This window comes from Pezoporus flaviventris, unplaced genomic scaffold (genome assembly GCF_033815535.1).
Source record: "Pezoporus flaviventris isolate CSIRO_AGI_PZ_B2104156 unplaced genomic scaffold, CSIRO_AGI_Pfla_v1 ptg000023l, whole genome shotgun sequence".
In the NCBI taxonomy this organism is placed as follows: Eukaryota; Metazoa; Chordata; class Aves; order Psittaciformes; family Psittacidae; genus Pezoporus; species Pezoporus flaviventris.
This window is the reverse complement of record NW_026892571.1, coordinates 15,309,173-15,441,803: the sequence shown is the minus strand read 5'-3', so window position 1 is coordinate 15,441,803 and position 132,631 is coordinate 15,309,173. Positions and strand designations below refer to the sequence as shown.

General features: G+C 42.8%; 3 protein-coding genes and 1 long non-coding RNA gene across 21 annotated transcripts; 1 reads left to right on the top strand and 3 right to left on the bottom strand.

Moving 5' to 3' along the window:
- Positions 1-39,668: 39,668 nt before the first annotated feature.
- LOC133271130 (rho GTPase-activating protein 24-like) lies at positions 39,669-42,931 on the top strand. Its single transcript, XM_061456982.1, has 2 exons — positions 39,669-40,558; positions 41,739-42,931. Exons 1-2 carry the CDS (start codon positions 40,320-40,322, stop codon positions 41,944-41,946), a joined length of 447 nt encoding a protein of 148 aa, XP_061312966.1. The 5' UTR covers positions 39,669-40,319; the 3' UTR covers positions 41,947-42,931.
- Positions 42,932-44,565: 1,634 nt separating this feature from the next.
- Positions 44,566-72,465, bottom strand: MAPK9 (mitogen-activated protein kinase 9). 18 transcript variants are annotated; one of them, XM_061456968.1, is made up of 12 exons: positions 72,244-72,465; positions 67,920-68,094; positions 64,344-64,473; positions 63,110-63,168; positions 61,968-62,106; positions 59,973-60,138; positions 59,313-59,384; positions 55,030-55,212; positions 54,018-54,142; positions 53,440-53,503; positions 52,328-52,399; positions 44,566-51,664 (listed from the first exon to the last, which is right to left on the bottom strand). In XM_061456968.1, exons 2-12 carry the CDS (start codon positions 68,039-68,041, stop codon positions 51,522-51,524), a joined length of 1,275 nt encoding a protein of 424 aa, XP_061312952.1. In that variant the 5' UTR covers positions 68,042-68,094; positions 72,244-72,465; the 3' UTR covers positions 44,566-51,521. The 18 variants fall into 18 exon arrangements, 14 of the variants coding, with proteins under 14 accessions (XP_061312952.1, XP_061312953.1, XP_061312955.1 ...); XM_061456969.1 differs by lacking the exon at positions 59,313-59,384 and adding an exon at positions 59,018-59,089 and having other exon boundaries at positions 72,229-72,457; XM_061456971.1 differs by lacking the exon at positions 59,313-59,384 and adding an exon at positions 59,018-59,089 and having other exon boundaries at positions 44,566-51,592; positions 72,244-72,455.
- Positions 72,466-74,542: 2,077 nt separating this feature from the next.
- Positions 74,543-92,323, bottom strand: GFPT2 (glutamine-fructose-6-phosphate transaminase 2). Its single transcript, XM_061456965.1, has 19 exons — positions 92,123-92,323; positions 87,149-87,256; positions 86,422-86,520; positions 85,600-85,725; positions 84,957-85,015; positions 84,338-84,472; positions 82,799-82,860; positions 81,185-81,264; positions 80,778-80,895; positions 79,953-80,116; positions 79,350-79,445; positions 79,147-79,244; positions 78,686-78,806; positions 78,207-78,364; positions 77,957-78,071; positions 77,310-77,437; positions 76,523-76,690; positions 75,946-76,107; positions 74,543-75,394 (listed from the first exon to the last, which is right to left on the bottom strand). Exons 1-19 carry the CDS (start codon positions 92,127-92,129, stop codon positions 75,350-75,352), a joined length of 2,049 nt encoding a protein of 682 aa, XP_061312949.1. The 5' UTR covers positions 92,130-92,323; the 3' UTR covers positions 74,543-75,349.
- Positions 92,324-98,230: 5,907 nt separating this feature from the next.
- On the bottom strand, positions 98,231-102,819 carry LOC133271315 (uncharacterized). The gene is made up of 3 exons (XR_009744083.1): positions 102,007-102,819; positions 99,598-99,774; positions 98,231-99,200 (listed from the first exon to the last, which is right to left on the bottom strand). It is a non-coding gene; the product is annotated as an uncharacterized LOC133271315 (long non-coding RNA).
- Positions 102,820-132,631: the final 29,812 nt, after the last annotated feature.

Genomic DNA, 132,631 nt, shown 5'->3' with positions numbered 1-132,631 from the left:
TTCGGGGAAGGAATAGCAGAAATAGGAAACAAGTTCCAGAATCTGAGCTGGCTCTATCAGAACACTGTTACCTATATTTATATGTGGGAGGGAGAGGAAGACATATAATATATATGTGTGTGTTTATGTATGTATTTGGAGTTGCTTGGCTACTCAGACAGTTTGACAGCCAGGCACAGCTTGGCATCGTGTGCCTTTGGGAGGTAGGCAGGACGTGGAAAACAGGACAAGCATTTAGTGGCCATGGAAGAGGAGAATTTCTTCCCTGCCTGGCACTCTTCCACAGGTTCCCCCAAACATATGTCACGCTGCTCTGTGTCACCATGAACCCCAGAAATTAAACGCTGGTAGCCCTTTGTAGTACACTCCATCTTCTATTTTCTTTGGTTATGCTTCTCTCTTCGTTTTATCCCATCACACCCTGGGGACATTGTTAGTGCTCAAAGCCACTTAACCTTCCCTGTCTTAGGAGTGACCTAGCTATATTTGAGCTCTCTTTTCTTTACACCTTGGCCAGTCTTGCCCATTTAACTCTCCCCTTACATAGATTAGAAGAAATTGCACCAGCATGGATTTCTTTCACTAAGCTTTTGGTTTCTTTGCAATGTATTTTCTCTCCAAGAGCTGTCCATCTGCCTTTACTTGCTGAACCCTTAGGTTCAGGTTACTGACTTTCTAGACGCATCTCTTCATGAACTAAATGATTTCTACAATTACGTAGCATACCATTCCAGATTTAAACATACCAACACGTTCCTCGCATGTTGTGGCCTTTTTAAGGAATGAAGAGTTTAATTTCCATATAACCACACAAAACTTTGTAAAGAAACTGTCATTTCCTACAATTTCACAAAGTTGAAGGGGTAGAAAAACTACCAGCATGACTGCTGAATAAATGACTGTACAAATAAAACAACTCAAGCGTACGACACACTCGACTTTCATCTTCCTCTGGAATGTGATAGACAGATTTCCATTTATATTTCTTCACTCTCTGCACTCACTATAATATTTGCATACCTGTGCACAACATTTTCAGACTACCGTATTTCTTCTCTTGCAAAGACTCAGATTTATTTCTGACACTGTGAGACCTTTAGCTAGTGCGGGATCAAGGACTAAGTATTTCAAGCTATTTCTTTTGTCTAACATATGGATCAGAATACAAGAGAAAAACTCTAAAAATGCAAGGAACTCCACCGTAGTTGGAATTACTCGAGGTTTGCTTTCCTTTCCTACACATCCCAAGGACACAGAGCCAGTGAACCCAATGCAAATGCACTGTTTCTAACAAAAGGTTTTACTGTAGCAGTGGCTATTTACAGCCAGGAGAATATATTTGGCTGCTCTTTCTGCTGCCCCCTCTGGTTTCCTATGACTCCAAGGAGTCTGTCCACATTGTGTTGTCAAAGCAGAGACAGTGTTTGTGCACAGGCAGCCAAACTACTTAAGGTTCATTTTGGTCTTCCCACTCTCTAGGATTACCCATATGCTTGTGATGGGTTTTTATGTCAGACAAACGTGAACATGATGCTGCAGCCTGTGGCAGGAAGGAGACAGAAACTGCCTGAAACACCAGTGTCCTTTAAGGACAGCACACTAGCAGGGAGCTGGGCATGCTGTGGTATCTTCCCAAGCAAAGAACTGTATGTGCAAGAAAAACTTCGCTTTCATAGTATTTAATTTGGGGTTTAGCTCTTCCTGTGTATGCTGCTCCATTTTCATGTTAGTGGAGATGAGTTAGTGCAATAGGCTCTGCTTCCAGAGCTGAGAACAAGGAGCTCTAAGCTGATGCTTCATTCCTGGGGGACACAACGAGCCCCTGGGGACACCTTACCCGTGTGGTGGAAAGCATGACTGTGCCTGAGGACGGGTGGTGTCAGCTGTAATCTTTGTGGCAGACCTTTGAGTGATGTCTTCCTTAAAACCAACCTAGGAAGTGAGTGTTTGAAGATGAAGCTTAGATACTTTCACAGGCTTGATGATGTAGGGCTATTTCTGTACACCTTTATGTTAGGAAACCCTGAAAATATCTCGTCTTCTAAAACAACCCTCTTTCTTATATAACTCCTGCTCCAAATATATTCTTGAGCCTTTCAAGAACAGCAACCTAACGGCAACCAAAGCTAATGGAAAGCAAGCACATCAGCTGAGCTTCTGCTGCGGTAGGTAATTTTATGTATTGGCTCACTGAATAATAAAGTGAAATAAATTAGTTCCTATCAAATGTTTCCTGAATGCATTTCAGATGGAGCTTATTGTTATTTATTCTTCTGTTGGATTGCGTTTGTAAAAGCTTACGCTGTTTTGAGAGTGTGTTATGTGACTGGAATAGATTAAATGGCGAAGCCATGAATTGGGAACGAAGCCAGCGAGTCATTAATTAAGGAGCTGCACGGTTTGCAGTCAGAAGCACCTAAAATCAGTTACTGAATTCTTCCAGTGGCAGAGGTGTCACTGTTTGTATGTCACCAGATTAGGGTTGCCCTTGGAGCACAGGATGGCCTAGGGCACTAAACCCCTGTGGTGGATGTGCAGCCCTTTGCGCACGGGGTATAGGATCCAGAGCACCATTGCCACTGAGCAATACAGGGTACATGCAGGAGTGCTGCCACAGGGAAATGCCATGTCCAGGACTACCTGCAGGATTCATTCTCCTGTTTGGTCTCAACTTCTCCCACCCCATGAGACTACAGGACACAGAGGAAAGCTACACTGCAAAGTATCAGCTTTCTGCTTCTATCTTGACATGACGTTATCTCCCTATAGGGCATGCAGTATTCTTTGCATTCTATCTGCAGTGCCAAGTCTGCATTCCTAGCCACATCTAATGGCCCCCACTGCAGAAATAGCTGATATGGAGATGGGGAAGAAAATGACACAGCAGCTGTACTTTAAAACTAAAAGCATTTCAGATGCTCTAGGTCTTATTTCATGATGGTACTTTTCTGGCCTCTCTAAAAAAGACTTGTGTAATGCAGTCAAGAGAAAGGTGCCTGCCTAGTACAGTTGGCTTTTTCTGTGTCACTACACTTGTAACCCTTTTGACTGCACTATCAAAGTGGGGCTTATATCATTTCAACGGCAATAGAATTATGTATTTAAATTATACTTCATATTTCATTACCATTTGAAATATGTACAGTTACTCAGCCAATTTGCATTTGAAAATGATGGAGCTGAAGATTCACTGGAGAACAACAGCTGCTCAAACAAACGAAAAGCATTTTCTTCTTTTATTTACCCTGGAACAGTAAGTGCCGATACAACATCTGGTCCTCTATGAGATCTTTGCTTCTTACCCAGCTTCCAGCTGGAATGACTGAGAGTCACTGTGATCTATCGACCTTCCTTGAGGTCTCCAGCGATGCCACCCAAAACATAACAAAGCATCCTAGCTGGATGCCTTTCATGCTAACCTCTGAATCAATACACTTCCAAGATCATTATTGGGCTTTCATGCACTGCCAAAAGACTGTGTTCCAGTGGTTCTCTCAGTCCTTGTGTTGCATATCCTTTGGAGCATTCTACATTATAAATCATTTTAGTTTTCATTCTATTTCATGTTCCCCTTGTGTAATAATCAGGAACGTGGGAAACCATTCCTTCATATCTTCCCAAACAGAGACTGGAAAGCTCTAAGATAAAGAAAGATGGAAGACAAAGTTGGAGCTAAAGTCCTTTTGTGTCCCTGAAGTGAGGGCAGTGTGTTTGGCGGATGCTACCGTGTCCTGTCGGGAAAAGTAAGGTTACTTTGACTGCCTGAAGGTTGCACAAAGGCACCTGGATGACAGCTTCCTATAGCTGGGATATTTATTGTATGTTAAAAAAACAAAACCAACTCAATGACATGCTGAGACTTCAACATCTTACAGCAAAGGAGTGCGTTGCAAACCTTCATCTGCTCACAGAATGGACAAATCCTCCACCCACAGCTCTGAACCTGCACCCTCGAGGCACAGGCTCTTGGCAAAACACCCATGGGAGGAACAATCCCATCTCACGGGGCAGCATGGAAAACAAATGGCCTGCTATTGTGAGTGAGAACAAAGTAGGCAGAGCAGCAGGCACCTTTGTCTGCTAATTAGCACCGATGGCTAAAGCTCTTTAGAGAAGGGACTTTCCCACTGTGTGTTTGCACAGAGGGAGCTGATCCAGTGAGGGCAGCTGAATGCTGCGGTATAAATAATGAACTACACAATAAGCACTAGGAGACTGGCTCAGTTGAGGGAGAAAAAACACAGCAAACAAAGGAATTCATCATGCTAGTTAGAAATCCCGTGTCAAGACCCAGCGAAGACTCTTACCCACTTCCTCAAAGAGTCCAGATTGCAGACATTATTCTGCAGGTATAAAAAATACACAAACTTTGCAGTGTCTAGCGTCTACCCAAGGGGCAAAAAAAGCAGATTTCCTTTTCTAGCTCTATTCAGTGTCTAATACAAGCCTGACCTTTTGAAGAATTGGCTTTGCATATTCTTTCCCAGTGGCACTGATGAGTTACTGCTTGATCTCTCCTCTAGCAAGAAAAAATTAACAAAATATTTATTTCAGCAATGGTTGTGTATTAGCCAACCAGGGAACCTTGAATGTGCAGGGAAAATACTTGTGCAATAAGCCACGATAAGGGCTGTGAATACTGCCAGTGCCGCAGAGCTCTGGGCTCAGAGCCACTCTCTCCTGGCTTAGTTTGGCTCTTGCTAATGATGTAATCTGTAGTAAGGTGATCACAGGAGACACTGCTTACATTATTTAGCTTTGATTTGGGGTTGGACAGGGATTTGGTTTGCTTTCTTTATTCTTTTTCTGCTATTTTTAAATGTAACCCATTGTTACTGGATTTTGCAGGTAAATGGCTCTCAGCACTCATGGCGCATTATTAACAAAGAGGGATGGAAACAGTGCGTTCCTCCTACACTTGAGCTACATGACCAACCCCAAGCTGCAAACTGCCTGCAACGTAAGGCAGGGATGAGCCACAGCAGCACACAAGGGCACACACTGGCATTTTGTGGAGCAGGCAGCAACACAAGCAGGGTCTCCCAATTCCTGCATAGCTCTGAGCTGGGCAGAAGCCAATGTGCCTATTTCATGCAGACAGAGAAGCCAGAACCAGGGAGGGTATGAGAGATGTCAGCTCTCCAAGAGATTGATATCTGACAGGGGGGAAGAAAAAGCTCTAAACCATCCAGCTGAAGAAGATCTGACATTATGATGGTTTGCTTTCAGAGAGCTGCAATACTGGCCACCTGTTAGTCTACATGTGGGTGCTTCCCAGTCCTGAACTGGGAGTCTCAGCACACTGAACCTGTTCTTTGTGGATGGCATTCCTATCCCTCCTTCCCTCCAGTTCAATTTACTCAGTTTAGGCACTCTCAAGCGAGATTGTGGTGATAGATGCAATCATAGCATCATGGATGTAGGGAAGCAAGAAATTCCACAAGGATATTTCCAGGAGCAAAAGACGAAGTTCAGGCTCCAAGGATGTCCCTTGTGGCCAGGTTATTGAACCAGCAAGCAGCCCTCAACACTGCTCCATGGAAAGGGCAGGCTTTATTTTCTCATATGCTTCCAGGTAAAAGGGGGGATTGAGCAAGGAAGAGATGCACAACTGAGTTGCCACAGCTTAATGACTTATCACACCTCATCTATTGGGTATTTAGATGAGTTTAATGTCATTAGGGATGTACAGCATCCAGCTTTATAGGACTCTGGAAACAGCGGTGAATCTGTAATATGAAGGACACAAGGGGTACCCCACCTTCAGTGCTTTCTTTTGTTCTTATTTCCCCTTTTATCCAAACTAGAAGTTGCTCAGAACAGGAATAGCTGTTTGCCCTTTGTGGAAGGTCCTAACACATACCTGCATTGCCATACAACCTCCCCTGTGTGCACATGCACCCAAAATGTCAAACTCATCTCCTGAGGTTGTCAGAAATAGTTATCATCATAGCCTGAGCTTTTGCGGTTGCAAATGGTAATGTTGAACCATCCAAACAGGAGATGTCATCCTGTCACCATGAATGACGGATGATGATGACTCTTTCTAGATGCCTGTAATTAATGGTAGTTTTTAACTCCGATGTGAACACCCAGAAGCCCAGTAAATGGTGAAGTCCTTTGGAAGCTGTGGCTTTCTTTTCCTCTCCCCACTTCTTTACCCTGCAGGTCTTTAAGTAAATTAAAGAGATCATCAGTTGTTCCCCATAAAGCATCATAGAAGGGAAGACAAAATTCAAAGTCCCACATAAATACATGGATAAATATCAGAGCTAAGCCACAAGTCAGGGATTGGGCACACACTGTCCTTCCCTGTCAGTGTTCAGACACGAACAATGTGGGGAATGGTGCCTCAGAGTCACGTTATCTTGACAATCAGGATTGACTGCTACCAATCTCTCTTTGCCCTATGCCTCTTAATATCCTCTGCCATTCCTGTCTTATCACCTTCCTGCATCTATTTGTTAACATTTTTGCTCCCAACCTGTGGCAGTAGGTTTTCTTAGGGCAATACAATTTAATCTGTGGTGGATGCGTTGTGTCAGCAGTGGGCTCAGGTACCTGAAGAGCATGGTTAAAAATAATAACTCCCTGCTGCATATCCTGTATCACTGTTTAACTGCATGACACCGAACATCAATCAAAGAAGGATTAGACTCTCCTATTAATAGCTAAAACAGCAAAATGAACAAGATTAAGCTCTTCCAACAAAATCACGTATTTTTACTCTATGGAAATTCAAACCCAGTCTCAGCCAGAGAACAGGACAAAGCAAACCAGAGATTACCAAAAGCTCATGCTTAAACAGTTTCAGCCCAAATATTTACTGATGACAAAAATAAATAATCATCTGGTTTGCAGTGAAGAACTAGAACCTTTCATTGCAGAGGAAGCCAGGTTTGGAGCATCAAAAGAGAGAACAAACATGTCCCCTGCAGAATTCACTGTAAAGCCTTTACGTTTATTTACACGCCTGTTTGTCTTTAACCTACATTCCCCCAACAGAGGGGTGGTTTTGGGTAATAATCCTTTTCATATAGGCCAAGTCTACAAGAAACCATTTGCAATTCATTTAAAGTATGGATTTTGGAAGCTGCTGTAAATCCCTTTTGCTAAGATAAAAAAAGCCCAGAGAAGAAACAGCATGCTGTTTAATCTTTGGGCTCATCAAGTCCTGGAAGTTTATTTTGACAGTTAATTTGATGTGCTTCCAGCCTACTCTGCTCGAAAAGAGCCATCATTTCTGACTTAATGTCGTGTAGGAGCATCCCAGATAGCTGCAATATCTTTTGAAGAAATATTTACAGGAGGAAAGAGCATATATTAATGTTTCCTCACTGTTCAAGCAAGGTCCTTCCAAAATCCTCAGTGCCTCCTGTGTGCCTTTTACCTGGCTCATAAGAGCTCTATCTCACTTGGGGCAAAGGCAGCCTGGGATTGCTGGTGGAAGAGTAATGGTGAATACTAAAGGTCATCACAATTTGTAGTGTGGAAATGGCTTCATTCCTGTATGTCCTCAAAGCCACAACAGCTGATCTGCCCATGGGATGGCTGTGGCCATCAGCACATGGATATGCATGGCACAGGATGCTGGTGCTGGAAACCAGGACGAGCAGCGTGTTGTTGCCCTGGGCTGATGCACAATGAGCCTAGGGTCCAGCCAACAGAAGGAGCAGCCTCTGCACTTCCATTTCACCCCTTGTTTAACTGCAATACTGACATCAAGTGATGCAGCTCAGGGACTGAGTTCTGCTGCCCAGCACTGATGTGACCATCTCTATCCTCTCTGAAGCAGGTAGCAGCTGTGGCCACAGAAAGCATGATTCTGCAGGATTTCTTGCTGAGGGTTTGCACATTTGGGTTTGGAGAGCAGAAAGGCAGCTACCTCAGAGCCCTGCAGCCCCAACTGCAGGAAGAAAAGCTCTGAGCCTGGGTGTGAGGAGGAGGTCAGAGTAGCAGGGCTGGGGACATGCCCTGGTCACCGCATGTGCAGCTGGCATCAGCATCCCCAAAACCTGCCTGCCTTCCTTCCCTGGGGTGGCTTTTCTAAGGTGGTGCCCATTGCCCTGCAAGACACCATGACTCTCTCCTGGGGCTGAGGATGGCTCCCAGGCACTGAGCACTCCCTGCGGTATCTCGCTGGGAGTCAGAAAACAAGGGAGGCTTTTGTGTTACAAATAACCAGAAGTAGATCAGATCCCACAAATGCAAACAGACAGGGAGGAAAGCGCTTACAGTCCTTTACACTCATCTTTAGGAACAGCTTTCTAACAAGGGCCAAAAGCCACTGAAGGCCTGCACCAAGACATGGTTAACTGGTCCGTGCCAGAGTGCTCGCAGCCCAGCATCACTTGTGAGGGGCACGGTCTCCTTGCACATACAGGCTGCTCCATCGCACTTGTGTGAGAGTCCAAAAATAAACTGCATCAGACTGCAGGAGCCAAGGTCAGACCCTTCTCTTGGTTTAACAGAGCTGCCTGCTCATATGTGATGCAGCCCATTGAACAGCCCTTAAATACAGGCATTTCTGGGCATACAGAAACAAGGCACGCACAATCTGTGGCTCATTAGCATGGTTAAAATCCAGTCGATGGCACCTTATTATCTCTCTGCCACTTGGGTCTTGAAGACTATGGAAAGCAGGGGATTGCCTTATGGTTTAACATGGTGTGGGTTGTACCTAGTACAGCTGCAGGGAAAGGACAGGCTACCACCAGCCTGGGCTGGTGACTGGAAGCCACCATGTCCCCTGCTCCCCATCTTACTGCAGCCTCACTATTTGCTATTTACACCCATAAACCACCCATTTTATAGACAAACATCCCATAGCCTCCAAGTGCAGGCAGTGCTGCCCAGGTGGGCAAAGATGTGCAGGACAGGAAGGCAATATCAGCTGCCTCCTGCAGCTCTGCTCTTTGCAAACCAACTTTTGGTTCATTTTCTCCCTTTACAGAAAAAAATAGATGCAGAGAACAAGGGGGGCTCAAAGAAGCAGCCAGCACTAGAACCAGGGCCATTCTCCTAAAGCCCAGCCGAATGCTCTATCCCTCTACTGTGTTTTGGGGTATTTTTGGTGAACACCACGAGGTTTTGACTAGACGTGTTCTTGTCTTTCCCTTTCCATGCACAATTTCGAGGAAATCAGCCAACCATTTTCCTAGGCAAGGTTAAAAACTGTAGCACCATTTAATTAAGCTGCTGTTTTAAATACCCTCTGGTGTTTTACCAGCCTGTTGAAGACCTAGGAGCTGACAAATACTTGTCTGCAACCTCTTTCTGTATTCTGAGAGCACATTTTAATTACCACCCTCTATTCCATTTGCAGCCAGTTTACAAGCTCTCTGCCACAGTCCAGGTGAACAACAGCACTTTCTTCCCTTCAGATGATGCCAGGCACCAGTCTGGGAAGAGGGGTGAACAAAGAAGGCTCCTGGAGAGGAATAATTGAGGGCACCAAACAATTTACAGGGCAGCATCCCACAGCTTGTCTGTTCACAACAGAATAAACCCATGAACGAGCCAGATCTCCCGATACAAGGAGCTGGCTTGGTTGTATTGAGCTAAGATAATAAATAGGAGCCAAGTAACCATGTGTTAATCATGTCCCCAAGATTCTTCTCCCTCTAAGCCTTGGGGCCAAATGGTTTTATTGCCAGACTTCGACCTCCTGTTCCCAAATCACAGCAAAGCTTGAAGCACAATTGGCTGCAATTTGCAGAAGCAACCCACAAACATGGAGGATCCCAGGAGCGTACTTCACACATGCACATCATTCCTCCAGACTCCGGAGTGTCAAAGAGTTAAAAGCTGGCAGTAGGCACAGTGGTACATGAACAAGTACCACTGATTGTAGTTTTCCTCCATATGAATATCCCCATTCCACAAGCCTGGTTGAAAGTCAGTAACTGCAGTGAGAGAAGCTGAAATTCATGAAGGCAACAAAGCAGCTGTCTCCAGAGCCAGACGGGGATGATGCGTTGGTGAGGTCTGGGTCACTCTGCCTGGCAAAAACCCCAGGACAAACCCCAGGCACTTTCCAGCCTTTCAGGATCATGGAGTGAGCATCCAAGAGAGTGCTGTGACAGCAAGAGCACCAGGGGTACCCGAGAGCCAGCGTGTTTGGGAATGAGCTCCTCTTGCTTCCTCCCTTTGTTTCTGACCTTACCCATCCGTGTGGCAGGCAGCTGGAAACTCCTGCAAGGAGATTTTGCAAGGGGTGTGACAGAGACAAACCCTTCACTGGGATTAAGGCAGGGATTTTCACGGGTGAATGCAGGGCTGGAGGCAGGGCAGGGGTGGGTTTAACACTCAGCACTTGCCCTCAGTTTGCTCCTGCAAGATCAGCAAGGGCTGACACCTGCTCATCCCACAGCACAGATGTTTGATGCATTTTGGAGTCCACCTGAGTCACAGCACTCTGCAAAAGGGGTCAAATACCAAGTCTTCCAATGGCAGTACAATTGTGCTCATTTTTTACTAGTACAACTGAGATCAGAGTCAGTCCTTCCATTTACTGGTTTACTGAGGACTGGTTAACATGCCACAGCACTAAGAGCCAACCAGGAGACTTGCACTTGCCAGCTGATCCAGGCTGGCTTTCATTTTGCATCACCAGACTGTCAGCAGGGCTGTGAATCCAGCTACTGACACAATCTGCTCTAAACCATCTCATCTTCCCTATTACCATCAGCTGAGTGACCCGAATCAGAACTTCAGTGTATTCTTAACATAATGGCAGTATATACCATTAAAAAAATTGCATTTTTTCCAGTTATCTTTATGACTTAACCACAATTGCCAAGTACTTGTCTGCATTTTGGCTATTATAAAACTGCATCAGCAAATGGGAGCTCATTTGCTGCAGTGATTTGCTTTGAGCCTGATCTAACCCCAGTAAAACATCTTTCTGCTGTATCGAGATAATTTTGGATCCAGCTTTGCTGGTACCAAGCACATGTGGAGCAAAGCAGGGACATGCAGAGGCCAAAATCACACCTGACAATTCCACTAATGCTCAAAGGTTAGTTCCAAAAAAGGATTGGGGTTTTTCAGTTTAACCTTCACCATGTGCATCCTTGGGAAATTCCAAATTGGTTAATCACAGAAGCACCAAGACAAGATTTCTCATGATAAATATTCCCAAGACCACAGGCAACCCGGCAAACCCTGTCCAAATGAAGGAAAATAATTTAGGAGAGACTCCTGGCTTGCTGATTAAAACTTAACCCACACTTCCCATGACAGGCTGACATTTTTGCCTGCTCTGCAGATACTGCAATCACAGACAGCCCCTCTGGCTGCCAGTGACATTAAAGGACGAAGCTCCTGTGATTTTAGGATGAACAGGTATAATGGGATCAGCAGTCTCTGGTGTTTAGCTCTGCACAGGGGAGAAGCCCTTTGCCATGCAGAGACAGTCCAACATCCCCTTGCCCCTTCCAATATACCTGGGAAAAGCTCTGGTCTCACCCTCACTGCTGAGGGATGTAGCTATAGGAGCACAAAGCACCTCACTCACTACAGGCCAGAGGAGGGTCAGAATTCAACTCATCTTGCATTTAAGCTTCCTCCATCCATGCTGCTGAGCCTGCCTAGGAAGGATGCAAAGCCCAAATTCAGGCAGGATCGCCCTGCCTGCACTGGGGCAAGGGAGAGCCTGCAGGCATGGACCACAGAGGCAACAGCTCAGGATTGCTTTGCTGACAGCAGAGTCCCAGAGCGCAGCACCATGCAGGGAGCGGACTTTGCTTCTGAAATTCATACCTGAGAAATCTCTTTAAATATTAATGATTCCTGGGCTTTAAAAAGCTTATGCACCTTGAAATCACCCCAAACCTTTGGTACACACCAAGACCTTTTTCCTATGTCAATTAAAAGCCAACCTGTTGACAATCACTAGCTCCAAATTTGCTTCAAAGAGAGCAAACTAATAACACAGGAGGAAAAGGAGCACCCCTTGCGCTCCCTACTAAACCCTGATTAGTTTTTCTTTTAACCATTATTCTCCATGCAGCACTCAGGAGTTCAGGTAGTAACATTAAAGATTCCCTGTGCCCTCAGCTTTCCCTAATTAGAATTGACAACCCTCATTTTGAGCCACAAACATAATTACCCAGTCCTCCTCACCAGCTTGATGGCTGAGGTTGTTCATTGATAATTTATGAGCATTGGAGAAGATGAATAACAAAGCTGAGGCTCTGAGAAACCTCTCAGTTCCTGCCTTTGAAGTCACTAACGTGGCAGCAGCAGATGAAACTGCTCAGAGGCTGTGTACGGCCCCATCCCAATGCTATGCCATGCCACTTGCCTGTGACAGTGACATCCACAGGACTCACGGTCCCACTCCAAATGTTGGGAGAGATCAGCCTGAGCTGCTTTTCTGAAGGGTTTGCAAAAATGTTAGGGCAGATCCTCCACCAAAGTTGCTTTAGGGTACGGAAACTGAGCAGGTTTTGGCTTGGGATACCCTGGGAGGTGAAGACATCACTTGTGTCCTACCTGTAACCCAAGCAGCCCTTTGCCTACAGGTTACAGTCCCTCCAGAAGCCCTGGTTGACAGGGCTCCAGCCAAGGAGCAGCAGCCACGGTGATCAACATCACTCAATTACACTTCATTAAGCAGCAATGTGCTTCAGATCTCACCTGTGTCTGCCTGATTTCCTATACTTGCCTCGTCAAGGTCTGCGGTGGGAGGTCAGGGAGAGATCCCACACCTGCAGACTCACTCAAAGTTGGGCAGCATCATATTGGCTTTGTAAATAGGATAAAGCAAGCTTTGAGATCTCATACACACTAGCTGTGGTAGCTAGTTCAAGTTTTTCCCTGCCAAGGGTCACAGATATGCCCAGGCACAGCAAAGCATCCATTGCTCCTGGAGCTGCAGGTGCAATATAGTGCTAACGGGTCCAGTGTGCGCAAGGAGCATCAATCACATGTGTAGGTGATTGGCTGAATTACTATTTACATCAGATGTGAGGGGAAGGGAAGCAGTGAGAAAAGCAATGTATTTCAGTGACTGCTGTCAGGTCTATCTAGAGAAAGCTTTTCCCAGCCTTGCTCTTAGGGAAAAGGGTAGAAACTCATTTTGGGGATTTGGAGCTCAAGTGGTACTGGAGCAGAGAGGCAAAACCTTTTTTCCAGGAAAAGCCTCTCTCTTCCCTGTGTTTAAAGATGGTGAGAACATGGGGTTGTTTTGTCTATCAACTCTGGGACAGCACAGCCTAGTGCAACTGCCAGGAATGTGGAGGCTGGGGGGGAGGAAGAGAGAACTGGAGAAGAGACTGAAGCACAGAGAGAGGTTTATTAGAAATGCACGTATAAATGGAATAGCCTGCTGAGAGCTGGGCAACATCACTGAGCAATGCAAAGTGCAGAGCAAAGCTATACTGTTCCTTTAAGGTCAAAGCTTTCTATAAATTCACAGCAAAAACAATTCAAGTGCACTCTGTTCTTCCCTGGATTTCCCCCAGACTAAATGCTGTTGTATATCTGCATCTTTAAAGAAGCTCTAACTCTCTATCTGTAAAGGGCAAAATAATCCAACATGAATGATTTGGTTCCTTCTGCTGTTTATAGGAAATTTAATACGTTCCAGTGAATATGTGTACCTGCTCATCACTCCTCTCGACTGCAAATAGCACAGATTGCCACCGCTACAAAAGGAACATTGCCTCTCCAGTGGTTATCCTCCCTGCTAAACTGCAGGAGTTAATAAATGAACACCTACCCAGCTATTTGAGACTCCCCTCCCCAGAGCTGGCCCAACATGACCATAATGATTTCAGTTGGATTCAGCACAGACTCAAGTACCATCATTTTTTCATCCAAGCTCTGTCCACGCTCAAGGATGTGCTGGGTCCAACACCAACAAACTCAATATTGCCGCTGAAACAGAGGAGTTTGTACCCAGCAGGGAAAATAACTGCATGATTATCATTATACTTTGCAATCCCCAGAAGAAAGCCGAGAGGCAGAGAAGAGAAGCTACAAAGTTGTCAGGAATCAAGCACAATGCTCCTCTCTGTTTAGGCTAAAATCACATTGCTCTGCTCTCCATCTGGGGCCGAATAAGAATTGGTTGTTGGGATTTCCCCCTCCAGATCTGCAGGTTTCATACTGAAAGGAACGTAAAGGGAGAGATTTGAAGACGAAAAGTGAAAATATCTCATTTTAGAGATGTTAAAATAATGTTTTGACTTTCAGAAGCATCTTTTCTACAATCAGCTTTGAGAGACCAAGAAAAATTCCTGAAATATTTGGATATTGGCAAACCTTCAAGGTAAATTTCCTCGTAAAACACATCCTATCTCTTCTTCCAGCCGATATGGGGATCTTAGTCTGACCTCAGCTTGTTCCCAACCTCTGTTTCTCTTCTGCTGCTTTTTCTGCTGTCATTTTATCAATAACTTACATGAAAAATGACAAACTGCCAGAGAGCGATTAATATCTATATCCATTTCCTTCTGCATTAACAAAACACTCCATTTACAAACCAACTCTGCGTGCTAAAATCTAGACAGGTGCTATGACTGCACCCATTCGTCACCAACCCAATGCCTGCTCAGAGAGGGAGCAGGGATGGTGCCAGTCCCCAGGGGGTCTAATCCTGAACCAGGACAGAAATCTCAGCCCCTGGAAAGGTAACAGTGAGATTAGGGGAGCTCAGCACCACCCTGAACAAGGTCTGGATGAACCAGGGCTGAGTTTTCTCTGGAGGCTGGGAAGAGCAAAGGTGGTGCAAGCACCAGGGTGTAGCTCAACACCTGATATATCTGTGCTATTGATCCTGTGCAGGAGAAACTACTGAGATCTCTATCAGAGCTGCAGAAGAGTTTACTTCTCAGCCAAAAACTGAACACAGGTAGAAAGTCACTGCAGCAGCTTTGCTTTTCCCATCAGAGCAGGAGAGGTGCAAAGGGCATTGCAGAGGTTTAGAAGGTAAACACAGAAGGGTCCTGAGGGAGTCTTGGGAAAGAGGGCTTTTCATTCAATTAAAAAGGGCACAAATCCTTGTGTGCACAACTGCTGGCACAAACTTTCATCACAGGCTTGGCATCAACACAAAACCCAGCTTTTAAGAGCCTCCCATTAAGAGCAACATGGACCGGGATTTCACCAATGCACACAAACAAGTTGCACATCTCTGCTCCCACCACGTGTATGGGCAAGAGAGCTCCTTTCTGGGATTGTGCTGCTGCTCAAACATATATTACTATACGTTAATAAAAAGTAGATAAACCCCTGAACTTAAAGCACAGTGTGGGAAATAGACAACTGGGATGCAGACATCCCCACCAAGACATCCCCTCGCTCAGGCTGTGGTCCGGGCAGTGACCTCCCCACTGCTCCTGCTGCTCTGGGCACTGAGCCACACTCTGCCCACTCTGTCACTCAGAACTTGAACTGATTATTCTAAGAGCTGTCACTGGCAGAGTTGTTGGAAAACTCCTTTATTTTTAATTCATCCCATACAGCATCTTAACAGTGTGAAACCCAAGGGACTGCTGCCCCCAGACCTCAGGGGATTCAGCAAGGGGGTCTCAAAGAGAGCAAAGCTGCTGCCACTGAGGCAGGAGTGAAACCTCAGCATCTGTTGTTCATGGATGAAAATAAGTGGGTTTGTGCTAATTAAATACATGTATTTTGTTGTGGATGCTCTTAGTGATTTTTGACTATATTCTCTCATCAACTGTGGTTTACTTTATGCTGGCGAGATGGAAGAAATGCACTTCCTTGTTTTGATCTAGTATTTACATTGCTTTTATTGTTTAAGCAGAGTACCTTAGGGTTACTTATTACTTCTGTCTCTCCAGCCTCACCAGGAAATCCCTGTCCACAGAGAAGGGCAGCTCATGAGAGCACTGAAACTCAGTGGTTGGGCAGTCCTATGGGGGAAAACCAGGACAAAAAATACATTTGTTTCCCCATACCACCTACAGTGCAAGCCCTTTGCAAAGTACCTTCTGAATCAGTTTACAACCCCACAATGAAATAAAGCATCAGCAATTGTGCTGTTTCATCCACAGGGCCATGAACCTCATTCTCATAGCGCAAGACAAGGGTGGCTGGTGAGTCAGGGAAATGGGCACAAACACCCCTCAACCCTTCTCAGAGCTGCAGATGTGGAAGGTGTGGAGAGTCTGGGGCAGATCCACCTCCTGCTCTGCCCCTTCCCAGGGGGGGCTTTTTGGTTCTCCTTCCTGTACAAACCTGTTTGAGCAACACATTCCCCCTGAGGACACATTGGGCAACCTCCTCCTGACTCATGGTCTGTAGGAGTGCCCCCAACAGCATCAATCACCATGTGCAAGTGAAACACTTGTGACCAGTGACATCTGGAAACCTCACTACCACAGGAGGACCCCAGCCCTCCTCCTGAGCTGGGGAGGCCAGGACAGGTTCCCCAGACCATGGTCCATGTCATGGTGTTTGTACAGCAGCTACAGCTGAGTGTTTTAACCCAGCCTGGTCTCATTGCTAACTGGCAATGATGAACCCATCCCTCCATTGCTAACAGTCCTAGTTCTGTCCCTTCTGGGGACCCAAGCAACCCTGCTCAGACCTCAGCCTTGGAAACCATCGGTTAACCAGACCTTGCTGCCAAAAGCAGAGCAACTCAACCCTCAATTTGCATAGAGCCTCAAGTTCATTGAATTAGCATCACCCAAGGACACCAGTCTTAGCAGAAGCCTCCCACACTGCCCCTGCACCTCCAGAGCCCGTAAGGTTTGTGTGGGGGAAGAAAGCCCCACAGCACATTGGTACTGGTGCTTCAAAGGACAAGTGCAATGAATCAACACGTGGGGGTTTTGGAGAGCAAAAACCTGTTGTAAATACCTGGCATGAAGTGTGGTGTGGGGGGGAAGCAGCCCGAAGGCCACCCATTGTGGACTCCGTATCAACAGGCTCAGCCTATGTACCCAAACCCACACACCCGCACATCCCAAGATGGGGATTTCAGAAGTTAGAAAAGAAAAGAAGTTGTTGAAACTCCAACCCCAAACTGCAGGACTCATATGGTAGTTGGCACTGACAGGGTAAGAGATCCCCATGCTCCTGCCCAGGGCAGGGGGAGGTCTAGTGTGTTCCTCCAGTGGGGAGCATGTCATGACCACCCCAGTGCTGTGTGGCAGCATGGACATTAGAGCAATTTGAAGCTGTCACTTTGATGCAGTTTTGCTTTGTGGTCATAGGCCTGTCTTTCAATAGATAAATAAAAGCTGAGACTGTTTCCCTTACCCAGTGGGATTTTTTGGGCTACAGTTAGCATCAGGGAAGACTTTAAAATGCAGGAGTGGAGATCTATAGACATGGCTGTCACAAAGGGAAAACAGCTCAACCCTTAAATTACCAGCATCTTTGGCTGTTCAGTGTCAATACGAAGCCACAGAAGACACAGTGCTGGCAGTGCAGTTGTCTGTGTCCTCATAACTAAAATGGGATAAAACATGTAACACAAGTAAAACTGAACATAATGCAATCTTCACAGTTGTACTTTCCTTTAAGATCTACACAGGTTAGACTTTCTATATAATTAAATCTATAGATTGCCTTTGAATGCTTACTTTGCAATTCCTGGAGCTCTGATGAAAAGTATGCAGTTTGCAATGACAAAATTTATTGCATCTAGCACTCTATATTACAGCTGCTCTGCTAACCACAATAAACAAGATATGAAAAGCAATCACAGAGATAATGTCATGGAGAAACAAGCACCAGCTTCATCTTTAACCCTTTCACTTGCCTTTATGCTGGAAACTACAGCACCACCCAGCCCTAGGGAATTAAGGATTTTGTTTGTACAGAATAGACTCAGGGCTTTGGTTTCTTTTCCTCCATCTCTAAAGCACCAGTTTTGCTGGGAGAGCCGAGTTTCTCTCTGTCACTATGAAAAGGCAGAGCCCATGGCTGGAGATAAAACAAGTAGAGCCAATCCAGCTGCTGTGGTGGGTGTTAGCAGGGGTGATGAGGCAGGACACAACTGTCCCTGGGGTAATTAAGCTTCGCAGCGCTTCAACCCACACTTAAAACCTCATAGCTTCTGGTTTTAAGCCTCTTTCCCCAAGGCTGGAAGTAGGCCCCAAGCAGGGATGGGACACCCCATGGCTGCTCTGGGCTCAGCCCTGCTGACCAGCAAGATGCTGTCGGCTGAGGACGCGGTGATTTCATTACCAGACATTTTGCATCACAGAAGCCCGGGTTTGACCCTGGAGACTTAGAAGCATTATTTATAAGGGTGAGTTTCCACATGAAGGTCAAGTGGGGCTGTATCAGCTTCATCAGTCACAAATGGAACAATCCTTCACTACCCACATGCCCGAGAATACTTTCCCAGTCCTGCCCCCCCTCAGTCTTCTCCAGATCCAGAAAGAAACCCCCCAGGGGCCAGAGCAGCAACCAAAGACAAGAGTAGCAATGATGAAAATCTATTTCTTGCCATTCCCGTTCATGCAGTGTAAACAGTGAGTCCATATTCCTTGCACCTAAGCAAATAAATAAAGCCTTGCTAAATATTAGCACACAGGAGGACGAAGAAGCAAGCAGCTGCTTGTTTTCTGCCTTACACATGAAAATCATTGGCCATTTCAATGCAGGCATGAGAAATGCTCCACAAGTGGGAATTCTCTGCTCTATTACAGCATTTTCTGCCCAAAAGTCAGTTAACCATTTCCAAACAGGGCAGAAAGAGGTACGTTATTACTCCTTTGTATATGAACAACTGATTTCCCTTCTTTCCTCCCCACTTTTCTCCAGCTTTAAGTCTGTGTCCATCCAGCGGCAAGCACAGTCCTTGTCCACACAGAAGTACCCCAGAATAATAAGCTCCTTGTAAATGATACTGAAACTGGGCAATGGCAGAAAAAGGGGCAGCAAGGTCTTGGGTTTAAGAACAGACCAAATTGTTCCACCCTGGGTAGAAAATATACTGGAAATAAATGTAAAAATAGACCAGGGTCTGCAGTCCAAACAGAGGGTATATTTAGTGGTTGTCAATGGGAAAGAGCAGAACATTCCTGGAAAGTGTTCAAAAAGCACCCATGGAAGATTAAAAGACTTCCAAGCAGAGAGTTTTAAGGCAGGTTGCTATGGATGCTGGAAGGGTGTCAATATCTCTGACCCTCGTAACAAGATGTGGAGCCCCAAAAGGCGTTTTGTCCAGGAACTGAAAGGAGGACTCCAGTTCTGGACACCTTGGAGAAACAACCAACCTAACAGGTACACAGCCCCCTGACATAGCACGGGTCCTTCAGCGCTGATGACACATAACACTGGGCACAACCAGGAGAGTGGAGACAGCCCTTTCCTGTCACAGTCAGGGAAAACACTTCTGACAGACCTTATCCAGGCTGTTCTTGAGAGCTTCTTGAGATGTGCAGTCTCATCCACATCCTCAAAGCCATCAGCAGGAAAGTGGCCTTCTATGGCAAAGGTTTGCATGGATGGCCTTACCAGAGGTACTCTAAATACTTCAGAAAGCAGCTGATTTCTCAGAACAGCAGAGACAAAGTTCTCTTCATATAGCCCAAGCAATGAAGGATCAGCCACTGTAGGAAACAGCAATGAAGCCAACGTCTATAGAAGCACAGATGCCTATTTGACTGAAGTGCATCTATCCAGCACAGGAAAGCTGGAATCACTGTCACCAGGTATAGGGTTTTAGTCTATTTGTAATGGAATAGAAAAATTTCACAGAGATTTCTGCCTTATTGATTTTGCCTAATGGAACACTAGGGACACTATGTACTTCAGTCTGTGCAACACAAAGGGTGGCAGAGATCCTCCGCTCCTATTCTAGTAGACTGTCAGCATTTAATTAATCCAGGAGCTGCAGGGCAGATTCTGAGTGCAACCAAATAAAAGCTAAAGACAAAACATCCATTTATGCTCTGAATGCCCCAGTGCATTATCATAGTACTCCTAGGGCATTCAAACTGGAGGCTACAAGGCTGCACTGCTAGAAGCACTTGAACTCCCGTCAGATTTCCCCCCTTTAAGGCCTTTTGCCACGTACTCTTCCTCCTTTATAACATCAAATGCTTTCAGTAGAAGATTCTCTTTGATGCCAATTTTCTGATTCCACAGACATAGATAAGTGGTTTCTTTTATATTTGGAAGTGTAATGAAAGCACATAGCATTTCATTACCTGTGTTCACGCACAGCACAATAGAGCAGGTTCTTTGGGAGCATCCCATCGCGTGCGGATCAAGCATTTCTGGTTGTCACCAGCTCCTCTATCACTGAATACCACCACCAGACGTACACATGCATATCATCATCCTGAGCCCAAATACAGCCTGCATGGATGACGGGGGGCAGAGGAGCATGAACTTATTTTGGCTTTGCACATATCTCATAGAATGGTTTGGGTTGGAAAGGACCTTCAAGTTCATCCAGTTCCAACCCTGTGCCATAGGCAAGGACACCTTCCACTAGAGCAGGTTGCTCCAAGACCCATCTAAAGTTAAAACATCTACCTTTTTAAAACATTACTTTTCCTTTGGTTTTGGTTACAGGTCTCACTACCTGTCAGTGCTACATGTTGTCAATTGTTTTGCTGCTCCAGTCTCTCCTTTTCTTCCCACCCCTGCAAATAAGTCCCATCCACAGGGATGTCACTAGTAACTATCACCTGTTTGTCTCACTGCAGGCGAACCAGCTAAACCCTAACTTCATAATGAAAATGCTTTATAAGTTGTAACAGCTTATGAATACCAAAAAAGCAAAGCCAACACCTCCATACACTGCCAGAACACCATACAGAAGATCAGGCCAACATTTCCTAAACTGACCAGGAATTTGAGGTCCCTGGAAACTCCCTCCCAGATGCACAGAGCTCTCAGCAAGTAGCATTGATCAGAAGAACTGGATGAGCAAAACCTTAACAGGGACACTGTGTTGCTCAGATCTCCCATTTCTCTGCCTGAGGACAGAGCATATGGAAAACCATGTAAACCAAAAAGGGAGAAAAGCCCCATCACAGTACAACTTTGTTTCCAATCTCCAAGACTTGACAAGGAATATGTAATTTAGGGCATGTTCATGGCACGCTCCCCATTTAGGTGACAACAAGCCTTTTTTGGCACAAGATGCACACCAGAATTTGACACTAGTACTTGATTCACTGTGAAAAATGGGTGTTGATTGACTTGGCTCCTTCCAAACACATTGCTACCCAGAGATTAAAAGACCACATGGCGAGGATGCATGAAACTGCTGAATTTTATGGGAGCATCTCTCAGCTGCCAAGCAAAAAAGAAAGAAAGTCACTGCCTTTGCTGTTTACAAACTTGCTTGCCCCTTTCTAGGCTTTTAGAACTGGGAGGTTGAAAGGGGTTCTGGGTTTTCAGCCTTCTTTAAAATGCGGTAGGAAAACCTAAACCTACACTGCTGAAGGGAGGTCAGAAGAGGGTTGTTTTGCTATCTGCAAGCTGAGTGCTCCCTTGTCTGAGACTTGATCATCACTACATGCTCCCCAGAGAGCCTCCATGCTTCCTTGGCATTGAAACAAATGGGTCAGAATGAAGGACTCTCATACAAGAAAAGGCAGAAAACCAACACACAAACAGAGTCATTAAGAGGCTTCTGCAGTTTAAGTCCTGGGTTTGTTTTCCTCCCATTCCAGGAGGATCTTAATGGGACTTTAAGGGCCTTGCTTGGTCTAAAACATAAGCCTAAATAGTGATCTATGTACAGCAAGAGAAACTATGCTAAGGTCATCAGATGTCAATAAGAGTTCCGCCAGCAGGGTTCAAGGATGGTTGCACAACTCCTTCAAGTTGTATGTTCATTGAATGCTTTTGTGTAGACAAAGCACCCCATAGCTATGCCCAAGACATCTTGGCCAAGAAGCAGCACAGATCTTTGGCACTGTGGGAGCATGAGCCATAAACAACTGGGCCTTTGTCTCCCCCTCATTGGCTTAGAAGAGGCTGCTTGGCTTTATGCTCTGTATGAGGACAGCAAGCACCAGCATGCTTCAGAGAAGTGGGTGGACAGCTGAGACACCTCTGTCAGAGCAGACACAATGCCCAACAGGGCTGCCACCATCCTAGTTATATCATGAAACGGCAAGTTCCTGGTGTACCAATAAACCTGACACACTTTGCTGTACAACTCCTGCTGCCCATCATCAACACTGGTGGAATAAATAATGGTTAAACCAAAGCATTGGGTGCCTGATCTTTAGTTCTTACTTTAAAAGTGGATGCATGTGGCAAGTGGGGAAGTGCGTAGGAAGGTGCCCTACCCCTTAGCAAATTCTTTGCCATCCATCTGCCTTCCCTCATGTTAAATCCTGGAGTCTCCACTGGCATGCAGATAACTGGATATTGGACTGCAGCCAGTGCTGCACAAGTAAAGGCACATTCAGGCCCAAGATGTTTTCTGGCATCAGTATCAAGCTTCTTTTCTAGCAGCTAAAGATGCTTAAGGGCATTATAATAGCTGCCTGAACATCAGAGACCCTCCCATTACTATTGGATTTCTTCGTGCAGTAAGGCATGGTCAGATTCACACAAGGTTTGCAAAGGATCAGACCTGCTCTTTTCAGAGGCAGCTGGGAATACCCCTGGAAAAATGTGAAAAACACAGCATGTGTTGGGACCAGTGCCTCTCCCTCATTATTCCATGTAAATACAAGCAATCTGACCCCTCCAAAGAGGCTTTGCATATCTCAGAAAATGACCATCTGTCAGGCAACAAGGGGCACTCATTATTTAAATGAAGTCTCTATTCCCCGATGCCATTTTTGTTCACATCTTGTTATAGCGGAGTCTCTCAAACACCCCATTCCCCTAGCACAGTGAGCTGAGATCACGACTTTGCCCCGCTTTCCCCAGCAGCTATCACCCATACAAAGACAACTAAAGGATGCCTTAATCTGTGGGCGAAGAGAGATCTGGACCTGCCACCCTGGGGAGTCATGCAAATCAGAAAATACACACACAAAGCCCCATAAACTGTGATTGTGTCATAGTGACTTTTAAGCATCTTATTACGAAATCTAAGTTTCCTTGGGGGGTGTGGATATGAGCAGTGGGACCACACGGAAAGCCATGCACAGGTTTGGGCTTGTAGGAGATGTCCTTGCATGCTCTGTGGGCTCCTGCTCCTCAGTATTTCCAAATAACCTCCACTGTGCTGGGGGAAAGGAGATGAGGCCACCCAAACACTGCAAGTCATCATGTGTGAACCACAGCAACACCTTGTATGCAGCTGCAGGAACGTAGGGGCAGAGGAGTCTCAGCAGAGCCTCGACTCCCCTGCACAGCTCTGCTGCTTTCACAAGTATTTGCTGGTGAAAAAGAGAGATCCGGGATAGTTTCTCTTTCTCATTCTTGTTAATCGAGAGGCTTCCCCACCCCCCCATTCAGGTCAAAAGAATCAAGTCAACAGCTCCTCAGCTGGGCAGGATTTGCTGAACATCACTTGTCACAGGGCTGCACAGCCCCGGGAAACACGAGCGAGGAGCCATAGCAGGGATGAGGCGGCGATGCTGGCAGACCTCTGTGGCTCTGCCTCGGGCTCTCTGCAGGCAGCCCCCTCCCTGTTCCAGTCCTCAATTCCCAGCTAGACAACAGGCAATATGGAAAAGATCAATTTCTCATGGGCTGTGAATTAAAGGCTCTAACACACCCAGAAACTTCAGTGGTGTAAGTGTGGTTTGTCTTAGGAACACCCAATTCCTGCCTAGATGGTCGAGTAGGTCCAGCTTTTAAGAGGCTGCTGACTCCATCACAAAACACCATGAGATTTAGGAGGTATGACTTCCTTATGGCTTGAAAGACAGCAGGGGGAAACTCATGCCAGCCACAATTAAAAAACACTGGGGCTTGGGTGTACAACTGCACATCACTGGGAGGTACTACACGACTTAAGAACTCTTTGCTAGAGGCAAGTTGCACGGCCAGGCACTGGAAAGGATTGCAAAGTGCTCATTCTCTGCTGGGAAGTGCCCTGGGCATGCAAGCTATTTATTAAACAATAAACCCCATCAAACTGCTTTGAATATTTTATGTGAGGGGAAATGCATCAATTTCTATTATTTTTAATGAGGCAAATTGTAAACCTCTTCAGAGGAAGAGGAAAGGATCTATCTGGAGTTAAGTGTAGATTCTCCACAAGCAATCCCAGCCTGTGTTTATTCTGGGTATTGCCACATTGCAAGATGCAAAAAATAGGAATCAACAAAGCACAGCCTGTGTCAAATTGCTTTATACTCTAAAAACAAAGCCAGCAGGGAGGGGGAGCTTTAGGAATGCTGAAATGACATCAACTCTTCTCTTGATCAAAATCAAGACTGAACAAGTAGAAGGGCGTGATCTTTCCAAGTGCTGAATGCCAAGTGACCCCATACCAGGAAATTCAGAGAGCTGCATTGTAGATTGAGCCTGACTTTTATCAAGGAGAAGCAAAGAAACATGTCATGAATGCAAGGGGGTTGGCAGGAGCTGGTAACGGGTGAACATGAAGACGACTGGTCAAATGCTAGTGAAATCCCATTAACTGACTAATCAAAGATCTGGAGGGGAATGGCCTTGTAACACCTGCTGTTTGCCTCTATGGCACAGCTTTTCCATGCTGCTGAATGCTTTTGATGCTCTGCATCCTGGTCATTTGTGTGTTCGGTGTCTGGCCACAAAAGCACCCTCTGCTTGAGCTTGTTCCTGCTGCTGCTATGTTCTGCAGGGAAACAGGCAAGCAAACAATCTCTGGTACAAATTTAGGAGAGCTGGACACAAACAAACCACAGAGCTCATCTCTGGAGCACTTTTCAAAAGAAATTAGTTGAAAGTAAATCAAAGACAAATCATCCAAGGACAGCAATGGAAAAACATCATAGAAACACCAGTTCAAGCAGTCACTTCAAGAGCTGGGCAAGTATTGATAGGGGAATCGTTGTGCTTTCCCTCCGGAAGGCTTCCTTTTATCACAAGATGCTTTGCCCCAGGGCCTGCCTCTAGGAACAGGCTGTGCAGGGTACCAAGAAGCCCCAGCTGCACACACAAACAAGGCATTAGCTGGTTCCTGATGGCCCAGACTGCCCACACACTGCTTTCTATTGCACAAACAGGAACAGAACTCTAAAAACCAGAATCTTCCTTCACTGTTTTTCACTGACAGAGCCTCAGCTTAATTACTGTGCCTAGCTGGGCATCACACAGCAAAGCCAGGCACAACAAGTCCAGAGGAAAACAAAAGCAGCCAGGGAAGCTGGTGGAAAAACACTGAGTGAACTGGGACAAACTTTTTAGCTGGAAAGAGGGGAATATGATGAGCTTCAAATGCACAGAGGGCTTCCCTACCAAGCTGGACCTGATTTCCATGCTTGTGATGGATCAATTGGGAAGAAATGAGCTTGAACCAGAGCAAAGAGGATGCAGAGTATCTGCTGGGGGAGAAGGTCTTCCAGCAGCTAAGGAGACCAAAACACTGGATTAAATTAGAAGATGAGGTGTCCAGCCAGGACATCATTCACAGGGCACATACAGCCCTTCCAGGTTGAAACAGAGCCCCGTGCCATGGTACCAGCATGACAGCCCAGCTCTGCAAATGGGGACAAGCAAGTTCTGACATCCCACAGCACAAGAGCCACATCCACCCATCTTATGATCACCATCTACTGAGTACAGCTCCTATGTTCCTTTGGGACTGGTGGGGAATATCTGGATCAATGCATTTTTGTGTCCCTTGGGACTTGTTGCTTTCTCTTGCTTTAGCTCACATTTTAAGCAGCAGCTCTTGCCATCCCTTCACTACCAAATTGCTGGTTAAATGGAAATTCAAAGGAACACTTAAAGATTTCATCAGTGCCATTTGGACATGTGCCTTCAGGCTGTTTATCTTTAAATGAGGTGTCACATGTAATTTAGCAGCTATATTAAGTATTGTTTGTCACTTTGGCCTGCAATGCTGTGGGCAGCCCTGTATCAGCACACACCTTCATTCTTCATTAGGAAAGATAAATGAAAATGGCACCATTTTTCTGCATTAAAGTCCCAATATCTGACATGTCCATACCATCTAATGGAACAAAGCACTACGGAGTCCTAGAGCAGGTGTTTAATTTGCATGTTATTAATGACAACCACGATGAATGCTTTGCTAAATACTTATGCTGCAATAACAAGAAAAGCGCAGGGGGGTTGCACTTAAAATAGCAAACAAGGACAAAATATTGTTAAGTTCCTTTTGCTCATCAAGTGCTTCTGTTTTTAGAACAGAACTGAAGTCTTGCAGCTCCGGTATTTCGTTTTAAATTGGCTTCCCTGACTCTGACAATGCAGGCTGTGGAATAAGGTCTGAGGACCAAACCACATCTCAAACCAGGCACAATGGAACAAGCCGCAGGGACTGGGGAAGCTCAGACCAAATAGGAGGCTCCAAGTTACCACCTACAAGAGTCCTGCCCCACTCCAAATGCTTCTCTATGCAGCCACCAAATCAGGGGGACACCCTGTTTACCCCTCCCACCCAGACCACCATTCACACAAGGTGGATACTCACCCCACACAGCACCCATTTATAAGCCTAGCACAAGAATGCAAGCACTGAAACACACTGAGCTCTCCTGCAGTTCATCCCATTAAAGAACTTTCAGTATAAAGAAATACTTCCTACCTGGTATCTCCTTTGGTCAGCTGAAGAGAGCAATGGCAGCTCCACAGTCACTGCTGTCCTTCAAAACCCCAAATGAAGGCAAAACTCTTTAGTATAATCACACAACACAAACTCAACCTGACTCCAACCTCAATCACACTGCAAAGCTCCAGGTCTGGGGGTTGCCCCTCATTTATACCTGCCCATCCCAGGGCCATTGGGTGGAAGACCAGCCTCTGTAACGAGCTCATTCCAACCTTCTGAGCAGCTGAGGGTAAATTAGGTGGATCATGGCCCTTGAAGTGATTAACACAGCTGGATGCACCACCTGGACCAGGGGTACGGGGAGGACCCAATCCCCAGCAGCTCCACTCTCCCTAATGTGTCCTAGGAAAGGCTTGTCCCTCATGAGCAGCACCTTAACCCATCGTTAACATTGCCTTTATGACAAGCCAGCTTCGTGCTCCTAGGGAGAAAACTTCAGCTGCTCCTCTGTGACAGCCGGTGCACTGCAGCCTGCGGCTGGCTGGGAACTGTTGCATTCAAGTAATTAAATAAAGTGAAAGCCTGTGTTGCCCTGCTCCTGCTGCATCGCATGTTATAGGGAAAATGGAGAAAACCCCCAACATTAATTAGTGCTGATTTAAATGAGCGTGAGTATGTTTTCAGATGGCAGCAACAAATGGCCAGCGACATGGAAGCCACTTCTCAGAAGCTGCGTTGGTGGGTGCCAATGAATGGGACTGGAGGCTCTGCAGAAAGGATGAGAAATGGGGACTGCTCAGTCTCCTAGCTCTAATGAAAACAGATCTCGTTAACACGATCAAAACCTTTGGTGTCTCCAACCTGTTTCTACCTTCAATGCTTTCAGCAACTGCCTTAATGCTCGGGAGGGTAAAAAATACATCAGCAAAAGTCCTGCTGGGCTGCAGCAGCGGCCAGATCCTCTTCACCATCTCTCACTGAGCCCCCAGCCACACATGGTACACAAGTCCTGCCGCACCAGGACAGTTTCATGCACCCTCACACCCACCTCATCCCCCAAAGCTGAATGCAAATCCCCCACTGCCAAATGTGGCCAATTTGTCTGGAGCTGATTTGGTTCTTTCCCGTTTGGGAGCTGCTGTTGCTGTCATGTTTTGGAGTCCTGACATGAAGGAAGCCCTTTGGTGGGGAGGAGCAGGGGAAGGCTCCTGGCATCTCCATAGGGGTGGTGGGTGGCAATTTGTTGTCTCCTGGATGCAGGCAGGACAGACCCACTACCAGCAAGCAAATGGGCTGATCTCCATTGGTGATGGAAAAGACCAAGCTCAAGGCACTGTAGGACACTTTGCTCCACTTCTGAGGCATAGAAATTAAAGGAATTACCAGCATGATGAATTGGGCCATAATGTTAATTTACAGGCCCAGCTGTGTCTGGGTCAATGCCTGAGCTGTTGTTAGCATAAAACCTGGCAATGTTCAATAGTTCGTGCATAGCAAGACTCTTGGTGCCTCTTGAACACGAGTTCAGATTTGTATGAGTAGCTTCCTCTTCTACTGGAAGAGTTGGATGATACCGCATTTAAAGGCGCCTTCCAACCCAAACCATTCTATGATCCATAGCAGCTTTTGAAAGTACTTGTAAATACCATGGCCACGGTCAATGCTTGCATTTTCAACTTAGGGTCAGACTTTTAACTTCTGGCCAATAGCTTTGATATGTGGCTGCCTTGGGTCCTGATTTCAGCAGTGCGATAGAAATACAAGCTGCACATCTTTAAATACCTGATAAGAGCCTGATCTAGACACAATTTATGTTGCCTAAACATTGGAGTTCCTTCCAGATAAAGTGTAGTTTCTCCTTGGAGCATGAGCTGTGGAACTGGTAGGTCCCAGCGCAGTGATGGAATTCACCAATGGGTTTCTCCCTGGAGCACTGGTGTCTGGATGCTGGTGGCTGCAAGAGGCATTGGGGTTATCATCAGTAATCCACGCTACTTGGTTATCCTGGAGGAGCAAAAATAGCCTGATAATTAATTCCACTGCTTTGGTTGTGGTTTTGCTTTTATTTCTTAGCAATAATGGATTGAGAAAAATGGAAGATAGCGCATGGGCTCTATGTAAACAACTGCTTTGCCCACCACTGCACCCGTGCTGTAATCTGCAGGCCTGTCTGCACTCTCAGAGTAAACTCTTTAAAGATTTAATCAAACAAATTAATCCCTTAACTTGCCTGCTCCCTCGTAGATGTCACTCACGAGGCAGCTTATTTTCTGATTTCCCAGAGCCTGGTTTCTGCCGAGCGCCATTTGAAATGCAAGAGGCCTTACAAAATGACCAGATAAAATATTTACTCTGAAAAATGCAGTTTATATCCTGACAGTTGCTGTATACAAAATTGAGATCCATTTAAATTCCACACCATGTCACCGAGCCCTGCTAAAGGCAGGGGCTGCTCGCAGCTATTAGAGGAAGTGACGGGATTGAGCAGGATGGGGCTCTCCACCCAGCCCCTCCGCTGTCTGCTGACCTTGGCCAAGTCATTTAAACACTCTGTGCTGTTTAGTCATCTGTAAAATTAGTATTTTACTATTTACCCACCATCAGGAGATACAAATGAAGGTCACCATTTGTGAAATGCTTGGAGACCTTCCTGGGGAACAGACTTTACTCATGTCCGCTGCCTTCCAAATGACACCTTGAGCTGGATCCTGCAAACCCTGTGTCTTTAGCTCAGCCTAAAGACCCCGGTGAGGCTTCTGGAGGAGGGCCAGCAGCTGAGATGGGTATTTTTCAGGTCTAGGAACAAAATGCTGTTTCTTGGAAATGAAGCTGAATTACCTCTGCCGTCGGTTCTGTGGTTTTTAAGTCATGATTTGACCTATCTTCCACTGCAAATAACAAAACAAATAGGCAAAACTCCTCAATGTTCATCTTTTAAGTGCAATTGAAACTGGAAAACCTTCCATGGTTCCACCAGTCGCTTCCTCTGGAATCATGCCCTGCCCACACGAGCTCTGCTTGAATCCCAGATGAAAATGCCCTTGAGATGCGATGGACATGGTGGCTGCTGAGCCCTGTCATAGCTCTTACTTTCTACCCAAGTGTTCAGGATCTTCTCTGCAAAGAGCTGCTGATACCTGCTAATGGGCAGATACAACTTCAGCTTTATAGAGGAGATTTAAATACAAATTTTGGTGCCTCAGGCTCTTTCACCCTTTACGTTAGAGCTGCACAAGAAAATGATGCTCAAAGAGAGGAGCTGGAGGCAGATGACTTGGGTCTAATGCTGTGCCCAGTTCAGCCCTCTCACCCAGCATCTCACTAGTGGGTCAAGCAAGGACTCATCCGGGTCAGATTTAGGGGCTGAAGCACATGTGGCAAAAGGAAACAATTAGGATTAACCCAAATAGAAACAAGCGTACAATGGAAGTGAGCAGGCATATGATAAAGGAAGAAAAACCACCTTCACACGACAAAGATGGGGAATGCTTGGCACTGCGCTGAGCCCAGCCTGCTGAGCATTCATTTATCTCCAGCATACATGCATAGCAAACAGGCTACTGGAGAAGCAAGTTAATAGAGCCACTGCTGTGTTCTCATTTATTGCCCCTTCTTCCATGCTTTAAAGGCAGTTGTTCCCATGCTTAAATCCTGTTGAAAGAGGGTTACATGAATACATTTTCAACCCAGCATCCGCAGAACGTGGGCAAGAATGAGAAGACTTTCTAAGTGCAGCTATCCTGAGAAACTGGTTACAGCCAAGGACAGTGGCACTGGCAAATGCCCACCCGCAACTCTCCATCACTGGAGGAGCAACAGTACCCACTGAAAAGCCTCATCCAACAAGCCGCGTGTTTAAGACCTAACCCTACAAATAGGACAGCAGTGCTGGTACAAGCAGGGGTGAAACTACTGCCCAAAGCCTCAGACCTAAGCCCCATGATGAGGTCTAATGTGGTCTCCCTGCCCCATGGCATGGGGGAGAGCCTCAGCCCTCCTCCTCATGTCTTGCCATGGTGCTGTGCCTGCAGGACAGCTGCTGGAGGGGTGCTGGGAGCATCACCAGGTCCCAGCATGGGCACCCACGGTCCCACACTGCCAGGACCATGTCTGGCCCCATGGGGCTGTTTGCAGGACCTGCTTTATCAGCAGCACTGAGCTTCCCACAGAAAATGCCATCATTAACCTGAGCTTGGCTTTGAACCAGGGCTTTAAGAGTTTATACAAGTAGCAGCTAAAAGGCATTTAATAGCACGCTGCAGCCAATAAGCAATTAATTATTTAGAATATTTTACTAAGAATAATTGCTGTTTTTAAAGAGATTTTTTTATTCCCCCGTCCTCCCTGGGGCCTCTAAATGATCTCAAGCTAGTAATAGTGAGAAAGAAAAAAAACACCAAAACACAAAGCCACCTAATAGCAGCTGCCTTGAATCAGCTAAACCATGATGGAGAGGAGAAAGAGTATCTTAAATGTGGCTTCAGTGTATGGTTATTAACTGAAGCAAATACACAGCCACAGACAATAATAGGTCAGGATGGATGGGGCTTGCAGCAACCTGCTCTAGTGGAAGGTGTCCCTGCCTGTGGCAGTGGCTGGAACCGGATGAGCTTTAAGGTCCCTTCCAATGCAAACCAGGCTGGGATTCTATGATTCTATGTCTGTGATAAATGATGCTTGCAGATGAGTAGACTGGAAGCTCCAAAACTGAATTCCAGCACAGAGGCACTTCCCAGTGGTCAGGGATGAGCAGCCAAAGGCCACAGCACCAATACTCCCATTCAATGGTGCCATGAGGTTTGGATGGTGGGATGCTACAGCCCTGGGGCAGCTGGGGTGGGCGGTACCTGGAGGTTTGATGCAAGTCAGTCCATTTGGATGGAAGTGAAGGGTGATGTTCAACCCACCCACCTGGTCCTGGCCCTGCTCAGGCCAGGGCTGAGGCTTCCAGCAGCATTCAGAGGATGCTCAGCCCTACTGGGGGGAAGGTTACAAGAGAGGAGGGCTGAGAGATTTACTGCCCAAAGATTTAAGAGAGGGGTTACACTCAAGCAGGACCATCCCTGGCTTTGCTTACTTGTCTTGGAAATTCACCCTTTCACAAAGACCCAGGTGAGAAAACTCTTCCTTCAAAACACAGGTGGGAAGGAGATAGAATCACAGAATCATAGAATAGCTTGGGTTGGAAAGGACCTTAAGATCATCCAGTTCCAACCCCCCTGCCATGGGCAGGGACACCTCACACTAAACCATCTCACCCAAGGCTCTGTCCAACCTGGCTTTGAACGCTGCCAGGGATGGAGCATTCACAACCTCCCTGGGCAACCCATTCCAGTGCCTCACCACCCTCACAGGAAAGAATTTCCTCCTTATATCCAATCTAAACTTCCCCTGTTTAAGTTTTAACCCGTTACCCCTTGTCCTGTCACTACAGTCCCTAATGAAGAGTCCCTCCCCAGCATCCCTATAGGCCCCCTTAAGATACTGGAAGGCTGCTATGAGGTCTCCACGCAGCCTTCTCTTCTCCAGGCTGAACAGCCCCAACTTTCTCAGCCTGTCTTCAGACAGGAGGTGCTCCAGTCCCCTGATCATCCGAGATGCTTCTGGACACAGAGGAGTCCAGAAGAGACGGGAAAACAAACCCATCACCAAAGTCTCTGTTAAAAACCACCCAAGCATTATCCAGCTGCCAGTCATTTCGCCTGGATTGCAAATGTTTCCTCTAATTAATAGTACTCTGCTCCTTGAGCATCTACTAATGACAAGCCCAGGGCAAGAGACCCGGAGCAGGGAGCTCTCTATTGATTCCTGTATTGATTTTTTATCTTTTTCCCTGTTGTTATTGTACATGCAAATGGCTGGTAAGGACTCAACGTTAAGACCACTCTCTTTAAGTGACATTTAAGAAGAAGTGATTTAATCAGAGAGCTTAATACGCTGCTTTCCACCTCAGTTTGCCCCTGCTTTGGCCGGGGGCAGGCCTGTGGCACCAGAGCAGGACAGGGCTCACACACCATTTCGCTTTATTCTCCCCCAGATTCTGAACTGGGTGGGATGAACTGGGCACCCCGGGTCTGTCCCTCACCCGTGCAAAGCTTCCATGCATGGAGGGATGAGGGAAGCAGAAAGGACTGACCCCACAGGCAGGACCCAGAGCTGAAGAAGGGCAATTTAAACCCTTGCAATGAAGCACACAGCCCCCAGCAGTTGATACAGGGAAAAGGAAATCATTTTCACAGGACAGTGATTAGACAGGAACAACTTTCAGTCAAGTACCTTCAAACCATCGTTGGGGCTTTTTTATGGCCATAGTTTTAAACCCTCTAAAGTTATCATTCGGTTCATTTTTAACATGCATTTTTCGAATGAGTTTGAATAAGTGCATGGATTTGTTCCTTCCACTGAGCTTATTGCTGTCAGCTTGCTTTGCCTCGATAAAATAAGTTAAGTGATTAAATTATTATTATCTCCTTTCTTCCCCCTTTCTTCAGTATCTTTGCTTGGGACTGGTGAATTTTGTGCTGTATTCTCCATAATGCTAGCTAAGAAGTGCAACAAGCCTCCTGCTGCCTTTTTCCCCTGTAACATACAAACAAAGCAGCCACGTACCAGCTCAACACAGAATCACACAGAACCACAGAGAGGTTTGGGTTAAAGGGACCTTAAAGCTCATCTGGTTCCTACCCCCTGCCATGGGCAGGGACACCTTCCACTAGAGCAGCTTGCTCCAAGCCCTGCCCAGCCTGGCCTTGAGCACTGCCACGGATGGGGCAGCCACATAATGCTGCTACAACTACTACTACTACTACTATTACTATTAACACACCGCCCAAACGATTGTGTCAACACAAATGACAAGAAGAAACCCCCCAGAAGCACCAAGTAAATCTTGTTTGAATGTTGCTAAAAGAGAAAGAGCCCTGTAAGAAATAACCAGTGTGGGTGCTGGTGGGGAGGCAGGACACCCATGAGCACTGTGCTCCTCCATCCCACGCCGCTCTGGACAGGTCAGCTGGGAAGTCAAAAGCTATAGGTTTTCCTGGGGAATTCCTGGCATTTTCTCCTCCTGCCTGGCCAGAAGACTTTGTGAGAGCAGTATTTCCCATGGTGTTTTGGTATTTCTCTTCTGAGAACCTCCTCAGTGAGGACAGGCCTAGCAGAGTCTTCCCTATGCCATTGCCCACCGCTCAGCTGGCCATAAGGCATGGCTCAAACCACGTGTTGATCCCTGGCTTTGCACTCCAGCAAGCAATGGAACTTGCCAAATAGAAAGAGATTGTGGGGATTTGGGCAAAGTTTCGCAATGTTTTACAAATGGACTTTGCAGCTGGGAGATGGGTTATTCTTGCCATGAAAAGCAGCCTGGCTCAAGAGGTGATGGCTACACTTGACTCAGAAATGGTCCTCAGCAAACCAAGCTGCTCCATTGTAGGGTACCCTGGTACAGTGGCTAACTGAGCAGGTTGTAGCTGAGGGGAATGATCAGAGCGGGGCCAGGCCGTCCCATCTCCACCACCCTCAGGAAAAGCACAGGGAAGGGGACAGTGAAGCCATCCAGCCTCCAGATAGAGCCCATCCAAGCTCTGACAGCCCCCGGCCCATCTCCAGCTCCTGCAGCAGGGCTGGATGCTCAGCCAGAATGAAGCAACCAAATCCCTGCCCCAGGAGAGCTTGCAAAAAGCAATGGGGTTTCTGAGCAAGGCTGTCAGGAGGTTAGTGACATTGAAAGGTCATCATCGCATGCTTTATGTTGTGATTCACTGAAGAGGTGACCCATGAGACCAGATATGAGAGGAGGGAAAGAAATAATAGAAGAAGGGACAGAGGAAAGAGGGAGCCCTTTAGAGTTTACCAGTCCCTGGAGGAAAGCTCACTTTTCCCAACTCTCTTTAAGAGATGCAGAGCTGCAAATGCGGATCATACATCACGTTTATCTGATGGCTCTCCGCGATGTCTAGACTATTGCTGGAGCTGATAGGAAGCTGGCATCACCCGAGCTCTTTGAGCCTTTCTTGCTGGCTTCTTTTAACTGGTAATAAGATTCTTTCATATCCTGCACTGCTGGAAAGTCCCGTTTGCATGCAGACAGCTGCTGTGTTTACAGACACCATCCAGGATGCAGCTAAACACGACAGCTCGCTTGGAGAGGAGCAGCAGGCATTTGTTAAAATGATCATTTCCAGAGGGACCGAAAGAGCTCTCAATGTTTCTGCTATTTTAAAGTCAAAGCCTTGTCCTTATGCGAAGGCAAAAGTCCTGCATGGAAACATGCCTTGGGATGGGAGCCATCCTTAAGGCTGAGTGACAGCCTGAAAACCAGCGGCTCCCATTAATGATAACCAGGAATACAAACGCTGAACTAATCAGACCGTTCCCTGTGAGTGGCTGAGGGTCGCTTTGAAAGCACAAGTTTGCCTTTAGCCCTGAACAAACCGAGTATCTGAAACCTTTCCTCGAAGATCTGCAGAGCTAAAATAAAAATGAAGGAGGGAGTCACATTCAAACTGCCTCCAATTGAGAACAGAGTCCCTGAGAAAGGCAGTTTGGGAGGGTATTTTCCAAGCAGTTTTTCCCCATTATAGCATGACAGGAGCTATTGCACAGAAGAAAATGAAGGATGAGCGAGTTAATTTGAGCACAAGTTTCAAATGAAACACCGTCCCCCCCCAGATGTATGCCCTACACCTAAAGCAAACAGGAAAACCATGTTTAAGACACAAAATAAAGATGAGGGGGGAGAAAATCTTGGATGAAAGCTATCTGCATATACTGAATGAGGATGCAGATATTGCCCATGCTGCAGCCCTGATTCATCTCTCCCCATGCTCCCTCTGCCTTCTCCCAGCCCTTTCCATCAACATCGCTCTACCCACTTTAACCCAGCATTAATGTCCAAAGCAGGTTTTAATCTAAAACCAGGGTGGGATGGGAAGAGGAGCAGAGAGCATCTCTGGGCTCACAAGCTCTTTCCTCGGGAGCCTTTCCCCATGGCACAGGGCCTGTATCACCACAACGGGAATGGGGTGGTCGGTCTGTGGCTGCACAGCATCCCACTTAAAATAAACTCATCCTAAGGCACATTCCTTGGATATAGCAAAGCGCGCAGTGCCCTCTCCTGCCAGGAGCCATTGATTTTTAACCATTCCCCCTCAGCAGCCTTTTTGCCCTCGTTTAAGAGATGAAAATTAATTTACGGCTTGGTTTTTGTAAGATGCTGGTCACAAACTGACCCCAAAATGAATAAATTGAGCGATTTTTCCTCTCAAGCCATTCGGGCTCAGGCAGCGCCGACCACAGCATCTCAAACCCAGACCCAACCGTGACACCTAGTGGGTAAGCGGATGAACGCTACTGTTCTTTGGAGAGAAAAGAAGGTCATTTTGCCTTCCCACTCGTTCCTGCTCTCTGGCAACAACAACCCCTTACATTTGACAGCATCTCCCGTCGGGAAGGACTCCAAAGCCCCCGGGCAGCTCTAGCCCCGGAGCGTTACAGCTGGGTAGTGGCTGCTTGCAGGGATATGACCTGGCTCTGGCAGGGATGGGGGTGATACCGCAGTCAGCTGCAGCCCTTTGCTGGGTCACAGTAAGGAGGCTTCAGCTCTGTTTTCCAAGCAGTTTCCTCATCTTCTGTGCTGCAGTCCTGCTGCAGACCCCGTATTTATGCACAAAGCATTAGGGTATGCAGACAACATTCCCCATAAGCCCCAAAGCTTTTTAAGCTCAGGTTCTTAGGGCATCAAGCCATATGTGCCTCTTCCTTCTCTGCTGGGATGTGGCAACACCTTTGTATTAAGAACAAGTATCATAAAACGGCAAACAAAGACCAAAACTTTAATTAGCTCTCAAAATCAGGTTATGGAAGTTTGCTTTTTATGATTGTGTTGCTGTTTCGCTGTGCAAAGAGATTGCTATCAACCAACACAGGACTGCTGCCAGCAGTTTAAATGAGTTCAGACTCCTGCAGTCAGTAAGCACCTGGAACCAGAGCCTGTCCCAGCCAAGACTGAGGTATCCTGGGCCTCTTTCTGCAGGTGCAGAGAACATTTTCCTTGTTTCCATTTATTCACCGTACTTTGCACAGTAAATGGGTCATTCGGAGTCAAAAAAACCCAAATGGGACTTGAAAATAGACAAGTAAAGGAAACTGATTTTATTTTTAATTCAAGTGCAAGAGGAAAACAAGAGCTGAGACTATGAGATTCATCATTTAACATCATGGAAATCCAGGCTGAAAGAAAAACAGCAAGGGGAAAACCTTTCAATTCATTAATAGCAAACCAAGCTAGCAATAAATTCAAGTTTAGATACACAACGCTGACTACAAGTAGTTTTGTTAATACAAAAACCACTTCATGCTTGTTTATTGGGTTCTGGCTTCCAAACATAGCTCAAGACAAATCGTTCTGTAAAAGGTCAGACCATGAGAACTGTTTCTTTCATTACAACAAAGAGGGAGCATGGAAATTTGGTCTGGATAAAGGCGTGCAAGCAAACAGCTCGTACAAATGTACGGGCCTAACCCAGCTCATTGTAACTATAAGCTACATCAAGTTTAGCAGGGACTCTTCAGGGTGAACGTGTCATTGTCAGCAAAGAGAATGAAGATATTTTCCCAAAGCACATCTGAAACGGTGAAACCCCAGACCCATAAGTGCTAGCATCACAGACACGGCTCCGACTGCTTCCTGCTGAGCAGGGCAGCATCCCCCCAGTGCTGCTTCCCCACGTCACGACACAATCTCCAGCCCAACTGCACGAGGGGCTCAGCAAGAGCAGGGTGAGTGCTGTTTTTCAGGTGTTCCCCCACCCAACCATGTTGGCATACACCCCATAGTGCATTTTGGGCAGCACTTGGCTGCCTGTGCACACTACACAGAGCTACTTTAACACACTGAGGTTGAGGCTGGCTTGAGGAGACGCCCTGCAAGCTTGTGCAGTTCACTTTGCTTTCTCCCTTGCTGGCAGCTGAGCCTGTCTACCACCAGGTTGAAGAGATGAAAGCACTGATAAAACCTGGCTTACAAAGCCAGAGTCCAATCATCATCAGGTTTTGTGTAATGGAAGCTATGAGCTTTTATCTCAGCAGTACCCTCAAACACTCATGTCCCTGCGGCAAACTGACATCCCCCTTGGAACAGTCGCATCTCCTCTGTCCACAGCGCCACGGACACCCTACAAATGGTGAAGCGAGGGTACCCAGTGTCTCCTCTAGAGACGATGCAGGGGAGCAGGCAGCTGGCACAGGAGCAGAACCGAGGGAGGTTGAATCCCACAGCTCGGCTGGAGGAGCTATTTCAAGCATGTTAAATTTTAACCACACATGGCAGCATCTCTACGCTCGGGGGAGAGGTCATTGCAGAGGATCACAAGCTCCATCCCAAAACAGTCCAAAATAAGAAACCATTTCTCAAAACTTCCCAGCTCCCTGCAAGCTGAGAGCCTGCAACAGAGCTCTTCCTATGCCTCGGGGCAAGAAAATACACAGCTCTTTTCACTGCTGACCTTTAAAATGTCAGGACAGCAATACAAGCTATCTACCCTGGGAAGCCGTAGGGAAGGTGGAAGGAGAATGTGGCGTATGAATAAATGTAAATCCAGAAGGGGAGGGTGAATCAACATTATATGGTGCTGTGCCTGATCAAGGGTATCATTAGGGGAGGAAGCACAGAGGAGATGAGAGTCCAGCTGTCATACACTGTTGATGTTGCTTTGATGCACTTCAAGTTCCCAACCTGGAGCTTGGTGGCCACCCTAGGAAAGATGTTATGGGACTGTCCAAGAACCTTCGGGATGTGATTTCTGATACATCACCTGTTGTCAGTACTGGCCGTGCCATAGAAAGCTACCTGAGCTGCACAAACCCTTCTGTACCTGGGTCTGCAGGACACACACCGCAGTCTCCTGCTTGAAGAAGCAGTTTTCTGTGGCAGGACCCTCTGCATCACCTTCCACTAGACTAGGTTACTCCAAGCCCCATCCAGCCTGGCCTTGAATACTTGCTAGGGACGGAGTATTCACAGCTACCTCAGGCAGTCTGTTCCAGTGCCTCACCACCCTCACAGTAAACATTTCCTTCCTTATATCTAACCTAAATCTCCCATCTCCTCAATACATTTGCTTGGTGGCTATGACCAGAGGTCTCCAATTTTCCTACATCCCACTGACATCCTTAATTTCACCCACATCATGTTGATGCAGCACTGTAACTGCCAAGGGGACCAAGAAGGTCAGGTCCTCCTATCTGCCTGCCCTCAAATGGGGACCCCTCAGCTGTCCCATTCCTTATCCTGACTTAGGGACAACAGAGCAGCTCCCTACCAGCCTCCTGCTGGGCAGCGATGCCTGCATGGATTCCTACAATAGCAGCTGCAGGTCAGCACAGCTGCTGCCTCCCTCCTTTGGGGTGGGGAGAAAACAGATTAATCAATGAAACCAAATCTGATTCATCAGAAACTACAGCCATCTGTTAGCTTATTAATAGACACAGAACCCACGTAAAGCACGGCCATTAATACTCCAGGAATATCTTTTTCTGCAGGAAAAATCTAGGTTAAGAGCAACTGCAGGGTTGGGGGTGGTGTTGGGGGTGTTTAAATCAGTTTATGACTTTACTTCTGCAAAACCAGATTTGTGGCTTTCTGCCCACCTCCCTCCAGCACAGCATCTCACCCGCAGAAGTCTGAAGCCTTATGCACTGTTTAAACATAGTCCTCACCCCAGACTTTCTTTAGAAGCTCATTTTCACTCTCGTACCATGAGACTGAACAGGTGGGGGGCGGGGAGAGGAAACAATTTTGCAGCTTATTTTAAACCATCTCCATAATTTTTAAGATATGCATTTACACTGCGTGCATCGCTTGCTCTTCCTTACTTATAATCAAGCTATTTCTGTGCCGCGCTTGATTCTCTTGTGAGAGCAGGCAGCTAAAATAAACACTCTGTATTTATCCACATCAAATAGTTTTTTCCCAAGAGGAACTGAAGTACCGCTGATGTGGCCTATTTTTCCTTAACCTCCAGCTTTTTGTCCTTGAAGGATCGTGACCGGAGGAGCCGGCCTCCCTCGCCTGCAGCGCTGCGATTTGCTCTCCGGAGCAGACACAGAGGATGCACAAGGGACACAATCAGCCATTTCACATTCATGTCATTTTTCTCACGCCTGACCAGCTCGATGTAGGGCAGCCAAACCAGCTGGAACACGTCTCGTTGTTAATGCGTGCGAAGGAGAACACAGGGAGCCCTGTCCTTGCAGCCAAAGTGGGTGCCGTGTGCCCCCAGGACAGGGCTGCAGGATTCACTGCCCCAGCCCAGGAATGAAAGCAGTCAGGCTATCAAATGGGCCACCTACAGAGGTCAGGCAAACTACACTGAACAGCCCGGGTGCAGGAAAGCAATAGCAGCTCCCAGAGATGAGAACCCAGCCATGACGATAGAGGCGAGCGGGCAGCAGAGGGGAGCAGCAGCTCAAGACCTCAACCTGCTGTGTACAGAAAGCAAAGCTGGAGGCTGAAACAAGATCCGGGCTCCAGCAAAATGGACGATTTCCAAGTATTTGGAAAGCTTCAAGCAGCTGTGGGGAGGAAGAACGCTCTCATAGCCCGTGAGCAGGCTGAGCGAGACGGACACGAAAACAAGGTCTCCTCCAGAACACAAAAGGCATCGAGGCTTTGACAGAGCCTGGAGGGCACGGGTGGCACTGGCCGGGCACGCTCTGCAGGCTCCCACTGCTAAACATGTTTGAGGAAAGTCCTCCTTCAAGATACCTAACAAGCCTTGCCCACCCAGAAGACTCCCAAGGCACCACCGCAGCTGTAAGTCATGTTTTGCGGGATCAGGAAAACACAGGACACGTCCCCATGGACAACAGCCACAGTGACCTGCCAGCAAACCCAACCTCCCTACAGCAGCACCTGGCAAAGCTGAAGATGCTGATGTCCACGCAGAAGGCCGAGTATGAATCCAAGATTGCAAGGTAAAGGATCTGTAAAACTATGAGCCTTCAGGGGAGGCATCTCTTCCTGTCGAGTGCGGGGTCCTTAGCCACAAGCAGGGGGTGTGGATGCTGCTGCAGTCAAAGCCTCCATATAACACTGTGAATGTCACTGGAATCCAGCGTTACCGGATTAGATTAGCAGTTACTCAGTTATTTGAATTCATTTTCATGTGAAGTGCTTGAGAAACTCCAGAGCATCTATGAGAGGTTTTTTCTGCAGGGCAGAGCAAAGTGCCTTGAAAAGCCTCTGGTCTGTTGTGTGTTCTTCCCTTTTGCCTTAATCCAATACTGAGCATTTCTCTAGGGCAGAACACGCAGGCTGCTCAGCAGCGTTCGCACTAAGTCATTATTCTTTCCAAATTGCAAGTCATGAATTTAAACAGCTCTGAGGAAAGCGCTCATAAGTATTCTCCCACTTTCTAATCTTAGCAATTGAACAGAGATTTAGCCATTGCGTGTTACCGAAGCAAAAAGGGCAGCAATGTTTCCGAGCTCCACTTTCCTAATAGCGCTGCTTTTTTAGTGTGCAATTAAAAGGAATGAACATTATAATATTGTTCATTAGCTGCAAGTTACAAATACGTCATGCGAATTGACATAAAGCAAGATACATCAACATGCATCGCTAAAACAGATGGCAAGTGGGTACTGTTGAATTACACTTCGCCATGAATATTGTGTAAAGAAAAAAAGATCCATTTTAGCTTTAATTACTTGAAGTATTCCTCAATTTCTTCTTAGTAAAGGAACTCAAGGAACTTTTCCCAGGTTTTTAGTCTTTCTATTGTCTATTTGCCGTATTCTGCTTATATTTTCCATTGCAGTTCAAGGGGACTGCAATATAAGCAATATCCTAAGTGTTCCCTAAAATATGTTGCGTTGCCTTTGCCTTTTGACTACTGTAGTATTCCACTACAAAAACAACCAACCCCGAAACTGACTCCTTTGGCTATATGGTATTTATATATATTATAAATCAGGATAACTAAAAAAGGCAGCTTTTATTTTAATACATAACACCATAAACTGGAAAAGAACCAGGGATGCCAACGTTTGTATTTATGGGAACGTATGTTAAAAAGGACTGCTTTAAAAAAGCTTTATTAAGAAAGAGGAGGGGGAAAGAGCCTGTAATTTACAGTGTGTGTCTTCCCAACAGCCTGGAGCAGCGGAACAGGGAGCTGCAGTCAGAGATTAAGGGTATGCATTCGAAACTGGGACAGCAGCGCAAGTGGTACAGTCTTGTGGAGATGAAAATGCGAAATGCGGAGAGAGCAAAGGAAGATGCAGAGAAAAGAAATGAAATGCTCCAGAAAGAGATGGAAGAGTTTTTTGAAACCTTCGGGGAAATCAACAGGTGGAAATGAGCAGGGGTGTGCTCAGTTTGACGTGGAGCTGAGCTGTAGAGAGGCCACCTCCTGATTTCAGCAGACTCCCCCTTTCCAAAGGCGATATAAGAAACCCAACAGCAAAAACTAGGCTGCCGATTATAAAGTGAGCAGTTGATACAAACTCATTCGGATCCTGACTCCCTCTGCTCCACCCTGCTAATGCCAGGGATCCTTTCTTTTAGCACTGGAAAAATCTTTCAGATGCTTCGCACTACCAGCTCTCAAGCCAGCCCATGTCTTGTGCTGGGGAAGGACTCATCATAGATGTTTTTCATCTAGCCTCAAGCCTTGTACTCGTGCGCTCAATGCCCAAGCGACTGAGTGGTTTTAATCAAGGGATGTTGTGCCTGCTGGAGTATGTTCTATCAGCTGCCTCAAGGTCCCATAGGTAATACGTGGGCTACAATAATGCTGAGCTCATACCTGCATCCTTAAGTCAGCTGGTTTAGAGACAAGTACAGAGGAACAATGGGACACCACAGCTGCATCTCCCCCTTGCACTTTGACGTGGTCCTGTGCCCATGATGCAGAGCTGTTGTGCCATTCCTGTGCTCTCACTGAAGGGATGTTAATTTACGGATGAGAAGGGCTCTTACAAAGCCATTTGTTCCTCTGGATTATAATAAGCTTCCTACAGGACTCCCATAGGAACACATTAGTCTTAAAACTGCCACTGGCAGGCTCCCTCCCTCCCATCCCCCAGAGGTACCTTTCTCCACATGAGAAACATGTTAACTATTTTGATACCAGCATTAATGACACATATACAGGTAAATATTAATCAAATAACCACTGTTCTTTTATGCCACTGCAGAACTTTAACATGAGCCATGGTACCAGTACACTTTAACCTGTCTTGTAGTTAAAATTGGACTTTATATGAGAATAATGCATGGTTCATTATTTGCTCTTCATTCAGATTAAATGCAAGAGTGGCCATGTACTTGATAACTCAGTGTATCACTAAAACAGCTCATGATGAATAAGCAGAAACCACACAGATGTGTTTCTTCTTCCACAGAGAAGAGCAAGCAGCTTGTTTTAAGATCAAACAGGAGTGAATCAAAAGGCCAGGCTTACCCCAGGAGGCTCCTGGAGGGAAGCAGCGCTTCCCTATTCCATGCCCAGGGCAATGCTGCAGCTCCTTCACTCAGAAAGACATGCTGGCCAACCACTTCCATGCACTGCGGGGTTTCCACACGTGCATCACTGAACCATAATGTGTTTCTTTGCCACCTTACCTTCACACCAAGTAATGGAGAATTCTAGGCACTCATATTCTTCCCATTTCTTTTTTTCCCCCCACTTTTTTAATTCATCTAATTAATGAAAAAAGTCTGTCTTCATGAGTCCCACTTGCCTCAAAAATTATTTGAGGTCTTGTTTAATCAGTTCCATCCCTCCTTACCTTTTTTCACCTGTCCTGTCAACTCCAAGTACTATACATAATATATATATATAGGAAATTTATATAGGAAATCCAAAGAAAAGGTATGGCTTAAGGCAAGAAATGTACTTGGATAATGCTTTGTAAAGTACTTTCCTGCACACACGTCATCATCCTGCTTCTTTGTTCTTTTTTTGTTCACTATTTAATGAATCAAATCTTCCTCTCCAGCTGAAGAAGCAACCTGAAAGCCACCCTATCAATCACCAAATACAGGGGAGCTTTGCGATCTCCTAGGCATCCCTGCTCCATCCAGCTCATCTGTTGCAATGCCCCATACAAAGAGAGAAAACTTCCACATTCTCCACACAAGAAATACCAATGCTGCTGCAAAAACTTTATCAGACTGTCACAGGTGAGGCTTTTACAATGCCAAAGGCTGGCTGAGAGCCTTCACCCTGCATCTAGACAGGCAGCTATGTGACCCCTTCCTTTAATGGTACAAAACCTCCCTCAAAAGCAATTTGATCAAAGCTTTGTAAAGGGCCTGGAAACCTCATCACTGTCTCTGCAAGAGTATTCACCTCTTCCTCAAAGTGAGTGCAATGGAACTATGTTTTCCAAGTTACACATACTCCTGCCGTGTTCACCGAGAATGAAATGAAACACAACATTGTCTGAGCAGAAGGTGAAGAGAAAATTCTTCCAAAGTATGTGTATATGTGTGTGTACATATATATATATATATATATATGTATGTGTGTGTGTGTGTGTGTGTGTGTGTGTATATACATACATATATAGCCAGTAGCTCACCTGAAACTTGCAACAAGTCTGACAATCTGATGCTGACGCTATTGAAGCACATGGATGGGAATACTGATCTGCCAGTATTACCAAGCAAGCTTCTATCACTTAAAACCCCCAAAATTTCAAAACACACTTGCCAGTAAACCCAGATGCTGTTCATGTCTCCAGATGTTCCAGGAGAAAGCAGCTTCAACCACCTCTTAAAGCTGTTCTTCATTCCCTTGTCATACCAATGCTTACTTTATGGTTAAATGGAAGCTAAAGTGGTAACTGAGACTTTATGGTTTAGGATAACAACGAGCACACACCATTTTGGGTATAGAAAGCATTCCAATTCAACACAGGAAGAATCAAGAAAAAGAGAACATAACTACAGTAAATAAGAGAGACTGCTCACGTTTTTGAAGTGTACATATTTATTTGTCATTTTACAGTGGCTTTAGTACGGTTTTACGATAAGGTTTTTGGAGGAAAAAAAACCCACAAAGCTTCAGAATGAGGCTGAAGTAGAACTTCAGAACTAGTTATTGACAGTTTTCCTGAAGAAATTCTAGTTTCCTTGAAGAAAATCAATCAAAAAAACCAAGGAAGCACAAAACTGCTGTTGATAAAAATAAAAACCAACTCAAAACACTTTCTAGTCATCCTGAAAATAAAATCCAGCATCAGACAAAATAGCCACTGCATTGAAAGGAACATGTTCCTATTGCACAAGCATCAAGAATGAGATATGACAATCAAAGCCTAATTTCATAGGCAAAAGAGGCCACATGTATCTATATAATTAGACTTCAAAGCACATCTTTCTTCTGAAATTATATACCATACTGTAACTAATATTAAGGCCATAAAATCAGAACACTGTAATAAGTGATAGGGCTTGATGCTACTTTTTGTGACATTTGGTAAACAGAACGTGGGAAAGGGAGGCCAAAACGAGCCATAGAAAGCATTCCAAAGGGACTTAAAACTTGAAGGCATCTCAAAAGAAACTCTCAAAGAACTGATTTTTGGAGGGGGGGGGTATTTTGAATCATTAGATAAAACTGGATTTCATAACAAATGACTCAAGGAGCCTATTCTACTCTTTAATAGCATGTGTTCTGGAGTACACTATAGAATCATAGAATATATTCTCTGGAATTAACATTTGGATTCGTATGAAAACAGGTAATTATTTCTATTTGTTATTCCCTCTTCAAAATAGATGAAAATTTATATAATCTTTATACATTATCTTAATGACCTGGTAAGGCTTCACTGCACTGAGTTAACTGCACACAGGTATCTGTGACTTGCTTTTAATTAGGTATCTTGATTACACTAAGCTACTAAAACCACATGGGGAACCCAACACATCATGTAACTTCAAGAAAAGGACAGTGATGCTTTGCTATCTTTTCTGTGTTCATTTTATTAGTGTACACAACACTTGAAAGCAATAGCTCCAAAGAAGCAGCAACTACCATGGACGTTTAAACATTTTACTTGAGGAAAATCTGGGAATCTGATGAAGCTGAAAATGCACATTGGTTCGTTTTTATAAAGTTTGGCTTGCCACCACTTAAGAAAATATAGGTATCAAAAATGGACAAATACACTGCTAGCCATCTGTTACATCTTCTTTTAAAAAATTAGCACCGATTTAAGCATCTGAATTCATAGAAAAACTATGTGACAAGCTTGGGTTCTCAAAAAAGATCTTCCCCATTAGAAGACAACACATTAGCATATGCTCACAGGTATTAAATTCACTTTGTTATCAGTAACAAATAGGACTGTTTCAGGTAGCGAACATAAAATGCTGCTCTTACCCGATTACATTCTTCTCTGCTTTTGTTACCCTAAGAAACTACAGAGTGCTGAGCTACAGAAACAAATACACAGGGATTTGCTTAAGTACACCCTAGAAAGCATCAGGGTTTTGGACTAGCATTTCAAAGCAGGGACAATGTCTTTCTGTGGTATATTCACACAGCATCTACTGCAGTGGAGTCCTAATAAACAGCTGTTCTGGTCTCACCACAGCAGATACAACTACCTTATGATGTGTAGCTATAGGTAATAAAAAGCTTTTTGTTGAGGAAAAGAATCCCAGTGCTCATAGCTATAGGAACTCGCTATAGGAACACACACTGTTGTAACTTTGTTGTTTCTTTATCTAACAAATGGTTAGGTAGTCACATTGCAATTCAAGTCACCTACGGGCGTTTGAGTCCAAGATGTTTCTCAAATGATCTCTTCCTGTGTGTTAAATTTTGGCCCATTAAAAAGATTTCTCATTTCAAATCTCTGAAAACAGATTTATATTTAAAGGAACACACTGATCAAATCCATCAGAATAGCAAAGATGGCAACCAAAATTTAAACACATGAAACTTTCATGTCATTCCTTTTTACATTATAAACTGGCTGTATTTAGAAGAATCCTAAAGTGCTTCAAACCCAGCAATTAATAGAAGTTGATTTCTTCTGTGCAAAACTGCAAGCACCTTTCCATAAAACAAACAGCAGCATCAAGGAATAAAAACCTTAAAGAGTTCCATGGATTTTCTCTATTTTGTTTTGAAGTCCTGGACCAAAATAATTTGCCGTATTTTCAATAACAAATTGCAGAAGAGTGCATTTTATTAGTTTAATTTCATACTGGACTTGTTATACACATACTGATTGAAATAGCGGACCCAGGGAAATTTATAGCCACAAAGCAACATTGTGTGGGATTGAAATCCCGCAACTAAACTTTTAGCTACAAAAATAGTCATTTTATAGAACACAAACAGATACGATGGTTATCTCCCCACTTTCCTCCAACACGAATATGAGAAAAGATGGTTTGCTTAAAACATTAGTTTAGCTCCAGACATTCTTAGCATGCAGAGCGGGCAAAAAATAAAACTGATCTGAGAAGTCGTGTAATAAGCTTTTAGAACATCACTATCACTCATGGAATAGACAATCTAAAATATATGTAAAATAATAAGCCAGAATACATTTTTTTCTGTCATATTTCAACATCTTAAAAAAAAATAAAACCAAAAGACACTCTGGAAAAGCAAAGAAATCACTAGATTCATCTATAGGAACTCAAGTCCAAATTCTGCATCTGGGTGCTGGCATCCCTAGATCAAAGCCAGTTTTGAGCAGGAATTCCACAATACACCTCCCAGGAAAGAATTTGGTTCCCAGTATATGGTATCACTAAGTTTAGCATCAAGCCCTGATAGAATCCATATGACATATGTAGAATATACAGACAAAGGCTGTTCAGCATTTACCCCCCACCATGCTTAAACTTCCACTTCAAGTGTCACAGTTCAAATGAAACACTCCACACAAACTGTATTGCTGCAAGACTGAACCCGTACTCCAAACCAGGATTATGTTCAGGAAAGATTTGTCTGCACTTTAACATCTCAACTTCCAGCACACGTGAAAACAGAGGACTGCACTTCTGCCAATAGAAGGGTCATCCACTCGCTTCTTGGAGACTTGGGATGTCAGCTGTATTTTGAATGTCTAAATGCTACTTAATTGATAAAATCAGGATTTAAAGCCAAATAAATCTAAAAAGGAAACCAACTTTCCTTTAGGAAAGGAAAATTGAACATATGGAATCACTTTGGTTTTCCTTAATTAATTTTGAATAAACACATATGCTCTGTTAGGTCTTAAAAAAGAGACAACGAAAACCTCCAGAGCCCTCTGGTTCCTTACAGCTTTTGAAACTTACCAACTAACTAGTTAATTTCTAGTTAAGGTTGAGTTTATTTTGACAAGGAAATGCAAACGGAAACATTACAAAACTTCCAAGGCTGTTTGCAAACAGTAGTTTCCAGTCACTGACTAGTTTATTTTGTGTGATTCATGCAGACAAAGCCTTAATTTTAACATTCACTTCTCACCTTTTTCAATATAAAACTGAATTTGCCATATCACAGTATTTCCTCAAATCACACTTACAGGCTGCTTATCAGAGTTCAAAATGCCAAGCTTTTCTTTCTAAAGGTCGTAGGTTTTTGAGGAAAAATGATATGAGCACAGATGAAACGAACTGTTTAAAACATACTCCATTTCTGCAATGCCATTCAGCTACTCAGTGTTCAGACATCTAACAATGTTTCTGGTAACTAATCTGATTGATAGCCATAGATCCCTCTTTCTTTCAGGTGAGCAGTTAAGATTACAGATTGTATCTATTTTGACCACCACTTATTTTTGGTCTGATTTCATCAACTGTTTATGTATACCGCAGTAGTGTTAACACTATACAAAGTCTCTCAAAGAAAAGTAACATTCATTTTTACGAAACTGAGCAGGTGTCTTTATATATATATGCATACACACACTCACATAGTCTTAATCTTTAAATACATATAAATATTTATAAATGCCAAAGTGCAAAAAAAATGGTCAATTGCATCACTTAACATACATGATTTTAGTATTAGGAATAAAAGTGATTCTATTGCACACCAAACTCTCAACTTTTAAACCCTTGTCAAGTTACACGTGCACTTTGCTCTCCATCAATGAAGCTCTCACGGCATTGACGACCATTATCACAAACGTGGCACTGAACTTAATCTGCAGTCAGGAATACAACTAGATGCATATAATTGGCATGCAGTGCATTCAGAATCTATATGTGCACACTGAAATAGCATGGGAGCTTTAGCTTGCATCTATTCTGCATGCGTTTTTCCGAATATAACCTGCATATGTGTCTTCTTGAGATCAGTGTTCATACAGGTATTAGCAATTTGATGTTGGTTTATATTGGAATCAAAATCCACAATATTCACAGACATTTCATGCATACTCTGAAGGCAGCAACATTTTTGTAAAACTTGGAAGCTTCAATGTATGCCATAGCAAGATGATGTTAAAAAAATAAGGTATGAGACAGCTTATCTACAAGAAGATTTACAAAGAAACTCAGTTAATCTCTGGGGTCTTCTTTTTCAAGAGCACATATACTAACAGTATGCTCTAGGAGAAGGTCAGATACCAGTTCAAATCATGGAGATAGGGCAGTTGTGTTAAACATTAAATGACATTTTGAATCACAGAATAATTTAGGTTGGAAGAGTCCTGGAGGTCATCTGGTCCAACCCTCATAGTTTTGAGCAGACCAAAGCCAATAGAAAAAATTCAACCCTAAATATCTACAATCTTTGTTGCGTTAAGCCTTCTAAAGCAGTAACTGTTAAAATGAACATAGCACAGTGCAACTTCAGTTGAAAAAGATAAGAATGTGGAAAAATGAAATCCAAGGAAGTTACTTGCATAGTGGATCACTACTGTTCATTTTGAATAGGTCTTTAGTAATTTTAACTTACACAAATAACAAGGATTAAAAAGATGCCAAAGAACAGCAACCTGTACTGTTCTGTTATATGGTAAATAGCTATTTTTAAATGTAGGTTGTTTTTCTTCCAGTGACAAAAGTGCACTAAAAATATTTCACATATATTGTCAGTATCCAAAAATAAAAGTATCCATAGGTTTAAAACCAAACAACAAGGAAAAAACCCAAGCCCTAATATCCTGCAACTCATTTAAATAGAATTTTAAAAATCCAAGATTCCAGATGACAATTCTGAATTTAATGTTAAGAAATGTTGGTTCATTTTGGTTTTGTTTTTTTTTAACCTTCTGGGACAGTAAAACCTTAATATTTTTGCTAGAGCAAATTTAGCTATTAAAAAGTGGTACAATTTTAACATAAAAGTAATATTGCATAAAGAGAAATCGATGCTTTTCAAATTATAAGGTCAGAAACAACAGCGAGTTTTCTTTTACAAGAGAAATATGCCAGTAATGCAGTGGCTGGCTGGGCCAGTATATTTTATAAGTCCTATTTATATATTCAAGTCAAGAGTATCTTGATCAACAGCTAAATATAGTGCCTTTAAGAAAGTGGTGTTTTACCTCATCTTGTACATCTCTATTACTCTTATAGCGATATAGTTTAGTCTCACATGCATGCACACACACACACGATCCTTTAGCAAAGTTTCACACCTGTGCACTCCCAAGTGAACGTGCACAGATTCACAGGAGTGCAGTATAAAGCAATTTAAGCCCTAGTCTACTACAAATACATTTTCTAATTCAACATATTATGCAGTGTAACAGGCAACATTTGTATTATCTGGTTCTGAAAACTGTACTGATAAGCCTGTATTGAAGCAGCAAATACTCTCAATCTCCTCTTCTCTGACACTGTATTTAGAAAATATGTACTAAATATGTTTTCATCTCCCAGTACAAACAGAGAGTTGTTCCTAAGGCCAGAATAGAGCTAAACTCTGTTAACTAAATACTTAATTTACAAGTGACTCAAAACTACTGCATTTTTCTTTCTTTAATTACTCACTAGACAGAATGGACCCATTAAAAAAATGGAACACATTTATGCAGCTCTTTTTGAGGCTGCAAGTCTCTCCAATTCATCTGTCCTTTTATCAGTTTGCAGTGAATGAAGAGCATCACAGATAAAATTTCCTTTTCTGTTTGTTTTTGGTAAAGGACCAGTATCACAATCTAGAAAATACAGAACATTTTAGCACTCTCTCCTCTTCTAAACAGGCACTGCTTCACAGATAAGTCACTCATCCTTCCTTAACGTTTAATTAAGCCACTGTATCTTCCACCCATATTTAAAGAACTGAAAAGTTAGACACACATGCTCACAGGTGAAATACAAAGTAATGGCTATATTCTTTACACTTCACGTTTATCTCTTCTACAAGAAGATAGACAGAATTGGAAAGTGAAGCTAGAAAGGGCTCAATAAAATAAAAAGTGCTACGTGGAAGAATATCTACCCTTTAAACACGGAACTGACAGCATTCAATGTGTGAGATCACACTTACATACAACGCTCCAGTCGTTAAATAAAGCAAACTGCCACAGTCACACGTTAAAACAAACTTCATCGAGACTATACATTCAAAAAACCTCTAATGAGCAATACTGTACTAAAATGTAAACAACCATTGTGTCACAGAAGCCTGCTGGTTGGGACTGAAGATTCATGAATCCACTTAGGAGGAGTTATTGGCTAAAAGTCTATTATAACTGCTCACCTGAAATAGGCTGAAACAAACAAAAGCCTATAATAGAGTCTAAATTTAAAATCTTTTGTTCTTTAAACATTGATTTGCTTTCATTCTACAACATTAAGCAGGCAATTTCATAACAACTGAGTAAAAAAAAAAACAGGCATTACTTTAGCAGAACATGCAGAACATGGAGTTTTTCTACTTGGTTCCATTAACTTACAAGCAATTCAGGCCCAATGGAAGCAAGAGATCTTTTCCAAAGTCAAGTCTGCAATCCTGGCTGATCATCGACATCCTTCGAGGGGTCCTGTCAAGGCATCGAGGCTGCTGTCTGTATCGGAGGCCAATGTTTGCTCTGTTGACATGGATGAAATGTCATTGATAGATGATGACTGGGAAGGACTGGTGTTGCTATTCACTGCTGCATCTGTGCTAAGTAAACCAAACATAATAAAATCTGAGGCAAGACAATATTGCAGACACAAATAACATCACTTTCTCCACAGAAATCCTTAGAAAAAGAAAGAAAGCGTAGAAAAGAAAGCATTTAGTAGTCAAAACTAAAAGTGAGCATTAAGAGAAGAGATATTTATGCTTCTCCCTTTCTGGAGAGGAAGGCAGGGGTAGGTGGGGGGAGGCAATGTATAACATGAACAGCAGCAAACATCAAGGATTCAATCATGAGCATAAATACTTTGCACTATCAATTATTTTAAAGGAGCCCCAGTGACGTTTAAGCCTGCATGAAAGGGATTTATTCATGCAGAGCCATAGAATAAGCATTCAGTGTAAAAGGTATCTATGTTGCAACAAGTGACGTAGCATGGTATTGATTATTTCATTTGATGATGGCCCTCTGGGGAGAAAGCAGCTCAGGGTCTTGGGACACAGGACTCCTTAAAGTTTTCCTGTAACTTACTTTGTAACAATGGAAAACTACTGCACATGGAACTCCAAAGGATCTCAAAGAATCTTGAGCAATGAAACTTTTGCCTACCTGGATTATTAAGCAGGATATCTTCATTCACTAGTGCAACAGATCAGCACTATGCATGATAGTTACGGGAGAACTACAGAAACAATGACTAACCTGAGGGCTGATCTTTTACCACACCATTCTTGCTCCTTTCTTCCCAATCCATTACTTCTTTGTATATTAATTCTTACATGAGAAGGGTGGGAAGAATGAGAGAAAAAGAGAGAAAACATACTGTAAGGTCACGGAGGATTTGTACACAATTCACATATGTACAAAGGTCAATGAAATGGTTAAGGGTCAGTCTGGAAGGACAGCTGTGCAAGTATTTATTTTCACTTTTGTTTTTTTAAAGGCCTACAGCATCAGATAATTCTATGGATTTTCTTTATGCATGACAGAAAGACATTAAGCATGTACCAAAAATCAACATATTTTATAAACAGCTGTCCACTTAAAAATAGGTACCATCCCACCCCAATACTTTAGGTGTATCTATGATGCACTGATATTAAGTGGGGCAAAAAAAGTCATATTTGGATTTTCAAAAGTCCATACAGACTTCCTTAATTTGCAGTAACATGATTTACAAATGGATTCAATCAGAGTTAAAGAAACATTTTAATTTTCCACGTTGCATTAACCCAAATAATCTGAAGTATACCTGCGCAGACATGCTCTAAAGAAAATATAAGCCAGAATCAATACTGAGATTTATAATGCTATTTCACAAAATCAAGCAGCTTTCAAAGGAGTCAAAGATATCTATTGCTTTTGGTCCTCTGATGGTAGCTGCTTAAAATTTAAACTGCCTCACCACTTAATGTATTTGACTACCACTATAAGGTGAATTGATTTCAATGCCACAATGCCGTGTGTTCTTTTGTTAAAGTCAACAGTTTAACCTATTTGATCAATAAATATGCATTGAGAGAAAAAAAGAAATCAAACAAAGCCACACACACCAAAAAAGCTCTTCTATTTAAGACTTCTAAAACAAATGAATTTGTAAATACTGTCAAGAGATACGGCTTAAATAATGCAGTGAGAAGAGAAGCATGTTGCTATCACAGGATTTTCTATCAAGGAAAAAGAAGTGTTGAGATTACAAATGAGAAGCATAAAAGATGAAAACTGTGGCATTTTATTGAGCACATGTACTGCAAGCCATGCACTGATAATACAACTTCTTACAATAAATGTAATTTGACATAGTTTTTTTTTACCTTTCCATTCTTCAATTGCATGTTCTCTTTCTTCCAATTGCGCATCATAAATTTGAGGTGGAGGCTACAAAGAGAAGAAAGTCTATAGAGTATCTACCACATGAGGTTAACACAACCAATCATAACTAAAACAGCTAAAATTGACAGCTTTCTTAGCATTTTGTTACCTTCATCTCTGGCAGTCTAGACGCTATACCTCACATTCATTTTGAGAGTCCAGAATTTGCTTTTATGTCCTGCTGCCACTGAAAGGCTGCTTAAAAGCACAACTAAAACTACACTCATTTTAACGCTTTATGGGGCCTTAGAGAAAGACCCCTTTTTGAAAAGCCTAGATTGCCATCACATAGGCAACTCCTTCTGTAAAGTAAAAGGAACTATAAACAACCGCTTTCAAAATGAAATCAGCTGCACTCCAGCAGCTGTTCTTAAGGTGATTCTGCCCCTAATGTTGATCTGAAGGCTTTATGTGCGGCTTCTGCTAGCCAAAGAATGAGTTCAAAGCATGCACCTAACTAAAACTAAACTTCAAAGTTATTAAACCGGTATCTTAAAAGTTATTTTAAATGGAAACTTACAGCTTCTGCTTCAGCTGGATCATACCAGACAGTAATATAAGGATGACGTAAGGCTTCATCTACGGAAATTCTCTTGTCTGGATCTACTACAAGCATTTTTGATAATAAATCTCTAGCTTGGCTGGCTAGAAAGTAAAAATGAAAAGAACATACACATAAAAGAGCTGTAGAGTTTAACATCTGCCATAGGAAATGAATACTAGGAACATAAGACATGCATGTCAGATTTCACTGTGAAAGTAGACCCACAAATCCTAACTTCCTTATACAGCTATGTATTTTTTGCTATTATCCAAAATAAACCCAGCAACTGAGACCAACTAAATTCAATTTTGAACAGTTCTGCTGTTACACGGGTCACAGTTTATTTAGCACTAATTACTGAACATAAACCACACTAAATGTATTTTTTTTTAAAGCTTATTAAAAATATCGTGGTACAGAAATGATCTGATCAGATTTCTGTATCAAATTAGTTTTTCTTTTAGAAGTGTTACTGAGGGATAACTGGCTACTCATTGTCGGAGTGGCACTTCACTGATGTGTCTTTGTTGTTTGAATGACCATTGTACTAATAAAATAGGCTATAACAAGTTATTTTATGTATAAATAAATATTTGACCATCTAGAAAATATAAGGTGTTTTTTTCTCATTGTATCAGTAATCATCTGAAGTCAAAGTATAGCCAAACTAACTTATACATACACATCAACTAGAAAAAGATAGTTACAAATAATCTCCATAATAGAGGACATTTAAGCAACGGATGTTTTTCAATAGACTAGAATTAAGAGAATTAAACAGAATACTGAGAACAGGGAATAGTTCTGTATTTAACAACTACTACTAAGATTTCAGGACACGTCATAGGGAACAGAAGTAATGGAGCTTCTTATATTGACACCTATTGCAATAAACATTTTATATTAGTTTTGGTTGTTTATTAAGTGTACTGCAGAGATTTTAAATTAACATCTTAAAAAGAAAAAGTTACAAAAAATCTTGCCTTACTTTTCAACTTATCACGATCAGATTCTGATGGAAATATCCAGTCTGGGAAGAGCTCTTCAAATTTAATACCAGGATATTTTGGCCTGTTTTCCACATAATTCCTCACTGTAGGCTGTAGTTTCTTCATAAAGTCTGCTGATGGTGTGCCTAATTGTTCAATAACTTTATTCCATTGATCAATATCTGCACCATATCTTTAGGAAAATCAGCTGAAGAATTTGAAGTCTGCACTATACAAAAATATCACTTACAGAAATCTGAAAAGTTAATGGAAACTCGAACAAAGGACACAAACATGAACTTCATTCTAGCATCAACAGTATTCCGAGCTGCCATGCAAAAAGCTAGATTGACATTAAAAAAAGTTAAGATTCGCATTTCATAATATTAAGGACAAGCCAGAAATGCTGCACAACGCATTATGCCCAAGTATCTTTTCCTCATTATTATCTATTGGCTAGTATTGAAAGCAATACTTTCTTTGAGTCTAAAATCAGCTTTACTTGGCAATTGTATCCATAGCAAAGGAGAAGGACAGGAAAGAAAGGCTGCTTTGAATCTTCAAAGTACAACATGATACCATCAACAGTGAAGATTCTTGAAAGTATGGAAAAATACATGAAAAAGACCCTAAAGCAAACAAATACATCCCATTCAAAGTAAGGAATTTTGTGCTCGTCTCCTAAGGAAATGAGGCTTCGGGTACTAGCAGTTTTGGGGCTTTGGTTGGATGCTTGAGGAATTGTGCCTTATGTTTCTTCTGGACTGCCCCTTCTCCTGCTTTCAAGTGAGGGCATTTCTCCTAGACACAGTGACATGGGTTACAGAGATACCAAAGGCTGCTCTGAGTAAGCCTCATTGAGGTAACAAAGCTCATTTATCACACTCAGAAGACACTGCAGTTAATATTCCTGATACTGAAGTTTACTCAGATTTACATTTTTTCCTGATAAAAAGAATGTGCAATTCCAGCAGAGTCTAACCATCTAACCGCCGACCTTGCAAAATGTCCTAGCTAAATTCATGATCAACCCATCCATTCTCACAGACAGATTTTGTAATGAAACAGTAAGTTTGCTGCACTTTGAATTAAGATGTATTATAAAAACACCGAGGTACTTTTATTTCAGTTAGTGTGCCAAGAATTCAGCTAGAAATATACATAGACTCAATGCCTCTGGTTAAGACTTTAGACTTCTGATATGAAGATTGAAAATTTGCTATTGAATACATTCCAATGGAAAAACTGTATTCAAATAAAAATTAAGAAGTCAATACTGTTAACTCGCATGCTAAAACAAAGCACATACAAAGGAAATTTTAACATACAACAGGAAATTTTGTTCCTAGCTGGAAAAATGGTTTCTGCAAGATCTCCACCAATCTAGATTCAAGAAGCTGCTTTTTCTTTGAGTAACAGCACTCAAATTGAGTCTACTCTACTGTAGCCTCAGGGCACAGAAGGGAGGGAAGGAAAACTTAATGACCTATCCCACTTCAGTAATAAAAACAGGGGAAAAAATGTCTCAGTTGGATTGCTTAAAATGCTTTACAGATATTGAGAGCTGAAATAAAATAAAATAAAAACAAACCCTCAATGTAGGATTGGACTTGAAATAAGTTAAGCCTTTTATCAGAAACTCAAATGGGAGAAAACGTAATTTCCATGTAAAGCAGGCAGCACATGCTGTATGAATAACCTTACAACCTGCAGACAAACTGTCCTAGTGACCTCGGGGTCAAAGGTAAAGAGAATTTTAGCCCATGCCAAGTATATCTGCCTACTTTCAGGGACTCTGGAAGAAAAGTTGAAAACAGAGACCCTGTTACAATCACAATAAAACATGATCGTCCTCAAGTAAGCATGAGTACCCCCTCAAGCTTTTTGCATGAGTCAAGCAAATAGTTTCCTTCACCATCTGGTCAGAAAGAGCATTAAAACCACACTGGTGCTGCTAGGTTTCCATTATTTCATCCTAGGTAACTACATTGCCTGGTTTTCTGTTTGTTATTTCTAGTGCAACAGCCACTGCCAGTAACCGAGGTCCCCACACTACCAGTCAGGAGCAGTTCCAGTGCATCCATCATGCTGGCTATGCAGAGCACTTCACTCCACCCAGAGCACTGCTCTAAGTACCTTGACAATCCTGTAGACCCTATGGGAAAATACATGCTGAACTTGATTCCCTGCTGTAAATCCCCAAATACTAAGTCAGTTTTCAATTGAAGCTTAACAAGAATACACACACCCACAAAAAGCAACGCTTCATGGCTGTTTACACCAGCATTGCCCACAAACCACTCCGTCAACAAAACCCTGCAGCTGAAGGTAAAAGAAAATGACAATCTGACTGAAGCAGTTATCATTCAGGAGAAGTTTCAACAACAGTTATCAGTATTTCACATTAAAGAGAACTGAAAGTCTTACAAGAAGTAAAAACCACTGTAAGCACAGCTATGCACTTTGATAAGATACCAGGGGAGAAGACTCCTTGAAACACAGACTGGTGGAACTTCAGTGACCTCTGGAAAACCACAGATATAACTTGCTTAGTCAACAAGTATGGACAAAATTTCCTTCATTTATTCATGAATAACTCAAAATAGCTCATGCTGACATGCAGGTGACAGACATATAACATCCATGAAGAATTGTGTTAGGTTGGTCTGAAGGCTTCAAAAGGTAAAACAATAAGTATAGAAAGGAAGAAAGGTGGAAAACAAAAAAGACTTATTTAACAATTAATCATTTGTATTACTAAATAATGCATGATCAGCTGCTGAAGATTAGTGTCATGAAATTTAGCATTGAAATTGAAAGCCCTCCTCTATAAGATACACTGATACCTGTGAACACATACTTGGTATCTTTAGTGATGGACTCAACTTCTTGCTGATGAGCAAAAATACAGTGTCCTCAAAATCTTGGACCACAAGGAGCTGTAGCGTTGTATGACCTACAGGCATAACTGGCAGTCGTGCTTTAATTATATCATCTGGATTCTATTTATTTGCTCATCAATTCAGAACATCTAGTCCTACCACACTACTACTTTGTAAGACAGTATTTATAAAAGATGAAATCGGTTTTACTCCAAGTTTTAGAATTGGAATTTTAGAATGAGTCAAATGTTTGTAATGTTTCTAGGGAAAGATTTTGAAATACATCAAAACTTTCAAAGAACATTTACTTTAGTAAATGATCACTTCTGTTTACTTAAATCAGAGTATAGACTTGTCTGAGATACCGAATCTCTAAGGCATGAAAACATAGATGTGAGGGGTTTGTTTTTAATACAGTAAAATTTCCTACTATTACTATCATACAAGAAAGCAGATTTTATGGAGATAGATCTGGGTCAAAAATATCGGAGGCAGAAATGGAGGAATAACAATCTTATACAAAAAGTAAGTCCAAAATAAGATTTTCATAGAATGAAAAAACTTTTAAAAGAAAAAGGTTTTCTTTTTATATGAAATAAGAGTAATAAAAGATTTCTCATGCAGTGTGATTGCAGTTAGGACACTCTTGCCCAGCAAGTGCTAATAAGCAAGAGAAAAATTTGACAAACTGAATTGTACTATAAAAATGAGTCTATTGTTCAAATAAATATCAAAATCCATGCACAGTAAAAAGTCACTTTGTAGTCTTTTGCTTGTAATACTTATTATCTACAAAGAAGAAAATATACTTACTGCTATTTATTTTTTAAACCTAACAGTATCCTTTCTTAAGTTATAAAAGCTGAAGCTCTTAATATGAATTCCATGGATTCAACCAGTTCAAATTACATTAAATACAGTCTACTAAGAAAATAAAATGGAAAGCTCTACAATTTGGTTAATGACACTAATTTCAAATAGTACAGTAGATCTATTAAAACATATTCTTGAAAATATTGTTTATGCTTTTATACTTATACAGATTAAAAGAATAGTGTTTCTGTTGAAAGTGGAAGGGGATTCAAGGATGACTAGGGAAGGATACGATCAGTGCCTTGGAATATCACACAACCTTTCACCAATTCTCCCATGATGCACCCAACTGACCAGATATCAACTGAAAGTAAAAATGAAATGGTCAAATTATGAAGTATCATGAACAAAAGTGAGGAAAACAAACAAAAACATCTAGCATCTACAATAAAACACAACAATGTGGAAAACCAAACTGCTAACATGAATTTTCAATCATATCAACACCAACTGACTGTTGTTGTTTTGCTATTAGCATTCTGTGAAACACAACCAGTGTTTACTGAAACAACCATGAAGAAGGATACAATCTCTTCCTGGGAACAGGACTTTATGGAGGACCATTTCTGCCATAATGCACCCAACAGACCAGATATCCACTATCATATGTTAGGTGCAACAAGGACAAAAGATTAAAGAGGGTTTTTAAATACCACAGTTAGTTATTTGTAAGCTCATACTGTATTCCTACAGTCCTGCAGATTATTTTTTGTCCTATCCAGACCAGCCTCTACTAAAGTTCTGATCCACATCTGCACTTGCTGCACAATAAGCTGCCTGGCGCATTACACGTTTTTCATTTTCATTATCAGTAGCCCAGCAAGGCCCTGAGTCCCTTCTTTTACACAACCAAAGTGACATGTATAAAAAAAGCATGATATCCCCAAGCCCATGTGATAAAGCAAGAAGATGTACTGGCATAGAAGTCAACAAGACAACAGGACAATACATCAAAAGATATATCAATAGAAGGGGAGAGGGAATAAAATGCACACAGAGCAGAAAACTGTTATATTCACCAAAATAATTACAGTGTAATTTTTGTTATTTCCACTGCTATGATTAACATACTTTAACAACAGACATGGCAGGGGGAAACCAGCCCTCCCTCCTCCTTTCAAAACTGTTAAGTTCTGAGACAGCTACACTTCAGACAAAGGATTTAAAGTGTTATTGCAGCAACTTACCATTCTCTTTATATCCCATTCCGAGGATAACTTCTGGTGCTCTGTAATACCGTGTTACTACATATGGAGTCATCATAAAATTAGTACATGCTGTTCTTGCCAGTCCAAAATCGAGGATTTTGAGCGTACAATCTGATTTTACTACTATGTTGCTGGGTTTCAAATCCTAACAAGAAATTACTGCAGTTAGGGAAGCATCAACATACACAATAATACATCACCACCACCCCCAGACAGCACGCACCAATTCAGTAACAATTGTCTATTCCTGTTCTATCTGCTTATTTATACACAGACTACAGACAAGTTAAATGGTGCACAGATCAGCACTCAGAAAAAATCAGGGGAAACCAGAATCAAAGTTGTCTGCAGAGCATATTTTACCCAGTTGTGCTCTGGTAGGATAGTTACACACATTTCTTTCCTTAAAACACATTAAGTGGACCTATTTTACACATGAATAGTATACTAGGTTCCAAATACTGTCATTATTAGGGCACAAATCCTAAAGACATCGCCATCAATTAGGCATTTATGCGCAGGAAAAGGAGTATCCCAACACACAAAGCATTAATCAGTTGTAGCTGTTAATAACATATAAGCCACGTGCATTATAGTGATTAGAAAATTTGACAGAATTAGGATATAGTGCAAACACTAAGTAACTCATGAGTGAGGAAAAAAACAGATTACTTTAGGAGATGTGTTTAATGGGGACAGTCATTACTGTGCCAAAAGGAACGCACAGCTAGTGAAAATAAAGCGTGTTCTCAGGTACAGAACTTCCTTTTCTTGAGGGAGATGGGGACATGCAAATAGTTCACATGGTTCTGCACATTTCAGGTAGCAACTGTTCTGCAGAACACTACTGAACTGACTCCAGTCACAGAGTCTGAGTAATTTCTCGATGCAATTCCTACTATTCCATTACTTCTGAACTATCCCAGCTCTGTTCCTTCCTTGGCCTGGTTTCTTTTCAAAACCAGATCTCTCATCAAGAGTTTCCCCTGCAGAAAGTTCATTTTATTTTGGTCCTAAACTAACCCAACCTAATGCTCACCACTTCAGCTTCTCCATTCAAATAACTTCATGCCTCTGGTTAGCTATTCACTGTGCAGTTCCTCTCATTGCCCATTTTGTTGTTCAGCCAGTATCAGCTCTGTTGATCACTATGTTAGACCTTATGAGCTCAAATTTCTCAGCAAATATTGTCTTCCTTTTAGCTTCAAATCACATTCACCATGTCAGGCGGAATTCAGCTGGAGTTCCAGTACCCCTTGCTTCAGGCTCTTACACACCTCACTACATTACTTTAGGAACACCCATTGCCAAGACTACCTGGATACACATAAGCCAACTATATATAAACTTCCTTGCTCATACCACAGGATTTTCATGCCTGATTTTTTTTCAGTAAAGATCTATAGGAAGTAGATCTGTTGTAATTTACACAGCCTCTCAATCATGTTTATGGATTGAACATAAAGGAAAAATTATATTAAACTATAACTGGATAGAGTTTTTAGCCACCAGGCAAAAGACAGACATTTAAGACAAGTATGTCCAGGAAGTAGGGGAAGAAAAGGAAAGGAACAGAAAAGAAGTTGAACTGTCAAACAGACTAGTAATGAAATAAATAGATAAAAGCAGCAGCAAAAAACAGAAGGCAGTGGCCCAGGCCCATGTCCAAGCTTTTGAGCATCTTTAAGGAGAGAGATGTTTAAGAGGTAAACATTACTTTTTAACACTCATTCTTTTGTAGTTTGAAAGGTCCACAGATACTCATGTTTTATCTTTTAATCAGTTCAGATAACCTGATTTAAGATCTATTTACAATAGTTTTTATCTTTGAACTAAACAGATCTTCAGATTTAATAATATTCTTATGAATGAAAGAAAAACACGTTTAGCAAAGAGCAACCCCTTGCCTTACCCCCCCTGTTTCCTGAGAACATATATTCATAAAAGTATTGTTAATGATCTAATACTACCTACTCTGTGGATGATACCAGCTGAATGGAGGTGTTTGATACCACACAGCATTTGGTAAAGAAGATAAGACATTCTTTCATGATCCAATTCCATATGAATAACCTGGCACAAATTTGCATCCATCAGCTCCATGACCAAATATCTATAGCACAAGAAAGAAAGCATTAAGAAAACTCAAGTCTTACTTTTCATATCAGGTTTAAGCTTAGTGTGAGAGGTGTTTAATAAAAGTCAACCATTCTGCCAACATAAGTGTTAAAAAGCTTATGATTAAAAGAACCATGTATGACCAGTTTCAAAATTGAGTTATCTATTCAAATTAGTCTCACTATTAAAAATTAAGTGTTCAGTAATCCATCTCAGGTTAGAATTCCTCTAGTTTTATACAAAGTAATACAGAAGAATAATTCTGAATTTAGGCAGCATGGAAAATTAAGACTGACTGAAGCTGATGCAGCAATTGCAGATACTGCAATGTATCAAAAACTGATGCTTCCTTTCACTGTATTCTAATTTTAAAATAAGAAAGACATAACAAGAACTAAGAAGATATAATGAATTTTCAAGTTTAAATACCCTCTGCTTATCCACTTCAGACACACACACACTCCCCTGTTTACCCAAGTAGCCAATACACAAACCACAACAGCGCATTCACTGGAATCTATGAATACTCCACCAATTAAACTGCCATGAATCCTTTCTAGACCAACTGACATTGCTTGCATCAAAAAGAAATATCTTCAGTTCTTAATTGAGGCCAAAAATACTGCTGTGCCAATGTGACTGGCATGGCAAAAAAATGATATCAGGTTATGAAGACTGAGCTATTATCCTGCAGTGACCCATTTAGCTAAAGGACAATGCACGCAAATCAGATGCATACGCAATCAGCAAAGTATGGCAGGCAGATGACTAAAAGGTGAATAACACTTTTATTTCCCACTTCCATGTTATGCATGGAGTGAAACAACTTTCTTGGTCTTTCATAAAAAAATCTAGAAATAACAACTAATTAAAGGCTAAATTCAGCTTTCAGCTACCCTTTATTTTCTAAGTGTGAATTCTGTAGGATACTGGAAAGAGAGCACCAGGGCTTAGGCAGCATTTGTCAGGAAAATTAAAACAAAAAAATTAATACTTACACGTCCTGAAATTCTTCTAGTGACTTCTGTGGTGTAAATACATTTAATAAACTTATTATCTGTAAAATAAAAATTAGGAGAAAATTCCACATAAAAATTCACATAAAAATCCATTATCTCATTAGTTCCTATACAAAATCAAATGCACACTGTTACTATATACACTTTGAATATTACTTGGCTTCACTGAACTGACATGTGCTGAAAACCTGCCAATTCAGAAATAGTTCAGAACTGCAGCATGCATGCCAAAGGAACTAAGACAGGGCAAAACCACTTTTTTCTTTTTAAAGTTACATGACACCTCCTATCTTGGCTCCCCAGTGACTGAAATATATCCAATTTTTTGCCCATAAATAATAACCTCTGATTTTAAAAACACATGTGAAGCAAGGAATTTCAACCAAGGCTGTCAAACAACGTGTACACAGAGGTGCCCCACACCATCCCATTAAACTTGAATTATGATGTATGGTTTCCAGAAGAACTACTAAAATTACTGTACTGCCATCCTTAATAACCAACTTGCTTTTATTTTGCTACTTCTGGACTTCAACAAAAGCTTGCTTTGAAATCAGTCCCAAAAGGCTGATTGACTCCAGGAAGTTTCAGTCCTGAGGGGTACAACTTCCAACGATCAACAATGTTTCTAGCTCACGCTAGTATCAGAAAACAGCTGTCACGTAAACCATATAATCTTGTACTTGAACATTAAGGTATTGACATTAAAGCTTGTTATTTTAGAAGGTTCCAGACTTCAATATATGCATTGTCCACAGTATTTCACTTCTGTTTGCCAATAAACTGTTAGACAGTGCTGCAGCCCTGCAGACCCCACCACTTAAACACTGTATTTAATGACAATCTTATCTAAGCTCAGAACATTTCACTACAGCGCAGTTACAAGAGCCAAACTCACAAACAAACACACTGCCAGACAAATTTTGTTGCAGTATGGTTTAAAAAGGCAAATGTAATACAGCAAGGCCAGCACTATAAAGCTGAAACTAATAGTAAACCTATACCAACAATATAGCAAAAACATCCTCATCTTGGCACTTCACACTCCAAACAGCTCTCCCAAGAGCTAAAACATCCATTGTGGAGAAGCGCACTACCAAAAGCAAGTCTTTCCAGTCTTTCTCTCACTATTTTTCCATTACTTTGGTTACAAAAGCTGAGCTTTTTTGACAACTGACAGTAACAAGGGAGAGAAACACAAAGCCAAACTTACATTTTTGTGATTGACGCATTTTAAAAGAACAAGCTCTCTGTAAGCCCTTTTTGCGTGGGTTTGATTCTGAAAAGGACGACTCAGCTTCTTTACAGCAACATTTATTCCAAGGACTGTATCAAACGCAGCACTAGAAGTTTGCAAAGACAAACAACATAAGTTGAAGTCTGTTTGAGGGAGAGAAAAAGTGAGGAGTGAGGAAGGAAATCAAGATTTGTGACAAAGCCTATTCACTACCTTCATATAATTTTCATTTAGAAAACAAGCATCCTTTAAAATCTACACATCCTTTAATAGACAGACATAGGTTAAACAGAAGGCACTAACACTCATCAGATGTCTTCCTGCCCTCCTTTCTGTCTTAAGACCAAATCTGCTGACTCAAAACTCACATTCAAAATTGCAAGATCTAAAAATATTTGAAGCTAATTAAAAATCAAGCAGCATTTCAGTTGCCTCATCGGTATTGCTGAGTATTTTTGACAGTGTTGCTGACTGACAACCACTTAGTATGTGCAACAGAAATTTATCTTTGCTAAAGGAGAGTCACAACCACATCTCTTTGATCCGTCCTGCAGCACCAGTACTCTCCTGTACGCAGATAATAGTTATGGACAATTGCAGCGTGTAGCATAAAATTACATTCCTCAACTGGTTTTGGGAAAAAAGTCCATAGAATTGAGAAATACGAAAAACTGATTGCAGGGAGGTATACAAGAGTTTAAGAAAGTGAACAGAACTGTTATTTTTATCTCTATGGTTTAAGGTCAAGGTGTAATCTTGTTTTAATAGCTGTAAGAATATAAACCTAAATTATCTGCATATGAAGAACAAGACTGAAGGGGGAATATTCTTCATTAGTAACCCACAGACTGTTTGGCAAAATATATGTGAATTCATACTACAAACTCCTCAAGAGTTCCAATCTTTGTATAATTCCAGTTTTAAATAAGGATTCCCGCATTACTCTATTTCCATTTAATGTTACTTTCATAAGGTAGGAAAGAATTCTTATTCACATATATTTTCCAAGCATATTTAAGCTCTTTATGAGCTCCTTTCCTACCTCATCAAGATATGTATCATACTAGGCTTAAAAGAGCCATCAAATTATAGAACTCTTAGAAACAGTACAGCTCCCCTGTGATAACAACAATACTCATGAAGTTTATCAGCATCAAGTCACTGCTTTCCCTACTGGGAAAAGCAACACCAGGGATCACCCATGAGATGTTTTCTTGGAAGCATGTCCCAAATTTGAATCAATGTGCCACTTGCACAAAAAGCTTGCTAGCATTTATTTCAGCTTAGTTCTGTGAAATACATATGCTGTAATTCAATGATATGATCACTCTCTGATTTAAAACCTTTACGTCTGTGCAAAACAAAACACAAAATGGGAGGAAGGCAACTGGCCAGACAGAGAAATTATTTTCCTCCCAAATATGAAAGCCCTGATGTTTCAGTATTCACTTCCCCCAGAAGACATACATAAATGACAAGTTTTGCATATGTTAATGACTAACTACACCTGGGAGCTGGTATAAAATCAATAACTAACAGGGTCCACATGAATTAGCTGTTCAAGTCAATCACAGGTCTCACCAAAAAATAAAACCCACACAGAAAACTCTAGAAATACCTTTCCTTGTATTTATGTTAAACATTGGATGATTAATGACAATTTTTCCAGCAAAATACAACAAGATAGTCATCTTACAGGGACTTTTCCACATTTTACATCCTAGTATTTCATACCTTGCCTTTGAATATTATAAGGAGTTCCAGGAGAAATTAGGGTTTTGCACCTTCTTCAACTTGGACTTAGTTTTCAGATATTTCACATGAAGAAGAGTTTATGCAGTGCTTCATTCTGCTGTTCCATAAATCAAGTATTCTCAAAACAAGTCAATAAATCAAATCTTTCTCCCCCAAAAACAGTGACTCTGACACTACCTGAACTTAATTTTGAAGCAGACACTTAGTTTAAGTCGTATAGTTTAGAAATGCACTACCTGTAATGAAAGGAGGAATGCTTACAGCCGCCCTAAATTTCTGCATGTCATCTAAAACAAGCATAACTTTAAGAATATTTATACCTGGGAGATGTTAGCACTACACTAAATCTTACCCAAACACTAATAACCAAGATCTAGTATGCCTATCCCCTCACCATTCAACCAGCTAAAGAATGAAATACGATGTTCTCATCTTGCTTATTTTTCACCTATTAGCAGGACAACAGAGGTATCTAAGTAACTTAAAGACATGTTCTCACAAAAATGCATTCCATTCCTACATATATAATTTATTACACTTATGTGAAGGCCAAAAAGACATGGGCAGGTGCTGTATAAGGAGTTTGCTCACAAGACATGAGTCATCACACTTATTCTGCAGAATTTATAGATGAAGAGAAACCACAGACAGGACTTAATGCATGAACAGCCCACCATGTGTTGTGATCAAGTCTAATATTAGAGAATTCCTGAGCATATATTAGAATGGCTTGAGTTAGAAAAGGACCTTAAAAATCATTTAGCTCCCTGCCATGAGCAGGTACATCCTTCACCAGAGCAGGTTGCTCCAAGCCCCATCCAACCTGGCCTTGAACACTGTCAGGGATGGGACAGCCACAGTTTCTCTGTGCAACCTGTGCCAGTGTCCCGCCACCCTCATAGGAAAGAATTTCTTCCTAACATCTAGCCTAAATCTCCCATATCAGTTTAAAGCCATTCCTCCTTGTCCTATCACTACTTGCCCTTGTGAAAAGTCCCTCTCCAGCTTTGGCCCTTTAGATACTGGGAGGCTGCTTGCTCAGTTAGTGCATCAATAAACATTTCTGTTGTTACCAAGTAAGTTTTGCCCAACAAAACACGGGCTGGCACTAAGTCGTGTAGAATGGATTGCTGCAGTCTAAAAAACATTTGAAAATGTTTACCTTTAGCTGGCCCAGAGGTGTGGTGCCATACAAGAGACTAAGGTTCAGGATCAGACTACTGACTCTCCCGTCCTGCGCCAGTGGAGGCTGGACATATAGCTGAGGTGACACACCAAGGAAGAGCCGGCCAGCCCAGCCCCTCACACAGCATCCCTTTCTGGTTAATCCATGGAGTGACAATGACACTGATTTGTCTCATCCTGCCAGTTAATGGCAAGGCACTGCATTGATGGCTCCTAGAAATGGATAGGAGTGATCGGGAATAAAAGGGGGGGAAGAAAGGGGGCCATGATGAAGAAACGAGTAAAACCCAGAATCTCTCATTGTCATACCTTACACTGCAATATCATAACTACATGGGGAATGTGAGAACTAGAAACAGAAATAAAGTGGTTAATGAGAAGGAAATTTGCTGACCATTTTATTATATGCAGTTAGGCAAACATTAATCTTACCCTAAAACCAAAACAAAATAGGTTTACACATGAGCTACAGCAAGCAGGTGTTTTAGAATTTATTTAGTCCACAACCCTGTAGCAAGAAACAGAAATTATCGTCAGTATTTTACATTCTGGCACATACATTCAATCTCTGTTTTACAGTTTTTATATTTGAATGAAGCATTTATTACTCACCAAACAATGCCCTGTGCCCCTGATCCTATAGGCTTCAATTGCTGGTAACGTTTTAGTACAGTGAATGTTGAATCTGCAACTTGAACACTGTAAAACTGACTATCACATTTACTGTCACTCATGGTGTAGTGTCATGTAGTTTTCTCTCTCAAGGACCCAGTAAAGTTTTCAAGATCTTAAAGAAAAAGAAAGAAAACAAATGTTCAATCTCTCACTGATTTCTGGTAGACAAGATGGAAAATATATTATACATATTTTAATACATATTAATTTTTCAATAGCACACCATTAAATAAGCATCCTTTCAACTTCGTGTATTGCCACTGCTAATGAAAAATACTTGCAGACAGACAGCAAATAATTACAGCCTTCACTGCTTTAAGTAACTGCATGTTTCTATTCCAATTGCTAAAACAAAAAGCAGCTAAGTAAACAACTGCAAAAGCAAACAAAACCACCCAAATCCAATAACTCTCTACTCCTTGAAGGCTACTCCTTAACTTAGAATTACTACTATGTGCTAGGACTGTAGTAATGTCTGTACTACGGGGTGGGGGGGAAAGAGGTGTTTCAAACACTGGTAACACAGATAAAAGCAACGGCAGAAACCCACCAAGTCCACAGACACAGAAGAAACAGGATTATAATGAAAAACTTGATTACAACTGCAAAACAGGCTTGAAACAAAACAACTGCCCCCAAAATTCTCATGGCAGTTTCTCCAACATCCCTTTCACCTTAGTCCAGTAGGAAATTTCGAGCAGGGCTCTGCCTCCTTATCTTTGCCAGGCAACTCTTGCCAGATCCATACCTATTGCTACCCATCCTCCCTCCCATTTTAAACACACCATAACATACTATGCTGTCAGTTGGCATAGGTACAGTCCTACCAGAATTAGTTTTGTGCTACAGTTTGAGGGACTTCCACTCTATTATAGAGAGTAAGTTACATTCATCTGTCAAGAATGAATTAGAGGTAGGTGATTACATTGGCGAGCAAGGTAATGGACTAAACATCTTTAGCTCTGAAGTGCCACAGTAATGAGTACAGACCTGCAGTATTTCTGGCCCTCCATCCCTCTTCAAACCTTACAAGAAATGTACCTCAGTAATTACTGAAGAGGTCTCCAACAAATGCTCCCATTTCTAATTTCACATTCACTATGACGGGCAGTGTCATTACAGCCCAAAGTAAATCACACAGCCAAGTGTTCCTTGAAACAGGAAATGAAAGCAGATCACCTTCCCCCAGAGCAGCTGTCCTAACCATCAGCCTGCACAGTGCCTGGTTTAGCTAAGGGAAGAGCAGCTAGTCTCTCTCTTCACTGGCCTACAAAACATTGGTGAGCCAATGCAAAAGAGAAAAGCCTCAAAAGAAACCCAGAAGCCCATCCTAGAAGGACACACAGCCACATGAATAGCTTTTGGTTGCTTCAGGAATCAGAATGCGGACCTCTCCCTTCCTAGGTGCACGAAGGAGGGAGCAGCCTCTTTTCCACAGCTTACACCAGCAGATGAACTCCAACAAATCTGCAAGTAAAACAGGTGGAAGACCTATAAATCCTAATAAAGACTGGGTTTAAACTGAACTGGTCATGGGTAGCCTTAAAGAATTCTCGAGAAATGTCTAGAGTCCCTTTTACCTTCTAGGTTCTCAAAACCGAATCATTTTAAGAAGTAGATCAACTTGGTCATTTGCAGCACCAATTTAGGAAGTAAGTTTACTTGCTATTTCCTCTTAGAAGCTTAAGAAAAACAAACAAAGAAACAAACAAACCAGGATCAGCTAGGAGGAAACGTATGAAAATGAACAAAGGCATGGCTGGAAGGTTAAGATCCTGTCTCTGAAAAAGACTTAGAGAACAAAACCAGAATAGCAAAGAATTTGTGTAAACTGGATATCAAGCTAAAGACCTGTTATGCTAGAACTACCCTGTATCTCCTCATGGGTTAACGAAACATTTTTCTATAACGGAGATAAATAAGTATGGGAAAATGAAGTTATCCTGAACCAGAGAAACCCTTCCTTTAAAGAACCTTTTCTGCATAAAGCCATCTTTAAAAAATCATTTAGATACCAGGATAAGCTCTTTAGACAAGACCAAGGGCGGAAATGAGGGATCACAACACAGGTTTTACGTATTCTGACATCCTCTGCAATTCTTTGTATACATAACCATCCTGTCCATAAGCTGAACCCTAATTTTCACTTGGGCTGCAAGCTGCTCATATGCATCAGGACATATGTACAGTTAGGGGTCTACGGATGGTCGCTGCTCATAGGACTTCAGACAAACAGCCTATTTGAGGGCAAGATCCCTCAAATAACAACAGATTTCCTGTTGTTCAAAGGAAAAGTATACCTAGCAAGTGAGTTTCTTAATCCTGAGCTGTTACTCTCCTACCTGAAGTAATCTGATTCATCACTCCAGCTAACATACTCCACACTTCTCCTCTAGAGGAATTTTTGGAAGTAGGCATTCTTTCCATTTCTGAAATGTAAATTTAATTTATGGCTTCTTAGCTGCAGCAAGCAGGACCAGCAGCAAATGTAAAAGTCGAGATGGTCAGCAAACACACTCCTACTCACCAATAACAACACATTACCGCATCCCAAAGTTTCAAGATGTTTTTCTATTTTACAGCATGCACAAGATGCGTATGAATTGAATGTTGTGGGGTGTTTTTAATACAACTTTAATATAACAAAGCTGACTGAGCACACCACATACAGGGAACTTACAGGTTTTCAACCTGTTGCTCATGAAAGATACCTAGAAAATTAACCACCCACCAAACCTACCATCAGTAGGCTTACGAGTTGTTATATGGAACTCCACTGAGGAATGTTAAAAAGTTGAAAGCAACTGCACTATAACATACATCCTGTATTGAACAGTCACCTCCCTAAAAGGCAACTCCCCTTAAAATGGCAACTTATCATTAATCAAATCTGTCCTCTGGATATCTTCAAGTCAAAAGCTTATAAACAAACAGGTTGTAGCAGTTGGGAACACATTCCCAGGGTTGTTTTGGTTACAGCAATGTTGTTACTGACAATGAAGCATAAGAACATCAAGAAATTTAGCTTGACTTTTAAGCCTCAAGATAAACATTCTACTGCTGACAGAACAAATAGGCTATGAACATAAATATATATGTATGAAAAGATACGCAAATTCCATTACTATCTTCCTCCCATTCTCTTATTCACCCTTGCAAATGCACTTCAAATTCAGATGTGCCCTTTTAAGGACTATTATCCGACAGTGTTGGGGCTTTTTTTTAACTCTTTACTGCAATATATATCAACAGGTGTAAGTCTAACTACAAAGTGACAGCGAGTTACCTCCCGTCCCTTCACTCACAGCCCTTGAACAGCCTGTTACAGAAGGAAAGTGTAGCAAAGCAGTACCTGAGTAACGCCAATCTGTTACAGCAGAGTTTAGAGGCACTGTGTATCTGGTCAGCTCTTTGAAAAGTCCCCCTTTTTCCTGAGGCAACCCAAAGTATTCCTGACCAAAGATTTTACCAACAACCTGCTCTAGCATCACCCAGCTGTTAAACACGCACCGCAGACAAACAGTGCACGCAGCTCAGCACCTCTGCGAAGGTAAACTGGAGGGTGAAAGGGAAAAAGTTTAAACGTGTATATGCTGTAACCAGTTACGGTATTGTAGGATTATGTAACGCCGTACAACCGGGCAAGAGCGCTGCTTACACCTCTTCTGAAACTTCTGCCGAGCAGCCGCCTGTGCTCAGGAAAGCTCCGGGTCGCTCTCACTGCGCTGAGAGGGGCGCGCACGACACGGGCCTGCCCCTTCCCTCCGCTCGGCAGTGCTCCCTTCTCTCCCTCGGTGCACAGGGGGGCACCGCCGGGGCGGCACCACGGCCCCCGGCTGCTCGGGGACGCGCTGCCCTCCCCAGCGGGCGCGGAGCAAGGGGCGATCCCGCCCTGGGTTGGACACGAAGCAGGAGGGGAGAAAGCGGAGAACAGGCGGGTCCCGGCGGGCGCGGAGCGGGCCGGGGCCGGTGGCGGCACTGCGGCACGGGGAAGGGCGGGGGGCTCGGCCAGGGCAGCCCCGCAGAAGGAAGGACCCGAACCCCGGCCCTGCGGCCTCGTCCCCCCCCCGCCTCCTTCCCACTCGGCTGGGGCAGCAGCACGCACAGAACCGCAGCTCTGCCCGCGCCTCGGCGGGCGGGGCCCGCGGGAGAAGCGGGGGGACTCCGGTCGCCCCGGGGCCGGCCCCCGGCCAGGAACTCGCCCCACTCCAGTCCCGGCCCCGCCGCCCGCAGGGGCCCCCCTCACCGCGGCCTCCCTCACCGTGTCCTCCCTCGGACGGGCTCCGGCGGGACCGTGCGCGGCGCTCGCGGGCCGCGACCGCCTCCTCCTCCAGCGCTCAGAGCTGCCCCAGCCACAATGGCCTCCCGGCGCTCCACACAGGCCGCGCAGGCCCACGCCCCCTGACAGACAGCCCCTCAGACCAATCACAGCCCTCCCCCTGCGGAACTCAGCCAATCAGGCTTTGGAGGTGGGACCTAATAGCCGCTATATAAGGGAGGGCCCCGAAGGACTGCAGTGGAGATGGGGACGTTTGGGCCAATCTGGGTGCAGCCCCCTTCCCCTGGCGTGATGTCATTATAACGTCAAGCTGCAGCTATGATGTCATTATCAACGTCAAGCTGCAGCTATGATGTCATTATCAAAGTCAAGCTGCAGCTATGATGTCATTATCAACGTCAAGCTGCAGCTTTGATGTCATTATCAACGTCAAGCTGCAGCTATGATGTCATTATCAACGTCAAGCTGCAGCTATGATGTCACTATCAACGTCAAGCTGCAGCTATGATGTCATTATCAACGTCAAGCTGCAGCTATGATGTCATTATCAACGTCAAGCTGCAGCTATGATGTCATTATCAACGTCAAGCTGCAGCTATGATGTCATTATCAACGTCAAGCTGCAGCTATGATGTCATCTTCCCAGTAATACCCCTTCACGAGTTGCTGTGGCTACAGCACAATGACATCAAGCGTTGTCAGCCTGACACAGCACACTGTGATCACACCATGGCCATCTCGTACCCATGCTTTGGGATGACAGCAGTGTGCCCAGCCCCAAAACACACGGTGATGCAGCTGCAAGCCCTGACCTGTTGCCTCTGCGGTGATCACTGGGGCATGAACTCCCCATGGTTCTTCCAGAGTGAATGGTTCAGAAGGGAAGGGATTTATTCCCCCCCAGGGTAGCCCAGCTATTTTTGACCCCACTCAAAACTCGTAAGCTTTCTATACATTACCGTAGCATCTGCCTTGATGTTAGGAGCGCTTGTTTTTCAAAACAGGTGCTGACTAAAAATAAAGTCCATGTATTTTTCCACTTCTCCCGTGACTAACGAGCTTTCTTTTCTGTGATCTTGGTTCTCATAGAGGATTTTAGGAAAATAAATTGATTTATTAAAAAATTACAGTGTAATGTATCACACAGACTAGATAACATCAGTTACTAATTCTAGACAGCCAGTAAAAGAGGGCTTTGCATCGCTTACCAAAACATGTTGGGTACCCAGTTACATATTCTTGGCATCTAGGTCAGATTATCACTATCCTTTTCGTTATGATTTAGGTTCTTTCATGTGGTTATAAAAAGTACTAGAGCAGTTTCCAGTAAGAAGCTCCTGTTACAACAAGCTAGTATAACACTTTCAAGTTATTAACCTACATAAGCATTCAAACATTTCCAGTGAGAAGCAAGCCTGTAGACGAACATCATAAATAAAGCTTTAGTAGCCAATGATTTAGTTCATAAAATGCCAAATATTACAATTTCTGACTGTTCCAATATAACAAATGAGCAGAGATCCTTGTGTAACAGCCTTATTTCATTAAGGTTCATAAATGCTTCCTGTTGGTAGTTAGTTCATAACCAGCAAAGTGTGCATTTGTAAATATATAAGTTAATCAAATAAGGCTTTAGTCCTAGCTTAAAGATGTATTTTGCATTCTCTTATTTGCTGGTAGAGGGTGGTGAGTTTTCTTATATATGTTCCTGTGTCTGTAGTTTAAATACTACATCAAATATAAATTTATGGCATTTTTTTCTTGGCCAAAGAGGCAACTTTCTGACCATAAACAGCATATGTAATTATACAGACACAGCTTCTATTTTTACTTGCAGAAAATTTCTTCCTCCATTCATCTACCTTAGCAGAGGGAAAAAGACAAAGGTTTAATCAGTAGCTGGTGTCAACCACAGTAGGAGCTACAATCCGAGATTACACTATTGTTTCAACACATCTGGCAAAACAAAACATCAATGAACAGTCACCACACTGAGTTCTCCTGTACTCCTGTGCAAGCTACCCAAACCTGACACACTATTTTGCAACACATCTGCTGGATAAGGAAAAGTGAGGTGTTTCTACATGGGAGACCTGTGTGACACACAAGAACTAGCCCAAGAAACAAAGAACTCTGATATCATATCAGGATTTAGGCAAGACTAGGGGAGAACACTGTCACTTGTAACAGAGTACTAAGGTGCTGTACTTCTGTCCAGACCCTAGATAAGGAGGCATCAAGTTCAAAAAAAAAAAAAACAAAACAAAAGAAACATAAAAAAGAAGAATTTATATAATCTTTTAATTGCATTGTAATCTCATTGTACACTCTTCAAACAGAAACACCACTTGAAAGACATCCAGTTCCCTTATTTTGTTGTACTGTACATGTTATGCAAATAAGAGCTGGGGTGGCATACAAAACAAAACGTTGCTCTGGCTTTTCAAATAATTAGTTGAAAGAAGCAGAAATTTAAAACATTGTGGGGAACTGACAGCCACAGAAGAGCCTTGCAAATGATTGGTTGAATATGAAACACAGATGCAAAGGTCGGGGGGGAAGCTGGGGAGGAAGAGGGACAAGTTTCCAGTTTGAAGCTGAAGTAAGAAAAAAAAAAAACCCTAACAACTGTACACAAATGTCAACATGCTCAGTATTTACATTCTGAGCCTTACCAATGCTACAGATAAGCAATGTACTAAAAAAATAACTTAAAGAAAGCTATACAATTGTAGTTATAAATACTATATCTTTAAAACTAGTTAAGTAGTGTAGGCTAAAAAAATGTTCACAGTTACTCTGAAGAGAGCTGTATATATATATTGCACAGTAAAAAAGTTCATTCAGTATACCATGTGTAAACAATTTTTATCTTCTTTGGCAATTTCAGGACTTAGAGGAATAGCAAAAGCACTTGGATACAAGGCACATCAAAAGCTTTTAAAGCTGCAAGATAAATCCTTGTGACACTTTCCAGTTAGCACTGTCATTCTCTTTAGAAAAACGTGTACTTATCAATTCAGAACAACACATTTCTACAAGTATAACTCAGAGGTCTGATGAGAAAAACATCAGCTGTTCATGGCTGTTATTCTACAGTAACAGATTTGGCCAAGTTTCTTGGAAAGTCCACCTAGAATGAAGAGACAGACTTTCAGTATCTGACAGTAACACTGACATTCTGCATTTCACAGTTCATTTAGTGTGCTTTTTTAGACTTCCTAATGAGTTCTGCTTTGTTCTAGACATATTAACACACACAAGAGACTGCAGATAATGACTCACTGTTGAATTCAGCCTTGCTTCCAAAGCCCTCCTAACAAATGCATATTTGTTTTGCACAGGGTACCTTCCCAACGCAGTCATCATTATCAAACTGACACACCTAGCCAGTGTCAAACTAAGCTGTACAAAGCACTGACCTATTTCATGTTAAAGTGCAATATCACAGTTTTATTTCTCTGAAAAAGTTCTATCTGTACTCTTAACTAGAAGGATACTAATTAGAAAATATACAGCTGAAGAATTAGCACTGAAATGACACCTCTACTACCCCAGCCGCTATAAGCTCCATTATTACCATGGTTCCTTAGATATGCCATATAACTGAGTCTTTCACTTTACACTGATAGGAGGAGGTTTAAAACTGCACTAACTGGAGGGCTAAACACAGAAAGCACTTACATCATATCCTCTGAGAACAGCCAGGTGGAATGAAAGCAACTGGAGAGGAATAACACTCAAGACTCCTTGAAGGCAGTCAACTGTATGAGGCAGCTCAATGGTTTTATAGGCAAATTTTGAGCTTTCTGTGTCTTCTTTAGAACACAGAATGATTGGACGACCCTGAAAACAAAATTTTGCAGTGTTAAGTGAAGAGGTGGCTTAGGACTGCTTTGAAGTATCCATTCACAGCACGCTTGTATGTTTGAAGGCACTCAGGTAGTTAAAAGACAACGCTGGTCTTGCATTAAGCAGTTTTTCATTCACTGGTTTGTGAGACTGCAATATTTTCAACCTATGGAGTTTTAACATTATTCCATGTACTTCAAAAACAAACCAAAAACCTCAAACCACCCACATGCAATCACTTTTCACTAGTGTCCGTAACCTATAATAGCTACCTACAATGCAGATACAGTGTTTTATTTATAACAATTTAAAAAAAACACCAATACATCCTTTTTCTGAGGCACAGCCAGCAGTTATACATCATACACAATCTCCTTCTCTGTTACACTCTGTTAGTTAAACAGCTTACCTGTCGAGCAGTGACCTGTTGCAGAGCATTCTGGCATTTGGTGAAACAAGGATCCTTCATTATCACCATGATAACAGGCATTTGTTTATCTATGAGGGCCAATGGCCCATGTTTCAGCTCACCAGCCAGGATACCTTCAGAGTGCATATAGGTGATTTCTTTAATTTTCTAAAAAAAAAAAAAAAAAAAATCATCAAGTTACCAGTAAATCAGATGGGAAATAAAAGCCACAAGAAGCAAAACAGGAAGGTGTACATCTGCCACTTAAATACAGACTCATGGTTCTAAGTTGGTATTTTTAAAGGTCAGCTGGAGGAAGCAGAGCTTGCCCCTTGACATGCATTTGCAGATAAAGAAATGGAGTAGTCAACAGGAGCTTTAAGAAACAAACACCCAGCAAAACCTTGGCTAATGCAGTCTACCTTTAACATTTCAAACTTCTGCAGGAGGTGGATGCGTGTCCATGCTACCAGAACGTTCATAACAATTCATGTTTCCTGCATGACCATCTCATCAACATCAGCACACTGTGCTTTTATATATATTTAATAGATTCATTGAACACTATTTATTATGTGAAAGAAACAAGAAACTGATTATTGTATCCAGCTTCACCTTATGTGTTCAATCCAACAGGACTAAATACTCTTAGTTACAGATAGCAGGTTCTACTGCAGTACAATTTACTGCAGCACAATTAAGTTGAAATATTAGAAATAAACTATGTTGTAGAAACCACAAAAGCTCATTTTAAACAACATCTAACAATATATTGAGAAGTTCTTACCAGAGCTCCTTCCAGACAAGTGGCATAATTATACCCACGACCCATAACCAGCAGTGACCTTTGTTTGTACAGTTCAAGAGCTAAGTCGTGTATCTTCTCATCCAAGGACAAGACTTCTTTAATCATCTCTATTGGGACACATAAAAAGCACCTATTAAAAATCTTTTTAACTGGAAAAGGTAGTTTGCTTGCAGTAGGATGTTCTAATGACCCACTGTCAAACATTCACTTTGCATCTTTGACTGCAGTTTAAGGTAATTTCCCTCCAGCCTTATTTAACAGTAACAAATTTAAAGCAACTATTGGTTTAAGCAGTGCTCGCACATCCCATTTGTATTTCTAAAGGAAGCTGCGAATATCCATTTTAAATCACCAGTTTAGGAGATAAGTAATGTGTCTCATACAAAACTAATTTACTGTAATTAGAAAACCCAACCCATGAAAACTGTGATCTTCCTGCCAACTTTCTTGGAAGGGCACTTGTAAAATTGGCCATTAGTGCAGAAAGTAATAGTCCATTTTTCTTGCATTGTCAGGAGGAGGGGGAGAGTGAAACTTCAATGAGAAAGAAGCATCCCCAGTAGTATTTTATATTGCCCATTAAACAACATCCCCTATCCCTCCTAAACCCCAAAATATCAATATACCTGGCAATGATTTCAGTCCACTAATGATTTCCTGTCGCCTTTTCTGCAAGGAAATTCTGTCTTCAGACATCATTAAGCCAAACATTACAAGAGACACGAACTGGCTGGTATAAGCCTGCAGACAAAACAAAACATTTAGCGTTAAGTCTGCAGAGAGTTCGTATGAGCTCAGTTTGAAGTGCTACAATTAAAATTTTAATTGGATTCCACAGGGCTGAAGTATGAAAGTCAGACCGTGAACAGCAATTACCTTTGTGCTTGCCACACCTATCTCAGGTCCTGCATTGATATGTACACCACAGTCAGTTTCTCTGGATATTGAGCTTCCAACTGTGTTTGTGATGCCAACTGTTAGAGCACGACGGTCCTTACAATACCTCAAGGCCATAAGCGTATCTGCAGTTTCACCTGGAAAACATTTACATCTTGACTTCAGGTTGACAGAGGATAATATTAATTCCTGAAAAGCATGATTCCTGAAAAGCATTAAAATTCTACACAGGGTGTTCTAAGTAACTGCAGCCACAATGCAAAATGCAACTGAAAACAACCCTTCATCACTCACTCATTGTCTATGTATTTGAATCAAGCTGGAAAGAAACTTGAATTCAAGCCAGATCTGGCCCATTAGCCATCACCCTCCTTTGCAGCATGCAGAAAGTAATAAATCATTGGCTCTTTATTCTAGAGTTTGCACTCAAGTGAAGACAAAGAGTAAACACAGCTTACCTGACTGACTTATAAAAAAGCACACATCATCTCTGAATACAGGTGTGTTTCTATCCAAGAAGTCACTAGCAAGTTCCACCATCACTGGTAACTCAGTTAATTCTTCCAGTACTTGTCGAGTCTGTATTCAAGCAGCACACGATATTTGTTACTACTGCCACCCATAAAAGCCTTGATATCTTAAAAGTCAGAGATAATCTGAATGGATTCTTATTATAATAACTGGTAACTACAGCATACCAGAGCTTTAAAAAACAAGGTGAAAAAAGTGAATTTCTAGCATGGTGCATAACAGCATCAGAGCATTAATAAGTACTGTTGCACAAAGGAAAACTAAAAGGGTGAGATCCCTCAATTAAAGCCAAAGTTTGAGATACAGAAGAAAAAGCAGATGAAAAACTAGTGTCTATAAACCCAGCAACCATGAGTTAATATATGCATTTAGCTAAGGCTGTACGTACAGCAACTGCAGCATGGTAACTGGTCCCACAGCCAATAATGATCAGTCTTCGGCATCTTCTGATTTCTTTGAGGTGATCCTTCAGCCCCCCCAGGAGAACTGTAAACAAACAAGCAAGAATATATCAGCGGTGTATTTTATGTTCTAGCTAACATGTTCCAAATGTGCAGGCTTAGTGCAGCCTGAATGGCTGCTGTCAGTTACCTGTGCTGCTCTCAAAATTCACCCTGCCTCTCATCGTGTTCACAACTGATTCCGGTTGCTCAAAAATTTCCTTTTGCATGAATGCACTGAAGTTCCCTGTTTAGAAAAACATTACATGGTTAAGGTTCTGTTTGTTATTTGAAGTCTATTACAGTTAAAAAGAGTCAATTTTTAAGATAACCTGCAGTAGCAAACTAATTTGACTAGGTTAGCTTAAACACAAGCTTAGGAACAGGCGAGAAGAAGGGAGGGATCGGTAGTTCCTCTATTTGGTTGGTTTCATTTCTTAACTCTGACAAGGTAACTGAATTCCTTTATAAGTAAACTTCTGTATTACACTTCAGTTCTCCATTTACAGTGAAAGTAACTATAACATGTTAACATTAGTTAACACTAAATATTGAGAACTTTTCCAAGGCTAAAAATGTGTAAGGTCCCGTACCACCCATCTTCCCCTGGTCTTAAAGCTTGAAATTGTCAACTCCCAGCACAAAAAGCCTTAATATCAGGTCATTTTCCCAACAAATTAGCAGTTTTTTCCCTTATCTACTACACAGTCAATATCAGCCTGTGATGATACTTGCTTACAGATGTTCAACCCACCCTTCATGATTTGCTGCAATTCCATCTGCAAGGTCTGGATGACCCGGGAAGGATCACCACTAGCTGAACGCTCAAGACGGTGAATTGAAAGCTTCCCATCAGTTACTGCTGCAATGTCATCATCTTCTAAGAAAATTACTCTGTTGGTATGTTCAATGATAGCACTACAGGAAAAAGCAGAAGCAAAACAAACCTGACATGTCAGTAAGAGCTGGTAGCAGGATTCAAAGCAATTAAATATGCCATACAGCACTTCCAGCTCCCCTTCCATCTTCATTTCGGACATCACTACAGATAGAGCAATCTTAAAGGAAATGGCTCCATCTGCTGCTCCTCCTGCACTCTCACAGGAACCTGGAGCAGAAGGCTCAAGAACCACAGCATCTTGCATCAGCAAGTTCCTGCTAATCTGACCTTGCCAACCTGATGGACCCCTAATAAGGCCACAATCTTGTTTCTGAGACAAATGCATACCTGATGTCCAGATTCCTGCTGAGCTATTTCATCCTCTGATAGATTAAAATACCAAAACCTAGACTAACCTATAGTTTGCCCAAATACTCAGGTGATGGTGTCTATTTGTACCTAACTTATCTTCATATGCTGGATGTACTTTATACAGAGGTTAACAACTGGCAGATATTGCAGATGTTTAACACTGATGTTAAACCTTCACATTTTACATTCTTAGCCTGGGGGCTTTATGAAGTTGCCTGGATTAGAAGCTATTCTGTCAGAAAACAATTGTACAGCATGAGATTTCCAGAACTATCTTACTTCTAAAGAAAAACAGTATTTTGAGAAACACTTAAGGACTTGTACTACCTTGCATCTGAAGCAAAGAAGAATTCTACTGCCTTATCCCCAACAGCATGAAGGCAGGTAGAGCTGTCCAGTCTTTTCATTCGTGAATTGCACATGTTCTTCACATTCTCAATGTTGCCTGTGAAGGAAATGAGACACTTTAAATGCAAAGCCAGATTTGTTCAAGTTAAAAAATTACAGACTATACAGGTTCAAGGTATCAGAGTTACACAAGTATTTTGAGGAGATGGGATTTTTACATGAACTACACATTTATCAGTATAAAAATATAATACGCTCAGCTAAAAAGCTATTTGGGATATCAGATGGTAGTTTTATAGTAGAAAGACCAATTAACCTAATTTCTAATTGTAAAGTAACAACAATTTTAATTCTTAAAAATAATGTAATTGGATTTCTCAACTTACATGTTCTATATAAAACAGGAATCTGGTCAGTGGAGAGCTTGTACTTGCTTCTAACCCCAATGAGCAAAGGACTCCCTCTCCTACAAAGGGAAAACACACAAGTTTAAAAGGAGAAAAGTGCATACAAAACAGTCAAAGGACATCTGTGAAGTTGAAAGACAATATCCCATCTAGCTTCCTAAAGAGGAAGATTCTCTTCAACCCTCATCCTAATGCCATTATGTGGCAGGAATTATATAAGCTTGGCTTGTTTCTGTAAGATTTGCCAAATATAATGATGTGAATAAGTACCACAATGCCTCGGTCTTTCCCCATGAACTACACCTTGGTAGAGGAAAACATATATGAACTAGTTATTTTCCTTCCAGTAATCACAAAAGAGCTTAGCGCAGGCCTCAGTTTGAATACCTTTATTTAAATAAAGCTTACTCTTCTTTAGTGAGCCAGCACTAAACTCCTGTGCTCTTTACTATAGAAATTCTGTTTCAAACTTTAACCTTTTAAATTCAGAAATGTCAACCATCACTACTACACCTCTGAAACTATAGAATATTCAGGTCATTTTGAAATTATAAGGCTCACATGCCACACTGAAGAGATTAAAATAAAATTAAAGAAACCCCACAGTAATAAAAGAGTAATTCATGCACACACAGAGCCTCAAGTTACAAGTTTAGCTTCTCTTAATCCCCTCACTCCTGAAAACCCTACCCTGAACCACGTATAGAATAGATCATTTCAGAAGATGTTCTCCAGTTAGAGTGATGGTACAGCTGGCTTTTCCACAATTTTAATATAGACCCATTTTAGGGCACAGAAGCAATAGGCTTTTTGGTGGTTGTATAAAACAGTCTTTATTCCCGCTGCTAATTCACTTGCTACTTTAATATCTTCACATTTCCTGAAAGGTGTTTTCCAAGTCACAAATAAAAGCAGAACTTATACAGAAAAAAAAAACCCTCATAAATTCTACAACCATTATAGAACACTATTTGTATAACCTGTTTGTATGATGTCACTTTAGCCAACCTGAACATGCTTATCTCAGTTTTTATTCAATGTGAAGTAAACTTGAACGATACTCTTCCCCCTTTTTTTGATATACAAGTGTTTACACACTCTCAATACAACTGCAGCAACATAAGATACACTGAGTTTCTTTATTGACACACTGTAACAGGTACCAGAACACACTATGGGTGGTATGTTCCAAGCGGGTCGTTTGAATGAGCTCTAACCCAATGTGTATTTGCATGAAGCAAGAGAACATCATCTGATTACTTTTCACTATTGTCTTTGCATCCTCCAAAAGTGAATAGCCACAGCTACTTTATTAAACAAAATAATGTTAAAGACTATAGAGAATCAAAAGAAGCCTCTGGAAATTTGGTGACCTGCAGTTAGCACAGCTCAAGTTATATTTAATAGTCAGTTGAAGAGTTGCTCAGCAGAATTTTGCTGCATTTCAAAAGGATTCCATTAGGGCAGTTGCCTTCTGAGTTTTGGTTAATTAAGCACTTTAAACATCAGTATTTTAGTATCTTTAAGAGATGACACAGTTATTTTTTACCACCTAAAAAGCTTAAATTATGGATAAAATGGACTTTTACTAACCTGGTAGCAACAGCTTCACCTGGGTAATGGATGCTCTTGAAAACCAATGCAAAAGCACCTTCCTGGAAACCATGCAAACAAAAGAGAAACAAAAAAGCTTTAAACAACTTATCTCGATTAGTTGCATCTCATTGAACTGGGGCCCCTCTTCCTGAGGTGGCTGTGAAGGAAAGCTCTTTACTACTATCAGGAATCTCTTCCTGGAGGGCAGACTGCACCTTTAAAGGAATTGGTTATGGAGCAGAACAAGCTAAAATGCACGTACCACTGCAACAGCTGATAGATCAGGCTGTGAGCACTCAGCCTCTCTTCAGAAATAAAACCAATACGTCCTAATGCAACGGTTAAGAAAATCTCCGAGATGTCTAACAGACTTCATGTTGATTAAGAGTAACATTTACTTTCAGAAAGATTTGTAATATGAATGTGCATGTAGCTGCATTTTATCATGCATTTTCAGCTAAGATTCTGGAGTTACTACTTCTAGTTTAAGAAGAAAATTCTCATTAATGTATTTTAAAAATAAATAAGAAAACCTCCACCAAAAAACACCCAAGCAAAATCAACAGTGAAAGCGTTAAAATCCAGGAACACACAACCAACCACTCTATAGTATTACCACAGCTTGCAAGCTTTAAGAGTATTCCAAAAGCAGGAGCAAACCCTCCAATGTGCAAACAGAAGAGAGATGGTAACAACCACTTCTCCCACAGGGACTCCAGTCCTGTGGTCAGGTGAAGTCACCCTTTCCCTGAAAAAGGTGGTTGCTATTCCCTCTTGCCCCTCAGAGGTCTTTACTTCATGTGTATTCCAGCCCTGCTCTAGGGGAATCTTACAGAGCTGCTTCAGAGAGGAGAAAGGGGAGGTGAAAAGAGCATAAGAAACTGCAGGAAGGGGAGGGAAAACATCTGCCCGGAGACTGGGGGAGGAAACAAAGCAAGCTTTCTCCAAGTCTGTAATGCATCTATCAAGCATTCACAGACTAAGTAACAGTAGATTCCCACTTCACAGTTTGGAAACTTGCTACACGGTGAATCGGTACAACTTGTTAGATCTATTTCCAAATAGGGGAGCCAAGGCATTAGACAAACTTGAATCACAGCAGTGTTTTAACATGATCAGAGTAGCTTTTAAGAACACACTGCCCTTCATTAGAGATTTCAACCCCCAGAGACTCCTATGACTTTTTTTTAATGAAACTGCTTCATTAAGAAACTGTGACACCCTCTTGCTTAAAAAAACAACCCCAAACAACCAATCAAACAAACAAAAGAAACCCAAACCCACCAAACAAAAGAACACTACTAATGCCATTTAAAGATTTACCATTGAAAAGCCTCTGAAATTTCCAAAGTTTTAATCTCACTTCTTGGTCTATCAGGCATTGTTTAGAGGCAAAAAAAAAGTGTTACATGCAGCACCTTCTAAGGACTCCTGCAGAGGATCTAGATGCATCAGTGCATCCAGGTATACTAAGAAATACTAAGAAACTCTACAAATAGCTTATATTATAGTACAAGAAAGGAACTTCCCACTTACCAACTGCTGAATAACTCTTTCTACCAAGGCTGAAAAACTGGTGTCCTCACTCTCTCTGTTGTCATACATGTATTTGATCAATTTAGGGATGGTTTCTGTATCCGTTTCAGACTCAAATTCATAACCTTTGCTCTCCTGAAATATCATATAAACAAGGAAAAAAGGTTTTCATCCTCAGGCAAGAAACACTGAAGAGCTTCTTGGCTGCCATCCACCAGAAACTGCACAGTAAGACAGACTGCATGGAGCACTACACTGGACTGGTAGATATATATCGTTATAGACAAAATATAAAGACTTATTTTGCCATAGCTACTTTCAGAAATACTACAATAAAACATGTAGTAAAACTTGCTTAGCATCTGCCAAGCAACAGGAGACAGGAGAGAGCTGAGTCCACACACCCTCTCAAAGAATTTGAGTGCAAATTGTTACTTTAAGTACTCTGCATTTAGGATTACAATAAGTTTACCAGCACCTGAGTAATTTTTGTTAGGTACACTCCTTCACACTACTATTTGATAGATGAAACCAAGAAACTTGATTTCAGATTCCAACAAATTCATGAAAAATCTGATGACGGTTGAGCAGTTGTAGAAACAAGTTGTCACAGACTCACCAGAAACTTTCTCAGGTCCTTATAATTTGTGATGATTCCATTATGGATAACAACAAACTCTAAAATGAAATATATACATATTCATCAGTAATGAATAATTAAGATATTTAACTTAGAATACAAAATTATGGGGTAAAAAAAGCAGCTCAGAAGTACACTAGAAACTACCTCCTATAGCTTTCAGACCTACAGTTTATCACAACATGGACAAAAGAAAGTGGAAGCTTACAAATTCTAGAGGCATACAAAGGTTGCTCCAAATCATTAAGACAGTTTTAAACTACACCCAGTAAAATGGCACCAAGCCATCTCACATGAAAAATGATACATCTCCTTTTTCCAGCCCAGACAATATCAATGTGTTTACATTTTCAGTCTTACCTTTTAAAACAAGAATGTTGTAGTTTGACTAACTTGCATTAGTTTTCAGAGAACAGATTTCATTAACCTTTTATAGTGCCACTTTAGCCTCAGAAGAGGTTATTTGGTTGTGAAAGCATCTAACCTAGGTGTAATGGCAACAGCTTAGCCTTAATATACAAACCAGACACCGTAACACTAGTAAGAACAGAGAACATATGTACTATGTGGATTGAACCATTTCAAATTCATACAGTTTCATAGTGCTGCAGAGATTACATACCATTCCTTTTATCAGATCTCTGAGGGTGACTGTTTATTGCACTTGGTACTCCATGGGTCGCCCAGCGAGTATGAGCAATTCCAAAATGTGTTTCAAAATCTGTTTTTGAATCCAGATCATCTTGTTCTATACAAAAAAAACCCATCAGTTTACTGAATATTCATATTCAGTATATAGAATATAGAGTCTCTCTCACACACACACGCACACAACACTAGTAAAACACTAAGAGAATTCCTACAGGCAAATATCTAAAAGTTATCTTCTGCCTTGCTTTTAAACCATTTGCTTTCTTGATGTTACACTTCAGATAGTTCAAGCTACTGTGATTAAAACTTTGTTTGCCAAGACTCAAGCCTTTTCAGCCAATACTAACAGCTAGGCTAACAGACCACATTACTACAAATTATAATGTAAACGTATTAAAACACAACTTCAGCTTTTCACAGATGGGAGCACTGCATAAAGCAGATTGTGGTGACAGCCAGCTACTTAAATGGTCGTAAATTCTGTCAGAGTCCGTGTTTCAGTGTTTCACAGGAATGTCTGAGTAAAGCACCAAGGGAGCCCAGGTCTTGAACAAAGAAGCAGCCAAAAGAGGGGAGAGTAGACTGATAATGTCACAGCACCATACTCAAAGATCAGCTTGCTTTTCCAGTATAGATTTGGGGGAACAAGCAATTTATCTGCCATTGGATTACACAATGCAGTTATTTCTGGTACAAAACCATAACTGTAATCTCATGGTCTGACTTTCTGCTGAAATGCAGATGATAGCTGACTGGGAGGCCAAAGTAAAGGGGTAATATTTAAGACACTTACTGTACAACTCTTCTTCCAAGGCCTTTACTTTTCCTCTTTTCTTAACTAGTTTGATGAACCTTTCTTTATCCTCATTATTATTTCCATCAATTGCCACTCCTACAGTATAGGACACAGTCACAAGAGTTATTTAAAGCATGAAATACAGTGGATGAAGAAAAGGCTGAGAAAATACAGACAAGCACATATTAGTGAAACAATTATTTTTAAATCATCCTTCAAATTGAAATAGTTGAAGTCTGTTGCTAGACCTGTGTATGTTCAAATCAAATTAGACGAAGTCTATATCCATTTGCACAGATGAAAATACAAATGTGTCATCTCCAATTTTGCTTGAGGACAGACTGATATATTTTGCCTGATGAAATCAGCCAACTGAAAGCTAAAGAGAAGTTTAATCTTCCTCATCCTTTCACTGGGACTCACATGCACAAAAAAGGCTGAGGCACAACCTACACGACCCAGTATGGAGGCCCGCTTCCTTGCACCCTGTTTGCTTTGTGTACTAAACCTCAACCTCCATCTGATCAGAGCGCTAAATACCCAGTTTAAAGTCAGGAGGAAAGCTGAAGAAGGAACTCCAAGAATTAAGGTAATTAGTTCTTGTCTTTTAATCTGCAGGATAAAAAGGAAAGAAAAATCCAACATGCAGAAGTTGAAAGTACCCAAAAAGTCACGCAAGAAGCCATAGATTGCCAAAATTGATTTGTTGAGTTAGCTCACATACCTGCGGAGTCATATCCTCTGTATTCCAGCCTCTGTAATCCTTTTATCAGGGTTTCAAAAATTTCCTTCCGAGTCCGAGGCACTCTGTAGTTTAGATAAGCAAAAATTCCTGTTTAAAGAAAAGAGGGGAAGGGGGCAGAGGGGGAAAGAAGCAAAGATTTATTTTAGAGTTTGCATCCCTTCAGACTCAATTTAAGACCCTTTAAAACTAGCACCACAAAGAGGTCCTAGGGGAACGCAACCTCCAATTTAGTACAATTCTTCCTACTGGGTTTTTAAATGGAAGGATCTCAAATACAGTAAATGAATCAGGACCCTCATTTTTGCTACACAGCACATACATTTTCCCGGCCAGATTTACTCTCCTCATGTTACCCACCAAGAGTTAAACAGTTGAGAGAGCTAAAAAAATTTCTGCTTTCCATGAAAACCACCACCGCTGAAAATGGGAACATTGTGATCTATTTCATATCCAGACATTCAAAGAAGGAATATATTCACCAGTACTAACACAAGGAGACTTTTGTAATCAAAGTCATGGCCTTAAATACCCATGGGTAGGTACTAGGCACAACATCTATTTCTGAAAGGCTCCAGCTTAATCCTTTATACAACAGTCACTTCAGCGGGAAAAGAATAGAGAATAAAACAGAAAGAAAGGGCAGAAGTCAAAAGGATAGGACAACAAAGGAAAGAAAGAGAAGACACAAAAACAGGGTCACCCAAAACCCAAGCCTTCACCCTTCACGCTGCCTCAACACAACACTGCCTGCCAAACCAAACTCAACAGAGACACAAGATCCCTTTGCTTGCCCCGTGTTACTCAGGTCAACTCTTACACAGGCATCATAAAGATGTGAACTCGCTCCTTGCCTACTTGGCAAACAGAGTCTGGAAGAGTCTGAAAGTCTGATCCCTCATCTCTTGAACAGACCAGTCATCAACCAAGAAGTGGCTTTTTTAGTTTTGGGGTAGGTTCCCCCACCCTGTCCCTGCACATTATTCTCCTCTTTTTCACAGCAAAAGTACACAAAGATTCTTTTCATTAGGGGGAGTTTGGGGGATGTTGTTTTAGCTTTAGAAAAGGTGCAATCAAAAGGTCACCTGCAAAGGAAAAAACAGCCATTCATTTTCTCTGCCTACTGCTCTCCCTGGAACTTTGTAGGATCGATCAGACCTTTTTATTAACTTTTGCAAACCTGTACCCCAATAAAACAGAAACATTTCATTCACCATTTCAAACGTTTCTCCAAGCAACAAGTCAGGAGTGGAGACTACAGTTAGCAAAAACCAGACTTCAGGAGCTCAAAAGATAAGCAGTTCAGACAATCAAGTGTTTTAAACAGAGAAAGCCTTTGTTTGAAATTTAACACCCTCTTCCCCTTCAATTAAGGCTTTTGAACTGTAAATGGCTGGAGTGAAGCAGCTGTTATAATGATACACCAATAAATCTCCCTTATAAATATGGTCCTGAATTCAGTTGCTCCACTGGTTTTAAGCCATTAATACTGTTGGTTTGAAAGTGAGGCTAAGGGACTATTACATCGGTCTCCGGATTTTTCTTGGAAGGATTAAAGGGTGCAAAATGCTTTCCTGCTACAGAAGTGAGATTTATGAGGAGCTCACCCTAATTATTTCTAGAGTGTCCAGCATTAATGGAGATAGTAAAACAATAGTTGCATTTAAAGAGGTATTTGGGAATTTGAGCAGCTAAATACTGTTCTTCAGGGTTGCTTTGAAAAATAATGCCTCTGGTTATATACAGGCACTTCAGGCTGAGAGCCTGCTGATCTTTTTTCCCCAGCAGATGTTTACCGTTCTCTGGCACTAACCATGAAGCTCAATCAAGAGCAGCATTCTTCAATTTCTTCAATACAAATGTCTCAACATCATTCCAAAGCATTGCTACACACCTCATTTCAGATCCAGCTCTATTTTCTAGGCCAGATTTCACAACGTATTTAAGACACAGCAGCCTTGTATGTTCCATGTGGCAAATCTGACTACACTGAGCTCCAGGAAGACCTTTCCTTCGGGACAGTCCATACAATGGTACCAGTGTGCTGCAATTGTTATAAAGATCCTTGTTTCCAAGGAACTGTAGCTGCGCTTCCACATATGTGACTTAGAAGACACAGAAGTCACCAGAGGCCATTGACAATGAAAGCAATAGGCTGCAGCCTGACCTCTCAAGAAATATATTATAAACTCTTCCAGTTAAAGGAAGTAAATCTGTATCTCAGCACCATTTCTCTAGTAATTTTCTGTTTCGGGATTTATCCACTTGCATATTTTATCCCCTACTTAGTCATTATTTTGGCTAGAATTAAAGCACATTGCTCAATTCTTGTAGAAACAACTGCTGATAAAGTCTTCTTCTAGCTTAATTCCCTCTGGAAGGAAACTAGTATGACTGAATCTTAGTTGAATCACTCTCATGATAAGAGCTTTGTGATGCTCACAAGTTACGTTATATTGGCCTCCCCAAGGTATTAGATGTCATTTCCAGAGTTTGCATCTCTCCTCCCCAGTGAAACCCAAGCGCATTGTAAGCTAATACAATAAAGTATGTATCAAGAAAGCCAGTGTTTAGTTGTCAGCACAACAGAAGCAGTGAAATACTTTCTTAAGTCATACAGACAAGCACAGAATCCAGTGAAAGCATTTAAGTGTTTCACCAGGGCATTGCTCTCTTGATCTAGATGCTAAATCTAGCTTATAACTTTCCATAACTACAGAGTTTTCACAGAGCATGAAGTAGGTCAACCATGTACAGCTTACCTTTAGAATCAGACACTCAGAGGTTGTTAAAACATTCCTAAAACCAGCTTTGATCATGTGCAGACACTGGAAGCAAGGCTCTCCCTTCATGTGCCTATCAAGACTTTTAGAGTGTCCTCTTTCCCTTTCAGGACTGCAAGCAACATGTCAAGAAGAGGAAAAGTTCACGGAGTATTTTTTTGGGAGAAAAAGCGCAGGAACTCTTGCAATTGCAAGACTTCACCAAAATCAAGAAGGGGGCAGCCTATACTTGAAGTTTGAACAAAATTAATTCTTTTTCTTTTTTTCTTTTAAATAAAAGGATGCCTCTACTGGGGTAGGCACATTGCTGATACCAGAAACTTGGCTTTGAGAAAGCCCCAGTCTCAACTTTATATCCTGGTGAAACTAATTTGGATTTAAAATAGGTAGATCATCAATTTATGAGATCTTACCTGGGTTTAAAACCCTGCATACTTTTGTTACTCTATCTTCTTAACATATGAATGTGATAACATCTCAGCTTTGTTTCCTAAAGAGCATGCTTATGGCAATATTTAATGACCCCATATTTTCAAAGCAGAAAACAATGGGTTTAAATCTTATTGTGTTACCTGAAGCCAGAGAAAACACAACAGGACATATTTTCAACACTTAAACCTGGAAAGATATGCAAAAATAAACCCAATAAAAGGAAGTAATTTAGAAACTGTCGGTTGCAACCTCAAGAACTCCTGCACTTCCTACAGCAGATCAGCATAGCAAAGACATAGGACATCTTTCACTATAACAAACGTAATGTAAAAGGTCTCCAAATGTTGCTAGGAAGAATACCAGCACCATTCTCACTGCACTTTATGAACTGCTGCACTCTCTGCCATAAGTCAGCTACTCCACCCCAAGCTAGACGTTTTACCAAAGTCATTTAACACTGTTAATACCCTCATTTTCCAATCAATATACAGCCCAGATACAGTAAGGTTTTGATATTACAATCACGTATCTCACTGCCCAGTGCTTGCTACCAATACCTTTGCTTTGCTTAGGCACTGAGCCAAGTCTCTCACCTGAAAGGGTTTTGTTTAGAAGACACATTTGTCCCATCTATAATGACCTGAGAGCTCAAACAGGAACACCTCGTGTCCCTAAGTGAGTGAAAGACACTTTCTAGGCTCCTTGCTCTTTCTGAGGTTACAATTAAAGAGGATGTGGAGGCAGGAAAAAGATATCCAGCTCAGAAAGCACGTTTTTAGGAGCAGTAACTCAACTCACTTTCAGTCTGCCCCTCACAAAAGAGGTTTTGTTCATAATGGCTGAGAAGTACTAGCACAAACTTTTCTTCTCCCGATGAAAGTATCCTTCCAGACCCGAGAGGGGGCTTCAGTCAAAGGATAGGTGAAGTTTCACTAACACTTCCTCCATAACTAAAATACATCGCATTAGCAGCTGCTGAACCTGCACTTTGATTTTAATCCAACCTAAAGCATATCCAGGCAATTGTATCAAGATTGCAGATATTATCTCCACCATCTCATCTTTATTAGATAAAGGAAGTTGAATAAACTCTCAGCAGCTATGAATTAAGCTCCTTCTCAGCCTTTTGTTTGAAAACCACAAAATCTTTCTATCGCCGCAGTTGGGAAGTGGCTCACAACTAATCCTTGGATTCGCAACGCCAGGGCCAAGCGCATCCAGCAGCCCGTGAGCCGGCCGAGGCGGTGATGCACTGAGGCACCTGGCCCAGGAGGGGCAATGGTTAACAGCGAGCCCTGATACCCCAGAGGAACCGGGAACGGGACGGTTGTCCTTCTCAAGACCTCGGGACAAGCCGCCGGGCACGGAGAATACGGAAAGAAAAGGCTGTGGGGAGCAGCAATGCAATCTCCTCTCCTCGGGAGAGGGGAGCTGACAGAGAAGCTTTACCTTTACCTGCCGTCGCCCCAAGGCCAGGTCGTCTTTCCTTCCCAACCCACACAAAGGATGCGGCGCGGCCAGTCCCGACCGACCCCGCTGTGGATTCCCGCAGCCCCGGAACCCGCTGTCACTCCGGGGCAGCCGGACACCTCTCGGTTCAGGGACAAAGCAGCTCTAGTCCCGCAGCCCGGCACAAGAGGCGGACAGCCCCGGGCACAGCCCGCTTTGTCAGCTCCTACCAGCGACCCCCCCGCTCCGTCCCGCCAGGACGGCAGAGCCCCACGGCGGCCCCGTCACTCACCGCACATGGTGGCACCACCCGGTCCTTCCCGCTGACAGGAAACGCGGCTCCCACCCGACGGCCTCGGCCGGGGACTGCCGCCGCCCCCGGCTCTTATAGCGCGGCCGGGCCGGCCCCTGCCTCCCTGCTCATTGGCCGGGGAGCGGGCGCTGGGGCCGCTCCGCCGGGGCCCTCAACGGGTGCACGGCGAGAGCAGAGCCCCAGCGAGGAGGGGGCCGAGGCTTCTCCGCTTGATTCTCCCAGGGGCCGCGGCGAGGCCTCCCGGGCTGCCCACACTGCGAAGGGGGTGAAGCAGCCCGGGAGCCCTCGCCGCGGCCCCGGAGGGCATGGGCAGCCATTTCCGGGGTTGGATTTTCCAGCCACAAGCGTTTATTAGAGCCATGGGTTCAACAGCCAACTTCATCGGCACAGGGGGGACCCAGGGAACCTGTGTTAGCGAGCAGCTGAACAGTGGCCAAAGGCGAGGGTCATCACCTTCTGCCTGAAGGAGAGCCCTTCTCCACAGTGGTCAGCCTCTGTGGGCTCTTCCATTTACTTGGCAAGAAAGAAACTGCTGATGGGCTCCAGGAATCTCTTCTTCCCGGGCTGGGGACACTGTGGGGGAGAGGAAGGCCACAGGACCTGGCCCAGCCATTACTGTCCACAGGGCACAGCACAGGTTCAGTTCTGCAGGCACGGCCCATGCAGCAGGCTCGGGCTTTGTCTCCTACAGAAACTTGCAATTTCATCTCTTTGGGAGCCTCCTCCAAGCAAAGGGAATGGTGACTTATAAAGCCAGTGCCATGCTTAGGCTGCAAGCATGCACAGAAGTAGCTCAAGCTGCGCTTTGAACAAGCATGATTTGTTAAAAACACATGAAGTACCATGATTCTTCAGCCTGCTTTTGGTTTCTTCTTCCTTATTAAAAAGTACCAAACTATTTCAGAGATGATCTTTGTTGTCTCATATGTAATGACTGAAATCCAAGCAAAAGGTGTCTCATTTAAGCTAGAATTTAAGGTCTCATGCTCACTTATATTCATCTTTGTAGGTTGTTTTTTACATGAAGTAGTGGTTCCTTCAAACTTGTCACTTTTGATGGAGAGGTTGAATGAAGGGTAAAGATGGGAACATCAGCATTTCATCTACAAAAGAACTCCGATGTTATTTTCTGGTCAACTTTTGTGCTACTTTAAGGAAGGAAACTATGCCTCAATTTTAAGGCAAAAAAACCTTGATTGAAATTATTTTTGAGTCATAACATTAAAGAGAACAGTGTTACAATTTCTGCTTTAAATTAGTTTAAAAGAACGACTAAATTAAGCGTATCTTTTCTGCCTGAGTCAAACAGCTATGCACACCATGCTCTGTGAAAACCAGTTTTGTTTTCCTTCCCCCTGTTCCCCTGGATAAGGCCAAACAAGCCCATGATTTGTCACTGTTGCAGCCCCAGTTCTGTCACCGAGCTGCTGTGTGACATCGGGCAGGTCATTCCGACACTTCCATTCCAGTTTCTTGTCTGTTCAGGTTGCTTTGCTCCTCCTCTGAAGCAGTCTCTGATCTTGTTCCCCCCAGTGCAGCCCAAGCCAAGGGGGAGGTTCCTAATCTCAGCTGCGCATGTTAAGTAAAACTGCTACTTACAATAAATTATATGCAATAAAGAAACAGTGTTTTGCTCCCTGTGCAACATGCATTTTAACTAATGAGTGGTGTAGACGATAGGAAAGAAACACCTTTTTTGTCCTCTTTTAACATCACTGCAATACTAACTGCCAAAGATCACGAGTCAGAGCCCAAAATTCCACTCACACAAGACATTTCATGTTTCCATGTGACATTCTCAGGGAGAAAACTAAACAAAAATGAGACTCAACTGCAAGTATGAACTGCATTAATCAGTGGTTGACTTCAGTAACTTATCAGTCAGCACCCCCCAGACTCATCTGTCTGATGCCATTTGGCTTTTTCACTCTTTGGAAGTGTGTTAGAGAATACACTGATTGTGTTTACTGATGGGTAGGTTTGGCTTGAAGGGGCAAGTTGTACAGATTTCAAGGAGACGATCAAACTGATCCCATCTCACCTTAAAACTTGTTAAAGTCTAGAAGCCAAAATACGTGGAAGTATCATCTCCTGATCAAAAGCGATCAAAAAATACAAGTAGGAAATAGTAGGGTACAGTATGGAGACTACTGTACCACTGCTTTAGCATTAAGTAACAAGGAAGTTGCCTAGGGCACCATTAGGAGGAGCAAGGAAAATCATTCAGGATGTGGTTAGAAAGAAGAGAGATTTATCCTCAGGCTCTCTCTGAGCCTAATGCGGATATGGGTTCTTACAGCGTTTATGATCTGCCCTGAAAAGCAGCCAGGAGCATTTGAAAGAGAGGTATTTCAAAGTGCGATTGCATGTTCAGGTACATATCTAAATAAAGAGATTCAGATACGTATCTAAGCATCTAGTTCTGTTCCATGCCAGACACCAAAGGGGACCGAATTTCCTCCTGAGGAGTTTCAGTAAATTCAGCTGTCACAGGGAATAAAAGGACCAAAACACTCTCATTAGTAAAGAGGGACAGGAAGTTAAAAAGTAGTAGTGAATGTGAACTGCAAAAAGGAAGAACTGTGATAAATATCAGGGAACAATTCATAGGAACAGTTACTCAATAGAACAGGTTGGGAAGGCTGGTGCATGGCCTTGGTGACACTGCTGGAGTAAACCCTGTCCTGTGAGGCGTCACTGAAGTGAGTGATCTGTGTATGGTGCAAAGGATGGTGGGTGACCAAATGGAAATCCCTTCCCACCCCGGCACTTCTATGATTATAGCTGTGTTATAAAACTCCTTTTAAATTACCTTTTTTGTTTGATTGCTGGTTGAGCGGCTACTACATTTTCTGAGAACTGATAGCTCTTGGTTATCAGTTCTCAGAAATAAAGCAATAACAAACTGAAGAAAGGGAACAATAGGAAGAATTCCCCTGAAGTCATTTCCTTCAGACTGTGAAAGTTGAGAGCCCAAAAGCAGCTACTGTACACTGCATCATTATCCTCCTAACCAGACTCCTGAACTTCTGCAATTTTTACGTATTACTCCCAATAAAAATAATTAAAACAGTGAGAAAACCGGTGCACTCCCATTACCATCCCTTTAACAAAAGGGGACAGAGTTATTCCCTACCAAGACCCTCAAGAATATTTGGGCTGCCAGCTTGATCTGGATTTCTCTCTGACAGAACAAGGGGAATTGCTTTAACCTGACAGAGGGGAGATTATAGTGAGCTCTTAGGCAGAAGTGCTTCCCTGTGAGGGTGCTGAGGCGCTGGCACAGGGTGCCCAGAGAAGCTGTGGCTGCCCCATCCCTGGCAGTGTTCAAGGCCAGGTTGGACACAGGGGCTTGGAGCAAGCTGCTCTAGTGGAAGGGGTCCCTGCCCATGGCAGGCGTTTGGAATTAGATGAGCTTTAAGGTTCCTTCCAAACCAAACCATTCTATGATTCAGTGATTCTTCCCAGTCCAATAACGGTGAAGTGACTGCTGTTAACCAGGAGTGACTCCAGTGAATCTGAATTTCACAATAGGAAAAAAGATAAGAGGCTAACCTTGATGGCATTTGAAGGAGGTGCATAGTGCCTGCTTGCTCTGGGACAGGACACAGCTACATAGGAAAGGCTGGCTGCCCTCTGCATCCACCTCAGCTCCACAGTAAGTTTTGCAGATACTCAGGAAGCGCCTTTGAAGTGAAGACAGCAACACCTTTCTTCTGCTGAGAAGTTCAAAGGAGAGGAGAACATGTTTGTTACAGTGATGGTTCTCTCCATGGAGGTGTCAACTAGCTGTTCACTTAGGATCTGTCTAGGACTAAGGAGTTGGCATTTTCAGCTTAAAAGTACATAACAGTAATGAAGAGCGTTTCATTTGAGAACAGGGGAGAGTTAATCATCATTCGTCACTGTCAGACAGCTGTCTTTGAAATGCTAAAAATGCATTTTAGGAGGAGTTATGCATAAATGTGAATCGAGGTCATACCTATGATTGAGAATTAAGTAACCACGATTTAATTCAATAACAGTTTTCAGCAGAATTGTCGTGACGAACATGTGTAATGCAAAACCAGTCCAGCCTATTTAACTAGATTTGAAATACCTGAAAAACACAAAGGTGCATTTAGTAAGAATTCAGCTAAACCATTCTGGGTTTAAACAGCACTAAGTGGTTTCCTGAGCATTTGATGCAAATTCCTCATAACAGGAGCTGCAAATAATTTAATGGGAAGTGTCAGGGAAAAGAAAGAAGTGTTTGGAAACACAGATTTTTTCAAGCAAGCTAGCCTTTGGTGCTGGATTAATTTTCTCAGCCTGTTGTGTGGTCCTACAGGTCAAGAGTCAGAAATGCTGACAGAACAATCTGTATACCTGCCCTCCCCTGCCCCATTTCTGGGGATCAGGACCTTCTAGTCACTATTTTTCATACATACAGGATTCTCACAGATTACAAAGGGTTGGAGGGAGCAAAGTTTGCTCCTTTTAGTAGCAGGGGGAAGCATGCCCATGTAACAAGTTAAAAAGCTCAAATTCCAAAGATTAAAAAGAAACCCTCAAAACATTAAAAGAAATCAGAATTTTCCAGTATACATCAAATTATGACTTCACTGAAAGTGGTTGAACAAGGAGCTGATTGTAGAATCAAAGAGGTACCACAGCTAGTCCACATAGCTCATACAGCCGCACCACACCGCAGGACTGGCCACGGCATCACCTCTTTCTTCTCCACTAAAGGAAAGCCTTACACTCCTTCCCCAGTTCCCATAGAGCCCTCCTGGCACAGTAATTCTGCACTTCCCAAGCTGCACTGTCCCACTGCGCACCACAGAGCGGGGTGAAGTGCAACTTCTGCACTGCTCTGCTGAATTTTGCTTCTAAACATATGAACCTGGTCTGCTATTTTGGTAGGAACAATTTCATTCCATTCTTCTCTTGATTTGTTTTCACAGCTTTAATACTTCAAGGATTTAAACTCGCCTTTGAAAGGGACACCTTTGAAGCTAGAAAATAGTTTTGCTGCTGGCTGCCTTCCGGTTTGCCCTTTAGACAGTTCTCTGGCAAGAAGCTTCTGATTTTACAAATCGAAACCTTCTGTTTTGCACAGCTCATACCTGTGCTCTCCACGCAGGAAAGGGATGCTAAGTACAGTCCAGTTTTCTCCACCGTCTCACCCCACAGCATTGCTTCTGCCACCACTGCCCAGCAAGAAGCTGCCACAGCAGTAACTGGAAGGAGCTGGAGGGAAGGTCCTGGGAATATGAGCTGCTTCCATACAGCTCTTTATCAGCAGCTCTAGACTAAAAGAAAACAAATCCCAATTCTAAAAGCAGCCCGTATAACAAGATGCATCTGGCTTCACCTCACACATTCAAATCTGCTGTCCCTATCACTTCCTTCTACAAGCAAGATAAACATCAAAAGATTACACACTGGGAACTTAAACACTGCCCCTTTCCCCCCTGTTTGTAATTAAAATAAATAAATGGTGGGAGCCAGATTGAAGATACAGCAGTGATTTTTAAGCTGGTCTATTTAACATTGCAGCTGCAGTGCCACTATTTATTTATAAGAGAGGCTGAAAGTAAAGATCCTCATGCTTGAACACCGCTAAACACCCACAGGCGACCAGACCTTCCTCAGCTTTAATAAATACATTAATAGTTATGATAGATATGTGATGCTGTTGGCTAGCAACTGATAAATGACTGAAGGAAACTCATCTCACCAATGGGTTATTTTCAGTCCTGAAATCACAGCTACAGCACTCATAGTTTCTTGCTCTTGCCCACAGTTTCTATATTTTTCCCTTTTTCAGTTCTTGACACAAATCACAGCTACAGCTTAAGTTGTTTTTGTAATGGCTTATGTTCTTGTTCTTTTGGCAGCTTATTCAAAGGAAAATGGCATAAACTATGCTTAAATAGAAGCATTCATTTTCTTTCACTGCAAATTAATGACCCCTCTCTATCTCCATTTCTGGAGTTTGAGGGTTATTAAGTCTGCCATAATCTTGCATTGCTAGAAGTAAAGACATTGCACAATGGGATTTCAAGATGACATTTCTAGCACCAGCTGTATGCAAAACCAGTTCAGTTCTCATGCAGTTCCTCCATACTAGGAATTAGGAAGTACCTAAGAAGCAGTAATGCAGGGCATCAATTTGTTTACTACACACATAGCGTTGCTATGGGACAGGATGATAGAGCCTGCTGAGCAGAAGTTACATGTTGATAAATTAGCTGAAACAGGGTGCTGTACAACCTACAAGAAGGGTGCAGGATGTTAACCTGGAAATGAGGCAAAGTTGTGCAGTGATACGGAAGCTCCCCCATTGCATCACCTCGAGTGCATGCTCCACACCAACACCCTGCTGCTACCAACCCTCAGCCAGGCTCATGTCCAGCCATGAATTCATCCCCTGACAACTTCTGCAATCTACACAGTTACACAGCTGTTACAACCAAGCTATGAATTGCACTGGTTTATTGCCAGTAATAATTCCTTGTATTTTCCCTTATTTATATTAAAAAATAATAAATATACTTTTCCCTCCTATTAAGCATAGATTTGTGTTACAGTAAAATAAATAATCCCCTTTGGCATTCACCCACTCAGATGGATTCTATCTACTCCTAATAGCACCAACTACTAAATGGATTTAGAACTTCATATATAGGGTATCCCATGAGATGCATGAAAGGATGACACCCTCATGAGGATGTTTATGCTGTTGCACTGTAAAGTCACCTTTGTCAACCAAAGCTGCCTGTGTTATTGTCACTGGGCTGTGATTCTTTTGGGGTGAACATACCAGATGAGGTAAGCTGTAGGTTGACTGAGAGCAGGAAATGCAGTTTTGAAGCAAAACATTGTCCTCAGCTTACCCCAACCATTGTATTTAGGCAAGTAGGAGGCAACATGATGGATTTTTTCCCCTGGAAGTTTTTTTTTCCCCAGGTACCTCCTTTGATTGTAGAAGTAGTGTTTCCACTTTTAACGGTGCTCCTTTAACTTGTGTGCTGAAAATGAGCACCCACATCTGAAATGCTTCCTACTGCTTCTGCAATTTAAAGGGACAAAAATACACTAAATCACTATAACCTGGACAAAATTCAGGTAAGAATTTGGGGGTGTAGCGAGAGGAGTTGCCAGAAAACCAAAGAGGAGTAGATATTTCTCTTTTCTGTATTTTAGTTATAATGAAGTTGGTTTACTCTTAAGGAATACTTTCCCCCAATCATAACGTTTCACTTTAAGTCAGATCCAAAACCTTTTTTATATGCTGTACATTTTGACAGCAAAGGCAGGCAGTTTTCAATTCAGTTGACCAAAACTGGCCAGCAAACTAAACCAAACCAGCTAAATCCCTTATTTGTACAGCTGTGTGCACCAGGCCTTCCTCCACCCCCCATAAAGGATCATGCCACAGGACATCAACTCTACATCAAGGCAGTTACCACTGGGTCCTGCAGCAGGCAGACAGGATGATCACAAGTCTCTTCTGGCTTTATGAGCTGTGAAGGTTCTGCTTGTGTTCTGGAGGGAAGTAGTACTGAAGTCTTCTAACCATAGTGATGTTTAAACTGGTGCTTGCACAGCTACACATGTGGTATTGCCATAGCCCAAGAGAGCATCTGAAAGCAAAGCAGTCAGTTCAAGTTCAGAGCTTGGCCTCAGCTATGTTGCTCTAATAAGTTGGATTACATTTTAAATTATCTCAAACACAGATAGGTGTTGAATGAAGGGCATGAAATGGACAGCAGGAATAAGTGTATTTATAAACCCAGTTGACACAAAGAACTGAAATTCCTTCTAAGCAGCCTAAAGAAATGCAGTTTTAACTTGTATGTGCTGAAAACATTGTAAGTTCATGAGAAATTTTCAAGTTAAGGAACCATTCTGTTTTCTATCACATATCTTCTGAGTTCATTTACATCAAGTAGCACTAAAAAGAAGGCCGAAGGAACAGCTTGACTGGCTTGCATCTGCCACTGGAGTTGAGACAAGAATTTCCATGCTGCGAACCCATGGGAAGAGCATCATTTCACAAGCAAGCACCAGCACCCTTGGAGCTAAGGAGCAACTGTGCAGTGTTGTTTGCTTTTTGAACTGGGTCATGCTAAGGAAACCCCAGCTAAGGAACTCTGCCTTTTCCAAGTAATGGAGGATTATCATCTGCCATAATTAAACACTTCGGTTTACATAAAAGACTCCCATTGGGTTTTCTTTTAGTCACACCATTTACTGGCTGACCCAGTAGTCAGTCATCAATGGATGAAAAACCCACAAGGAGGAAGAAACGGAGATGAGACACTGAGAAGGGTGAGCTCAGAGCAGAACCTGGCTAAGAGCTCTGTGCTGGGGCAGTGGGGCTGGTGCCTGGCTCCCAAGGCCCACAGGATTTCTATACTTGTACTCATGTGAAGCATTTTTCCACCTCCAGGCTTCCTCCCGGCAGTCACGCTATTGCAGTGCTGCAGTCTGCACTAAGTGCCTAGAAAACAAGCTCATACAATAAAAAGTGCCAGCACAAAGCTCCTCCTTTCCAAGGCACAGCACCTCATTATCAAAGAGCTTCGCTCCCGTCTGGAGTCAGGATGTCACAGGTTAACATTGGCTGTGCAGTTCTTATTTCTAAGTGGGGTTCCTGTGTAGAAGAAAAAGATCCTTGTTGGAAAAACTCCACAGTTTGAACTCTTTGAATTCACATCACTTCTGCCATCTCCTCCCCTTTCCTTTACAAGGTCAGCACAACTGCAGTCTTTAGTAGCGAGTATTGTGTTGGGGTTCTCCAAATAAACCCGAATTCCAGAGAAGCTCTTAAGAGCTCCTCTTCTCAGTAAAGTTTTGCCATCACAGAGAAAGCAAACCAGGAAACAGAAATTCACAAGTGTTTGATTTCTCTTCCCAGTCACTTCTTTGGTGAAAGAGAGCAAAGAAACTCTTTCACACCCCTCGCTATGGATTTTCAGCTCTGTTTGCTTTGACTTCTTGTAACTAAGCCAAGGAATTAGAAAATAAAAAAGTAGGAAAAAAAAAAAAAAAACAAAAAACCAACCCAAACCCAACAAACCAACCCATGTCTGAAAATTTCCACTAATGAATTCCAGACTTCTGGACTGCAAAACCATCTGCTTTCTCCCAAGTCCTGTTGTCAACAACTGAGCACAGCTGTATGAAGGGCAACAAAAGATTGTACAGTTACTCGTGTTCTTACACTCCCCAATTTGCAGGCTTATTGAAGTACAGTAAAGAACCCCACTAGGCTCAGCGCAAAGCTTCATCATTACTTTCACCTTTGCAAAACCCAGCAATATTACCCTGATCACATTGGGCACACAGGTTACCTTCATTGTTCCTGCAAAGTCTTATCATAAAAAGCCAGTGGATGGCAAATCATATTACCAGGGCTTTCATCTGGAGGCAGGAGTTGGGATGCTGGACATTAATGATGTTAAACAACTCAGAATTTCTCCTGTTGTACCTGGGCAGCTCAGCAGCTCTAAAGGAAACCATATGCATGTAAACAAGAGAGTCCATTCAGCTTATAGTGTCTCTCAAACCAAATCATTGCATTAACATTGCAAACAACAGGACAAATTCTATCCAGCTCTGAGGCTATTGGTGACATCCATGTCCAAGTCTGCTAACGGCTGTGCAGTGTAAGGGCAATAATCTTGGTTTGCTATTTGAATGTGCTACTGACACCATGGAACATCATCTGCAGGAACAGTAACCATCACCCCCATCACACCAATTTTATGCAGAGAACCAGATTAAAGCATCAACAGGAAACCCTATTCTCTTTTGAAATATAGGATCTTCAGTGATTTTGAGGGGATCAGGGCCACCTTCCTGCACCTTACCTGCAGACACCAGCTCCAGCAGCAGAGGGTCCCTGGTCACAGGTTGGGCATTGTTTCCAGGCAAGGGCATCATCATTAAGACTTGACAGTAAAGGCACCAGCCTGAGCCAGTCTGCTGTCAGTAATACATGCCTCCCCACCACAAATCACACCAGGCAGCCTGATGCTCTTCTTGAATAGGGCAGGGATTTTTTATCTTTTTCCTCTAGAAGGTGGTTTCTAAGCAAACTTCCTTCAGACACATACAGCTGAAGTGATTGCTTCTTACCTTCAGCCCTGTAAAACACATCCTCATCAGCTGTGGGCCAAGTATTACAAGGCAAATGAAGCCTTAGCCTGATTTGATTCTGGTGTCTTTGAGAGCTCTATCCCCAAGTGCAACTTCTTCCTTAAAAAGTCCTAGAGGCATTTACAGTGTTTAAAGAATCACAAACTAATTAATCAATAGAATTAATATAGCAATTTCAATGAGAGAGCTGATACTATGGAAGGCTTCCTGTGCTCTCTGAGCAAACCCCTTGAATACATTTAACTTTCAAGTTTCCTCACTTCCTTTCTTAAAGCCTTTCTTTTAACAAGGCAGAAGGGAGAGGCTTGGAGATAGGCATTTAGAAACCCAACCCACAGATTTAACATAGAGCCTGTCAAATATTTCAACATGGAAATACCCAACAGCACATAAATAGCTCATGCTTCAGTTGTTACAACCTGCCTGAGTATATTTTTTCCAAATAGGCTGGGAAAAAGCACAACTCAGAACAGAGCTCATCTTTCCTCCCAGGGACAGAGCTCCTATAAATTTCAGTGAGCAGGAATAAATACTATTTCAGTTATTTTACTGACTAACAAAATCCCAAACCCAGTCTTTCCTCACCCTACTCCGTACAACAGTACAAAGCTTATTGAAAGCTTTGAACCTGGTAGGTCCCCATGTGGCTGCTAATATTGAACCAACTTCAGCTTCCTCCTTACCATTTGAATTGATGGATCCAAATGTACCAGAAAATAAATCAGTTTTTCTCACAGCTATGCATAATCAATGAGATGCAAAGGGGGGTGAAGACTACAGCCCTTAAATACAGCCAAGAGTCACCCGTGAGTAAGAAAAGTTCAGCCACACAACATAGTAATTTACCTGATCTACACCAGCTGAGAGCAGCTGAGTTCATTCACAGATGGAGACTACAAGCTTTTAAAGGAAAAACCCCAAATGCACGGCTGCTTTGGGAGCCTTCGCTCCGTTTTCCATAGAGATGGCTTGCAGAGTTAGGATGGGATCTGAGCTTTCTGATGCATAAGTTACATTAGTGCATATTGCATCCATCAGGCTCATCTGAAAACCACTCTTCTGTAACCTGGCTCAAAATTGAGCAGCTCTCATGGAAACATTCAAGACAAACAGTGGCATATGCTGTACACTGCTGCACCAGCTACCTGGGTTTGCCTTGCAGCTAGTGCAACCTGGCCCCCAGGGTTATCCTGTGCATCATCCCTGGAGTTAAAATAGATGAGAGTAAAGATGAAGCCTATTTCTTTCTTGTTCAGACTTGTGGTTTCGAGAGGTTTATTGCTTCTTATCAGCTCCAAGTTAGGTGGCCGTTTAAGTGTAACTGCTGCCCCCAGGGAGCCCCTTCCCACTGATAATTTGCATCCAGTACCTGTCTGTCTGCTCACGCTCGTATCTGTTTTCCTTAGATAGGCAATCAGCTGGTAGGAAAATTCCTAAGCAAGCAGGTCTTTCAAAGCACAGAGGTATAATGGCTGGGGGCAGTAAGTACACTTAGGCTGGGGCAACGGCTGTCTTTTATAGTCTGTGATCTCAGACCTGTGCACATGGCTTTTAATGAGCAGAGATGTATATAGGACAGATTATTCACAGCACCTACAATTCAGCATTTGTATTTTGTTTTCATAGGGCAAAGCATCTATAAAAGAGTAAATAAAGTGATAAATGAATAACAGAAGGTGATGAAATATTTCACTTTTCCATATAAGAGATCTCCCAGATGATCTAGACAGGTAGGACCTGCCCTTTACAAATGAAGCATATGAAGACTCTTTTTACGTTGCAATTCTTACTTATCAGTGTGTTACTTGACACTTGAGAAAAAATATCCAAGAGGAGATTGAATGCTTTTGTTGCAGCCAACAAAAACAGAGGAGGAATTCCAGTCCCCTTCTCTTTACCTGTTCTTACTGTCCTGTGATATGCATTTCTGGTGAAAGAGTACCAAAATGAAATGAAAACCTTTCTTTCTTTGATACACTCTTGGCAACAGAAAGAACTAAGAGGTGTCCCCTGAGTAAACCGCATCCAAGTCTTGTTCCCCTTTAATAAAAGGACCACCTCTAATAAATAGCTTTTAGCGACAACTCAGAGGTGGTTTCAGTAACGTCTTGTAAGGGATCTGAGCTCAGTTCACTGGGCAAAAAATTAAAAGGCATGTCCTCAAAATTGACAGGAAATACATCCTTTTCTGGCATGCAAAAATACAATTCCTTTCTACCAAATTTGGCTTAGGTTTAACAAAACATGTTACACAGATGGAGATCTTTTCAAAAACAAATTAGCCATCCTAAGCTAAGCAAGCTGTAAGAGTGCCAGTAGGACAACAAGATACAAAATAAGCTAACCACCAGTATTAGTTACGTTTTCCCTTTTCTGTCATGTATTGTTTGCTGGTTGATTGTGTTTTATATGGACATAACAGAGTAATAACACTGTAAGTCAAAGTTCAGCCTATGAGTTCTGAAAATGTTCATTTCCACTACTTGTGGCACAATACTTGGGGCAAATGGATTCCATGGAATAAATTTCAAAGTGTTGGAATACAGAATCAGGAATATTCTTTTTCCCATGGGAGTTTTCTGATGAAATATTGTTTGTACCTCTTTGAGGAGTCATAACTTTTCCAGAAATCAATGTTCAGCCATTCCAGCACTCAGCCAATTAATGGTCTTTCTTGTGCTAATAGCAACTGAGTGAATTCATCTTTTCTATTTGATAAGATTTAGTTGGGTTCATTCAGCTCTAGCCTCATGTGTATGGAAATAGTTAGGTTCCTCTGCTTTCCATATTTTGATTCAGGAGAAGAAAGAAGCTGGTCTTTTGATCCTGGACTGCTCAGGATGAAACTAAACCCACAGGACGTTTTGCCAGATCTTTTGCGGTAAAGCAGATATCCTCACTGCTCACAACAAGCCTTTCTGCTTCCTTCCACAAAGTGAGACATCAGAAGGATGCCGTTGGGAGAGGAAGCTGACAAAAGGAAGGTATCTTCAGTGGAAATCATTTTCCTCCTCAGGCTGTATTTAGATATGCAAAAAAGTCCCAAAGAAAATGGCTTAGCACATGCAGTATTTCCCCAGCCTCCCAGCTGTTAGCAGCTGGATGCAGCATTTCAGCTGTCAGTCTTGTAGGAAATAAAACAGCAATTTGTAATAACAGACAATAAGTATCTATGGATGTAAAGTAGGAGCCTAATTTTACAATACAACCCACCCCCCAACTTTCCTTTGAAGCACAATCCCAGTAGGCAATATACTAAAGCTCCCAGTCTGCAAACTGTTTAGAACAGGCTTCAAGCAGCTGATTTTCTGACCTTCAGAAAGTGCTGTAAAAGCAGAATGTACCTCTCAAGGGACACGAAATACCCATCAAGTCTGCTTTCTACATAAAGGTGTCTCCAAGGTGGACCCAAGAACTAAGCTTGTAGCATTTTTCTTTAGCTCCAAATCCCCAGTTAGACCAGGGGAAGATGATTCAGGGGGTTATATAGGCTTTAGCAGATCCTACTTCAAGCTCATGATCTATCACTGATTTATTTTATTGAAATGTAGGTAAGTCACTTAAATCCATACCTCGAAAAACAGCTGGGTACCATTTTGCTTGCTTTCACAATGTCTTGTGCCTAGGCAACTTGGGAATTTAAATCCTGTGCATCTAAAAGCAGTTCAGCAGCACTACAGCCCTCAGTAACCATGCTTTCAAATTACACGTGGGAAGAGACCAATTAATGAGGGAAGGATGTCCTTGGGGATTTGGGAAATCAACCTCACTGAAACATCAAAGGTACCCACAAATGACCTGGTATGAAATCTGTTCAGAAGATAAAGCAGATGTCCGATACATCTGTCTGACCTGATGCTCGTATCTGACACAACTCCCTGATCCCCACCAGTGATTCTTTCAATGACACACTCTGCATGAGCCACATGAGTTCAGATAATAAGGATCTGCCTGTACAAAATGTGTGGGGCTTTATTCCACTCTGCTAGGAGTTACTTCAGCTCTAAAGCAAGGCTGAATTACTCTGTTCTTCACGAAATCATCTCAATATTAGATTTATGTCCCTAAGCTCTTTTTGAAGTCTTTTGATGAAATCTAGTCTGGAAAGCCCTTCACATGACTATGCCAATAACATCTCTAAACGTTCTCTCTGGTGAAAGTACTGACAGAAAGCATTTAATTCCTTCCTAACCACTCACTCTGCTGTCTGCCTCTCCCCTTGTGCGTAGAAACACAGTCAAGTGATGGGATCATGTGCGTCTTGGTGACACATACAACTGAGCTAATGCAGGAAGAGGTTTTATTCAAGATGGAAATGACCTATTGAAGTTGTAGGGTCAGGCCTTGCACTGTTGGGAATTGCAGCTCAATCTTTTGCAGTAAATATGAGCTCAGGAGTGGAGTCACCTAAGCAAGAGGCAGGGAAATGATTACCTACAGGAAGTCCAAACCATCTTGTAGCTAACCAGTTTACATTAAAATTGGCAGATTTGAACTTATGAGTAGGATCAACCAGGTGGAAAGTGTGCAGCTACCAAAGGCTTGTAAAAGAACCACAGAAATATGCGGTCTCCTATGTATGTTTGCTGGAAAATGACTGGTAGATGTGTTGCTGAACTGCTTGTAGATCCTCAAGGCAGAATCCAGGTGATTACACAGAAAGGGTGAACTGTCTGGTGACATCCTCCTGACTTCACTGGTAGTGACTTTGCTGTCTCTGTGCTGTCTACAACCATACTTTGGGGAACCTGGCTCATCTTCTGCATCTTCCTTTTTACTGGGTTACAAACCTGCCTAAACAGACAAACTGAAAGTGTAGCTGGGCTAAACTAGCAGCCTAGGTTGAGCTTTTCATTTAAAGGAAGGACCTGCAAGGAAAAGCATTGAATAGCATAATTTGGGAAAGAGCTGAAGCTGCACGTTGTGTTTTGTCCTTGGTGTTCCCCAGTGAAGGCCAATAGTAGAAGACTTAGAATCATTTTTATCATCTCAGTAGGGAAGGATTCTGCAGCAGAAATTGATCCTAGAACATTGCTGGAGAGGTGATTTCAAGTACCACCACCTTTAAATGTTAGGTTTGAATCACTATCCAGAGAACACCTCTGTAACATCTGGTGTTTTGCTGTAACTCCAGCTCTGTAAGATCATCACTGCCTTTGCAGAACAAGGTCTTTAAGATAACAATGAGGATCAACTTTTTAAAGATAGCAGGCAATAGCACTAGGGCTGAAGAGCTTCCCACACAGACACCGGGTTTACCGCAGGATGAGCCATTCCAGACACTGACTGTAGCAGATAATGACCTCTTCAGTCGCATTGTACACAGAGCTAGACTTTGGGGGTGGGAGAGGTTGCATTATGACAGCTCAATAGCCTTCATTTGCAATGCAAAATAAATCAGAATTGTTTTAATGTGACACTGCAGATTACACAGCAGTTTTGACCCTCCTAAAACCAATTTTCTTCTTGATCTTCACAATTTGACTGAGCCAGTCTTCAGCTTTCCCGGCAGGGCATGCTGATGAAAACAGGATGCGATAGTAGGTTCTGCTTTCTGTACAAATCCAGACTTGCGCATCAGCTGAACCATATTTGCTGCAGGCGAAGACTTGCTCATTTCTTTCTCTCCTTCTTCTTCTTTCCCATCTGTTTTTCTTTTCTCCAGGGCATCCATCCTAACATCTAATCCTAACAGTCTGAGCAACAACAGTACTGCAGACATGACACCGGGAGTGAGAGAGGGTACTTATCAGGAACATCAGCAGCAGCCAGTACTTTAGCCTCTGAGCACAGTTACTCAGTGGCCATCTGAACATATACTTGGGATGTTTTCGTCCTTGATTTCCACCAAAGGGTGTTTGTTTGTTTCTATCCACTCCTTTTATTTCCTCAGTAGCAGCAGGGACGTTTTGAATAAAGCAAGGAGGATACTTCTGATAGTTTAGATTCTGTTCAAGAGGAACGGATTTATATGTTTACCCTGGGAATGACTTATTGAATCATACTTGTGAGCAGAGCCAGGGAGCCCCCTTGCCTCCACCTCCCCCAGCCAGTCCTCAGGGCTCTGCCACAATGTGGTTTTCATTATAAGCAGGAGCTGCTGCAGCATTTTCTTCCTTACTACAGTATTTTTCATTATGAAAGCAGGAGAACAACGAGGAAAACCAACCTCTGTTGGGAAAAGGATTGATCAAATCTATTGGGGTTCAAACACGCTTTTAGACTCGTGCGTGTGTAGTTGCGTTAAAGATAAGGTGATGCGGCGTGAGTGGAGCCTTATCCTGTATCTCTAGTACAGCAATGTGATATAATAAGGATTCACTGAGAATGGATCTCATGACTCAGTTTGGATCTTGGTGTGCCCACGTTGTTGCCTGCAGTTCAGGCGTATTTCTTCAGTTTGGTTACTTTGGTTTGTCCTTGCCAGCTCAGCACCTTGGTCCTGCCCCATGCCAGGCCAGCTGAGTGAAAATGATGAACTGCTTCTAGAAAGATGAAGATGTTGAGTAAATTCCACTTCAGTTCAGTTTCAGCTTTCCCCGGGCTTTATTTCTTCGTGCCTTCAGTACACGAGGGTTAATCAAATCCAAAACATCTCTCTTGTTTCTGTCATGTCACTGTAATACACTCTGGAGGAATACCAGAGCTTCTCCTGCCTGGAGGAGGAGAAGACAGAGATCCCATGGGTGAAGAAATAATTGCCACTTTTTGGTGACAAAAATATTCAACCCAGTAAATTGCTTTCGCAAAGCTTTTTTTGCCAGCTTCATTTGCTCTGCCTTGAGAGATTAGAGCCCAGCTGCCCCCTCAGCAAACCATTCCTGTAGTTCTATTACCTGCAAAAACACTGCGACACCAACAGAGACCAATCTTGTGCATGTCAGCCCCATTCACTCCAATTCCCTCCTCTGCTGGGAGCCCAAAGGACCTGCAGACCCCAGGGGCTGTGCGTTGCTGTGAGCATTTCAGCACTGTCTTTTGCCCCATGGAAGTGTCTTAATAAATCCTCAAAATGGTATCAAAGCTTGGAGGGATTTCTACCTCCACAGCTCCTCAGTTTCAGAGGCGGATATATATGGAATTACCAGCGTTAGCATCATGATAGGATGACAGAAAGATCTCCTGTTACCCTCCTAAGGGGAGAAAAAGAGAAGGCTGTAGGGCAGAGCTGCTCTTTGACATCACGTTACAGCCATGAGGGGTTATCCGAAACATGCACTGTCGATTTACATGACCCTGGGAGCAGGCACGTTTCACAGCAGCTTTGCTTGTGCAGTTACTTGTGCCTTTCTTCAGCTTTCTCCTTTTTCATCTCTCACTCCTTCAGTGCGACTTTAATCAGAGGCAGCTTTACTGCGCTACATCCTGGTTTATATGGTATTTTTGCTTTAATGAGGACGCGAGATGATGAAACTGGGCAGTGAACAAATCTATCCAAACTTTTGTGGTTTCCATGGGGATTCCTGGTTCGGCGCTCATGCAGCCTTCCCACAGCAGTCAGTCATGAGGCGGCCTGATGCGTGAGACATGGCAAAGTCACCTTAGACAAAATGAGACATTCCCAAATTCATATATTTTCTTTTCTGGTACTTCCTTTTCAGCTGTGGCTTTGCATGAGATAACCCAAGTCTGGTTTTAAAGAGAACACAAAAACTAATGGATATAATGACTTAGGATATTGAGCAAGGAACCACTTGCCCCATTATAACCACTTGAATCATTCTCCAGATGTACCTAGAACATCCCTACCATGTTACATGAAATCTTGTGGGGCACAGCAGACCAGCTGGCATGTCCCTGACAGAAACAGCACTGCAGCAGCTCTGCTAGAGGCACATTTTCAGTCCAAGAGCAAAGCCTGGAGCAGTGTGACATTTCTTGTATTGGGTGGGACGAGTGATATTTCATTAATCATTGCTTGTTTTGGAGTTACATCACTGTGTACGAAACTGAAAAACAGAGTATGTTGTGTAGCTTCAATAGGTTTGACCCTCAAGTTACGCAAACCATCAGTAGCAGAGGAGTGGAACAGGCCACCCTTGGGGATCATAAATGCCCAGTGTGGTTTTTTGTCCTACCTAACGTCTTGTTCAGCTGAAAGTGGCTGTGCCTAAATCACACTGAAAATGACAGCACTGAAAAATCATGTCATTGACTTCAGTTTTACCAGTGACGGTGTCGATGTGCAGTCAGTCCCAGCAAAAAGGCTTCTGTTTTGCATGTGTTAAAACTCAGGAATAGAACTGCTCGAGTGAGGCTGTTAATATTTGACAGTGATATTTTAAATAGTTGACATTAGAGGGGTTTGAAACTTGCTGTATTTGTGAATAGGAAATCAAATCTGTGATCAATGCTCTTCAAATCACCATCAGCTTTCAGCACGCCAAGGCAAGACTGGCTCAAGTACAGTCAAATGAATACCAAAAGAACAGAGGAATTCTTTGAGGGATCTAAGCTGTGCACCGCTGGGTACCCGGATCCAGCTGGCTGCCCTTTGAAGCAGGGGCTCTTCGTAGATGTGGGCTATTGTGGAAGGAGCAATTCTGTATACACAGCAGAAGACAGGATCCTGCAGCAGATGCTGGAAGTTTCTTGCCAACCCTGGAGAAGCTGGATGAGCACTTGGAGATTTGGCCAGCTCTTGCTCCTGTTGAAGTGAACAGATTTTGGCATCATTCTCAATGGGCAACATAATCAATCTTCTAGGGGCTTTTTTCCCACATGTGATTAAGTCTATGTACAAGCTCCTGAGTCAATATTTCATTGGTCATTGCTTTAATTGAGTTTGTACTTTTCAGACATACAGAATAAACATTGATTTCCTTTGTTAAATGGAGAGCAATAAACTGGGGTTGCATACTTTCGTTATCAGGAAATAGTATAATGCTCGAAAGCCAAAAGCGTGCAGTTTAGTATGCTGTGCGTCTAACCCTGGGATGAAAACATCCCATCATTGGTATCAGGAAAAGACTTTGCACAATAGTGTTCATTTACATATGTATTTAAATTCATACATGAGGCAAGATGTGGCTAACCCATAAAAATGTAGAGAATGATAAAGCAAGAGAAACAATACATAAAATGATAATCTCCTCCATTTACAATATTCAACTACATCTGTGTTGGATCAGAGTTTGGCTGCTGAGGATGAACTTTCAGGATATGTTTTTCCCATTTTTGGGTCTTTGGGGAATTGGGGAGCTTTTCCTCTGAATTTTTATAAGCTCTTCTTTTCATATTGCAAACTCTCAGCAATTACAGAGTTACAATGCGGTACTTAGGCAGGAGAAAATGCTATACAGCATTTTCTTTTCCACATAGTTGTAAAGTTCATGTGCCCACAAAGACTTGGGCAGAAGGCTCCTCAGCACATACCATTGGATGGCTGGGAGGCAGATGCCCTGCAGTTTATAAAGTGGAAGGAGTCAAGATGTTAGAATCCAATATGCCACCGCAGCAGCCAAAATCATCATTAGCGAATAATTCCAACCCTGAGCCTCCAAAATCCAAACACAGACAGTCTGAGTCTCTACTGTCACAACAGGAATGGAGCTTGGCAGCCCCTGTAGTAGCTTGCAGCAGAAATGTCTATTGAGAGGCAAGGTTCGAAGTAAATAAAGAATATATAAAAGCAAAAGGACACATAGCTGGCTACATTTTGAGAGTTTAAGACCCAGTACTCAGAATACATCATTTGTTGTAAGATGCTTCATAACAGATTCCTATATAGGCCAGTTCTTATCTTATTTGAAGAGCTATCATTTACCAGGTGCAGTGTCAGAGAGCTCACCAGCATTTGGTTTCCATTGACATGACTTCATGTCCAACAGCTAATCACGTCCACTCTCAAGGAGTGAATGGAGAGGTGGCCAAATTCTGCATGCTGCAGGGCCCACTTCATTTGTAGTCACACATACACATGGCAGTTCATGTAACCTCATAGCCCCTGCCCAAACCTGCAGCAGGAAATGTTCCCAGTGGCCAAATTAAAAGCTATGGGCTTTTAAATCCCAGATCTAGCTCCTTCTCCTATGACCAGCGCTATATGGTTTATTGGAAATCTGGATTTTAGTGCAGTGCAGTGCACTGAAGACCATATCTAGGAGACCTCACTTTGTGCAGTGTAATCAGCATGCGGTAAGCACAGTATCACAGCAGCTGGAAGTACCATGCTGTAGTGCCATTAGTGATAGGGTCAGAGTGGAAGTGGTTTAATCAGTAAATGTTTTCATCATTACACTGAGGGATTCTGGCTGTGATTGTGCCACCCAGGTAACATCTGCCCTGTCCTTCTCTCCCTGTTCCTTTTCTTTCGGTGCTGTGGGAGGTCTGCCTGGGATATTCCTGATTTTAGAGATCAGTGCTTTGCATCATTTCCCTTCGAAGGCAGATTTGCTCTCTCTGTTGTGGTAAGCAGTGAGACATTATAGGAGCTCACATTTGTTTAGGTTTGTGGATTTTTTTCGTGGTAACTACTTACACATCCCATTTTGTAGCAGCTGTTTTTCTGTAACTTGCATCTGTGGCACGATTTTGAGGCCAGCAGATAACAGATTTGTTGCTGAATGCAGACATACTGTACGTTGTCAAAACTCATACGCAGTGAAAATCTGCATCCCTTCAGAATGCACTAGGATTCATTTGGGGTTTTTTTACAGTTTAAACATCCCTTGGTGATTTCTGGCTGGAGTTTGGCACAAATTCTGTGTCAGGATCAAGGGAGCTGATAGCTCCAGAATATTTGAACCACTAAGTCAGTTTTGGGGGCTGAGGGGGGTCATTTTAGTTCTTTTTTTAAGACAATAAATTAGAGAATTGTAACAGGCTGCTATTGAGTTTCTTATGATATTTTTTACGTTCAGTCTTAGCTGGTAAACTGCAGCACAGTTTGACCCATAAAACAGGGGTTTGGATACACTCATATGGCAAAGCCACAACCACCACTTCAGAACTGCCTTCCCCTACACCTCTGACAAAGAGTGACAGCCAACCCTGACACCTGGGCAGTTCCTGCTGTTCATTTATAGAATCATAGAATAGAATCATTCTATTAGTTCCAGGTGACTTGTTGTAGCGTATGTCCTAAGTGACTGGCACGGAAAGCAGCATCCAAGAGAGACAGAACACATTCCCGTGTAACTTACACTATTTGACCCACTATGAGTTTGGATATCCAGGTGATGAGCTCCTGAAGTCCTGCATTGAAACCCAGGGTAGTTCCTGGGGGCTTGCATCTGGATATCTCCCATCTCTTTGGCACAAGGCAGGTCTGATCAGGGATGGGCAGATCAAGTCCCTCCCACCCCTAAAGTCTCATCATACATGGGCAGAGTCTCCTGCTGCTTATTTTAGTGTTCTGAAATAAGATCATTCATGTTCTTCATTGAAGAGGCCTTCTTTGCTTTCCACCAGCTGGTACCAAACTCCCACCTGCTTGGCAGTTCATGAGAGAGAGGAAGAAAAGGTGACCAGAAAGTATGAGAAAGGCCGAAATAATGGATTTCCGGGTGTCGTGGTTTAAACCCAGTCAGGTAATTCGTTCGCTCACTTCCCCCACTTTCTTGCCCTCCCCCTGCTCTCAGAGGGACAGAGAGGAGAATCAAAAGAATGCAACTCCCACGGGTTGAGATAAGAACAGTTTAGTAACTAAGGTATAACACAGATCACTACTGCTACCACCAATGATAATAATGATAAAGGAAATAACAAGGGAACAGAATACAACACCTCACCACCCGCTGACCGATAACTCGCCCCCCCAGCCCGACCAAGCTCCGACCGATACCTCCTCCAACCCTGCAGTCTCCCAGCCCTTCCGGCTAACTCCCAGTTACATCCTGGGCATGACGTGCTGTGGTATGGAATACCTCTTTGGTCAGTTTGGGTCAGGTGTCCTGTCTCTGCTTCCTCCCAGCTTCCCCTCCTCCCTGGCAGAGCATGAGGCTCACAAAGTCCTTGGCCAAACCAAAACATCACTATCAGCTCTGTTCCCGAGCCGAAAGTCAAAACACTGCACTGCACCAGCTACCAAGGAGGAGAAACATGACTGCTACTGCTGAACCCAGGACACCGGGGAAGGTCTCCTTTACTAGAGCTACAGTTTCATTTACCCTGTCAAGACCTGAAGTCTTCCAAGTGTCATGCATCAAAAGGAAACCTAACAGGAGAAACACAGATTTCTTGGGGTTTTTTGCTTGTCCCAAATCCAACAGAATGGAAATTTTTCTGAACCTGAAGCATTTTCATTTTGCTCCAAACCTGATTTGCTGATGTTTTATCTCTCTTCTGGAAGATGACCATATCTGTCTCCTTAAAATGTCTCCTTTGACTTTAATCACTGCATTTCATACATAAAATAACCATTATAGCACCTGCATGTGCCTGAAGTCTCATTCCCTATTCAGCTGTAGAAAAACAGGATAAACCCATACGGCAAGTTATCAAGGGTAACACTCATTATACTAACAGAATCTTTCCTTGATATGTGGTTTTCTAAACAGAGGAATGTGGTAGATGTCAGTTACCAAGGCCTCAGTAAAGCCTTTGGTTAGGTATCGTCAGGAAAACCAAATAAAGCAAATGAAATGGGAATTAATGAGGAACTGTCAATTAAGTAATTTCCCCACCTGAAGACAAAACACTGTTTTTGCATTGAAAAGGGAAATACCAAATCAGCAGCAGCAGAAGGAACTCTCCTGCCTGTCCACATCACATAAGGAGCTCCTCAAAGACGGATTCTGAGTCTGTCAGTCTGCATAAGTGAGAATGGACACCAGTTGCTTTCTATAAGCGCTTGGAAAGATAATGCCTGTGAGAGGGAAGAGCTGATTAAGAGTAATTTTGGCAGGGGAACAGATGAGGTTAACTGACCAGAGACCAGCTCAGGCTGGCTTCCTCACTGTCTAAGCAGCATGGTTCTGGAATAGGTTCTAACAGGCAAAACCCCCAGGTAACTGCACCCCATATTGGGGCAGTCACCAGGAGGTGAGTTACTTATTCCCAGGTTTATGTCACTGCAAACCCTTGCAGCATGTGCCACAAAGGTGGAAGCTGTGCCTGGGAATGGTGGCTGCTGTTTGAAAGGGCAGGAGGAAGGAGAATTCCTCAGCTTCTGCACAAGGGTCACAATACGACCCTTAAAACCAAGGAATGTGAAGCCGGCGTGCGAGGGTCACAGATGTTGGGATTTGGGAATCTATTGGGTTTGCTCTGCTTTAAAAACCCCACAAGCGTGGAGGGAAATAAAGTGCACCCAGAGCAGTCTGAAGCTCTTCTGGCTCCCAGCTCGGCTCGGGATGACTGTGGCACAATCGGTTCCAGATGCCGGGTTTCCGGCAGCGGCTCACACACTCGCACACTCACACACACTTCCTCAGCTCCGCAGGCTCACATGTAATCCCAGACTACTACAGAGGGCAGAGACTGGCAGCACGAGGGAGGGAGACATTACGAAGCCCCAAACTCATTCCCCGTGGACCTGACTAGCTCACAGGATGGTCAGGATTCGGGGTATTTTAGGAGTGCATTAGCAGGATGATGTCCCCTGCCTGTGATCGCCACAGTGGAGCCCAACACACTGCACCAGGAGCACCAGGTCACAGAGTTCGGCACATCATTTCTAATCCCATGGGATTGCAAACGGGATCAGGATCAGGCCTCCAGAGGTGTAGCTCAATGATAAAAGAGGCTGATTAACCTATTGCTGGTTGTAGGAAGAAAACTAATGATCTGATTCCAATTATAAATATTCCAGAGCGGGCTAATGATGATTAATCTGTTGTTACAGAGTTAGTCTTTTATGACTTGTTATTTATTGCTCGTATGACTGTACTCACTCGTGACACCTGTTCCTCATGGAGACATCCATCACCTATTAAATCTCTGTAAGTAATTTAGGAGGGTAACCGTCATGTATAAATAATACTTATGTCACTTTTTAATATGATGAGTGACACTAGGGATCAGTTGACAACGCATAACTGAAACGTACAGGATCAAAAACCCCAGATACATTTTACATCTTGCATTTCACAAGGCTGCTGCCCAGTATCAGTAACAAGAAGCAATTAAACTGTAGCATCTCTCTGGCATGATGAGGGAGACCCATGCAACACAAATCAGAGCCTTTGCTGCAGACAACAGACTCCAGGAATACCCACAGGCAAAGGCTCTGGCTGGGACTCAGCACAAGGTCAGAGGAAAGCTGATTTTATTAAGAATTTTTACTATCAACATATAAACTTGCAATAAAATGTTAGCAACTGCTTTAGGCTGGGATTTTCCAGAAACATAAAGGGCAGTGGGTCCCCAAATCCCACCGAAGTGGTACCCGGCTCTTACAGGCGTCTCTGAACATCCCAACCTTCTCTCTGACTCATTACCCATTCCTCTGCCATTATTTCCTCATAAGCTTTTGTTTAAGTTATTGTGTTCTTAATTTCCTGTTTCACAATCCTTTAGTGATGCCAGCAAAATATATTCATTCAGATTTCTGGATTTGCATTTGAACATTTAAAGGATTAAAATTAATCACAGCTTCTCATTGGCTCAAGGCAATCCGAGGTTTAGGATGCACATTTCGCATTAATATTTCTCCTGACTGTCATTTAACAAAGCCCAAGTCAAAAGAAAAGGCCCCTGGATCTTTACCAGACATCTAAATACTAGGGCAAACCCAAGCCTAGCACAAGCAGGTGAACCTCCATTAAGACACACTGGCTGTGTAGTTGTTCAACTTGATCCTAAGCAAGGAAGTGTGCTGACAAAAGTAAGGCTGTACTCACCGTGAGTAATTAACTTGCATGGCTCAGGTCTCTGACTAAGGGATGCTTCATCAGCACCATCATTATTTCATCATACATGACCCTCTTTTTTGGCCAGCAAGAAACCATTTATCCCAGTGGATGTATAGGAGCAGGTTTAGTGGGCGTAAAACTGGGCATGAGCGAAAGATCTGTCAGCAGCAGTATCAGGTTTGCAGGAAAGGCTTGGGGACGCTCCGACATCAGGGTTTGCTGCTGACTTGACTGAGCCTCCAGAGTCTCTGTTATGCAAGATTCCTCTATAGAGTGCCCAGGAATGTGAAGGAACAAAACCCAATAGCTGTGAAGCATCTGGACTGCCAGGAACATCGAATTGCAGAGTAATTCAAGTGTCTCCAATGAGCCACACAGAGCAAAGGTGACTTGCCCACATCACCCAGCGGGCCCATGGCCAAACTGCAGTGAGGATCCAGTCTCCCAAGCCCCAGCCAGCTGAGTGTATCTCTAGAAGAAAGATTTCTGTAGGCAAGATGGATTTATCTAGAGGAGTGCAAGCAGATTCTTGCCCCTGATTTATGCTCAGTCCACACCACCAGGGCAGCAATGAAATCTGGCCCTTTCAGTCTCATTTCCATTGCAGATTAGCAAACATCTTGGAAAAGAGTCTGGTGTCAAGATGTTTGTTGGGGTTGGTGGGTTGGTCAGATGGGAATAGGGGAAGTTAATTCTCTAGGGGGATATGTGTGTAGTCCTAATTCTTTCTTCTAACCATGTGTCCGGCCAGACAAACCCACAAACATGCAAGATGGTAAAAACTGCAGCCAACAGAATTCCTCTAATTATTTTTCTGTGCATAAGATCTGGTGTCTCTGGAGCTCATATCCCATCCTAAATGTTTTGAAGTTGATGGAAAGACTCCCATTGGCTGCAGCGGGCTCTGGGTCAGGGCTGCAGGACAAGAGGCAGAGCAGTGGCTCCCTTTTCCTTGGAAATTCCACCCGTGAGTGCAATCCTTGTTGGAGGAGTCCCATTCCTTCAACATGAAACAGCTCTCAGTGTTCTGGTCCGTTGTTCCAATCACTGCTCCAGCCAGCAACGTTTTGGGTACATAAATAATTATCCTTTGGGCTCTGGAGGCATCGCTTTCCCTGCCAGCCATCTCCTGCCTCCTTCCCTCGCGTCTAGCACCGTTCTACAGACCTTTTGTGAGCTTCAGGTGTGAAAAACAGGCCAGTTCCAAGGCCTGAAGTGGAAACTGGAAAACAAACCAAGCTAAATAAAACATCCAAGCCAGGCATTTTGTGCCTATGCAGCAATATGTGCTGCTATCCAGAAAGTCTGAAGCCTCTTCTAGACTCTAGACGATGAGCATCCTTACTGATGGTGGGTGCTGTTTGCCCAGCACTGAAGAATGGGGGTCAAACACAAAAGAACCACTTGTTTTACAAGTTTGTCAATATTTATAACCTCTGTTTTCTTAGCAATGGTGCATGTCTTTTTCTCCATTTTGGGACATGCCCTGGAAGGTGGTCACTGCTTTGTTCCTGAAGAGAGAAAAGAGATCTTAGCTACAGCAGTTTGATAAAACCAGCATTGCTGGAAGCTCTGAGTAAATCCAGGAAGGATAGTTAATATCTATCAAGCTTATAGCAGGCACCATCCAGTATAGATAGTCCAGGCAGCTTGTGGTGAGTCAGGTCTCGTACTGGAAACAGTTGGCTGCAGGGGAGAAGGATGGGAGGGAGGGGCAGACGGATGCAGAGGTGAGGCCGTGATTCTACCAAGGGATGTGGGAACTCATCCTGCACCACCTGATGCTGTGGTACAGCTTGAGGCCCTCCTGCCCACCACACTGGATCAGTGGCAGTGTTACGGCCAAGCTCCAGGCAGCCTAACTCGTGTTGCTTAGATACTGAAATGGTGATGCTGAGCTCTGCAGCGTGCAGATGTAGCCTCAGACCTGAGACCTGCCTGCATTCAATCTGGCTGCATTCCAGGCAGGTGGCCTGGGGACTGCTTTGGGTTGCACTTGCCTTCAGCAAAGCAACAGGGAGGAAAGCGGATGATGGTAGTACAGGTTTGTGGAAGCTGATAAACCTGTGGATGGGAAGGAAGGGATGGCCTGGCCAGCCTGGTTTAGGTCCAGGTGGCAGCAGGGAACAGACATTATTTGGAGTAAGAAATGAGAGTTAAAAGTGGGAAAAGCTGATTCCAGAGAAGTCAATTGCAAAACTTCCAGTGCACTGCATTTCATAAAGATTTCACTGCATTTCATAAAGACTTCTCTTCTGTGGCTTATATGCGTGGTTGTTAAAATCCAGGTGTACTGCTCATTTGGAATAAAACATGGTGAATATTTAAACTGATACAATTTGTTGCATTTATAGTATTAATAAAGCTAAAGCCTATAAAAAGGAGGCATTTGGGGGAAATAACTCCTTCTGAATGTTTAGTTAACACAGGACAGATGTTTCTTCTCCTACTGACAGTCAGCAGTTCATAATAATGGAATTTGCTCCCTTCTTAATTAAAATGGCTGGAGTTTGTTGAGAGGTGAACAAGAATAGATGTTTGGCAAAGGATCTTAAAGGATATTTTGAAAGAGGTCTGCTTCATTTCCACCCTCACAGTTGCTCATAAGTAAATCTCTGAGGTGACTCTGCCGCTTTCGCCATCAAACGCGATATATCCCCTTATCTTCTCACTCTAAAATTGCTCAGGGTTGAAGGCTCCATTACGCAACTTCATCTGCTCACAGACGGGTGAATATGGGTGATACGGGCTGGCTTGGGATGGGTTCATTTCACTTGTTGGAAAGCAACTGGGAACAATTTTCTAGCACTATGCTTTGCCATTTGACAGCAGGCCGAATGATGCCACTTTCCCTTCGAAACGGCACCCGACAAATGAGACTGATACTTGCTGCCTTCAGACTGAAAGAGTGTTCACTGCCGCCTTCTAAAGCCGATCTGCGTCCATGGGCAGGAGTCAAGGCAGGGGGTTTCTCAATGTGTGTGGTCGCATTTCTCATGTGCTGGAGTCAAAGGAGCATCTTGGAAGTTTGAATAACAAGAAGCCAAGGCAGGCTGGGCCAGTGCAGGGGGAGAGGAGAGAGCAGAGAGGGCTGAGAGGGTCAATGCAGGAGGAAATCAATCCCCCAACCCTGCGTGAAGACGCTTGGCCATTAAATGCTCCAACAACCAAGGGGGAACCAGTCCCTTGACATAGAGGACAGGAGCTAAAGGGCTTGCTGAAGGGGCAGGCTGGAGACTGAGAGCCTGGATTAATGTTTGGATAAAGGGAAGGGATCCAGGGCTTACGGGCCTTCCACCAAGTGTTCCTAGAGAGGGAAATATCTCTCCAGAAATCCTACTCTGACCTTTCCCTGCTCTCCTGCACCCCACTGGAGCACACTGGTCTCTTACCCAGGTCAGGGAGGATTTTCCTTGGTACCCAAGACTGGGCCATGTTAGTTTTTGTTTGATCTTTTTTAGACTTAGGGTTGGCTGGAAAACAGCAAAAAAAAAAAAAAAATGGAGGGTTCAGCATTTATTTTCTTTCAGCTCAGAAACGAAATTCAACCAGTCAAGAAAACCTGGTTCCTCCAATTCACCCTAATGACTCTTTCAGCCAACTTGAGCTGAGGGCTTTGCTTGCTCAGTTGGAGTTTGGTTTTGATCAAAAAATTCCCAGTCTTTTTTCTCTTATGGAAGCAGGGGGGAATGATGCTGAACTGGTGTTCTCAGGCTTCTGAAACCACCTCTAAAGTACTCGGAGGTCTGGAAGTTAACACATTTCCTTGGTGAGGGTCAGCTTTCAGCGCAGCCGGAACCAGCTGTGACTGCAGCTAGTAACAACAGATTGTAATAGAAATGCCCGTGACAGATGGCCCATATATATATAAATATATATATGTGTGTGTGTATCTATATCTGTATGTATACATACCAACCCTTACATTCATCCACCTTTGCAAAACGTTTGCAGACAAATGCTGCTGTTTTAAGGGCAAAATAGTATCATTGCTGCGCTGTGGCAGGAAAAGAGCTTTCCATCCTGAGAGCTTTATTAGCCAATGTGGAACACAAACCATTTAACTGCTTGCTTGAAATGCAGAAATTAATTGCACTCAATTCCATTGAATTCCTAGGAAAAGTATTTGGGTATTTTAACAGCTTTTAAATAAATGGACTGCCAACTGCAAACAGCTGAGCTCCAGAGCAGAGGCCTTGGCTCAAGTGGGAACCAGCCCAGGGCTAACTGCTGACGTGGCTTTTATTCATTGCCTTTTTCCAGGTACGGCTGTCATCCAGGAAGAGGATAAACTCCAACACCTTATAATTATTTCAGCAAAACCAACTTGGAACAATGCATCTGAAATTAAAGGGTACCGGAAAGGTGGAACGTGGTGAATGTGCTTTCAGTACTTCTTCCTATTGTTCTTCGAGGATAAAATTCTCTCTTCTCTGCAATTTAGATGAAGCGAGAACAAATCTGACAACTCCCAAAGCTACCGGACACCCCGTGTGTCAGCAGCCATTCTGCTGGGATGTGCAGAACAGACTCTGAACCGTTCTCCCTCCAGACTTATCACTGGAGCCGGGTTAGGTCTCCAGAAAACATTCTATCTATGCCTCAGTCCTCAACTGCACACCAGAGAGCCTCTCACCAGGTCTGGGTTCCAGCAACTGCAGCCCATCGAATGCATTTAAGAATGCAAACCAGTAAAAGATAAGAAAAGCTGTGGATGAGATGCTGGGAGTTAGGAGGCTTCAGGGATGTTCCCTGCCAGGCAGGGTGGGAAGCACTCCCCACTGCCCCACGCTCCCCTTCCACTCTTGGCTTCATCTGTTTAGAGCATGAAGCCTTTTGGGAAAGCAGTGTGTGTGCAAGGCCATGGAGCACTAAGCAGCTACACTCGCATCAGGCTTTAAAGCACTAGTGAGATATCAACAAGAATGAATTGGCTTAGCCAACAACACTCCTCTCCTCTTCATTGCCACGAGCCATAAAGCAAATGCAACCCAAACCCACAGCAGCACCTTCCCAGACCCAGAAGTCCCCCTGAGCCCCTCGGGAGCTGGCTCAGGCAGAAGGGCTCTGCAGCTGCACGGGAGGCCAGCAAATTCTGACATTTGGTCAAGTAAAGGCTCAAATTCATGTGACTGCTGGAGTCTGTTATGGCTCCTGACAGTGTGGAGGGGGTTGCTATGTGCATGTGTGTGTGTCCATGAAATCATGCTGATAAAAAGCCATACAACATGCCTGTGTTGGGTAGGAGGGTGTTTGGTGTGAGTACTCCTCCTCAAGGAGCTGCTGTGCTGCAGCCGGGGAGAGCAAGGGATTGAGACTGAGGAATTTCCGAGATACCCCTGTTCATGTGTGAAAGAGGAAAAGAATTAGGATATGAAATGAAAGCTGAAGGCAGGATTAGGGCAGATGGCAATAAAGGGTGAGCACGTTGAGTCGAGTGCCTTATTCCTAAAACCTCCTCTGTTATTTTGAAAGCAAAGTCAATGAAAATTGTTCCTGCCAAAATTCTCCTCAGATCTGTGTTTGATTCCCCCATTAATCACAGCACACCCCATGGAAGACCTTGCTGGTTTCAAGAAAAGTGAAGGCAAAGGGATATATGTGCATTAGGAGCACTAAACCTCAAACCTTTACAAGACTCTTCTTGTAGAACCTCAGAACATCTGTTTATTTTATCACGTCCAATTGCCATGGAGATGTGAACACCCTGTGTTATTCACAGGAAGATGACATAGCTATTCTTCTGCAAAACAGAAATTGCTTTTTAAGTATTTCCAATCATAAATCAGGAAAACACCCAAAAATCCACATTCCACCCATGGCCCAGAATACCACACCCTGTTCTGTCCATTTAAGAGACATGCCTATGATAACCTTCAGCTCGATTAGGACATGTCCTGCACTGAGGACGTCAACAGGGCAGCTTGTCTTCAGACCTCTGCGGCTGTCACAGCCTTCCTCTGAGTAATGAAAGGGTTTGCTTGGCAGCCTTGCTGCAGAAGTGATGCTCATCGTGGCAGAAAGCATTTCTCTGCCTGAATTCCAGGTATCAGCTGTTCACAGCGAATACACCAGAGTGACCCACCAGACCGTGACTCTTCTTGTTCAACGTGTCTGGGAGACAATTAATGAGTTTTAAGGAAGAAGACCATTATGATTGCTCTCCAAGCAGAGAGCCGCTAATGGAACAAAATACATGTGGTTATACGAGCCAGCCTCTAGGCTCTACCCTGCATTAAATCTTCTGACTGATTATTTTAGCAATAATGTCAGAGGCCCTGGGATTTAGCCCCGAAGTGCAGTCAGTGAGCAACCCCAGTGCAGACCTGCCCATGTGTGGCTGTCCTGTGGTTTCCCTTTCCTTTTTCATCCACCTACCAGCATTTTCCCTCTGCTCTGCTGGCAGGAATATCAGTCCTCTGACACCTGTGTGTGCATCCAACACCAACAGGCAGGTGGGCTCTGCCTTCTCCCCTGGACACAAACTATTGGCTTTGTTCTTTAGGAATGTAGCTCCTTCAAAATACATGGAAGACTGGCTAAAGATTGGAAGTTCCTCTGCAGAAACCTCATTTTTATGGTTTCCTTTCACACCCCACTCTGTTATCACAGCGTGAGTTCTGTCCTTCTATTTGCATTATCTAAAGAAGTGAATGTCCATCTCTAAAACCAGCAAAACCAAGCACCACTTTGTGTGTCATTGAAGAACGAGATCATGTTGACGGAAGTACCACCAGTGATGGCTGCGCACACATCAGCCTCTAAGGGAACACCAACACACTGCTTTGAAGTGGCTTTGTGAGCATCAGTGGGGGTGTATCGCTGCTGGGTCCCCTCATCTATTTGGATAATTAGAACTCAGCTGTATCGGGAATTAATTCAATGCCTCCGGCTCTTGCAACGTTACAAGGACAATTGCCAGGCACAAGGCTTTCCTTTATAAAACATAGCTTTAGTTCTCATAATCCCAGCCTAATAATTCACCCTCCAGCTATTTCCCACATTTTATGATCAAACCAGGCTTTCAATTAACTTGTCTTATGGATCAGATGCCACCTGCAGATACAAATACAAACAGAAAGAATGGAAGGCTGCTCAGAGGCTAGAAAAAATCTCACACTTTGTCACTTGTTTAAATGGAGCCAGCTTGATGGAGAATGGAGGCTGTCGCTGAAGGCTCTGGAGGGGGTGATGTTTAGCTTTCTGTGCATCCACCATTTAGCACATCTCCATAAGCACTGGCACTGCTGACTTCTATAGTACTATGGGACACAAAAGGGATTATCCTATGGACAAGTGATTTGTTTAATGGGAGAAGACTATAAACATGTATGATCATTCATTCTAAAATATTTTAATGAATAACTTCAAATCCTTTTCAGATTTTTCTTCTATGGGATCTTAGCAATCATTGCCCTTCTTGTGCTGCTGGTGAATAAGAGGGAGCTCCACTCTCTTACTCCTTCACACCATTGGGAAATCTAAAATGACTAATATTATCAGTATAAAACTACACATTGCAGAAATTCTAGCTGATACGAAATGCAGCTGACTTATCTTGCTGCAATTTCCACTGGGGGAACCTCACTGAGATACAAGGGGTTTGCACAGCATCAGCTGCTCCTCTGGCAGACCCGGCTGGGGGCATTGCCAACTGAGCTCATTAGGGCCCTCAGTGGTAGTGCAGGAGGAGAATTGCATAAGTCTATGAGATAACTTGTCTATTCTTCTGGGAGGGAGAGCAGCAAGAGGTTTCAGAGGATTTCCAACATGCAATGTTGTATTTTCTATTAGAGTTCAGTCAGCGGCTCACAGATGTTTAAGGTTCTATAGACTACTACGAAGTGGCCTGGAGCATGTCATTGTAAGTGTCCGCATTCTCCTTTGAAAGCTACATATGCAGAATGTGTATAAAGAGCCATGTTTCCAGCAGAAAAAAATGTAGGGGGTCTGCAAGTTAAAAAGGGTTGAAACCCATCTCTCTGTGCTGTAACTGCAGGTCACTACCACAATGCAAAGGACCACTCGGATTTTAACCCTTGTCTGCAGCTATGCCAAATAACCTGCCATGAAAAGATGACTGCAGTCAAATCACAGAATCACAGAATGAGGGAGCTGTGCATGAGGGAGAATTCAAGTCATTCTCAGTGGGATTCTTGAAGTAGAGATAGACCCAAATTAGCCCAGAACTACCTTCACACACAAGGTTTCAAGCTATTTAGAAGGTAGCTGAGCCTTTAGTCTTGTAATGTTCTGGCACAGTCTGCAGTAATTTCCCTTTAAGACAATTGCGGGGATGATTTTCATGCCTTGCTTGGCTTTCCTTTCCACCATTCCCAAGAAGCAGCAGAAAAAGAATACAGGCCCTCAGGGTGATGAGGGTGCTTGCTGAGCCCTGCACTGCACCAGCCAGGCTGCTTTTGGCACAGGAGATGGCCAACATGGGACACCTCCAGGGCCACTCGAGGACCTTACACCCACTCATGTCCACAGGGACTTGGGGGAAAGTTTTCTGCGTACAAAAAGGGGTTTGCAGGTGACAGGAGCTGCCTGGCAGCCTCCAGTGGCACCGCTGGGTCCCTGCAGAGCTTTGCTTGGCTTTGTCCTGAGTATTACCCAGCAAAACTTGGCTTTCTCAGCTCTTAGTTTTGTACACAGGGAGGTCTGGCGCCTGCGTGCCCCTGCCCTCCGTCTGTGGGTAAATCCAGGTACAGCGTGGGGCAGGAAGGTGATGGCTGCCAGATAATCCAGTTATTTGTCTCAGGCTCACCTCCCCTTGCTGCTGCTCACACATGTGAGGTTTGCTTACAAACAGTGTACCCAGGCCCAGCAGTCACAATTATGACCAACTCAGGATCCCGCTGTGTTAAGCAGTGTGTTCTTCTGTAGAGCTGTAAATTTATAAATGATGAGAGGCAGGTGGATGGATAGCACAAAACACAACAATGTTTGTAAAACCTCTAAGATTTGTGGGGTTTTTTCCCCAAATAAACACTAACTCTGCTTCTTTGGCTTTATGCTAGATAACCACTGGTTGGTTAAGTAGCACTGCAGCAAAAATAAACATGAAAATGGGATCTGAGGGTAAGGAGTCTTCCGAGTGAAGGGCAGGGGATCGAGATACTAAAGCCAGGAAAGAGGCAGAGGAAGCAGCTGCCACGTCGACAGCAAAGGGCTGCATCGCTTTCAGGGCAGGCACAGTGCAGGGGAGGAGGAGGTACAAGACAAAGGTGACAGAAGAGGGAGGTCCTGGTTTACAAAAGCCCTGGCAGGTGGGTTCACATGTGCATGAATCAAAACACCTCCAAAGATTTATTAGGAACTCAAGGAAAGGCTGTTGGTTGAAAAGCAAGTATTTATCCCCAAATCATCTTACTTTTAAATGAGATGGAAAAAAAAAAAAAAAAAAGGACTTAGGAATTACTATTCAGTAATAAAATGCTTGTAACAGGGTCATAAAATCCACCCAGTTTCCCTACAAAGGCAGCTGTGATAACAAGTTGCTTTTCCTTTCCATTTCTTACAAGAGACTGAATGACTGTAGAGAATCGAGCGTTCTGTGTAGGGCTCTGCTGCGTGACTGGCACAGCCGAGCTGAACTTTTTAAGGAGCGTAATGTCCTCTGTGGGGAAGCTCTGCATTGCTTCACCATGAGTAGAGCCAAACCACAGGGCACGATGGCCTGGTTCCTGCTGGCGGTGGTTATTGGAAATGAGACTCCAGGATCATCAGGACACTGCATGATGCATCACACTGCGCTTCTATCCTGTACCACTTTGCAAAAAGCACAGGAAAACTGCTTTCTAAAAGGCAAACAGTGCAAATAGTTTTATACCGTTTCTTTTGTAAATGCTTGTTCTCCGATTCAGCTTCCTCACTGTCTTCCAGAGATGAGCATCCAGGATACTTTCTTATAGATGCTTGCAAGTGAGGAGTTGTCTCTTGGAGTTACAATAGCTATCTGAGGGAACGTTGCCAAAGAGACAGAACATTAAAGTGCCCTTTCTAATATTGTTAAGTGCACAAGGACCACCTGTAACGGAGTTATCACCATTTCAATCAATTGAAATGATGCTATAAGGGCAGCTATCGATTAGAGGGAAGAAACAGATTTAAATGAGCAAAGGCAAAACCAGTGATGACTTTGAGCTGGTGTTCAGTGTGGGTCTTTGTTCAAACCAGACCTCTTCCACCCCTGGGTGCACCCAACCCTCCTCCTATTTTCTGGGTGCAGTTGTGCCTACTGAAGTTCTTTACCCCACAGTTGGTAGCTGGATTAGAGCACCTGTGCTGATACAGAAACCTCCCGATGAATTTTATGGTTCAGGCTACAAAGCAGGCAAAAATGACAATTACTTAGTTCCCTCTAATGTTTTCAAACCTACTTTCTGTATATTACTAAGCTACATATGAGGCAACTGACCAGTTCAGACTGTGAAAGGCTGGGATTTGTGTGTTCAGCTGTTACTTGTGATGTAGGAAGGAAAACATCTGCATCAATTCAGCCACCTCTGTGAGCAAAAGCGTAGATCAGACACTATGGAACGGGCAGAACTTGTATTAAAAATCTGAGGATTAGGTCATTTCTTATACAACCCTTTTTATCCTTTAAAAATATGAAGCAATCCTTTTAATCACTAATAGTTCAGAAAATAACCCAAACAAATAAAAGTAAATCTTTTACATCTGCCTACACTGGTAATCAGAGCTAAAACCAGAAATGCCTTTAAAACACTACTTGGTTATATGAAACATCGCTTCTCCTGTGCATTGAGGTACAGCAGCTGCAAAACAAAGGTCCTTTATGGACAAGCTACAGGCCCTTGAAAATACTGTCAAATGTTTCTCCTGCCAAATAAGAACAGTTTTATACCACATAACAGTGTCGTGTACCCAACACACCCTATGATGCATGAAGCAATACTGTGTTGCTAACGAAGTTACTGGAGGCGATGCTTGAAGAAGTAATTTCTTCTAAATATGCCTTTTTACCCTGCATTATCTGCTTTTATATCTGACCTGAAGAGGTGGTCTGACAAATTTCATTTGCTTTCAGCCAGTCCAGCACGAAGGAGTTTCTTTTAGAGAAGCACTTCAGTGTTTCCATGAAATGGCTTTTTTTTTTCTTTCCTAGAGGCCTTTATAACCATGCAAAGCACTCCATCACCTAATTTTAAATACACCATCAGTTTCAGTGAGACCAATGAAATTATTCACATTCATTGCATAAGCATCAAAATGCTTTGTAGGGCCATGATGAGCAGCTACAAAGTAAGTATGAAGCAGACCCTTTGATCTGAAACTACACATCCTTACACTTGGAAAAGAGCGGGATTGAGGCTGAAGTCTGGTTTTCAGTGATAACTGACAGAATTCCTGAAATCTCCCATCAAATAAAAAGGTATTTTTGCAGCTTTGCTTTATTACTGCTGGGGTCTGGAGCACATCTCCCCTCTGCATTCCTGCATGCTAATTGCCTCCACTCCCCCTTGCCGTCTCCAGCCGGGGCTGCTCCTCCATCGCTTCCAACTCTTTCATGGTGTTGAGCCAGAAGGTTACTTCACCTGCTGCGTTGGATTCTGATTTTCTTCATTCAGTTCAGCATTGGTGACATGCGGTTTGCAGCAGGGCCAGTGTGTTCCTTTGGGCTGTACAAGCCCCCAGGGATGTACACTAGAAGAATGCATGGGATACAATCCCTTGAACCATTCTGACCTCCATGAGCATCACCTCAGCACCACAAACATATAAGTAAAAGCTATTTAATATGAGAAAAACAAGGCATGGTCTGAATCTCTTTGGGCAAATCTTCAGCTGAGAAGGCTTTCTTCTAACAGAACAAGTCTCACAGGATCTGGCTTCTGTGGAGTAAATAGCAACAGAATCCTTTCATAGAAAAGAAAACATTTTCCTTCTGGCTGAAACATACTAACTCCACAAATCTATAATGAAAGCTTTAAATACATTTTCAGTTTTCCCTTGTCCAGATCCACTTGGGAACACATCAGATTTACTGTTTCCTTGGGAGCTAAACATTTTTCAGCTGAAACCTGCAGACATCAAAGGTCAGTTGATGGATTCTTATCAGGTTTACTGGAGTTTTCCACGAGACTCTCCAAGCAGGGTACTGTATCTCCACCGTATAGGGTGGAGTTGCTCTAATTACTAATGTTCTCCTCAGCTCCCATCTATATCTAAGAGCAGACACTGTTAGATACGGGCTGCCTTGGCCAACAGCCAGAGAACTGAACCTGTGACATCCATAGTGAAAAGCCAGAGCCACAGGAGCCAAAGCTGATGTACAGCTTTGCTAAGCTAGTGAAGCAGACAGCCTTTAACCTGCTCACCCATCAATAATGGTATAAGCACCATGTTCCTTGCCAAAATTAAGTGAAGCATCCCTTCACTCCCTAGGCATGCACACTTTCTCACTTTGGCTAGAAAACAATGTCAAACGGCAGTCAAGGGACACGTTTAAGTATCGTACCATGTGGACAACCACCAAGGGGAGTTGAACGGCAGAGCTTCCCAAATCAGGGAAAAACACATGATCTCAGCTGAACTTTCAGAGTGAAGTCCCTGAATGAAGCTCTGTGACTTGTATCTGAGCAATTTTATTTTTTTTCTTAAAGACACAGCTTAGAAACTAAGTTAAAACCATTTACACCACCAAGAAAGATTGTCCCAGTCCCACCTTAATGGTAGTGGTTATTCACAACCCAGGTTCTTCTGATATGAGCCATAAAAGACACCTTACGAGAGAATGAGTTTGTTTAGTAGACCATAGTCCAGCCCCCCATGCCGTCAGCCTCAAGGATGAGAAGATGGAGGGGACATTCAGGTGTTAGATCCTCTTTACAGATCTGGTCACCATCCTGCACATCCACATCCTTTCTACAATTAATAGCATGCTCCCCATGGTACTGAAATTAATAAGAAAGAGCTGAGCAGCCTGTCGGGGACATCTCTAATAGCGTGAGCCATCTGCACTCCTACAACGGGTGGTTCCTCACACGTCATGGCAGTGAAGGTTACTGGCAGGACACCCAGTCTACGTTAGGACTTGTTCCCAAAGCTTCCCTATCATCAGGTCCTGAAGGGAATTCTACTTACAAACACTGATATTTCTGCAAGCACCACCCTTCAGAAGCAGCATGTCGCAATTACACGTCAGAACCTGGCTGAGTTTTACCAGTAACTTCGTATCAGATACTTCTACATCCACTTTCTTAAGAACAAATAAGTAATCATTGGCAATCCCCCTTCTCTTCCACTTTAACTGTGTCCTTCATACGATGGTTTCCTACCTAGTCAGTATTTTTTCTGTAAACTTTACAAAAAGTAACTTAGAATCTTGCAACCTCATTGAGGAACCGTTCCTGCTATTAACATTTACCCTGTGATTTATCAGCTGACTGGGACACAAAATGAATATATCCACTTTTCTGGAAGAACTGGAGTTTGGCTCAACTACAGCTCTGGAACACAAGACTGCAGTGATAATGCATCTTCTAGGTTATCCAGAAGAGAATTAATGAGGTTTTACTGGTAAAAGTTTAATCAAAGAAGGTGATATTGCCACATATTGTAATAAGCACCTGAGAGAGCTTTGCACTGAAAAACAGACATTTTGACTACAGTGCACTGAGAACTAATTTAAACTACATGGAACAAACTTCTGGAGGATGTAGAGGTCTGGCCAGTTCCTTGGAGAACTGTTACTTGTTCTACATTGAAGCTGGGAACAGGATCCCAGCCTGCTGCTGCAGAAGCAAAGTTCTGGCTTGTCAGAATCATGACATAAAACCTCAAACACAATCTAATTACTGCAGGCTTATAGCTCAGTCCTGACAAAAACCTAAACAATTTAGAATAAGCAGGGTCAAGTCGGATCACATATTCCTGGGACAGCATCCATTTCCTATCATGGAAAATGCTGGCATTTCTGCTCTCACAACTATAAATATATATAAATAGATTAGATTTAAATCTATCTACAACCAGCTACACCTGAAAACACATGCCATGTAGGATGGTTAAAGGGTTAAGCCTCCCAGTACACATCAGCTGTGCTCTGGCCCAGGTCTGAGGAGGAAAGAACTCAGTCATTATCCCAGTGTCCAAACTGCAGATGTTGTTGTCCAGATGTGGGCGCTTTTAAGGCCAGTCTGAAAGCAATTATAAACCCAGTCAAATGAGAAACCTGAGGTTAGATCGCCTTAATTTCATTTAAGATGTTTCATTGAAGCTCTGCTTTTCAGGCCACAGCAGACTGTCATAACATGTCAGTTAATTATGAAGCCTAGTTATTAAAAAAAATAAAACAAGTTTGCTCCTTTATTGGGGCTGAAATAAGTGAGCAGTAATCAAAGTGCCTACTAAATAGGTTGCAGGATGAATGTATTCTGGACATACGGAGTAAGTGGGCTGAATGCTTCAAAACCACATCTGCTTCTTTGTCCAGTCCCATGTAGACATTCTCACCAAGCCAACCAAAGCACCATCTTAACACACACTTACAGGAATATGTGTCCAAAATAGCCTACATTGCTCCTGTTGATGCACAGCTCGTAGGGAAGAGGGCTCTGTCCATTTTATCTGCCATCTGGAGGGCAGACTCAACCAAGTGGCCAGACTCTGTTTGAACCAGTGTCCTGGCTATCATCACACCTCTAGGGTGAATTCTGGGCTGGAAGGGGCTGTTTCCTTCCAGCAGTGCTGCTAGCTGGTACAACCAGTTTAATTTGGTTTTCCATGCAGGAGCACAGTCTGAGCTCGCTGCTGTTCCCAGCCCCAGTGCTCTGCTGGCTCAGCACTACCTGCATGCTTCTGCAGCAAAATTATCCCACACGGCATTATAGAGTCAAGCCAAGACAAGCTCTTTTGGTAACAGCAAAGGAGCTCACAGTGGAAAAGTGTCTCTAGAAATGCCAGAGAGGAAGGGAGGGGCTTTAGCTTTCGTGGAAAACCAGGAAAACTTGGGAGCAAGCCAGGTGCTCATCCTCCTTTGCAAGCAGCCTTTCCGACTCCTACCCCTTTTTTATCACTTAAGATGAAGCTTTGCAAAGCCTAATTCTTTACAAAAACTGAAAAGTGATGAAATGAACATGTGCTACCACCTGCTGTCCATTATTTGCAAGAGCAGCCTCTTCAGCATGGTCTGGCACTGGACGGTCTCTCCACAGCTCAGGCAGCACTGCACTGATGCCCCACTCGGGCGCCAGCACATCAGGAGTAGCTTCAATCTGTGCAGAGGCCACGCTAAAGAGAAGGGTTGAATTGTTGTTGAATTATGTTCCATAAAGAGCAACATCGAGGAGAGAATTAGGAGATGAGGTTGAAGGGAATGTCAGAAAGGTGCCCAGGCAGGAGCAGCTTCATGAGAAAGTCAGATCCATGGATGAACATGGAGGTACCATGATGGAGAAACAATAGCCACAGCCTGGGCACTCTCCTGGGGTCCATCATCACCCACTGGCACATCACTGACAGGCTGCTGCTGTTATAAACAGCTACCACGGCAAAAACCAGCAAAAGATTC

Coding starts and splice junctions, on each gene's coding strand:
- LOC133271130 (XM_061456982.1), top strand. CDS start 40,320: ATGTTTGAGGAAAGTCCTCCTTCAAGATACCTAACAAGCCTTGCCCAC. Junction 40,559..41,738: donor TATGAATCCAAGATTGCAAG/GTAAAGGATCTG, acceptor TCTTCCCAACAG/CCTGGAGCAGCGGAACAGGG.
- MAPK9 (XM_061456968.1), bottom strand. CDS start 68,041: ATGAGTGACAGTAAATGTGATAGTCAGTTTTACAGTGTTCAAGTTGCA. Junction 59,385..59,972: donor AATGGGATATAAAGAGAATG/GTAAGTTGCTGC, acceptor AACATATGATAG/TGGATATCTGGTCTGTTGGG. Junction 54,143..55,029: donor TGATCGTGATAAGTTGAAAA/GTAAGGCAAGAT, acceptor TTTACTTTCTAG/CCAGCCAAGCTAGAGATTTA.
- GFPT2 (XM_061456965.1), bottom strand. Junction 79,446..79,952: donor ATTGCAGCAAATCATGAAGG/GTGGGTTGAACA, acceptor TTTTCTAAACAG/GGAACTTCAGTGCATTCATG. Junction 76,108..76,522: donor AACAGGTCACTGCTCGACAG/GTAAGCTGTTTA, acceptor TTTTGTTTTCAG/GGTCGTCCAATCATTCTGTG.